Source organism: Ambystoma mexicanum, chromosome 4q, assembly GCF_040938575.1.
Source record: "Ambystoma mexicanum isolate Mex_15411 chromosome 4q, UKY_AmexF1_1, whole genome shotgun sequence".
NCBI classification, from domain to species: Eukaryota; Metazoa; Chordata; class Amphibia; order Caudata; family Ambystomatidae; genus Ambystoma; species Ambystoma mexicanum.
The window spans coordinates 290539313-290683491 of NC_090928.1; positions in this window are offsets into that span (position 1 = coordinate 290539313).

Genomic DNA, 144179 nt, shown 5'->3' on the forward strand with positions numbered 1-144179 from the left:
GAGGGGATCCGGGGTTTCCATCCTCTCAGGGATCTCTATTCGGGAGTTTTCTCTGTGTCATTCTGACTACATACTGATTTGTTGTATCACAATGATCCTTTGCTGGGACAAGGTATAAGTGGAACCTGGTCCTTCACAGTATGACACTCAGTTGGGCAGTAAGTGGAGGTTTTGTAGGTGGTGATGGTGTCACTCTGTGGGGTGTTATACATTGCTTTGGCTTGAGGAGAGCTGATCCAGCTGCATGGGCGCATGAACAGTGCTGTGGGATGCATCTGTGCTTCCAGGAAAATTAGCATTGGCCTGCATGATGAGTCCTTTTGCCTCACAGATGACCTGCACATTAATGGAATTCCAATGCTTCTGGTTGCAGTAAATGTGCTATATAAAATGTGGGGTGGGGGGCAGTAGCGCAACATGCGTGCAATCAATGGCTCCAAGTACACGTGGAAAGTTTGCTGCAGCATAGATTTCCAGGCAAACGCTCTGCCTTTCCTGAAGTGTGCGTGGCATGTATATGTGACTGCACATGCATGTGATGTGAAGCAAGCCAAGACATGGTGTACACACCGGGATTGCTTGGCTTGCAATATGCCCCCTACAATGGCAGTGGTGCACTGAAAGGATCCTGTGGCTATGAAATGTAGGGCTGTCTTCCTCCCACTCTCTGATCAGGTCTAGGATCACATGGGGGGAACCAGTCCCTTAGATATACCTGGTTACCTGGCATCCCAAATAGCGTGGTACTTGTGAAAATCCGGGGGCTCTGCATCCCCTTCCTTCTGTGTCCGTGCACAATGGCTCCCAGAATACCTGCATTAATCCTGGCTGACCGACGTTGGAATGGTGTGCATTGTGTGCTTTATACTTATTGTTTCCTTTGCACATTGTCCTTTTTGTCTACTATCTTGTGGCGGTGAGGTCACAAGGTTGAGTGTGACTTTTCCTGACATGAAGTTGCACCTTGAAATCCTTGAATTCGGTAATGTTTGCGCTTGGATGGGCAAGCAATTTCTTTGTGTGGCCTGTCGCTCAACACACCCATGTTATTCCTTGTTCTTCCTTATTTTTATGGGAGAAAGTGCATGTTCCGCCCCCTATTTATTTAGTTGTGTAGGCCCATCCCACACTTTGCATTTAGTGTTGCGCACTTTGCTTAACTGCACACAAAGACGTGATGGGACCCGTGCAAAGCCAGAGAAATACATGTAAAATCTGATCCAGGAATTGGTAAAAGTTTTGCTCACTGAAAAGTGTGCAAAGTCACTTTGCAGCACGCAAACCATTCTATGAATCAGGCCCTTATTTGTTGTTTGATTAAAATGGTGTTCATTGTCACACATGGGCCAACACTAGTATATAGGTTTTGATGAGCTAGTCTACGCTCTTCAATAATGGATTGGGCTGTTCAGCTCAACAGCTGATGGTCGTTCCGGGCTCAATCACAGTTTTGGCATTGCTGTGTAAAAGCCCAGTATTTCCCAAGTGGAACCAGGGTAGTAGTTTCTAGAACATCACAAGGTTTATTTTCTTGTAGAGGATTTTTTTTTAGTTATCAAACACCCATTGCCTTCTCTTCTTGGCCCTCGTGTCCTTCTTGTGATCACTGGACTCTATCACTTCCTGGGACCCAGTCCCACCTGGACGCTCAAATTGGATTTCAAGATCAACACACCTCTATGTTGGAAAGGGAGTTTGGTCACCTCTGGAATCAATGAGATATGACAGTGTTAAGTATCTAACACTTGTATGTTACTGTTGTGGCATGCTTATTTGTCAAATTAAAATGTACTGAAGGTTCTTTTTAAATGTATGTATATATTTATTGTATTTGATATACACACAAAGCCTGTTTATAGTCACTTTGCTGTCTGTGACTGCCTACATCCTCCCAGAGGTGTGCCGTGTATTCGAAAACGTTAGCCACACAATCAAGGGAAAGGAACCAGGTCTCTCTGCCCATTTGCAAGGGACGGCTTCAGTTAAAGCCTCTCAGGATGACCAGGGTCCAGGAATCAAACAGGAATGACCATGCAGTTACCTAGTGAAGTGCTTACTTGCAAAGGATCATTTAGTGACTGGTCAGCAACTTTGCGTGCCAACTTCTCCTACAGTGGTTCTCCCCTTCATAACAATCAGTTCATTAAGCAACTACAGGTGCTTCGGCATTGTGCAGTTAATCGCCAAAATATTGCTCAGCTAAACTGTCCTTCTTCTTGTAATAATACCTCGAGCATCAATGATAGCCTTGCAGTGCGCGTGGTCTTGGGAGGATAACTCAGGGGCAACGTGCTCGCCTTGGAAGCAAGACGACATAGAGCACCAGAGGTTCGACCCCCGGGTCCACGCTTAGAAACCTCTGGGTATTAAGCGCCTTGTAAAAAACCTATCATATCATAACATACCATTTCAGTGAATTAATGTTCTGTTTGAAATCCCCCAACTTGCCCTCCGAGAAAGCAGTCAATACACCCACCGGCATCACTTGTTTGAACCACTGTAGTACACACACCTTGCAGCTGAGCTCTTCTTTCAATGAGCATTAACGAACGCTGGTGCTCCAGAGTCATGTATGTCTTACACTACCGTGTCATTAGCCAAGAAGGACGCACACAACTCGTTTCCAACATGTATGAACTGCCATAAGGACACGTAAAAACTATTCGACTCAAAACACAGAGCAATAATTGCTGGCTGCGGATTACAGCTTGACATTTAGCAAACACAAATGGTGTTACATTACACAATTATATGCAGGGAGCAATCATCAAAGCACGCCATTTTAGAGCTGACCTATAAAAACGCATTTCGGTACAAACACAGACTCTTTGAATAAGCTCATTCCACAAGTTCAAACGGACTGCAACAGAGAACAGAGAAGAGAAAAAAAAAGAGATAACAGCATTACTCTTTTAAAACATGTCGGCCTTGGATTGAAATGCCTGTTCACGGACCCTATCTTCTGCCATATGTGGACATCGCTTGTTTCTACTGCACGTTTTAAACACACACCAACAATATTGTGGTTTAAAGACCATTGTGGCTTTCTTACTAGTCTACAGCACACCAAGGCAGCTAAAAGAAAGTGCCCATTGGCTGGTCAAAAGACTTTAGGTGTCAAACTAAAGTGTGCCTATGTTTTCTTTGTTATACTCATTTCGCAGTCGTGAGGGCCTGTTTTCACCAGTTGCTCACCTAGTTCTCCAATGTCCAAGGTCCCAGCAATAGTGTGAGAATGGCAGCCACATATCGGGGGAAAGGGGCGGAGCACTGCTGGCCATCTTCCAGGAACTCTAGGAGCCAACGCCTCTCGGAATGACCTACCAGCAGGGTTTTGACCGGAATGTCAGTCCCAAGTTCAGCCAACCCTACTGCTCCAGACAGAACAGCAAACTCTGTATTTTCTAGCTCTATGCTCCCACTCTTTAAACCTGAGGGTTTCTGCAACGACCTCCATACATGTCCTAGTCCGTGCTTAGTCCCCTTTCAATTGGAAGCTCTCATAAAATCATGCTGCCATGGAAATAAACCCAACCTCGGAGAGATGAGGGTGGGCACCACTTCTGTTGTATAGTCTTAGAATCAATTACTCGTAGAAAATGTCTGTGACAATGTGTCAGGGCATACTACTAAGGCTTAGGCACCTAGGTATGAAATATTGCAAAGAAAGGAACAAGGAAAGTTTCCCAGTTCATAGTATGCTCACGTAATGCTCTTAAAATAAGCTGCACTTATTCTTATTGGCTGTTTGCAGACTCTTCAAGAAACTCTTAAAAATACCTATGCATCGCTGGGATAAAGATAGTTCCCAGATGTTTCTTTTCTTTTTTTAAAGCAGTAATCTCCAGATAATTGTCTAAGCAGGGCTAAGTGACATGTATCTTGAATCAAATGAACATAGCCAACAATGAAAAAATACAGTGCAATAAACAAAATGTAAACAGTGGTCATTGAAAGTCAGTTTTTAAGGAAACATTCTTAATAATTATTGATAATTACATACCCATAATATTGTTTTTTCGTGTTCGGTCCAAAAAGGTGGGATTAAATGAAAAAAAGGAAAAAAACAGGGCAGATCAGTGTATATTGTAATATATGTTGCTACCGTAATTAGTATGCCAAAAGTAAATGTAAGGTGATTACCTGGTTGCTTCTTCTTAAAGCATAAATCTTTATGTCCCGGGGACAGGTAAATTTATCTAATCTAATACACTGTGTTTGAAAATTACATGCACAGATTGCGTTGTCCATCAGTACAGACTATGGGCCTCATTACACGTTGTGCGGTAAAAACCCCAAAATACGGGCATGGCGCTATCAACGTGTCCGCCCTTGCAAGAGGGCGCTAATAGCGTACCATTACAAGTACGCGGATATGAGCATAGCACCATGCCGGTAAATCCCCTACCGCCATGGCGGTAAAGACCCAAAAAACTCACTTACCGCCCTCGACAAAAGTGCAGATTGCACCTCCGCCCTCCTGCTGCATGCAAATAGCGGTCACCGCAATTAGCGGTGACCGTTAAATTGCGGAACCGGAAATAGCGTCATCGCACAGGAACGGGAAAGAGCACGGCGGCCATCTTCAAAAACACAATCCATTGCCATCCTCTGCCCCCTGGACCTGTTTGGAGTCATTAGCTGTTGAAAATCATCCGGGACACCTTCAAGATACCCCAGGCATTCAAAAAAAGCACTGACAGGCAGCGCAAAGAAGAATTTACAGCAGAGGAGTTGAACATGCTGACCCAGACCCTGGCTGAGAATGCTGAGGTTGTTTTTGCAAATGACATGCGGCAGCCGACACTACTTAAGAAAAAAGCCATCTGGGAAGAAGTTGCAGTGAAAGTCAGTGCAGTGTGCACCAGCACCCGCACTGTGCGTGAGTGCAGGAAAAGGTGGGACGACCTCAGACTGCGGGTGAGGGGCATCCTTGCTGAAAACCACCGAATCGCCAGTGCAGGTGGAGCTGGTTCACCCATCAGACTTAAAGAATGGGAGGAGACCTGTGAAAACCTAATCGCTTTGGAATCCATTGAGGGAGTAGGCATCATGGAGCTAGGCGTGGGTACCACTTCGGATGGAGGTGAGTGTACACATGACAGGATGCTATGTGAATGTACTGTTCCCCCCATATGTGAGCACAGAATCCTCTCATGCATGGACACACATCCACACATGCATCCATCCCTCACCATGTCAGTGTCAGACCCAAACACACACACATGCACACATCACCAGAGACAAGTTCCAAACACAACCATGCATGGATGAGGCACTGAACTGGCACATCACCTGTATCCACAACTACTGAGACCCAATGGCCACAACTGCATCATTGATGTATTCTGATTTAAGTATATTGAAACGCAACCAATGCCATCCCCCTTCTTGTCCCTGACAGGCTCACATACAGATGGTGAGAATGCCGGAAATGCATCCCAGGCAGCAGCTACGAGTAAGAGGCCAAGGGCACAGGACTCGGAGGACACCCCCACAACATCAAGGGGCAAGGGGGGAAGGTCACACCTGATGAGTGTGAAACATCATAGGAGTGCCACTGCCAGGGCAGAAGTAGCTGCACCACAAACTGCAGACCCATCACCAGAGGTGAACCCACAGCCACCAATACCAGCCACTGAGGGCCCACTATCAGCTGCGGCAAGCTCCGCTGGAGAGGCAGCCGCCACAGCCCCCCTATCTGATCCTGAGGACACTATAGTTGGCCCAATGGGGATGCACACCCCAAGCCCCCCTAGAAACCCAGAGCCAGCACCATTCCAGACACCTGGGTCTGATGTTACTGTGAGGACAACTTTCCATCCATAATGTCCCCCATGGTGGCTTCACCTGCTGCAATGGATGCATCTGAGGCACAGCATCCAGTACACCATCACCCAGCACTGCCCTCCATCTGCCCACCATCCTGCAGCGTCAACAGGAACTGACTGTGCTGGTTGGCCAGCATGTTGAGGAGGCTGCCCATCTCAGGGAGGATATTGTGGAGACGACAAGGCACTCCACTGAGAGGATGGACGCCTGTACTGACAGGCTGTGTGACGAGATATCCAGGCTCAGGGAGGTCCTTACTCGCATAGCCGACACAATGAACCGCCACTTCTCACAACCAGGACAGTCTGCCCCATCGTCATCTGCCACTCAACACGCACCACCAGGCACACGTCTGGCCTTCCTCCAAATGCTGCTACAGACAATGGCCAATAGGGGGTTAATGGCGATTCCTCTGCGTGCATGGGCCAACGCAAACATGGCAGACACATGAGGAACTGTTGTGGGGGGTGGGATGAAGGGTGTCATGGATCTGTTGTGGTGGGTGGGGGAAGGGTCTCATGGGTCTGTTGTGGGGGGTGGGGGGAAGGGTGTTATGGGTCTGTTGTGGGGGTGGTGGGAAGGGTGTTATGGGTCTGTTGTGGGGGGTGGGGGAAGGGTGGTGGGATGTTTGGGAACATGCACTTTTTCATCTTTCCGTTACTTAATACACTGGTGTCTAATCAAAACACAGGCTTGGACATTTCATTGTGTTTGTGTACTTTATTGGAGACAGTGTTCATTGCGTACTTGTAAACATACACCAGTGCATCACTACCCATGTCCATGTGAAAGTACCAAAACATGTCCCTCAGAATATTTGGTTGATCAGATGCTGTCTCACAGCACATCCCTCCTGGCCATCCCCTCTTGTATTTCCTGCATCCCCTTCGCCTCCGTCCTCATCAGCTTCATCATCCTCATCAGGTGCTTCTATTTCAACGTCAGGGGGCAGTGGCACATTCCGTCTGATACACATATTGTGCAGCATGACACATGCCATGGTGATCTTGGCCACTTTCTCATGGCCATACAGGAGAGCGCCACCAGACCTGCTAATGCACCTACACCGTGATTTCATAAGGCCAAAAGTCTGTTCAATCACGATGCGGGTTCCGATATGTGCACAATTGTATTCCTCTTCGTGCCTGTTCTGTGGGTTCCGTACAGGTGTGAGGAGCCAGCTCCTCAGGGGATAGCCCGCATCACCTGTATGGGAGAACGAATGGGGTCCTGTTACTGTTCACCTGCAGAGCAGCCTGTTCATATCACACAAATTGACATTGCATAGTGATTCCAGTACACAGTCAATGGCATACATGCAGTTGGTCCGTGTGACAGCAATTTGCAAGGGTGAGCTCGACCCTGCAAGTAGACATGCCCCATTACTGTCTACAACAGTAATTGACATGTCCTGGGTGAGGCGAGGTCTTAGGTGTCCCAGGGCCCATGCAGACTTTGTTCCTCACTGTTGTTGTACTGCCATTCCAACATAGATGTTGCCATGCAGTGAGGCATCACTTCAGTGGTGGTAAAGGTGCGTGGTGAAATGCAATGTGTATGGCTAGGGCTGATACTTTTGCATGCATCATACGGCACATTGTATTATTGATGTTGTGCTGGACTGATTCCGGACGACTATCTTCATAGCACGTATGGAATCTGGCCATTTTGTGGCGTACAATGTTGTGCAATGTGTATGTGAATGGATGTTTGATGCTACTAGACCTGGAATTTCTGGTGTGTAGTGTGGCTCATAGTTGCATGTCGGTTCAACTGTAGTACGTTGCGGCCTTCCCAGATGGACATTGGCGTACATCTTTATGTGCATTTCCCAGTTGGAGTATGTATCCTCCTCCCCCAATCACACCCAGTTGGAGTATGTATCTCTCCCCTCCCAATCACACCCAGTTGGAGTATGTATCCCTCCCCCTGCCCAATCACACCAAGTGGAGTATGTATCCCCCCCAATCACACCCAGTTGGAGTATGTATCCCCCCCCAATCACACCCAGTTGGAGTATGTATCTCCCCCCCAATCACACCCTGATGGAGTATGTATCTCCCCCCCAATCACACCCAGTTGGAGTATGTATCTCTCCCCCTATCACACCCAGTTGGAGTATGTATCTCTCCCCCCCCCAATCACACTGCCATGTGCTTGCCCTGCTACTCACCAAGTAGCCACAAATGTTGTGCGGTTTGTCGCTCCATGCAGCGTGGGATAGCTGAGTTCCGCAGGACCATGGAGTCATGGGTTGATCCGGGAAATCAGGCACAGCAATGTGTGATTATCTTGTTGGCGTCACATACCATTTGGACATTGATGGAGTGGAATTGCTTCCTGTTTCGGTAGACCACTTCATTGCGATGTGGAACCACCAATTCCACATGTGTACAGTCAATGACCCCGATGCAACTTGGGATGCCTGCCAGTGAATAGAATCCTACTTTGGTGTTTGCAATCTCCTGGGCAGTCTGTGGCATGGATATGTGTTCAGGTGCATGCTTCAGGAGGGCATCAAGTACCTGATTCAGCGTGCGTGAGAATACTGGTTGGGAGATGCCATGCATCTGTGCCACTGTATGCTGGTAGGTGCCTGTGGCCAGGAAGTGGAGCACAGTCACCACCTTGAGTAGAGGGGGGATGTCTATGAGGCTCACAATGTCATTGTGTGTCATGTCCACGATGCTGGTGATGGTATCCCGGTCCAGACGGTACAGGGTGTGTATCTGCTCAGGGGTTAGGTGAAATGGACTGGCTCTGATCCTGGGCATTGGTGGGTGCCTCTGTGGTATGATTAGGTGCCGTGGTGGTACTTGCTGTGCCTGTCTTGCCCTCCTCCTCCTCCCCCTGCGTCTTCTTTGCGCTGCCTGTTGTTGTTGCAGCTGCTCTGCAATCATGTCCTCACGCCCATGTAATGTTGCTAGTATTGGAACCATCTTGGTGTTGGAAGGGGTGTGTGAAGGGGTGTGGTGTGCTCCTTTTGAGCTGCCACAGTCTCCATTGCCTCTACCTGTGCCGATTGTGTCCACCTGTGGCAGGTGGGAACACTGCTCAGTTCTCTTAACGCGTGGTTCGCGATGCCGGTATTTGCGCCATGGCAGTAAGGGGCTTGCGGGGCTTTACCATGCCGCTATTGGCGTGTCCGCTCAACTTGTGATGCTGTGCTAATAGCGGCATGGCGTAATTTATGGGATGGTGGGTCGCGCGCACGCGGACTGCCCGCTATTAGTGGCACCGTACTTAGCGATGCCGCTAATAGCGGTGTGTCGGGTCGTGATTCGCATGGGGATTTAACGTTACCGGTATTTCATTACCGGTAACGTTAAATCCCTACCGCCTACCGTGTAATGAGGCCCTATATATTAATACCCAGCTTCTAAACTGTAGGGAAAAAGGACCACGACAAGATGGTCATTTCCATGACATCGAAGTTCCAGGTCACACATACTTCTATTATCACTCCATTGTGATTGACTGAATGACATGACAAGAGGGAATATCCCTTTCTGTTGTTTAAACAACATGTGGTATTCCCCTTATAGATCTACAGGGTAATTCATAGATTTCAGCGCAGAGGCAGCGCACGCGAGCAGCGCAGAGAGCTAGCGTGCGCCAGCGTGCGCCAGCCATGTGCGCTAAACAGCATTCTGGCGCACCGCTTATTCATGGAATATCAAATCCATTTTGAGTGCTGGCGCAGAGAACATCCCGCAGCGCCAGTTACGCCCCCACGAATGACCCTTACGCAAGGATAAGGCATTGAAATCCCCAATGCAGCACAAAGGGCCGCGCTAACCATGCACCAGTTCACAGGGCCAGGACAGTGCATTTGGGGGGTGCGTGGGAAGTTTCACACACGATAGGCATTGGGCGAGCGGGGTACATGTATTCCAAGGGGTGCGTGGGGAGAATCACACGCGATAGGCCTTGGGGAGCGGGGTATGTGTATTCCGAGGGGTGCACGTGGAGAATCACACGCGATAGTCCTTGGGGAGCGGGGTACGTGTATTCCGAGGGGTGCGTGTGGAGAAACACACACGATAGGCCTTGGGGAGCGGGGTATGTGTATTTCGGGGGTGCGTGGGAAGGTTAACATGCATTTTCGCTGCCACGGGAGGGGTACGTGTACTCCTGGTGTGCCCCAACGCAAATTGGCAGTGTGTGTCCTCCCAGGTGTGCCCTCTCACCCCTCCCTAGGCCCTACAGGCAGCCCACAACACAGGGGACTACCCTGCACCCCCACCCCACATGTCATCATGCACAAGTGAGCACCGACACATGTCCCCCTGAAACGCCACCCACCCAGCAGTGACAGGAACCTGCCAGCAGGCTCCGACTCATGTCCTCCTGCATCTCCACCCACCCAGCAGTGACAGGCACCTGCCAGTAGGCCCCCACACATGTCCCCCTGCACTCCCACCCACCCAGTCACCCACCCAGCAGTGACAGGGACCTGCCAGCAGTTCCCGACTCATATCCCCCACCCGCTCACCCACCCAGCAGTGACAGGCACCTGCCAGCAGGCCCCGACTCATGTCCCCCCACCCACTCACCCACCCAGCACTGACCGGCATCTGCCATCAGGCCCCGGCTCATGTACCCTCCAACACCTCATGAGGATCCACTTACATAGCAGCACAGCTTAGTTTTGTGACCAAATGGCTAGATGATGAACCCACATCTGAAACACCATTGCTACAGGCCATGCTGCGCCAATTCCATCTGAAAGAACTGGTCTGGGCACCGTCCAAACTGCTGGGAAATTTACCCTTTTTGGCTGATCTAGGGAGGAAAATTTGGCACAGGGCGAAAATGCTCACTAACTCACAGAATTCCTATGCCCCAGAAGTTCCCCTGATCGCAGACTTATGCACAACACTTTCTGATTTGAAACACATCAGGCTCTGGGAGAGGGAAGGGGTCTACACCTGGGGAGATCTGTATGATGAAGGCACTTTCAGGGAGTTCACCTCGCTACAGGAGACGGAGGGCATACATGCCGGCCAATTTCTATGGTACCAAAGAACCGGTGCTGTGGCCCGACGCAAATGGGACTCGTGGCCGGAAGAACCAGCTACAGGCCCACTCCTCACTCTGATATACAACTTGGGAGAGGGCGGTAAACCCATTTCGCAAATATATGGCCACCTGATCGACATGCCAAATCCTTGGAGCATGGAAATGAAAAGCAAATGGGAGGTGGACATAGGCCGGGAAATGTCTGAAGGGGAGTGGAACAGAGCTCTTACATTCCCCAAAACGGTGTCCAGAAACCATAGATTCAGGCATATTCAGTTGAACATTCTGCACAGAACTTACGTGACCCCGTGCCGCATAGCCACCTTCAATCCCCAGGCACAACCGACCTGCAACTGGTGCAAGGGGGAAAAAGCGGATCTGATCCACATGTTATGGGAATGCCCCAGAACAAGGGCTCTGTGAGAGAAGGTCCAACAAACATGCGAAAAAGCAGGCCTGAGCAAATATAACTGGACACCCGATGAGTGCCTCCTAAGAACCTACCCCAGACCAACCAAACTGAAACATGCGAAAAGGCTCATGAACATATTGTGCATACTGGCCAAAAGAACTATCGCAATGGCCTGGAAGAAACCCATGGGCGCTCAGTTCAAACTATGGCACAAAGAGACTGAACGGTGGGTGATAGCCGAGACCGTGGCATGGGAGGACTGTGTGGCCACATCCACGGATGACTCCAGTATCTCACTCGAGGCAGGGAAGGACTCACCAGACACATGTTCCACCCCTCGGATGATAAACCCCCCTGAATTGGAACTCAATCTAGGCCCATGTGGGACCTATCATAAAGCCAGTAGCAGTGGAAGTGCTGCAGAGGATAGAGACCTTTCGGAAGCCCTCCCCCTTTTTGAAGTTGCCAGATGGTTCCCCTTCGCTCCCACCCTCCCCCGTAACCGTTGACGATATATGAAACGGACAGAATATGGAGACAGTTATGGTTGTTTTGTTTTGTATTTGTAATTTTTTTGACGTTAAGTTAAACATATGTTTATTGCTATTTGAGAATGGCTCTATTGCACACAACTTGTTTGATATTATTGAAAATGCCAATAAACAAGTTTGAAAATAAAATGAGGATCCACAATCATGGGCCTTATGGCCACCCAAATCACACCCCATGCCACCCCAGTCCAAACACACAACCAGGTATGACATCCACCCCACAATGAAATCCCCATCACATGATACATCCCAAATGGCAAGTATGCACATCAACATATTTCCGTCACACCCACACAATGGGTGCATTTGATTTACAAAACACACATTGTGACATGCATGAAACCAAAGAGAAAATACCACACATTGAAGTAGGAAATAAAAATGTATTAAACACAAAAGCAAAGGAATGAAATGAAACACATACAAATGGAACTAAATAATGAAAAGCTGCATGTCCAAAATATAAACCAAAAATGCATGATAGAAAAATCCAAAGCAATCCAAAAGCACGTGTCCAAAGTGTCAGTCAGGCAAAACAAATCCAAAGTGCAAAAACAATAAAAAACCATTGATCCATGGAAAAATAATAATAAGAAGCCAAATCAATTGTCGAACTATTTACAAAGTACAAATCCAGGGTCCATGTGCCCAATCATTGAAATGAAACCTATAAAAAAAACCCTACCTAATGAAGAACTATATACAAAAACGTGGAGCATTGTCCAAGCTCCCCAAAATAAATAAAAACAGAAAGGAAACCTACCACTAACTAACTATACACAATGGCGGCGGGCAAGTCCTACGGCTCACTCTGTGATGTCCCGGTCCAGGGCATCATCGAACTCCATGTCAATGTCCTGGAGGCGGGCCTCTGCACTGGCCCCGAGGTCTCGCAGGGATGCAGTCATGGCCTGTTCCAACTCCCTGCGAGTTGCCTCGAGGCACTCAGCCCACCTCAATGCCCGGCGCATGGAGAACTCTGCCCTGACCATGGTGAGCTGCGCCTCTTCCGTCCGCCGCTGCTCCGAGACCTATCCGCTGGCCCAACCGCCGCCACACGAAATACACTCACATTCCAGGGTCCTCCTGCCCTCCGGCCGATGCCTACCCCTCTGATGTTGATGGCCCTGAGCCATCATCGCTCCCACCTTGAGCCTGCTGCTGCTGTCCATGTCCCCTGACCGATGATGCAGGCACATCCTCCATCTGCTGGTCTCCAGTTGGTGGGGTGTCCACCCCTGCTGGACCTCCGACTCCCGACTGTGGCAGGGATGGGAGCTCCACCAAGCTGGCTGCGTTGGTCAGGCCAGGTCCACAGGGGGCCCTGATGGAATCTGGGCCAGAAGACGGCAGGGAGAACGACTGGCGCATAGTCTCCACAGAGGAGGAGAGGGCCGCCAGAGTGCTCAACACATGTAGGAACCCTCGACCAGGGCCCCTCCCAGCTGTGCCACATTGGCACGCAGCTCTTCGTGATGGCGTGCGTGATCCCCCCACGAAGCACACACGTCATCACGAATGACACATGTGCGCAACGCGACACCAATCAGGACGAAACCCATACGGTCAGGGGTCTCCTTGTCCGCAGGTAGTGGAGTGCCAGATAACGTGGTCCTCCCCCCTACCTGCAGACGGGCCTGGCACAGGGCATCCCTGCTGGTGCATGGTGGTGCAGTCACAGGATCAGGGACAGTGACATGCACAGGCCCCTCCGTGGTGACCTGTGCTGCCTCCTACCCCTGGACTGCACCACTTGCACCAGTGGTACTACCTCCACCAGGCCTCATGTGAGGCTCAGTAGCAGCCTCCTCCTCCTCTGTGGAGACCACCAACCTGGATTTCTCTTCACGATCTTCTGCCATCACAAGCCCCTGTGGGGGCTCACCCGGCCCTTCCGCTACAGCCGTAGTGGCAGACGCAGCAACAGTCCCCTCGCTCCCAGATGATGGCAATTCCTAGGAGGGTGGCTGGGCCTTGCGTCGCCGCCCGGTGGAGGCATCCCCGCTGCTTTGCTCCACAGCACCGTCTCCGCCCTCTTCTTCACTCGACGCTGCATAGAGGGAGACATAGAACACAAGCATCAGGGTACTGTACAATAGTCCCCTAGACAGGAAGCAATCATAGAGGGAGATATAGAACACAAGCATCAGGGTACTGTACAATAGTCCCCTAGACAGGAAGCAATAATACATGAGTGGCACTGTCAAACATCACTTCCATCCTTTCCCTCCACAACACATGGGTCATTGTAGGCAACACACATGCAGAAACAGGCACGGCGCATGCAATCAACATCAGCATCCATGTACAAGGGCCTCTATTGACAGAAATGTTGGCTTCAAACTCACATGCATCATGGCTCATACTGATCCCATGCACACACATTACCGGAGGGTCATGCATCAAGGCTTGTACACCACAGACAAAGTGGATACAAGGATGACTAGACTGCATAAGTGAATCAACACATTGTCACGGAAATGTGTCATGCATCCATGGTGTTTCAAAGTCACACACACGCTTCTCAGACACACAGACATGTACACAATACATGTACATGAGAGCAGCACCCATCTCTCACACCCCATCCATGTCAAAGAACAGAGACAGGCATGCATTCATGTGTGCATTCCGCATGCTACTCCCCATGTTGCATTGGAACACATGCACCATCCATGTGGTTCACGCATGACTGGTCTCACATGCATTACCATGATGTCCCTGCACACACACATTCATACATGGCCTATGTCACACTACAGGCAAGTAGCTAACTACCAGCACACTGCAGCATGCCCTGTTTCACACAGCAATGCATGGCCACTTACCGCTCAACTCCAGACGGGTCTTCCTTTGAAGGATCTGGCATGGAGTGCTGGGCTTATGCGTTCCAGGACCCTAATCTGGATGTTGCTCAGGCTGACCCGGCACCCCTCTGCATCCTCTGCCTTCAAGAGGCGCCGGGCATTGCCGAGGGTCCTGGTCCTGAAGTCCTCCCAGCGTTTCTGGACATGCTTCATGTTGCGGGTTGCCACCCCCTCTGCGTTGGTGGCAACCACTACGTCCTCCCAGATCCTCTCCCGTCCTTCCTTGTTGGCGTGCGATGGTGTGAAGAGGGCATCATAATGCCCCAGAACGTGCTCCACCAGGTTACCAACTTCCTTATCGCTGACGCTGGTAGCCCTCTGCCTCTCTGGCTGGGTGTCGCCAGTGGTCTCGGATGGTGTTTGCACCGACATGGCAACTCCCGAGGCAGGTGTGGGTGGGCAACTGGGTCCTGGGGCTGGGCTGTGGAGCTATGGTATCCCAGTCGGGAGTCTTCTGCTCCAGCAGGGGTGGCCACAGCAACTGGACTCCTGCAGATGGCTGCTGTGCAGGCACCAAATAGCAGGGCACGTGGGCAGATGGCAGGTGGGAGCGTGCTCAGGGTTCTGGGGGGCAGGAAAATGGCCTTTTGGGCAGGAGCGTGGTCTTCCGTGTGTTATCATGTGGCCAGCTTGATACAGTGTGATTTGGCACATGAAAAAACTGCACGTCAGCGTGTAATTCGAGGAAAGGCCCTTAGTGATTATGCGCGTCTGTGATGTAATGCGCACAGGCGTTTCCCTCAACACAGGTGCATAGTGCATCAGCACGTGAAAAAACAACACGTCAGCGTGTAATTCGAGGAAAGGTCCTTAGCACGTATGCGCATCTGTGACATCACGCGCAAGGGCGTTGCCCTCAACACAGGTGCATGTTGATTATACACGTGCAATAACTGCACATCCGGGTGTCACTGCGTGCAATTGGAGGAAATGGCCTTAGCGCGTACGCGCCTAAGTGACATTGCACATTTGGGCTGGCTGAAAAGGCACACATATGATGCCATTTTCTCGTACATGCTTTTTGTGGAGAGCGAGCGGGTGATTCTTGTACTTCTTGTCGGTTCACACGCGATTACTTCACAACGGTTCCTGTTCGTATTCCCTGTTTACTCAGACAGCGTTCAATTCTTCTTTTGGCAGGGGTGTTGCCAACGCGCACATGTGCGTCTTTTTTATGCTCTTTTTACAGGCAGACGGTGAGTCGCACACGTATTTTCCAACTGTGGTTGCCCCTGTGTGTTGTGTACCCCTTCAGAGGTCATTGTAGGCTGCGTGTATCACGCATACGCTTATTTTTGTGTTTCTGGGTGCCACAGCGTAGTGCGGGTTCATTTTTCCATGCACGTGGTCTACCAGGGGTTGCGTGCACGTTGAATATTGTTTTTGGGGTGCCTGTGCGTTGCGTGACCCGTCATCTTCCCCCAGGGGTCACAGACAGCCTTGCTAGAGAACTAGGGTATGAATTCCCTCTAGTACCTTATCCCTTTCACCCCAATTGCCCAGGACAATTGTTTACTGCGACTCCTATACGCACAACATCAGTGCCATGGTTGGGAGGCAACCAAGCAGTAAGGGAGGCAAAGGTGGCCGAGCTCAAAGAGGTGGGCGCGGTAGGGGACGTGGCCAGGATGTGCAGGGTGGCCCAAGAGGCTAGTGTGTGGAGGACCAATCGTGGCCACCTATGCCCCCCCAATGGTAGGGGGAAATCTATCTGACACCAGCCCTTGTTAAACGGCCCATATTGTCAACTGAACCGGCACAGGATGACTCCCAGGCTGACTTCTGTGTCACCAAGTCTAAGCCACGCGTGGCGGGGAAAGTTGCTGTCACCAGGCCACGTGAATCTGGGGCAGCAATGTCATCTGCTGCCCCAAGTAGCCAGGGTGAGGAGGCTGCAGGGGCAGCTGCAGCTCAATCCACCCCAGCTCTGAGTCTCCCAGCCGGGACAGTGTCGGGCCAAGTCTATCACACCGAGGTTGGTCCTGCCAACATCACCCTGCAGCCAATGCCTGCAGTGAATCTTTTGGTCATTGTCTCTTTGGAAACTTCCAGTGCCCAGTCCACCTGCACTTCTGCCCCTACCAACCAGAGCGGCGTAAGCCACTCAGGATCCACACCACCTTCCAAGAAGAAGAAGGGTGCTCTTGCAGTACAGGCTGGGACCCCAGACACGGCTAAACATTCTGGCACGTCAAGGAAGCCTAGTTTCAATGACACCAAACTAGATGCACTTGTGGCCTATGTGTTGGCACATAGCCGCGAAATGGTGGTGACTGCAGGGTGCAAGACTACGCCTGCTCAACGTAGGGCCCACTGGCAGACCATCACGACCCGCCTTAGTTCCCTTGGATTCATGAAGCGCACAGCTGATGATTGCTCTAAGCGGTGGAATGACCTGAAACGCAGAGCAAAGAACAAGCTGGCTTCCAATCATACCTCTACTCTGGTGACTGGTGGTGGGTCTCCACCAGAGGACGACCAAGTCACTGAACATGAGTCTGTCGCTGGAGGCTTCATCACAGAGGATCAGATCCGAGGCGTGGGAGACCTACCAGATCTTGAAGAATTGTCCGGTGAGTGCCCTTGCATGTGTGTGCAATCCATGTGTATGTTGCTTGGGTGATGTATTTTGATTGAGTGCCAGGTGAGGCTGTGTAGTCATGACTGGTATGGGTAACCCATGTGGTCCGGCCAAACCATTCCCTGGCCTTGGGTTTGGGTATGACAGTATCCCTTCTGACCACAGTTGCCAATTTGCACCAGATTACTGCAGTTGCCCTTCAACTGTCATCTTGCAACATTGTTCAAAATGTTTTTCTGTTCATTTAGCCTGATTGTTTCGATCCTTGCCATTTTTACCACGCATTTTTTTGCCGTACTGCCACTAACATAACATACTTCTGTCATAGATTACATCCCACAATGGGCCACATTTATTACCTTGTTATCGGAATGATTTAACCATTCAGGCTGATTGAGTAATGGCCTGTACACAATCATTTTTCGGCCCTGTTTGAATGTTCAACATGACTGTTGTCTTCTGTCATGTTGAAGTGACCAACCATTGATGTATCCATCTGCCTGCCATCACTGCATCAGTGAACACTGGATTTGTTGCAGTGGCACATGCGTGTTTTGTCACACTATTTTGCATGTTTTATCTCATGATGTCCATCTCACATGGATGGGTGATAGTACTTATTTCCTACCATATGGCTGTACTTGTCAACTGTACCATGGCTATGCTACGTGCCATCTGTGTGCTGGCATGCGTCATGTATGTGTATTGGACATGCCACTCACATGCTAATGTGTGATGCCAGTGCTATCCAGCATGCAGCACATGTGTTGCTTTTCCATCATGGAGTCCTCAGTATGTGCTTTTTGCCTCCCCTTCCAACTCAATGACAGTGCATGCATGCCAGGGTTATTGTCATGTGTGACATGTGTCATTTATGTACTGGATGTCTGTCTCGTCATGCCTAAGTGTGTGGGCTATGGTGCTCATGCCTGTTTTCATTACTTTTCTTTTATGTTTTTGCAGGTGATTAGGCACTAGATGATGTTGAGGATGAGGAGATGGCGCAGAAGCAGGATTACTCACAGCCACAACCAGGCACCAGTGGAGGACGTGGGGTGGTGGTGGGTAAAAACCCATTTGTCCTAAAGACCATGCTGTCCAAAGGTGTCTCTGGGTACACCTCCGGACCTCTATGAATCAGGTGCCGAATCGGACATTGAGACATATGTGCCGTCGCAGGTGAGTGTTTCTGGCAGGGATGCTGTTCTGTTCAACCCACCTGCACCGGGAATAGACCCCTCTATGGGGATTTCAGTGTTGGAAAGTGCGCCTTTGGTGGTTACGGATGCAGGGTCACACTCCACAATATTTGCTCCTGTTCCTGGGCCAGCAGATCAAAGGAGGAATGCAGTCTGGCAGCCTCAGGCAGTGCCAGCACAGCAAGGTGCACATCGCCTTGCCCCAAACAGGTGTGGTGCCCGCCAACCAGGCAATACTGTGTGGGAGAACTCCATGTACAGTATAGCAGCACAACAGGGGGCATCGTTTCAAAACATGGCTCAGGCAATGGATAGGGTGGCCACTTCCATTCTCCCCCCTGAAAGGCAGATGGAGCTCCAGCAGCAGGCAACAGACTCCGTTTGCCACTCACACAGGGAGGACATGTTGGCGTCCAACAGGGACTGACAGGCTGGACTGGAGACTCTCCGCACAGCCATATCTGTAGAGTCACAGGCCCACAGGGCAGCCCTCAGGTTAGAACACAGCTCCCTCAGAGATACTCTGGGGGAACTTGAGGTGTCCCGGAGTACAAGGGCAGAACAGCAGCTGGAGCAGCTGACAAGTACACTGTCAGCTGAGCTCCAGGCAACCCGTCAGGAGATCCGGGCATCATACGAGGCCATGCAGGCAGAAATGCGTGCTACCCGTGAGGTGCTGGATGGGAATCTCGGTACCATTATCCTCCAGAACCAAATCTTCCACACCCGTATGCGTGCTGCCATGGAGGACCATACCAGGGCTTTGCGTGGTCTGCCTCCCATATCACGGCCACCTCCTGATGTAGCAGCAGAGGGTGATGACAGCGATGACAGTTCTCCCACTGTAGGGTAGCCGTGCAGGCCATGAGCTCATGGAGGTTTTTCTTTTCTCTCAACATCCACTCATGTGGGTTTTGGGGTGCACCCTGTACCTCATCCCTCCGGGGTAGCCTCCCCCCTGGTCCACACGTGGCCATTTTTTATTTTTTATTTCTTTACAGTGTGTTGTTTTGTGTGGCTCCTATAGGCATCCACTGTGTATTCCAGCTGGACACATGCAGGCTTGTCCTGTCTTTGGGTTAGATGCTTGGGTTCCTGACACACACACCCCTCCTGCTTTCCCTTTCCATGGGCTTGCAAAGGGTGTGACCAAGTGACAGTAACTTACACAGTGACACTTGGCTCCCATGAGTTGTGTGGCCAGTCTGTAGTCAAAACTGTGTGTACATCCCTAGTGGGGATTGTTGTTGGATTCTCCACTGCATGGTGGATTGATATTTGCTTGTGCAACCATGCCTTTATCCTTATATACATGTAGCTTTTTCACGTCTTAACAAGCCCATCTCCTTTGCAGATGCAGTTCATGTTGTATGCAGTACCCTGACACATTTGCCTGACAGCAACACTCTTCAGTTGGAAGGGGTCAATGTGCTGCCTTAGTCAGGTTGTTACACTTGCAGTACTTTAATTTTTTGCTGTCATATATTGGCACTGTTTCATCCTGTACTGATGTCTTGTGTTGCTGGTAAGTATTTGTTCATGTGTGCTGTTTCTTATTCATTACTGAGAGCATACATATTGTCTGTGGCCTGTTTACATTAGGGACAGTTCACTTTGTGACACTTGTGTCATGTGTTGTGCATTCATTTGGTTGCTTTCACATTGCATGCCATGCCATGGTGTGTTGGGTAGATGAGATGGGGAGGGGTTGGGTGAGATGGCACTATTTTGATGTGGTATTTTGCAAGGGGGTAGTCATTCATGCTGCATGAATGTGTGTCTTTTTGTGACACAGCATTGGGTGTCTTTAAGTAGGTAGGGATGCACACAATGTAACACTTCCAGGTGAACAATCTCAGGCTGGTATGGTTGTGACAGTTGACTGTCCTTTTTGTCATCATCATTGATTTTCAGCTGGTATGTGCCAGGGCTGTGTGCACTCCGCAGGGGTGGGATTTTAGGTGAAGTAATTTGCCAGCAGCTGGGTACCGGCTGCCTCACCATGTGCCCTTTCACCTCCCATGCGCAGCAGCCGTGCATGTGTTTGGGGATGTGGGGGCACTACCATGTCCACCAGCACACCCCGGCGGGTTGCAATGTTGTGCAGGATACATGCTGCCACTATGATCCTGCACACTACTGGGGGTGCATATAGCAGCTGCCCACCACAGCGGTCCAGAGAGCGAAAGCGTGACTTGAGCACTCCATATGTGTGCTCCACTATGCCCCGGGTTGCGTTATGGGCTGTGTTGTATCTTACCTCAGGTGGTGTGGTGGGGTTCCGAATTGGCGTCATCATGTAGGTGCTCAGAGGGTAGGCCATGTCCCCTGGGGAGGTGATGATGGCTATCATTAGTGGGGTTTTCACATTACTCAGTATCTGACATGCATGCATGTGCAGAGGCATTTATACTCACCAATCAGCCATGTGTCGCCATGCCACCCAGCTTCCAGGTCCCAGTTTAGGGGTGACATTCTGAAAATGAAACTATCATGGCTTGACCCTGTATAGTTGGCATATACTGAAGTGATGGTTCCCTTGGCATCACATACTACCTGCACGTTGATTGAATGCCAGTGCTTGCGGTTTTGATATATGTGCTCAGTGGCCCTGGGAGGACGTAGAGCAACATGGGTGCAATCAATGGCATCGAGCACTTTGGGGAAGTGTGCCACCGCGTAAAAGTCCTGGACCACGGCCTGCTTTCTGCAGGTGTTCTGGGCATGTATGTGTGCCTGCGGACTGAGGGGCGTGCAGTCATGATGGCCAACACCTGGTGTAGGCAGCGTGACTGCGTGGCCTGTGACACACCCCCACTATGGCACTTGTCCGCTGAAATGAACCAGTAGCCAAGAAGTGTAGTACATTGAGCACCTTTTCCAAGGGGCTCAGTGCTTGCGAGCACAGGGTGGGTGGTGTGAGGTCATCCTCCCACTCACTCACCAGGTCGAGGATTATGTGTGGTGGAAACCTGTGTCTCCCATACACCCGGTCATCAGGCATCCCAAAAAAGGCTGGTCCTGCGTAAAAAAATGCAGGGCCTAGCTATCCTTCTCCTCCTGCGGTGTCCCACGACCACTGCTGCGAGGAACGGTATATTCATCGTAGCGTCTGAGCTTGTTTGTTATTTGCGCACAGTTTTATGGTGCATGGGGCCGCTTATGCCTGCTTCCTGCTGGCGTACGTGTTTCCGGATTAGCGCGTCTTTTTTGGCACACTCCTTTCCCCTGTTCGATTCCATGAATTGGTGTTGTTGGCGCGTGTGTGGGCGTTGCGAGCATTTACCTCCTGTACTGCCCCAGTAACGCCCACATTTTCATGCATTGTTCCCCATTCCCCGTGTTATGCCCCGTGTTCCGCCCACTTTTCTTGTGTACGCTGCGCTATGGGCGCTTTCCCTGTGCGCCACCCACGATTTTATGGCACATCCCAGGATTTACACGCGCACTGAATTCCATGAATCGATGTGCACAGCTTTGGCACGCGTGCGCTGCGATATTCACGCTTGCGCTCCCCTTTTCGGCTGACATATATTCCATGAATCGACCCGCTAATGGTTTAAGAAGCAACCAGGTAATTACCTTACATTTACTTTTGGCATGCTAATTCCATTTATGGTAGCAACATCCCACGTTTTTGAACCGAACACAAAAAAACAATATTATGGGTATGCACTTATTTAAACTTATTACCAATGTTTACCACTGTTTGAATTTTGTTTAGTGCCATGTTTTTTTTGTTTTTTGTTTTACTGTTGGCTATGTTAATTTGATTCAAGATACATGTTGCTTAGACCTGAAGACAGAACTTGTTAAAAAATGCATTGGCTCACACTGCTTAAACAATTATCTGGAGATGCATACTGCGTTGAAAAAAATGTAACATCTGGAAACTATCTTTATCCCAGCGATGCATAGTTATTTTTAAGATTTTCTTGAAGAGTTTGCCAACAGCCAATAAGAATACGTGCAGCTTGTTTTAAGACTATTAAGCGAGCATACTGCGAACTCGGAAGCTTTCCTTGTTCCTTTCTTCGCAATAAACCCAACTTCCTCATACGCAAAACCCCCTTTGTTTAACCCATTCAGATCACTTCCAAAGTAAAACAACATTATACATTGTGACTAATGTCCCTGCTACACTGTCATGTTACTTGCGCATCACTGCTCCAAGGCCAGGAAGTATGTCGCATTTTTTCAAAACAAACAAGCCTGGCCTTCGGTATACCTACTGTTTGAACGCACCGGCCAAGGTTGCATGCAGAACTGACCAGCTTCATTTGATTAAAGCTACATGCAGCCACCGTAACAGATCCTGCAATTTTGGCCATTTCTAGATCTTCCTATTATTTAACCCCAACACTTACCCTCATGAAGAACAGATTTCAACCATTTCCGTTAAAAAAAAAAAATAGTGTTAGTGCAAATTATTAATTTGTACCATATACATTACACAATGACAAATTGTGCACCTTCTTCCTCATTGTATCGCTTTGCACTGGGTTCACCAGAATGCACACATGCCCGGATGTCCTAAACACAATCGTGTCCCAGCAAAAGCCCTGTTGCCTAAGCAGCCTAATTCTGTGTGTATGTTCCTCTTCCTTGCATTGTCCTGTTCAGAGGTAACACACGTGATGTTGGAGGGCTGTACAGCATACTCCAGATACAATAATACAAAGTGAGACCCCTGCAGAGGAAATGCAGCTCCAAGGCTGGCAATTGTAATGCTCAATTTGAAAGACTGCTCTTGCAGGTACAAGTTGGATTTCACATGGTCTTTGCTAGTGCAATCAGATGTGAAAACATGCTTAAGACATCCAATAAGATAACCCATGCAGCAGCGACAGAGTCAGCATTTCTTTCTTTACAGCTGTAGAGAAATGGACCGCGTAACTGACAGTTACAGGGCATTCCTGTCCGAGGAAAATGTCCCCAAGCACACATTTCTCTGGGTATGTTTGAGGATTTACACAGTGAGATTCATATATAAAGCTGTAAGATACATTTAGTCAGTTACATTAAAAAATGCACTCTCTAATGCAGCATTCTTCGACTTAGAGAGAGATGTCTTAACAACACCACATTGTGCCTGTACAATTGCGTTCTGCCTACCCATGAAACACAGTCCCTTCCTGTGGAGAATCTCTCCTTTGCACAGAACAAGGCACAGTCTAGTTACTGGCACCCACAGGACTCTTACTCCATTCCCCGCAAAAGGATGCCTCACCTTCATGTGTGACGGCCCAGGCCTGGATGAACATCACAATTGAATATCCATCTTGTTTTCCTCAATCTCTGCCAACCAACCATTGCTTCTTGTGGTCTTCCTACATCATTTTACTAATAATTGCTACAATGTTGCTGTGCTTGGTACAGCTGAACAAGTGGTGCTTGTGAGAGCACATACAATATGTGTGGTTTCAACAGTTCTCTTATTTTGTGGATGTAAGCACAATGTTTCATACTTTACTTCTATAGCCATTTGTGTTGTTATATTTGGTAGAATCTTCAGTCCCTGAATGTTTTGGACTCTCAACTGTGCCTTTATTTTCTGTCCTTGAATTTAAAGTCATTCAGAACAATTTTTTATTAGGCAGGTTAATTCCAGCTGTTATGTCAGTGTTTATGTATGCATAATGTAATTCCATATATTTTATATACATTATTTTCAGTATCTCAGATAATTATTTGTCACTTTCATCCTCCTTGATTGTTTTGATTTCAATGTTGTCTGACAGCATCGGCTACATCCTTTCAGTAGATACATGTAAAGACTTATTTTTGACACGTGTTTTGAATTTCATTTGGGGGAAGGCAATAACGATGATCATGTAATGTTAATTGCAACTCTACGGTTAGAGGGGGATCCCGATGCAATGTTCTATGACCAAGAGCTGTCTACGAGTGAAGCGGGCAATGCTGTAACAAGACTTCAAAGGGGGGGCAAAGTATTAAATTATGAACTGAGGATCTTGGCTCAGCAGATCTCGGCTCAACAGCTGTCTAACCTTTGTAACCCACGGGATTTCTCTCGTTTCTTATCTAATGTGGCCCCAAAAGAATCAAACATCCAGAAATTACATGGGATATTCAAGCATTCCTTTAATGTTGATATAATGGTGAAAAAGAAGAAACTCAGAACTCAGAGGTTTGTGAAAGAGACACTGTCAAAATACAGAACGTCTCAAGGAGGGCCTGAGAGTGCTGAATAACTCTTACAGGAATTGGGTTAGAGCTCATAGGAGTCTTATGTTCCAGCAAGATGGGGAGAAAATGCTAGCAGCCTTATCCCGGGGAAACTCGAGAAACTTTTGGGTGTTGGTCGGAATGAATGGAATAAGCTCTGTGCAAAAGCAGGATGTGGTTATCCAAGAACAGGTGTGGTTTGATCATTTTGCAGGGGTCTATGATTGCCCGAATACTAGTCCTGGGGAGAGAATAAAACTGGGTAATTGGTCCCTGGACTTTTCAGCCGCAGATGTAGAAATGTTGATACGGAAATCCTCAACTTCTAGAGCTGCGTGGCCGAATGGCCTGAGTAACTCAATCTTAAAAATTGATCCTCCTTTGTAGGCAAGGGTCTTAAAAAAAGTGTTCAGTAATATCATTTTGGGGAAGATTCTTCTGGAGTCTTGGAAAAATGCTATAGTTATTCCTATCTACAAAAAGGGGGTTTGATTGCTAGCAGCCAACTATCGGGCAATCTCCCTTTTAGATGCAGACAGCAACATTTTTGCTGGTCTCATCCTAGGGGATTTGGAAGCTTGGGCAAAAAAAACGGGAATTATACCAAGGCAGCAATCAGGCTTTAGAAAGGTCCTCTCAACCTCACTCAATGGGTTGGTATTGACTTGTTTGACAGCATCATCCTTTCTAAGAGGAGGTCCTCCACTGTATGGGGCTTGGTTGGACCTCTTACAAGCTTTTGATACTATTGATAGGAATCTATTATGGAAAAAAACTAGATGCCTGGGGTATTCCTCCCAACCTACTGGCTATCCTGATACAACTCCACTCTATTAACTTCATGAGGGTAAGGCTGACTAGAGCTGGCCTACTCACAAATCCGATTAGAATACAGAGAGGTGTCCGTCAGGGGTGCCTACTAGCTCCTTTTTTGTTTATTCTATTCATGGCCGACCTAGCGGGGTGGCTGAAAGGTATTGGACTAATATCCCCCGTAATTGGAAATTCAAAAATTAATTGGTTGGCGTATGCAGATGACATTGTAGTCCTCGATCATTCTCAAGTAGGGCTGCAATGTCTTCTGTCTGCAATAGAAAATTACGTACGAAATAATAGTCTCATCATTAATCCTCTAAAATCTAAGATCTTAAGACTTAAACAACCACGGAGGGTGGTGAAGCACTTTGTGTTGACCTTGAACCAATTACCAATTGAGATTGTGCCGAATTTAACATACTTGGGAGCAACAATAAGCTCCTTTCCAACAAAAGGCGATCTCTTGCGATCTATTGAACTAAAATTGGTAAAGTTGGGAGCACAAATGGTCGGTACTTCCCCTAGTGAGATTCTATATAGGCAAGGTCGTTCCTATAATTCTTTTTGGTCTAGACTATAATTGTTTAGTTCTGGATATGAATGGGATCCAATTGAAGCCAAATTGTGGAAACGCACACTGGGACTACCAGACCCTGTCCCTATAGTGGCCCTAAGGTATGAATTGGGTCTTGCCTCACTTAGATCTTGGTATCCAATGGAAATGGCTGAACCTATATAGAGTGATCCTAGAGTTTCCCAAAAATTCCTTATTTGAGGAAGTAGCGCAAGAGCTGAAAATGGGTAAAAATGGCTTCTTGAATAAATTCCAGCGAAGATGCTCAGAAATATTAGCGAAAGCAAGTTGTGATGTTGAGCTTCTGCTGAGTAATCCGGACAGGGTGAAGGATAAGATGAAACAGCGGGATTGGATTGATACCATAGAGACGATGAGGAGGGCAAAGAGATCGGCCTCGTTTACAGTGATTGATAAATGATTATCAATGCTCCCTGACTATTTAAAAAAATCACAGATCTGCGGCTGGGTTTAGCTATCCTTAGATTTCACCTAAATCTCCTCCCGACCTTTGAGATTAAGGCTACAAGGGATGTTGAAGGGAAAATACTACCTAACTGTGATAAGTGTGATAATAGTGTTAATCAGACATCTAAACACTTATTATCAGAGTGTCCAGGCACCTGGAGTATGAGGGTAAGAAGATTTGATAGGTTTGTCCATCATCCGTTATGGCTAAATACCACTGATTTCTGGGGGAGACTATCCTCATGTCATGAGTCTGCTCTCTCAATGGAACTTGTTAGAGCTCTGAGAGAACTTAATTTGATTAGTGACTGACTTGTAAGGAGGAGAGAAGGAGGGGAAGGGTGATTGGATGCAACGAGGTGACGGATCCGTTTTTTCGTACTTTTAAGTTATTCGATTTTGTGTTTTAATGAGTAATATGTTTAAATTTAGTTTCTAGGAGACCTAAGAGTTATAGTGAGGAAAGAATTGGTGTTCTCCTGCTCGATCACCCTCCCTTTTCTGTCCTTTTTTACTACTTCCTAGATGTGCTGTTCTTTAAGAATTTATAGTCTGTGTTGAATTGTCTGTCTATTTAAAGATAACATTTTAGGAATTGGAATGGTCATAATTCTTTTTTATGGTTGTAATTTTAGTTGTCTGATGTATGTTTGCTCGTGAAAAGTGTTTAAAGTCAAATGTTGGCTATGTCACGATAAATAAAAAAAATAAAAAAGTAAAGACTTGTTTGGGATCTTTCTGCAGCAATATTAAAAGACAAAAAAGGCACTAACGGTGGCTATAATTATTGAAATATAAATAGCATGCATATATTGGTGTGAAAACGTGAACATTTGGTCTACATGGCACAGTATATATTTTGGAGTGCAGAGAGGAAGAGTTCTAAGTGACAGCTGAAAGCATTTTTACACATTTTCAAATGTCACTTGTAAGACATACATGTCTTTGTTTACATCTTCTGTACCTGTATGAGTAATTCAAACACATTGTCAAAACCATGTGGCACTATGGATGTGAAACATTCATTTGAATTTTGTATTAGAGATGTGCAAGGAATTTTAACTGTGCGGGACAAAAGTTATTGGGCCTCATTACACGGTATGCGTTAACCATGGCGCTTTTAGCGCCATGGTTGCCGCCGGTATTTTACCGTCTCCGCCTTGGTGGATGGCGGGATTACCACCCTACTCCAAGGTGACGGGGGTGGTAATTCCCCATTCACCAAGGCACTTCCCCATTCCCTTTTTTGCCCCCATAGGGCTCAATGGGAATGGGGAAGGAGCTAATTACGGTACCGCAAATTGCGCTACCGTAATTTGCACCAAGGTCCCTTTGCGGGCCCGTTCCTTAACGGCTGGTAAAACCAGCCGTTGAGGTCGGGTCCCGCAAAGGGACCACGTAGTAAGGCAGTAAGGGTTTACCGGTACCGGTGCCCTTACTGGTACCGGTAAACCCTTACCGCATTCCGTGTAATGAGGCCCATTGTGTTTCTTTGTGAAACCAGTAGAATCATGCCAGTCTAGAAACATGGTGGATGCAGCTATTATTTGAGATAAACTGCCTGGTTCCATTTAACATAAAACATTTTGCTTAGCCTTTGCAACAATCCTGCTCTCCGGCAGCCATTACCTGTATATGTCCCAGGTGTTCCTTGCACTGAAGCTGTGAAGGTTCTTACAGTTTCAACGTCCACTCAGTTTCCAGTCTGATCCACACATTTCGTATTACTTTGGGAACAATAACTAACACCATAGCAACTGACACTCTTGGGGATTTAGATATCAGACACAACATGATGGATGACGCAGTCCAATATGCAGGCAGCCCACAGACCAGGCATTATTCAGTTAGTAGTAGTCCACACTCCCTTGCTGGGCATATAGGTATTTCAGGAACACTGTGGCACTTGATGGAGAACTTACACACGTTGTACCAGGGCCACAACAAAGCCGTAGATCTGAATATCCATCCAGCGCCTTCGGCCAGGACTGATGAGAGATGAAATCTAAGCTTTGACCTTAGCTGCTCTTTTAGTCTTTTATTTCACTTCAAGCATTGTACCATTTAATCTTTTGACCGGTAGCAGTGAGGTTAAACAAGAGACCTATTATCACATTCCTTGTGATGGTGTGTATGTATTCAATTAGGTGATGCTCTCACATGCGTGCATCTATATTTAAGAGATGTGCTCCTGTTTTCAACCCTGCCACGTGTTTGTTTCAGTTGCCCCTGCTTCTCCTCATGCATTAGGCAGTTGTTAATATGCCATGCTGATGCTAGTGAATTGACTCAATCCCAGACAAAAACGTCAACATCTCTTCAGTTTCTGCTTTTAATCCTCAGCGTGACTTTATGCTGTGCCAGACATGTTTCATATTGTGAGGAACATTTGGGAAAATAAGACGTCACTTGAAAGTTCAATATTGGTAATAGCAATTAGCCTAGCATTTCATTAACCACTTCCCAGTTGTCTGGATGTGTCTCATTACCCAGAAATGTATACCAACCTCCTTGCCCTTTTATGACAATATAGTCTTTGAAAGGTTAAGCTTTGGAGGGTGATAAGAAGCACATGTAAATAGGGTGCAAACAGAATGCAACACCAGCAGCGTGTCCTTTTAGGCAATTTTTCCTTGAGATATACACATTCTCTAGAATGTATTGTTATTTCTCACTAAATGTGTTACCATATATCACTTTTCATTTTGATTTGTCCATTCATCATCTGCTATACGCATTCCTGGAGCTGTTAAAGTCTTAGCGTTGTCACTTCTTGGACAGAATATAGCAACTCACCCCGTAAGACTACCTCCCAGACTATGTTCTCGATTTGGTCATTTGTTTGCCATCCGTCATCAACAGCATCTTTCTGTGGAATAGCCTTCATTGATCTGTGAAATGGAGATAGGTTGCACAATAGGAATTCAGACTCGTTTTCTGTGTTGGTCTTTGCCATCCATTCTGTTTAACAGAGCAAACTTTTGGCCAGTTTCTCAAAAATGAAGGCAAATGAAAAAAGTGCATATGATGCACTTTTTGCATTCTTCATTCCCTTTAGAAATGCATAGGTCACTTTATTCTGAAAGGAAACTTGGGCATTTCATGGTTCGGAGGGTTTGATAGCAGTGCCAAAAAGGTACTACCTATTTCCCTTGAAAACGTTACTGTCAGGGGCACATTCCTTTTTGTTTTTTTCCCTGGCCAGGGCCACATTCCTGACAATAATGTCGTACAGGCTTTCAGCACCCATGGGAGTACTGGAAGCACATTTCACTGTGGAAGGCCCTTAAAAGAAAAATGGATATCTATTCCTGTCTACGGGTTAGAAATGCCAGTCCACCACCAGTGGCTCATACCGCTGCTGCTCCACTTTAAAGAAAAGAATGTCAAGGTCAGCATTGACCCTGTCATGCAATGAGCCCTGTGTTCCTGTTCAAAACAGATGCATTGAAACTTTGTTGTTTTTTTGTTGTTGCATAAAGTGCATTCTGTTGGGTAATTTTGTATGCACTGTAAAATAAATAAATAAAAAGAAACACGTGTGGATGTATGCACATGAACAAAGGTGTGAAAAAGGACACTTGAATGTGTGCATCTATGTTGCACACATTCACATGCCGTTTCAGAATGTTGGCACCTTTCTTCATTAAATGACCAGATGAGCTAGCACATCTTCTCATTTGCACCAACAAATATTTGAGAATTTGTCGAATTAAGTTTTGGGGATTCTTTTTTAAATTATGTTCATGCGCCGTTTCGATGTGGGCATTGTCTTCAAAACAGAACCTCTCTTCCAATCTTTGAAAGATCAATTTTTAAGCATATTACATCTTCTTGTAGGCACTTGTCCCGAGTTACACTTGCTTGCCGCAGAGAACAGCCTCAGGCAAGTGTTGATGCCACATTCCCACAAAACATTCCCAGAATTTCCACCAGACACATTTCTACTGTACATTTTTCCATCAGGGCCCGCATCTAACCTTCTCTGTGGTCACAGGTACAATCTTTTGAACATCCTTTCAGGGTTTTTCCCGCGATTTATAGCCACCAGTTTGCCATTTAAAGTTCAACTGACAAGGCTATAAACAAAGCCATTCGCTTCACTAACCAGAGGTGCTGTAGGCTACATCATCTTGGGGTAGAGTTGTTTGCTGTCAGAAACTCGAGTGGGTCAGGATCCGCCCACCTACACATTAGAATGCCGTATTGGTGGTGAGGAGCACTTCATATGACATTTGCTACCTTGGCAGCAAACAGTTTTTCTGGTGCACCCAGTCCCCTGGCTTGAAATGGTGGAATAGCATTTCAGGTTTCAATGGAATGTTCTGCTGGACATGTATATAGGTACGTCTGACAACTTTGTCCAGGTATTGAAAATAATGCAGCAATGTATCATCAAGCATCTGAACATTTACCCAACATTTTTGGGACTGGAGGTGATTCTGGTAAATGCATTTGTTCACCAGTGACGATCTTACAAGGGCTAAAAATGTGTATTCTATTTGCAGTGCCATGCATAATCATTAAAGCAAGCAGCAGCACACCATGACACTCCAGTACACATTTGGAATAGTTTTTAAATTTCATTTTTCAAGACCCCATTTTATCTTTGCTCCTCCCCTCCAGATTGTAAATGATGTGGACAGTGGAGCCTCTGCTCAATCTTTAGCACACGGCACAGTTCCAGCACATCTTTCCCCAGGCAGCATGTTCTGTGATCACTATGCCCCTCTTATCTGGGTCAGTGAATGTATAAGGTCTCCCGTCCTAGAGTCCATGCCTCCAGAGCCACCATCTTCTCCACAAGCACACCACACTTTGTGTCTGTGAAGCAGGGGGCACGGGCATCTGCCGTGATGTCAGCTCAAGATACATCCTCTGGCTGCCTGGCAATTTGTCCTTTTGCCGCCTGTCCCATGAGGTGTCTGGCATTGCCCTGATGTAAGTGGTTTTGGTGGCATGGGGCCAGTTGTTTGTTAGCACATGCTTATTGCCGTCGTACAGTTTGATAACTGCAGAGGTCTGCTGTCACTTCTGCCTGTGTACACTCGGATGCTGGAAGTAGTCCGACATCACTTCCACCACCATAAATTCTGAAACCAGAAGTGGTCTGAGGTAATTTCTGCTAGTGGATGGTCGAATGGCATCAGTGGGTCCACCTATCTACCAGTGTCTGCTGTTGTAGTGCACATGGACATTCCATTGATATTGCATATATGTCATTATGCAGCAGTGTCCTGGCATGCAGGAACAGGGAATAGTGATTACATACATTGGTGGTGATTTGGTGGTCCAGCTGCCAAACCCCAAATAAAGCCACAGGAGGGTAGGTCATTCCAACTATTAACAGTGATGCAGACTTTGATCAACTCAGTATCACCAAAGCTTTTGTGCATGTTGCAAGTTAACTTGATCATTTCTTCAATTTAAACAAAGCTAACAATGTGTGCCTGATCCCAAACTAATGCTTATGAATTATAGTTGCCCTCTGAGTCAATTAGATTTCTGCCCCACCTTACCATACTTTGTATTGAAAAATGGCATAAAGGAATGAAGAATATACATGACACAATGAAGTCTGCTAATTAGCCTCCATCCAGCGACTGGCCCCCCCGCTCATCATTCTGTTCCTTACATGTGTATGAGCCCTGCAGGACTCCCCACAGAGCCCACAAGCTTAAATTCGGATGATGGAATAAGTTACCTTTAAGGAAGTCCCCTAGGGGTGCAAGGCAGCATTGTCCCTGGCTTCATACCCTAGAGAAAATGCTGAGCATGGACTGTCAGCTTAGCCTGGTCTGTCCTTCAAGCCTACTGCATCATCTAGGGGTAAGTATTAGTGTGAGATTATTCTTCAGTGTGGTAGGTGAGGATGCTTGCTTTGCTCAGGGCGGTCAGGCTACGATGGATTCTACAACTTCCTGTCTTCAGTATTAGTGACCAGTGGATAATTGTGAATCCATAATTATGATTAATATTTGTTCACTGTGATGAATCTGGCGTAATCATCACTCCTTTCCCAGGGAAAGTCTCTCCCCATGTAGCCAGGGAAAGGCAGAAGCTAACTGATCCTGATCCTGGGGATGGCTATCTGCGGGAAGGCCACATGGGGTGGAGACCAACCTCTGTGGAATGGAGAGAATGCAGGAGGTTCACCCTGGGAAACACATAATAAAACCTCCCTTGAAGGGACTGGTGGTAGTAATGCTATATATCCTTCTCAAGCCTCTAAAACATACTCTGCAGTAGAAGGGATTGAAAGCCGTGAACAAATACATCTTGATTCCCATGAATTCACTGGGATGAGTAAGAGGACAAGAACAATGTGGATTGACAGCAGCCAGAATCCTGTGCTGCTGTCTAGTCTTTCTGATGAACCCTACCAGGAGTTTAAAAGCTGTAACAAGATTGAAAGAGCAAGAAGCTCTTATCCCGATGAGGTTTGGGAAGCGGTAGGGTTGCAGTGGAAACTCTGAGGTGAATACCGGAGAAGTGAGAAGACCGGAGAGTGCAGGAGATGCCAAAGTGAAGAGAAGGAAGACCGCTTCATCGAATGCCACACGCAGCGACGCTGGGAATGCCAAAGCAGCCTGAAACTACTGGTGAGCCCAGGCCAGCAGAGGGAAACACCAGGGTGTTAACCACACAGCAACCAAGAAGGGAGGGCTCTATTCAGAGAACATGTACAAAGGACCTGGAATAGATAAACTAGCCATAATTATATTGCAAGAAAGAGACTGGGCCAAACAGGGAATCCCAGCAGGGGAAGTAATGAACCAGAACAAGACATGACGAGAGCCAACTGGGAAGGGTAACGGACCCAATATTGGCAGAAGAGAACACTTTATGAAGTCTGGTGAAGTCCTGGTAGGAGAATATACCAGGCACTATGAAAGCGGGTCTGGAACTGGCACCGTAAATTACAAATATATACGCATGTGAGAAGTCCTGGCAGGAGAGTATGCCAGGCATGTGAAGAGAATATAAGACTGTAAAGCATATTAAAAGTAAAGTTGAATAATACCTGCAGGAGTGTACACCAGGTGTATTGTTTGGGAAATATGCTTCTTCAAGAGAGTGGGAGCAATCTCTTGATATTGTGAGCTATATAAACTGATGGTTTCAAACATATGGTTGTCAAGAGAGGAAAAGCTATACCTTGACGCTGCAAACCTTGTGAACCAGAGGAAAAGGTATTTCTTTATTTTGTGGCAACATTGGACAATCCGAAGAAGGAAGTGAGGACCTGTTAATATGTTGAGACTGTATTATCAAGGAGTTGTGGAAATTCAAGAGAAAAGGAACCCCTTTCAGATACTTTTGGAAGATTAGTTGAACTTGTAAAATGTAGCTGCAGGATGCAGCTAAGAGAACATTTACCCTTTCACTTTATGATTGGGTTAGAATGTGAGGGTCAGAGGACAGAGAACTTTTACTTTTTGGTCATTCTGACTTGGGCACTAGTTATTTTGGTTGAGGCAGGGAAACCCCACATAATTATAGGAAAGTGTAGTTTATCTCCAACCCCTTTTTCTTGAATACATGTTTATAGCAATCAAAGTAATCAAAGTATTACTCTGTGTCCGCCTCTTACTCATGACCCATCACATCACCTACTCCTAGAGGGAGTGTGTAATGCTTCAATTCAAAACGAATGTCTATTGGTCAAATCCAGGTTTTCAAAACACACACACCCACCAACATCCCCTGTGCACTTTCAGAATGATTTTCCTGTTCCAAAAGTAATTGGCATGGACCTATGATCCGTTCATTTGGAATGGCCAATTGAGCAAGACAGGTCTAGATTGGGGCACACAAGTCTAGTTTGCAACTTCTAGGCCTTCCTGCAGGTTGATCTGGTATTGAGCAAATGTATTTAGGACAACGTCTTGGGGAATTAAAGCAAGCGTGTGTTTTTGTGCAAAACATGTTAGCTTCCAGGGGGTTCGTATTGACTAATTTGCACTACAGTTATTTCCATTATTTAGCAGCTGATCATTGGAAAAGTATGCAAATGCATCTAGCTGAAAGCATAACATTCTAGAATTGAATTGCTTAAGGTGAACATGTTCCTTCTGCTAGGCCTGCACTTGGCTCAAAATTGACTTCTGTATCCTTAATGTATTTGTCCTTCTGGACAACTCTATAGCTGGTCAATGGGCCTCATTACGAGTCTGGCGGTAACCGAGTCGGTAAAACTGCCTGGTTACCGCCGGACTCGTATTACCATTCCGCCTCCATGATTCCCGGAATTACCGGGACATTACAACCCCGGTGACCCGGGAATTCCGGAGGCGGAATGGTGTAAATCCCCATTCCCATTGAGTCCCATAAATGGGAACGGGGATCATGGAAACACCAGCACTATCTCGTGATGGTGCCGGTGTTTCCTCGTCCGCCTGCAGGCGGGCGGTGTTAAACCCGCCAGGTCAGACCTGGCGGGATTGACGCCTCCGGCTGCAGGAGTTGTGATCACCCGGTATGGAAACAACGGTGGCGGCGGGTTTACCGCCACCATTGTTTCCATACCGGGTCGGTTTTAATGAGGCCCAATGTGTTTTAACTATTTTTCTTGAGCAAGTCTGCAACAATAATATTTTGGTTGCACCCTGTAATGAATGCCTTTGTAATAGTTGTTTATTTTTGTATTTAGATTGCTTTGTAACGTTGGCAAGCTTTGGTGTTCCAATCTTCCAGGTACCTGCAGTTCCTTTGGACCTCAGCATATTAACTGAGCCATATATAGCTGCTCTTTCCTTTCGGTATTGCTTTGAAAGCAATTAAATGAATACCTAGTTCATTGAAATACTTTAAAAAAGTGTTGTGATGCAGTAGCTGATAGCTGACAAAACACTGAAAATCAGCTTTACAGGTGGTAAACCTGTCACTTATAAATGTCATAATGATATCATGGTTCTTTTTATTGTACATTTTCTACTAGTATGTGTAAAAAGGTTTTATCATTTGCATGTGTGAAAAGTTCATAGGAACTCATCACAATAAACATAAATAAATCTTCAAGAAATACGTTTTTAGAGATGGCCCAAGAGTGAGGACTTTCATATTTATCCAATGTGTCATGATTGTAATAATGATTTTGAACAAAGTTCAAAGTATGTTCATGCAAACTGAATCCCCAAGAATATTCACAGAGCTAGAGTCGTTAAGGTCTTTTTTCCCAAAATTGACACCAATATGAAGCCAGAGTGTCAATGTCTAAGGGCACATACCGAAAAGTGCATATCTCCTCTTACAATGGACTATGACATTGGAAATATGTATTTGTATTAAATTATTGTTATATGTTGGAAACCAAGTAAACCTTTTTTAACGGCTCTATTTCATCTACATTGAAGATACCCTTTTTGAAGCAGATGTCAAAAGAGTCATCTGAACTCTCTTCATGAGGCTCGAGTGCAAAAAAGAATATTGTGAATTAAGAAAAACTCATAGCAAGCAGCTTAGGATTTTGCTCTCATACAATTGTATGCAATCTTAACTGAATTGGTCACTTTTAAAAAAGATAGAATTGAATTACTCATCAAGGTTTTAATGTAATTTCCTTAAATACCATATTGGAGTAATGTTGTCTTGACTGCAATGTGTTGTGCTTCACATTTTCCGATTATATGTTTGCTCCTGGAGTTTGCGAGTCACATTTGCACGTTGTCTTATTCTGGTCTGAATATTCACAGTTTAGGATGATATTTCTTAGGCCCCTTTTAATAGAATTAGGTATTCCTCAGTCTCATCAAGGATGCATTTTCGTATTGCCTGTTAACTCAATGAATGTTACCTGGGCCTAAAATCAATGTCTACTGTTGCATGAAGAATGAGAACGCAAGCTGTTAATATGAACTAAGCATGACATGCACAATTGTATTTTTTGTATTTGGATGTTTGCCGGAATGTTTTTTAAAAAAATTCTATGGCCGGCACAAAATAAAGTTATACTGACTATTATTAATTATTAGTATTATTAATTATTATTATTATTATTATTATTATTATTATTATTTTTTTTAAATACAGTATTATAGAGTTTAAAAGAAATCATTAATACATTCTACAAAAATGTAATAAAATCATGTAGCATAAAACATTTTATTATTAGTATAATATTGAAATAGCATCATACCCCAATCAATTATTAAACCATTCCAGAGATCGTTTGCAATATGTTCCCATATGTGAAGACAATCCAATATTAAGGGTATTTCATCCCACAAAATGTATCTAAATCAAAAGACAACAATGCCAATAGCTATTATGCCTGAAGAATGTGTGTGCAGATACCTCCTTCTAACTGGTCTACAGATCTAGCATTCTATATATAGATATGCTAACCTTTCTTTCTTATTCATTAATCTCCACATGCAACATGATGTCAAGGATGGCACTCTATTAAGAGTGGCACAGGACACCCAGAAAGGGTTTGGGTGGTTGTGCCAAATAAAGTGGACAGATAAGAACACACACAGGGGAAAGGAAAGAGAACGAAGAGTAGGCAAGAGTAGCAAGGGAAAAGATATAGAATGAATACCCTCTTGGGGTGTATGCAGATATAGTAAAAGAGTATTCCACGAACCTTGGAAATACTCTAGCCTTCTGCACAGTTTGCTATAACAGAGGCCCACGCTGTTTGCTCATGACTTGGAACAGCAGCTATGGGTGTCTGTAATGTAGAAACGAGACAAGGGAAGGGGCAGAGGTTGACTGATGGGAACCAACAGACAAGCTCTGTACAAAAGGGTCTACAAACAGTACAAGAGAAGATACTACAGACACATCCAGGAAAGAAGGTGATAGCAAACTAGCAGAAGGAAATGAAGGGAAAGTCGTGTAACAGGATAGGATTGCAGAGGACAGTAAGGAACAAGGTTGAGAGCTCAGAGGAGCAGGAAAGCAATGAGTAAGCCCACAGGAGTAGGACTGTAAGGTAGAAAGCCCAGAGGAAAAGGGCTTAGGGCAGCAGAGTAAAGCAGACTGCACGGCAAGGATCCCAAAAGGGCCGGGCAGTAAGGAGTGAACCCTGAGGGACAGGGCCGCTGAACGTAGAAGGTAGCAGAGGACTGTAGAGGGCTGCTAGGCCGAGCACCCAGCGGAAAAGGTAGGTAGTAGGCAGCGGAGCGTGATAAGCTGCAAAGTAGGAAGGCCCAGAGGACAAGGGCTGTAGGTAGTCAGAGTGAGGTAGGCTGTAGAGCAGGGAGCCCAGAGGACAAGGGCTAAGGCAGCCAGAGTGAGGCAGGCTGCAGAGCAGGGAGCCCAGAAGACAAGGGCTGAAGGCTAGAAGGCAGCAGAGCGTGATCGGCTGCAATGTGGAGAGCCCGGCAGGGCAAGGGCGGAGGCTGGAAGGCAGCAGAGCGTGATCGGCTGCAATGTGGAGAGCCCGGCAGGGCAAGGGCGGAGGCTGGAAGGCAGCAGAGCGTGATCGGCTGCAATGTGGAGAGCCCGGCAGGGCAAGGGCGGAGGCTGGAAGGCAGCAGAGCGTGATCGGCTGCAATGTGGAGAGCCCGGCAGGGCAAGGGCGGAGGCTGGAAGGCAGCAGAGCGTGATCGGCTGCAATGTGGAGAGCCCGGCAGGGCAAGGGGGGAGGCTGGAGGGCAGCAAAGTGTAACAGGCTGCAAGGCAGGAAGCCCAGAGGAGCTGGACTGAGGCAGGGAGCCCAGAAGGCTATGGCTGTAGGCAGCAGGGTGTAGCAAGCAACAAGGCAGGGTCCAAGTAGGAGTGAAGGTAAACAGCATACAGGATCCGTAGGAAGACGCGAAAGGTGGAGGAAGGACTCTCAGATGCAAGAGGCTGAGCCACTGCAGGCAGCAGCCTTTATACTGCCTAGCCCAGCACAGAGGCAGGCTAATTGGTTGCACCTGGCTAAGCACACCTGCAGGCAATCGGCCACCTCCCTTTCTGTTCCTGGGCTGGTGGAAGCAGGGCAAGTCCCTTGGGCTTCTGGGGGGTGTAGTTCCTTTGATAACCCATAGGAACAGCCAGGAATCGATGCTTGTAGCCAGGTGCATTGTGGTATACGTAGTTTGTGGGAAAAATAATAAAGTTCCCAAAGTAAATATAGATGGATCCAAGAGTCTGTTGCAAATAAATGATAAACAAATAGTCCATATTGAGCGTAAATGGAGGCGCCCATGGCGCAGGCATGACAGTATGCCCCTCTCCAGGCCCCTCTCCGGGCTCCCTGAAGACCGACCTATAGGAAGAATGTCTGTCACACCGAACAAGAGTCTTAATCCAAAAAGGCACATCATGAAGCACCAGAAACGGGTTGCAAGGTGAGAGTCTTGAACGACGGAGATAGTACCAATGTTCTGAACTTTTGGTGTAGAAATCAGAATAGACAAAGTCTTTGGAACACAGACCCCAACTGTGTGTGCATGAAGAGAGGAACTGCGAAAAACTGCTGCAGGCTCCCTGATAGATTTTGCTTTGACGGGCAACCGTATGGTGCTGGAAAGTGGAGCCATAGGTACAGCAGAGTTGGTAGCTTTAGGAAGATTTTCCAAGACATCCGGAGCAGCAATGACAACGTTAGGGTTAGCCGCAGAGAGTTCAGGAGTCACAGCAGCGGTTTTCCCATGATTAGTAGACAGTTCAGAGGTTACAGCAGCAGTGAGATCTTGAATGGCTGTAGAGAGTATCAAGGCTGTAGCAACTGGGTGTGTGGGTGTCATGAGAGAACCAGCGGCTTGGAACGCACCTGAGACTGGTAGAGTAGAGTCTGGCAGTCTTAGTGCTACAGATACACCAGCAGGAACAACTGGAGCAGTAGTCTTAACAGGGAAACCCTTCGCTGACTTTGCAACAGTTAGCATGGCGGATGTAGGATCAGGAAGAGAAAGTGCTGAGGGATCAGGTTGTGTAGCAGAGGATTCTGCTGCAGCGAGCACAGCTGCGAAGGAAGTAGAAATCTGGGCATCGGGAGCATCAGAATTAGCGGTAGCTTCAGGAATCACAGTAGCTATAGCAACTTCAAGATTTGCAGCAGGGACTTGAGGAGTCTCAAATGTGGCAGGGAGTTTAGGAACCATAGCAGCAGGAAGATCATGAATTGCAGTTGGAAATTCGGGTGCTGTAGCAGCTACAGACAGTTCAGGGGTTGCAACTACTGGTAGATCAGGTACCACAACCACTGGCGATTCAGGGGGTATCGAAGAAACTGAAGATGTTGATTGCTCAAGAGTGTTATCTGATAGCACAGCCACACTTTGGCAAGCCCCGCTTGCCAACTCAGCATGCTCGGTGTGAATTGCGCCAGTCTCTTCAGCTGCCGTTGTCATTTCAGAAGAGGTTGTAAGTGTGAGTACTGGACAATAGGCAAGGGTGAGGGCGGAACCATCCTTTGACTCAGAGGGATTTCCAATCAGAAGACCACCCTTGTTTTGTGGTGTAATGGCTGTGTGAGTGATTTGACCCACCAGAGGAGTTAATTCTTTTCTGTCAGTACAACAACCTGAGTTTCTGTGGCTGGAAGGTGAAAGAGCTGTGTCAGTCTTTAGAAGGGATACATATGCTATATTTAGGTCTTCCATCTGCTTGGTATAAGTCTGTATACTTTTCTGCGTGGCAATTCCAGGCCTTATCATGTTGATCTCTAAAGATAAGATGTCAGGTGTTGGACATAGTGTCAGATGGTCTGGTGACTTGTGTCCCTTCATAAGATTCTTATAATGCAAATAAACAAAGTCATCATAGAGGTCTTTGGTCTTTCTTTTAAGGCGTAGGAGTTGTTCGTGTAGCAGGTAAGTATCATTAGCTTGATCTAAAGCTTCAGAAGCTGGTGTGGCAGAAAATTCGGTTGTAGCAATGGGAAGACTGACCTTAGGGTTATTGTGGTTAGTAGATACTGTGGAAGCATTAAGATAACCGATGGTTAGTATAGGTCTTTTGTACCCAGGACCAGATGCACAAACCTCAGGATAATGACTGCCTTGTCCTGTCAAATAAAGGTTTCCAGCATTCTGGGGAGCTTGCCAAGCTGATCTTGCGCATATCACTCTGGCAACAGCGTATTCTGGGTTAGAGTCTCCCACAATGAGTGCTATATCCTTGTCTGTTGCGGTGTTAGAAGGCTTGTCAGAAGATGCAGGAGTGTTTTTCACTGTTTGGTTTAACAAGATCTGTAAGAATTCATTATCTTGCTGTAGCTCTGCAACAGATAAGGACTGCGGGTCATAGTCGCAAATGTCATAATAATTGTACATGGAAGAAGGGTCAGCTAGCCAGTGAGTATAGTACCGTGCTTGTAAATCTTGGTTTACTAAGGCGAGACTGTCCTTTAGACTAAGGTTCTTGTTTGCTGTCTTTAGGGAAACCATAGGTTTATGCATAGGTTTCTTAACCCGAAAGGAAAGCATCTTTGGTCTGTGTGTGCCTTTCCGGCCTATGGAACAAGACATTTTTGGCTCTTGTATTCTGTCAAGGATGGCACTCTATTAAGAGTGGCACAGGACACCCAGAAAGGGTTTGGGTGGTTGTGCCAAATAAAGTGGACAGATAAGAACACACACAGCGGAAAGGAAAGAGAATGAAGAGTAGGCAAGAGTAGCAAGGGAAAAGATACAGAATGAATACCCTCTTGGGGTGTATGCAGATATAGGAAAAGAGTATTCCACGAACCTTGGAAATACTCTAGCCTTCTGCACAGTTTGCTATAACAGAGGCCCACGCTGTTTGCTCATGACTTGGAACAGCAGCTATGGGTGTCTGTAATGTAGAAACGAGACAAGGGAAGGGGCAGAGGTTGACTGATGGGAACCAACAGACAAGCTCTGTACAAAAGGGTCTACAAACAGTACAAGAGAAGATACTACAGACAAATCCAGGAAAGAAGGTGATAGCAAACTAGCAGAAGGAAATGAAGGGAAAGTCGTGTAACAGGATAGGATTGCAGAGGACAGTAAGGAACAAGGTTGAGAGCTCAGAGGAGCAGGAAAGCAATGAGTAAGCCCACAGGAGTAGGACTGTAAGGTAGAAAGCCCAGAGGAAAAGGGCTTAGGGCAGCAGAGTAAAGCAGACTGCACGGCAAGGATCCCAAAAGGGCCGGGCAGTAAGGAGTGAACCCTGAGGGACAGGGCCGCTGAACGTAGAAGGTAGCAGAGGACTGTAGAGGGCTGCTAGGCCGAGCACCCAGCGGAAAAGGTAGGTAGTAGGCAGCGGAGCGTGATAAGCTGCAAAGTAGGAAGGCCCAGAGGACAAGGGCTGTAGGTAGTCAGATTGAGGTAGGCTGTAGAGCAGGGAGCCCAGAGGACAAGGGCTAAGGCAGCCGGAGTGAGGCAGGCTGCAGAGCAGGGAGCCCAGAAGACAAGGGCTGAAGGCTAGAAGGCAGCAGAGCGTGATCGGCTGCAATGTGGAGAGCCCGGCAGGGCAAGGGCGGAGGCTGGAAGGCAGCAGAGCGTGATCGGCTGCAATGTGGAGAGCCCGGCAGGGCAAGGGCGGAGGCTGGAAGGCAGCAGAGCGTGATCGGCTGCAATGTGGAGAGCCCGGCAGGGCAAGGGCGGAGGCTGGAAGGCAGCAGAGCGTGTGTGGAGAGCCCAGAGGAGTAGGGCTGTGGCAGGGAGCCCAGAAGGCTAGGGCTGTAGGCAGCAGGGTGTAGCAAGCAACAAGGCAGGGTCCAAGTAGGAGTGAAGGTAAACAGCATACAGGATCCGTAGGAAGACGCGAAAGGTGGAGGAAGGACTCTCATATGCAAGAGGCTGAGCCACTGCAGGCAGCAGCCTTTATACTGCCTAGCCCAGCACAGAGGCAGGCTAATTGGTTGCACCTGGCTAAGCACACCTGCAGGCAATCGGCCACCTCCCTTTCTGTTCCTGGGCTGGTGGAAGCAGGGCAAGTCCCTTGGGCTTCTGGGGGGTGTAGTTCCTTTGATAACCCATAGGAACAGCCAGGAATCGATGCTTGTAGCCAGGTGCATTGTGGTATACGTAGTTTGTGGGAAAAATAATAAAGTTCCCAAAGTAAATATAGATGGATCCAAGAGTCTGTTGCAAATAAATGATAAACAAATAGTCCATATTGAGCGTAAATGGATGCGCCCATGGCGCAGGCATGACACATGATCACATTTCACAGTGTGTTTTTTTCCAAGATCTTTTTACTTCAACAACAAGAATAAGATTATGAGATACTCTTTTTGCAAATTCAACAGCCAGTTTATTTTATTCCAAATGCTCTGTATTAAGAAAATAATCTGTTTCTCTCAAATTCTGTTTCATCTGCCTTTTACATCGAGGTTGACTAATCTTCTTGTATATACCCACATTTATTTTCATCCATAATTCTAGACAGAGAAGCCCAAATCTTCCTACTTTTGAAGTTGACCTTTTGCAAGCCAATGGATGCATTTTTTTTTCAGTATTGATCATGGAAAGTTTGGTTTAACAACTTTAATAATCATTAAAAATAGAGCTTGCCCTTTCATCTTCGTTGCAATAGACATTATATCACAGTCTGCCCATATACATGTTATCCCTGTTCTCTTACAAATACTTAATGTCCTTTTTCCAGCACAAACCTTCCAATCTTTTCAACATTCTTATTTATCGAAGGTCCTGATTTCTAAGCCATAGAGTTTAGAGCTCAATCAGATTTTTGTTTTCTTTTTCCTTTTAAGTGGAGGCGTTCTAGCAATTGTTTCAAATTGCATTTTCTGTTTTGAAAATAAAACTGTCATAAAGCTGCCATTGGTTGGTCCATTTTCTTAATTAAATTAATGTGGTGGTCAACCCATGTTATTCATGATGATGCCTCAGCATTTGTAGTGTCTGAATCCCTCCATAGATGTTCCCTCTGTTCTGGAGGAGAGGAATTCGCTGACGGGCCCATTGGTCAGCACTCACCCTCTAGAACTTGTAAGACAAGATAGCTGCACCATCTAAGGACAGGGGGTGCAGGATTCACTTATTCCGACACGGACTCAACAACGAGGACTCAGTAGTTTGGCAAAGGGAAGTCTATTTACTGATACATTCATCAAACAGGGAAACAAATGGGAATCAGCTGTAGTGCGATCGCCTGTCTCGCTCCGACTTCTGCAAACTTCAGTCGGACAGCACTTCTTATAGGCAAAAATCGTCATTACTGACGTCTAGCTTTACAAAAATCACAATGCAATATAATTGGTTAGGAAAGGTAACTTAAGTATAGGTGTTATATCTGTATATGATAGTAGGGCATGCGGATTGGATAACTCTAATCGGGTGGGTGTCTGCGCCCATCCCTCTACCTCACGCGTGATAGACGTCACTACAACTACGACATCCTATTGGTTACAATATCTATAGGACTCTGGATAACTTGGTCCATTGTGATTGGGCAGGTTACACCCCTAGACATAAATGTCCACTTTTAATTAGCAGCATGCAGAATGGACACCCCTGTGCCTGGTGTCCCAAGTTTCACCCTGCCTCCCTTCCATCAATCAGTATTTTAGGGCGACGTGTCAATTAGTTGGCTAAGGATGGCCTTGAAACTGTAGTCTCTTATCGGGAAAAGTTATGGCATCCTCGGGTCCTGGATGACATCAGGCGATGGTACTTCTTCGCGCCTGGCTGGTCACATGTTAGTTCACCATGAATCTGCTTCAGTTTCCAGCTTTTAGTGCATTTAATTCTGTGTCGGCCTAGCCAACTGCATGGGCCCCCCTTATCTTGACCTTCTTGAGGCAGGCTGGTATGCTCTGCAGTTGTAGTCTTGTGAGCTGACGCTCTCCTCCCCTTCTCTGGTTGACCTCAATTTCCTAGGCATGAGCCACTCTTTGTTGAGTTTCGATTCCGCTCCTTTTCTTGCCTTTGGCTGAGTTTTGAAACTTGGCCTGTCAGGCCTCTGGCCGCTTGGGTACCTTTCTGCTTTTACAAAATGGAGTTGCACTTGTATAATGTGCCTTATTTAGGTAGATATATGGTTGGCGCTTGCAGCTCTATCTTCTACTAAGCATTGCAAGCAATATTGATTTCTTAGCATCTTGCGTTTCAAGCCTATTTACACACATTTCACAGGATGGTTGCTTCCATCTTGTCCCGTAGCACTGTTTCCTTGTAACATTGTCTCCTCTCTGTGCCCATTCCATTCAATTTCATAGTTACTCGCACTGGCGTGTTATCTACGATAGCTGCTCTTGTTCATTCTCGGATCTGTTCTGGCCCTTGTGTCATTTCCACTGGCCTTCCATTAAGGCTTTTGGGGTCTCTTCATGGACCATGTGTAGGTACTCCTCATTTCTTATCAGCAGCTGGTATGGCTGTCTGATAGGGTACCGTGCTGCCCAGGGTTGTCTGGTTATCGGTGCTTCAACTGGTAGGGATCTTCTGATGTATACTGGGCAGAGTCCCACTGCAGCTCTTTGTAGGTTCATTTACTCTTCATACGTCACATACCTTGGCGAGTACACTCCTGGTGCCTCGAAATGAGGGGAAGGGGAGCAGGCCATGTCTGGGACCTCCTCTACACTCCCCCCTCTGGTTGGTTCATCAACCACTTCTGCAATCCCCTTTGCATTCATTTCTTTTCATTCTTCGGTGTCATGCTCATCGTCCTCTGCGTTGGTACATGATGGTGTGAATGTGTGAGTCTTTGGAGTCCATATTTTTATCACTCCCTTCAAACTCCCTTCTGTTTTTACATGTTCGTCTTTGTTCCATGTCATTAACTGACATTGTTCATTTGGGCTGCAGTAGATCCATTTTCCTTCATACCTTCTTCGTTTCTTAGGGTATGTGAACTTTGTTCCCTCTGGCGCAAATTTGCAGGCTTTCACAAAGTCTCTTATTTCTTCATCAGTCAGGTCTCTGGGCTTCCATTCTGGTTCGACATCAATCATTATTCTCATCCCTATGGCTTTCTTTGCAGTTTTCTGGCACTGTGTAATGATTATCTTGATTACACAGAATCCTAGCAGTACCATTGCTAGTAGAGCTCCCAGAAACTTGAATATATCTGCCATCCATTGTGGGACCCACGAGAATAGGTCTCCAAACCAGCTGTCATCATCTACTTCATCACTTTCATTGATCATCTGGTTTTTCAGGCTTGTCAGCATGTTTATGGCCTCTGTTAGGGTTCCGTTTTCTTCATCATGTGATGGTACAAATGTGCAACATGATTCTCCGATTTTTGAACAAACACCTCCATCCATCACAGTGATCATGTCAAGCACATATCTGTTTTGGAGGGTCATCAGTCTGATTGCTCTCAGCTCTTCTTTGATCGCGTTGAATCCGTTTATAGTGGTATTGATGGTCTGCAATAACTCCCATCTGGTTATCTGCAACCATTTAGCATTCACTCCAACTTGGATGTGGGGCAAGAGTAGTGTTGTGAATACTGTTGAGGTGAGGCTGAACAGCCTATGTTTGTATGGGATTGCATGGAATGCCTCTTCTGATTTGGGAGAAAAGTAATTTTCCTTCTTCATCCTGGATACCAGTTCCACAGATCTTCTTCTTCTTAGATGAGCATCTGCTTTCGGGAAACTGTCCCACTTTAGGTAATTCTTAGGGATCACTAGTGCGGGAACTTGGATATTCACTAGTGTGCATATGCCTCCTCAGTTTTTCGGCAGCCTTATGTATGCCTTGGATCCAGACGCCCAGTAATGGTCCATAATAACTGCGGTTCCTTGTGTCATTCCCGGAGCTTCAAAGATTTGTCTGCAGTTGTGGTTCTCTCCCATCTTCCTTGTGCCATTGTTTCTGAAGCATAATTTCAGGCTCTCCAGTGGCACTATCTGCAGGGGTCCCCCTCTATCTTCGACCCACGTTAGCAACTTTACTAGCTTTGGCCATAGAGGTTTGCATAACCTCTGTGAATGCCCTATTGCTTCCTTGCAGGCTCCAAGGACAACCCACACTCGGCAGATTACTACTCTGTCTTCCCATCCATCTGGGGAGACCACTGACCCCCAGATCTGCATTTGGCCTCTGTTCTTCCAGGTTTGAGCCTCTTCTGGAGTTTTTCCTTGAACGTTCAGTCTTGGGTTTATTTCCCATCTTATCCCTGATCCTTTGACACCAGGCTTCTCATACCTGATCACATGATTTCTGGTGTGCGCTCGGTTTCTTGTTTTAATGTCCTGGACATAGCCATCTTCATCCGAGTAATTCTTTTTGTTGGCCCATATCAATAAGGCGTCTCTTCCCATAAATTGACCTCTGGTGTTGCACATTGCTACATGTGACATACAGTGTGCTGTAGGGACATCAATTTCTACAGCCACAAAGATCTTGGATTTTCCCATGCTGTATGGTAGGAGTGCACAGACGAAGCATTCTCCTTCTGACTGCCTTTGTCCTACTTTCTTCATGTGTTGGTACCATATGTTGTTTCCGAGATGGGCTGTGCTGTCCAGGTAGTCATTAAGTTCATTGTTATCTTCGTGAGGGCTACTCTTGATTCTCACCGTTCTTCTGTAGTTTGCTATGACTCCTTCTATGAATGCATCTGTGCTGCTTTTCCACTTTGGGTATCTCAATGGAGCAGGCTGCCTCGACTGCATCGCTGTGTTAGGAGGAGGATTTGTGCTTCCTTTCCTTCCCTTTTGCAGTCTGCCATAAACTTCTCGTAACCACCATTGGTTCATCAGCCTCCCAACTTGTGGCTGTGTTGTAGGCCTGCGGCTTGTTCCTTGCTTTGGAGCAGGTGTGCTTGCAGTTATAGTTTCTATAGTTCTGTTTTTCCGCTCCTCATGCAGCTTCTTTGCTTGGACTATGAATGGGAACAAATACTCTATTAGCATGTATGTCTTCTCTGTGAGTTCTTTCGTGGCCACTTCTGTTCTTTCAAGGGATTTTGCTATTTCCTCCATCTTTGGTAATTCACTTGGCTTTTCTTGGTTATCTCCACTATTCACAGGAATTGAATGTTCGGCAGGCAGTCTCTATTTCTCTGCTGCCTTGTAGCCATTGACACTTGCCCTTGTCTGTGTGTATCCTGTGTGTGGGTGCGTGCAGTGGTCAGTGCAATGTTTTCATTCATTCCGTGCTGACCCTGTCTCCAGATTTTTTCCCCATTCATTACCTCACGTGTATACGTATTACTGCTAATTACATTCAATTTTAAATCATTTGCTTCAGCATTAGCTCTTCTTGGGACTGGAATCATTATGTAGGGTGTGGGTGCTTTTGTGGGATTCGTATGTTCGTTATCTGGTAAGTGCACAGAAATTGGGGCGCTTCGCGCACCAATGGAGGGAGCAGTTCTGATAGTCAATGACAGAAAGACAATGATGATCACCAAGCATATACACATGATAGAGCTGTAAGACATCTGGCTGCATTTTCTCCCAGGAAAGCGGGGGCGCCCTTCTTTTGGGGGTAAAACCAAGCTACTGTTCTGGGCCCCCCTTTCGAATGAGTTCATAGTCAGTTATTTATTCCTTCTTTTGCTCTGGTCTCATATTTCGAGAGTTCATTACTATTAGAGGGACGAGTGCTTCTCCAATGTCCCCCCTCACGTGAGTGACGACGGTAGTCTCTGGGTCCTCAGTACAGTTCCTTTGCTAGACTAAGGAAAAGGGTTAGGCTAGCAGTCCTGATACATCACATTTATTTATGCGTTTCTAAAGTAGGTGAGGTCCCAGTGGATGCCTCGAATTTGCCTTGGTCCTGAAGACATGCTGGTGACAGTTCAATGTGAAAGAAGAACTGAAAGGACTGCTACAAATTGCACAAAAATCAAATAGTGAAAAAATAAGAAAAATAAAAAATAAAAATAAAAGTGAATTTGTGGCAAAAATAGGAAAAAATGAGCTAATCGTACAAAAATAAAGTTGTAAAAATAGGAACAAAAATAAAAATAAAAATGAGCATGTGGAAAAATAGAAACAGAGTCAAAATTGCCAAAATAAGGTGTTGTTCAACAGGAACAAAAATAAAAGCAGAAGTCAATATGTGAAAAAATAGAAAAAATGAGAAGGATGCAGAAAAGGAAAATTACGATGGCGAAGTTCTTGTGTCTGCTACTTTTGTTCGGTCTCTCAGTGACAAGTTGAGGAACAGTGTCTCTTTCCTCTATCTGCTCCACGATGAAACAGTGACGACAAAGTTCTATTTTGAATTTTCTCCTTCTAAGGCTCTCCTCAGCAGTGGATGTCCATAATTGCTTCTTATTTGCGCTATGATAGCCCTCAGGAGCCTGTTTAATTGCACGTTTTTTGCTGGATCTCTGAGGAATGCGGGTAGGTCAACATTGCTGGCTCTACCCACTCGTTCTGGAAAGTTTTCAATGAGGTGGAAGAAAACACAGTATGCATATTGGCTGTCTTCTGGTGTTAATGACATTTGCTCTGGTTGTCTAGCCTCTAGATCACAGAACTTTCTTGCAGCGTGAACAGTCTTTGTCTCCTCGATCTGTCCCTTGGCTAAAGGTCTCACTGGAATCTCCTTAGGAATTCTCGCTGGAAGTTGGACAGTTCCACTTGGAGTATTATGCTATGGAGAAGTGTGCCCATGTGTGGGGCGTTGGCCGGATCTTTAAGGAAGGTGATGACGTCAACATCTGCAGGCCTTCCTACCATTTCAGGATAGTCCGTGACTAGTCTGAGCATGACATTTAGGCTAGCTGGGTATCTGCGGGAGTCCGGGACATCTGCCTTGTTTGCTGGGTCCTGAGCACAATCATTTCTTTTGACGTGAACAGTGTTTACACTTTCCTGCTGCGTGGATTGCAACCACGTAATTTAATTTGTACCACACTTGGTTTAGGAATTCGTTGTTTCTTGGATCCCTGATGAAGGTTAGGGTATCTGTGGTTCTCCCAATGAGTCCTGGGCATTCCTCTATGATGTGGAAAAATAGGGTATACGTAAGTTCATCCATGATCACTTGTGGTGGAGGCATCTGTACCCTTATCACCGTACTCTGATAGTACAATAAAGGCTTCCGTGATGACAGTTGGCAATTCCCAGATTATTTTCTTGTTGGCCGGATCTTGGATAAAGTCTGTGACACTGGCTCCTCTCCCTATGAGTGATGGGTATGCTAGCACCACGAATTGGAAATAGGTTAGTACATCCCACTTGAGACTTCTGCCGGAAAGTACCATGATTTCTGTGAACAAAGTCTCCACACTGATTGCATCAGGATACTGTGTTACACTCTCAGGCAATGTCTTATTTGCAGTCTATCAGAGTCTTGATTCTTTGCACTTAATTGAGTATGTCATGCTTTTGAACGCTCATTTTATCCATGTTGTTGTGGCTTAGGATGTGCTTCTCTTTACCCTGCAACTGGGATGTACAGAGTGTTCATTAAGTCTTTATTTCCCCTTGCTTGGGGAACCTGTCCCGTTCTATGCCACACCTTGCATCCGGGTTCTTTGTCTTGATTTTCTGCTCATGCATCCTTCTTCTTCGCTGTGGATCTTGTTTGCACATGCTGATGTTCTTTCCCATTGTCCGTGGTCTCTTTGCAGTCGGATGCAGCAGGAGGGCTCTCCCCTTTGTAAGGCTTAATGTCATTTATGAAGATCCATGCCCTTCTGCCCTGGAGCTTGACGGCAGAGAGGGTGCAGTCCTCTACAATGAACGGGCCATTAAATCTTGGCTCGTCCCACCTTTTCCTGGTAAAGTTCTTCACCAAAACGCTGTTACCAGGGAAGACAAGGGGCGCATGTACACCTTGCTCGGTGTCTGCTTCAGCACTTCCTGCTGTGTTTTGTGCTGCGCCACCCCCTCTTCGCCGTCGCTGCAGCTGGTCTGAAATGACAGAGGCACTGGATGTCAAACAGTTTAGGTACTTTTGCATCTCTGTTCCCAGAACCTCCCTAGTCGGCTGGGCATCACAACTAGCTCTATCTCTGGGGGTAAGAGGGGTCCTCATCCTTCTGCCTGTAACTATCTCGTGCGGCGTGAGGTGATGGTCGGAGCCTGGTTGGTTCCGAAGTGCATACAAGTGCAGCCATCCCTTCTTTAATGTGAGCTTCAACTTGGCTATCCTCTCCTTAAGCAAGCCGTTGATCCGTTCACATATCTCATTCCCCTCTTGATGATACGCCGACGAGAACTTGTGCTTTATACCAAGCAATGAACTAATCAGTTCGAACACTGAGTTTACAAAGTGGGCCCCATTATCTGATCTCATTAACTCGCACACCCCCCATCTAGGGAACACTTCTCTCACCAGGAATTTAGCAGCACAGGCAGCGTTGGGGTGTGTACAGGGATCTGCTTCTATCCATCTAGAGAATGGACACACCACCACAATTAAATACCTGAACCCATTGCACACTTGAATCATGTTGACGTAGTCGATATATAAGTGCTGGAATGGTCCGTTTGGTCTGGGAATGATTCCTCTCACTACTTTTAATGTGTGCCCAGCAGTGAATTGCTGGCGGATAATGCAGTTCACCATGAAAAATGCAACGTGCTCTGCCAAATTTGGTGTGTACCAGTCTTCTGCGAGCATTGCAGCAAGATTTTGTTTTGTTATGTGGATGGGGTAGTGAGGGCGACAGGCATTACTGGTTTACCAGTGCTGTCTTGCCTCCACAACCCGTCAGAGGGGTTTAAGGAACACCCTTGACGCTTCCATAAATACTTCTCCTCCTGTGGTGCCTCCCCCTGGAGCTCCATTAGCTGAGTCTGCCCCATACTACTATAAGCTTCTGGTCTGGCACGCGCTACCATCATTCGCTAATGGGTACGTGCCACCTCCACGTCCATGATTGTTTCATTTTTGGATGCCATGCACTTGGCTTCTATGTCTGCTTCATGATTTCCATGAGACACAAAATCTGTCCCCTTGGTATGAGCGGCGCATTTCACGACCGCTATGCCCACTGGGAGCTGTAGTGCTTTTATCAGCCTGTCCATAAGGCTGCATGTTGTACTGGCATGCTGTCTGCTCAGAGGTAGCCCCTCCTTTTCCAGTGCGCTAGACCTGCATGTACTGTGGACGTCACATAGGCTGAGTCACTGTACACAGTTACTTCCTGGTCTGCATGATTCTCAATGGCGAGTATCAGTGCCAGCAGTTCTGCAGCTTGCGCAAAATAGTGAGAGGGTATTCGCGCACTGACGAGTACTCGAAACTCTCCATTCGCTAGGTGCTTTACCACGGCCACGCCTGTATACCTTTGTCCGTCTTCTCGGTCAATTCTCGAAGACCCGTCAATAAAGACGATCTCTCCACCTGCCAGGGCATTTTCTTTTACCCTGGGGATTTCATCATAGAATTCCTCATAGTTCGCAAAATCATGTGTGGGTTCTCCCTCAGTGACTGGCTCAGCTATGAACGTAGTAGGGTTTACAGTTTTACATTGCACTATTTTGATGGATGGATTAGAGATAATCACCTCATAGGCGGATGTTCTTTGAGATGTCAGTGTGCCCTTTGGTTTTTCTAATATGGCGAGCAGCGAGTGCTCAACATACAACGTCATGGAGCACCCCATCACAATGGATGACACCTTCTCGATGGCGAATGCGGCAGCAGCTAGATTTTGTTTGCATGGGAAGTGGCCCTTCATGACTGGGTCCAGACTCCCGCTGTAATATGCTAGGGGCTTGTACCCCAGCGAGGTTCGCTGTGCAAGCACTGCCGTCATAAAATTGCCATCGGTATGTGAGAACAAGGAGAATTCCTCTGCATAATTAGGAATCCTGAGAACTGGGGCCTTACAAATTGCCCCCTTGAGTTCTGTAAACCCTTTCTCCATTGCTTCATTCCATTCAATTTCTTCTTTTGTTGCCTAGGCCTTTTTAAGGGCCTGTAGCAAGGGCTTGGTATACAAGCTGTAGTCAAAGACCCATGCTCTGACATAATTGCAAAGGCCTAAGAAACTTTGCATTTGTTTTATCGTGTGCGGCTTGGCCGTGTTCATGATAGCTGCAGACCTTTCTGGGGTTACCTTCTCCCCCTCATGTGAGATCAGTTGCCCTATGTACAACACCTCCTGTTGGCATTACTGCAACTTATCCTTGTCTACTTTGTATCCCTTCTCAGCCAGTATAGTCAATATCTGGACAGAGTCGTGCCTGCATTGCTCTTCAGTGGTGCTGCAGATCAGAATGTCATCTACATACTGCAAAACAACACTGTCCACCGCAATATTGCTTAGGTCCATCTGCAGGACTCTGTTGAAAATGGATGGAGACTCACAGTACCCCTGTGGCAACCTCGTACTTTTCAGGCGCATTTGTCTGAAAGTAAATGACGCCAGGTCTTGAAAGTCACGGTGCAATGGGATTGAGAAGAACGCATTTTTCGAATAGATCACCGTGAAATATTTTGCCTCAGTGGGTATGTTGCACAGAATTGTGGATGGATTAGGGACTAGAGGGAATTCGGCTTCAACTATATCGTTTAATGCTTGTAAATCTTGGATTAAACGCCAAGACCCTCCTTTTGATTTTTTTACAGGGTAAATCACTGTGTTGCAAGGTGATTCTGATGTCACTAGGATGCCCTGCTCCATCATGGCGGAGATTCTCTTCGCGATTCCTTCATCTGCCTCTCTGGACATGGGATATTGTCGCGCTCGTGGTAAAAGTGCTCCTGGTTTCAGTTTGATTTTCACTTCACCCGCCCCCTTCAGGATACCTAAATCATAGGGCCCTGTAGTCCATACTGTGGCAGGCACTTGGGCCATGTCATCCTCAAAGTATTCTGGGCGTACCAGTGCCAACGTCATTCTCTGTGGCACCTCTTGTTTGATAATTTTGACCCAAAATATGAGACTCACCTCCACCCTTGTCTCTTCTAGGTCAGGGTGTTCTTCGAACAGATTGTCATCGGTGACATCAGTCACTCGATACCCTTCTTCAATGGGAATAATCGCACACCATTGTCTGCCTTCATCGTCATGTCCTTCAACCAATACCACTTTTCCTCGCACTGCGGCAAATTGTATTACCAAGGGAAATACTTGTCCCTCCTCTTCGTGCATGGGTATTCTTGGTCTGAATAGAAACTCATCAGGGGTTCTCATAGTTTTGTCTGCGAGGCCTGGCAATCCCGCCATGAGCACCTGCACGCCATATGCAAAGACTTCTGGTTCTAACGGTATAGCTCTCATAGCTATACGTCCTGAGTATGCTCTGATCATTTCACACACGTTTGAATAATGCATTCCTGGGGTGGAGCATACTATACCATCCTCGGTAGACGAGATGGTCATGTTTAATTTAGTCCTCAGGTCCCGACCCAGAATATTTACTGGGGTCTGGCGTGAATATAATAGAGGTACATTCATTTTGCGCTCTCCCACTGAGACTGGGAGTGCCTCTGCAAAGGGAACTCTACTATGAGCTCCAGTGAAACTCTGGGTATCTATGGCCTCGCCGGACAAGGAAAATTTGCCTTCTCTTATGCACGAATGTGTTGCACCCGTGTCAACTAGGAAGGAATATTCTTTACCCCCTATGGTGACATTCACCCTAGGTTCCCTATTAGGGACTAGTGTCATAGGATAGAACACATCAGAGTCTACCGTGAACTGTCCTATTTTATATGTAGGTTCGGTCCACTGTACACTTGTGTGTTTCCCCCATTTCCAGGGTTAATTCCCCCTCTGTGATTATTGCCCCGAGCCATCTGCGGTGGTGCCTGCTGGGGTTGTCCTTGTGGCATATTCCCCATGTTCGGTGGTTGAACCACTTGCTGTGCACCTTGCTGCAAGCCTGCTGCCTGCTGCTGCACTGTGTAATTTTGTGCACCGCCCTGTTGCGGGATGGCACGTTGATTCGCCATGCCTGCCCCCATCCCTTGGTTATTTTGCCACATGCCATGACTTCTGCACATGCGTGCCACGTGTCCAGTCATTCCACACAGACAACATACTGGCGGTGGTCGGGCCATCTGTCCATCTGGCATACTTGGATTGCCCATCTGTGTGTTCTGGAAGCCACCTTGAACATTCTGAAACCCTCCTTGGTTACCTCGAAACCCTCCCTGATTATTTTGCCAACCTCTTCCTCCAAAACCTCTTCCTCTCGGGTAAAATCCTGTGTTACCCTGATTTGAGAGTTTCCTTTGCACTAGCTTCGCCTCCTCTCCCGTACGAGTTGCCTCCTTTTTCCGATTCTTTTCTTGCAACAATCTACAATAGTGTGCGATTGTCAACTGTATTTTGGCCCATGGTTTAGCTTCGATTCCTACCAATTTCTTGAGCTGTTTCTGCACCGGTTCTGGTAACCCTTGGCACAATATATGGTAGAATACAGGGATGGATTTCGTCCAAGATTCATGAGTTTCGAGCACCCAAGCGTCTTGAAAATTCTGGATATAAAGCAACGGATCCTCTGACTCTTTCATTTTTCGAATCATTATTGCTCCCATATCAGACGTGTCTGGATATAGCGTACGCAGCGCTTTCCACACTGCTGCTCTACAGTGGCGCTCCGTCATGGGAGGTGTCAGTTATGGTTAACCTAGGGCAGCCTGCCCTTTTCCACATGTCGTCTGCTCTTTCACCAAGTATAGCAATTAGGAGCCCCTTAATGTCCCCTATGACTAGGGTGACACCCCCCGTCATTTTCTCTAACTCATGTATCCACTTTCCGGCTGCTGAGGTCAGCATTGGAAGCTTATTTTTAAGGTTCTCTCGGTCCATGTGTGGCCATGGAATATATTGCGCTCTTGTTCCCCCCTTTTCTAGCAATGGGAATTGGAATGTACAGTCCTCCTTCTCCTTCCCCATACCTCTCTGGTCTTTCGCCGGGGTGGCGTTCCCGCCTTGCCGTCTACCTGGCAATGCCCTTAACCTGTCTGCATAGGCAGGTGCCGATGCCCCCCTCTGACTGTGGGGTGTTTCTTCATGTCAGCTGGATTGTCCAGCAGACTTTGGTGCACTACTTGTGGACCCTCTAGCATCCGACCATCGTGCCTCTCGATCCCTTGGGAGCCGTTTTTCGCACCATCTCCCTTCGTCATGTGCCACTTCCTCCGTTTCCTCACCGTAGTCAGATCCTGAATACTTCAAGTTTACACAACTTCTTGCATCTTCTTCGTTCTGCCCAATCTCTAGCCTGTCTAGGGACAGTCCCCTGCTCCCACTACTTCGGGTGACATCCTCAGTGTCATATAGCTGAGTGCTCTCTAAGCGCTCATCCTCCCTTCCCCCTTGGGAAATTAGTTCCAGCCCCATCTCATCATAGATTATATCAATCGTTTCCCCGATGCTTCTGGTGTCGAAGTCATCTTCAATATTTGTCCCGCTTATAGCTGGTACCGCATCGCTTGCAGGAAAGAATTCTTCTATGTCTTCCCATTCTACAACAGGATTGGATTTTTTAACTTCCCGTTGTAAATATTCTAGATCTCGTGCCCTCTGTCTGTACTTACGTTCTGCTTCCTCATCTATTTCCTTTCGCTTCTTTGCTTCTTCTCTAGCCTTATCTACTTCCCTCATCTGTTCATTTCCACGTTTCTTTGCCCTTCTAAGTTCCTCGTCTTCTCGCTTCTTTACTTTCCTTTCGTGCACTCTCCTGTCTTCCTCTTACTTTAGCATATTCTGACTGTACTTCTCATAGGCTGCGCATTGTGTGCCACTGAGCGGTATTCCTTGCTCTTCGCGATATAGTTGTTCTCGCCTCAACCTATCCTTCTTTCTTACCCTCTCGTCTCTCATTTCCTTTACTTTCTCCTTTTCCTTTCTCAGCTCCTCATCAGACCATTCCCTCGGTCTTATGTCATCACTCCCTTTACCATCAAGATATAGCAATATCTGACCTCCCATACACTCGTCCTTTGCGAATGCTAACTCGCTACTTCCTTTCTGCTTCTTTCCCTCTCTCTCTTGAGAGAGAGAGGTGCACTACTCTGTGCCTGATCCTTTCCTTCATCTCTGCGTCTCTCCTTGTCCCTCGGGAACACAGAGGCAAGATTACTTTCCTGCTCTTTTTCTTTGATGTCGTCACTACTGCATGCAAGCGACTCATATGCCGGGTTGCTGTACCCCGTGGCTGCCTTAAGTTCTCTTAGCGGGTAAAGACCCTCTGACTTACTCCCTTCGATCACTGGTTCAGGTGGGGCAGGTGGGGCGGTAGGTGTCTCACCCCCCTCTGTACATACATTTAATATCCAATCTGCGGGTGGTTCTTCCACCTTCGTTTCTTCAAACATTTTCCACAGTTCCAGCACATCATGAAGTTTCTCTAGCTTTTTGCCGGTATATGTGGCATGTAGGAATGTGGTCATGTGCTGTAAAACAGCCTTAGAGAGTGACCCGTTCTGGGGCCACGGCATAAACATCTTATTTGCGGTGCCCTTAACCCACTCCTGGACATATTTCTTCAGCTTTGTTGCATGCTTGGGCAGCTGCTTGCATACATGCGCAAGCGGGGTAACTTCCTCCATTCTTAATTTCATCACCAACAATAATTATACAGTTCTGTTACTCTTTCAATAGTATGAGCGAGCACCAAATACGCAAGCTCCAATCCAGTCTTTTTCACGCAAAATGTTATACCAACAATTTACTAAAAACTCATCAAATTCAGTGGCGATTCCCTCTTAGTTACAGAATCGCGTAAAGCAAAATGCATTTCAAACAATCGTCTATACAATTATTTTACATTTAACATACAACAGAACACATATGACAGACATTTCACAGACTAGACAGACACCAGCTGGTCATACGCATACCTGCCTTCTAATTAATACCCTGTCATGGGATTTGAACAAACCTCCTTATGACGCCTTTAAACGTCATCGTAGCCTAAATTGTCCCCCCTCTGTGGGCTCTGGGTTCACGTTCCTTCTGACCACTCTTTAAAGCGCAGGAACAAGGCGAATCTTTATGTTTTTGCTCAGGTGCCCCACTGGTATTCCTTACGTTTTATTCTTCTCGGGTGCCCACCGGTATTCCTTACGTTTTTACTTCAGGTGCCCCCATGATATTCCTTGCGTTTTATTTCAGATGCCCCCCTGATATTCTTTACGTTTTTATTTCAGGTGCCCCCCTGATATTCTTTACGTTTTATTTCTTATGCTCGAGTCATTACCCCCTACATACATACAGTCTTCTATACTTCTAACTACTTTATTGTTGCTCCACCACCCTCCGTTACCTTTCCCTTACCGGCTCTAATGCCTACACAACATTTGCCAAAGTAACGAGTTTTATTGGTTCACTCACCGATCTCATCGTTTCCTTTCTGGAACTTCGGGATCACCGCCCCTTCCTCTTCCTGCTTTTAAGGTTTTCGTCCGATCCGCTGCCCATGTGAATGAGAAGGGTTATGCCTGGAAAGGCGGGTTCCTTCAGACCCACTGCAGATTTTTTGAAATTTGACTCTATCATTGTCCACGGGAAGCTTCTCAGTCTACTCAGCCGGAATGCCGAAAGGACTTGTGATCTTACCAAAGAGTTACTTTGTGCCTTTGGTCTAAATCTGTCTTACGCTATATCAATATTTAATATAATTATAATAATTTATAATCGATGGCCGGAACCATCCTCAACTACCAAGTGTTCTGGAGGAGGGGAATTCGCTGATGGGCCCATTGGTCAGCACTCACCCTCTAGAACTTGTAAGACAAGATAGCTGCACCATGTGAGGACAGGGGGTGCAAGATTCACTTACTCCGACACCCACTCAACAAAGAGGACTCAGTAGTTTGGCAAAGGGAAGTCCGTTAAATGATACATACATCAAACAGGGAAACAAATGGGAATCAGCTGTAGTGCGATCGCCTGTCTCGCTCCGACTTCCACGAACTTCAGTCGGACAGCACTTCTTATAGGCAAAAATTGTCATTACTGACGTCTAACTTTACAAAAATCACAATGCAATATAATTGGTTAGGAAAGGTAACTTAAGTATAGGTGTTATATCTGTATATGATAGTAGGGCATGCGGATTGGATAACTCTTATCGGGTGGGCGTCTACGCCCACCCTCTACATAACACATGATAGACGTCACTACAACTACAACGTCCTATTGGTTACAATATCTATAGGACTCCGGATAACTTGGTCCATTGTGATGGCCTCGAAACTGTAGTCTCTTATCAGGAAAAGTTATGGCATCCTCGGGTCCTGGATGACATCAGGCAATGGTACTTCTTTGCGCCTGGCTGGTCACGTGTTAGTTCACCATGAATCTGCTTCAGTTTCCAGCTTCTAGTGCATTTAATTCTGTGTCGGCCTAGCCACCTACATGGGCCCCCCTTATCTTGAACTTCTTGAGGCAGGCTGGTATGCTCTGAAGTTGGAGTCTTGTGAGCTGATGCTCTCCTCCCCTTCTCTGGTTGACCTTGATTTCCTAGGCATGAGCCGCTCTTTGTTGAGTTTCGATTCCGCTCCTTTTCTTGCCTTTGGCTGGGTTTCGAAATTTGGCCTGTCAGGCCTCTGGCCGCCTGGGTACCTTTCTGCTTTTACAAAATGGAGTCGCACTTGTATAATGTGCCTTATTTAGGTAGATATATGATTGGCGCTTGCCGCTCTATCTTCTACTAAGCATTGCAAGCAATATCAATTTCTTAGCATCTTGCGTTTCAAGCCTATTAATACACGTTTAACAGGACAGTTGCTTCCATCTTGTCCCGTAGCACTGTTTCCTCATGTTGTAACATTGTCTCCTCTCTGTGCCCATTCCATTCAATTTCATAGTTACTCGCACTGGCGTGTTATCTCCGATAGCTGCTCTTGTTCATTCTCGAATCTGTTCTGGACCTTGTGTCATTTCCACTGGCCTTCCATTAAGGCTTTTGGGGTCTCTTCGTGGACCATGTGTAGGTACTCCTCATTTCGTATCAGCGGCTGGTATGGCTGTCTGATAGGGTACCGTGCTGCCCAGGGTTGTCTGGTTATGGGTGCTTCAACTGGTAGGGATCTTCTGATGTATACTGGGCAGAGTCCCACTGCAGCTCTTTGTAGGTTCATTTGCTCTACATACATCACATACCTTCGCGAGTACGCTCCTGGTACCTCGAAATGAGGGAAAGGAGTGCAGGCCATGTCTGGGACCTCCTCTACACCTCTATCTTACATGATAATTAATTAATGATGATACCTAAGCATGTGCAGTTATTGACTACCTCTATAGATGTTCACTATACCATGAAAAAAGTGTATTGTTGCTTTAGACGTTAACATTAATCGTGTTTACCTCCTATGGTTAAGTTCACATTCTAGATCTTTAGAGAAGTTGTTTATTGAAGTTAATACTGTTTATATGGTGATAAGAGTCACATCCAGTATCTCAAAGTAATCCACTACTAAATGGGTAGTGTCATGTTGTAATGGAATGTAATTATTTTTCACTAATGCATTTGACAAATTAGCTATGTATAAATTAAATAATACCAGAGACACAGCATTTTCTAGGTGGGCGACCAAGAGACCAGCAGGAGGCAGGAAGGAGAGTTTGTATAGTTGTGGTGGGAGGAGAACACTAGTAGTTGAAGCAGAATGGTAGAGTTTGAAGGGGAGTAGTAGTGGTTGGAAGAGAGTATTATTGTTTTGATGTGAGTATTAGTTGTTGGAAGGGAGTAGTGGTGTTTGGAGGAGAGTAGTAGTAGTTGGAAGGGAGTTGTTTTGCTAGTAGAAGCAGTTTGGGCGCAGTAGGAGTATGAGAGGAGTGGTAGTGGTAGTGTGTAGGAGAAGGAGTAAGGGCAGAAGAAACATCAAAGGGTTATAACAGGAGGAGTGAAACATCAGAGAGAAAGCAGACCATTGGGGAAGAGTTTATATATTTATTTAGTTCATTTGTATAGCGTGCTAAGCCCAGAGGCATCAAGGCGCTGGTTACAGGCATTCACTTTATGATCATAAGAAATGGTATAGTAATGGGTTCATTATTTATGCAAGAGGTTAAAAGTGTCAGCCAGCCTGTGGCGTCATTGTAGCGTATGGTGTTAGATGGGCTCATGTCGATTTAGGAATGAGGGGCACTACTTGATTTCTTGTGAGAACAACAGCGTCTTCAAGTAATTGCTGAATATCCATTGAGAATGTTCAGCTGTAAGTGGTAGTGGTAGTGCATTCCAAATTTTTGCGGCAATGTCTGGCAATGTAAGACCGCCAGATCACTGCCGTTGGTATCTCGGTATGGTAGGGCGCTGTATATGGGAAGCATGGGTGGGTCTTGCGGACTGCGATTTTTTGAACTTCTGGGACAAGTACTTGGGGGCTCTATTTGCGATGCATTTATGCGTGATGGCCAAGGTTTTGAATAGAATACGCTCTTTGATAGGCAACCAAAGTATGCTCCTTCTCGCCGCAGAAATGTAGTCAAGTTTGGGGATGTCCAGTGCAGCCCTGAAATCATTGTTTTGGATCACCTGAAGCTTATTGAGGTTATGTGTGGATGTGACTGAGAATAGGGCATTGGAGTAGTCAAGCCTTGAGCCAATGAGGGCTCTGGAGATAATGAGGCAGTTGTCCGAGGAAAGGAAGCATTTGCCCAAATTGATTAGTTTGGTGCTATATGCTCCAGAGAATGAGATGGAATTGACCTGCCTTGTGAGTGAGAGGGATGAGTCGAGACTCCCAGGGTTTTGACCTTGCTTGAGTAGTTCATGGAGAAGATGCAGATAGAGTAAAAGGAAAAGGTAAGAGTGTATGTGAGCGGAATAGACCATTCCTACAGAGCAACTGCAGACACTGTTCCTATTCCCATTAGGAAACTAACCTGTATCAAGAGTAGGGAAAGCTAGAATAGTCCCTGAGGGAGTCAGTGAGCCTTTGTTTAGGAAAACCATTGCTAGTTCAAGGGCCTAGACAATAGGGGTTACAGTTCAATAGTATTACAGGGAGATGCAGATGACTGTGATATGGTGGGAATCCCAGGAAAGATGAGAGGGAATGTGGGATGGTTGTAGGCCCCACGAATAAATCGATAAAAACATGTCAACAGTGCTTGAGTCTTAGAGTGGTTTCCAGGCCATCTACGAAATTCCTCACATTGTGATCTCCCTTCTCCCCAAAGTGAGTGGGCATGCTGTACATGTACCACTCTTACAGTGGCCCAAAACTGAACAAAAACCTAGCTGTTTAGTGAGTATATTCTCACCATATTTTCTACATATGATATTTAAGGATTCTTATAAATGTCGAGCCTTCTTATAATTGGTTATTTATAATGTGCTTAATACCCAGAGGTTGAAACTGTGTTGCTCCTCATCGTCTTGCCTCCAAGGCAAGCACGTTGTCCTTGAACTATCATCCCGAGACAAGGCCAAGAGTGCTATTTAATCTTTGATACTTGTTTCTTGGACTAGATGCCAATTACTCTATATTAGAAAATAATGATTATTACTTGTCTTATTGAAGGCGATAACAAACACAAACTGATCCATCTTATCATGCAATAATCATTTTGGAATGAGTGCAGCATTTATATGAGTATTTTGTCAACATTTTAAAGCCCTTTCAGCTGGTTTTTTTGGATATTTGGATATCCCCAATCTTCCCTTTACTGTCTCAGGTTTTTATCTTTCTTTAAATATTTGTCATAAAAGTGCAGTTTCATATAACATGCATACACTTTCCAGAAGGACCATTCTCATATAAGCTTTCAGTCTCTCAACATGTTAGCGTGAATTATTATCTTTCATTAACTTTCTTTAACTTCAGGAAAATTGTGCATAACAACATCATTCAAGGTGGGCCTTAGATATGCAATGTTTAAAGGAAACTTATCAGCCTATTTGGTTTGTTCTAAGCCCTTGAGCTGTTTCAAGTGTCGTTGCGACTGAAACATTCATTATTTTCTTAAGGTAGAAAAGTGCCAGAGTGTGTTATTAGATTCCTCAAGCTCTAAATAATGCAGGAGAGTTACCTTCCTAATGTGAGTATACTTGGGGCACATTAGAAGTAAATTAATGTCTGACTCAGGCAGACACTCGACTCAAAGCAACAGTTTTTTCCAAAGGGGAGCATTGAGAATCTAAATTGTGTTATCCAAATTCGAGTGGCGGACTCTTTAACGCATGTCAGACACTGCTGCACCTGGCCATAACAATTAACCATAAAGTGATTTGTGATCTTTTTCAATTTGATACTTCCCCTATGATCAAGTAGTTTCTAAAAAAGTCTTTCACCCAAAATGTTTCTTTGTAAATCTTTGATCAAATCTGGATGAAGGAACAGGGCATTTCATGGACCGAGGTCAGAACACACTGGACTTGATAATAAACCATGCAACTTTAAAGAGATTATCTCTTGTAGGCAGATCTTTAACAATTAATCTTACAAATAATACATGAGGATTTACTCACAAAGACAGCCAAAAGAGTATGGCTTAATTGATACGTGGTCTAGAATGTAGCCTTGTCCTAACTCATTATACATGGCAAAATTGGGTGATGTGGTGGTTGAGCACAATATTCTTTAAAATAAATACCTTTTCAGCCACTTGTATGGCAGCATAATTCGTATAGCCCCATATCGGGGAGCCATTGAGGCAGATTGTCCTCAACCTAGCCTGATAGATGCTGTTATGTCCCCAACTCCCGGCCGAGGCGTCGGCGAGAAGTCAGGAATATGGGCCTTGGTCTGCAAGGCCCCGCTGCGCAGCTCCAGCGGGAGCAGTAAAGACACAGATACATGTGTGCTGCTGTCCTGCCCCGGAACTGCCCATGTGGAGTGGGGGCGGGGCTTTTATTGTGAACGCCTTTCATCACCGCGTAGCGGGATGCAAGGCAGATGTAACATTCCTCCTTTATTTTAAACAAAACATTAACAAATAAACATTACTTGGGCAAACTATTCAAGCCAGTGAGTTAGGTAGTCTCTCGAGCGGTCTTCTACCACTAATAGTCTCTGAGTTTGGCCGGGGGCCGGGGCGCAGTTCTTAGACTATACTGTCCACCCCTGGGTGCAGTCCCCTGACTCCCATCGGGTTGCTCACCTTCATGATTCTGCTCACCCCGTTCTGGTTCACTCGTCGGCTCTTCCATTCTGTTGTCCATGATTTCTTCGTCTTCCGGGTGGTCATGTCCCTCCCCCATGGGCGGGTCCTCTTCTTCCTCCGGTTGCGGCTCGCCGTCCGGCCATAGATCTTTTGGTACTGCCTTGAATCTAGATGCATTTCTCGTTACTTGCCTTTGTCCCCTCTTGGCAGTTATCATAGTGCCGTGCTTCTGGCTTGTCATCCCTGGGACGGCGTCGTATTGGGTGTCTAATTTCGATTTTGACGGGTGTCTCACCATTACCTCTTGGTCACCAACTCGGTGGTGGGACCTCTTGGCATTCCTTTTTTTGCTCATGTGTTCGTTTGCCACGGTCCTCCTTTGTTCGGTGCGTACACGGTCATACGTGTCTGTGCTCCTGCTCGAATGGTGCGGGATGGATGAGTTGATGATGGTTTCATACATTATGTCCGCCGGCGGTATCTCCGTTGTGCTGTGGGGAGTTACCCTGTAGTTCCTTAGGAATCTGTATGAGTCCACCCTCCAGGGGCTTGAATTGACATGCGACAGGCTCAAGACTTTGTTCACTGTTCGCATGAATCATTCAACGTCGCCGTTGGCCTGCGGCCATCTCGGCATTATGTGGTGGTAACGGATGTTGAGTTCTGCGAGGTATTTCTTGAATTCCTCTTCTTGGAACAGTGGGCCGTTGTCACTCCTGATCCTTCTTGGAAGGCGGTGCGTTGCGAACATTTTCTCGATTATGGGTATGACCGCCTCCGCTGCTGTGGAGTTGACGATTTCGACCTTCAGGTACCTGAAGTGGTCGTCAATCACCACCAATAGGTGTGTGCCCTCCTGTATCTTGCAGAAGTCTATGATAGGATGCGCTCGGGACTGGGCGGCACCCCCGTTATTTGGCATGGGAGGCAGGTGTTGATTAACTGCTCCACTTTTTCATCGATGTGGGGGAACCAGACATAGTGCCTGATCTGGGCCTTGGTTCTTACTATCCCCTGGTGACCTTCGTGAGCCAATGCCACTACTCTGTCCTGTATGCTTGCGGGGATGACGATACGGTCCCTCGTAGAATGAGCCCCTCTTCTGTGATGGATAGGTCTTGTCTGACTGTGAAGATACCAGTGAGAAATTCTTTGACTTCCGCTGTTCTGTTGTGGATGTTCTGTAGGAAAGAATTCTATTCCCCCGAGATGATTGTGTCTTTCAACAGATCACAACATGGGTCACTTTGCGTGGCCTCTACGATGTCTTCTATTCCAATGGCTCTTGGTTTCATAGTGTGTATGACCTGGCAAATGTGTTCCTCCGTTTCTTCCGCCACGTGTATTTCCCCCGGTGTGGCCGCTCTTGGGTGTCTTGACAGGAAATACGCCGGGTTTCCACTGCCTGGCTGATATGCTAGCTCAAAATCATAGTGTTTTAGATGTAACAGCCACTTTGCAATCCTGGCAGGGGGATGTGATGAGGTGTTCGTAAAGATAGGGAGTAGTGGTTTGTGGTTTGTGGTCCATATAGGTCTTGAACTTTGGCCATATAGATATAGATGAAAATGGCGGCAGCCTCACAGCACTGCGATTGCTTCTTTTTCGATATGGGAGTACTGTTGCTCTGTCGGTGTCAGGGCGCAGGATGCATAGGCAATCAGCATTGACTCTTCTGTGTTGGCTACCTGTATGAGGGCTGGTGTCAACGTACAGTTCGGTCGACAGTGCAGGGTCATAATATGCCATGGTGGTGTCTGCCGAGAGTGATGCCTTGATGTGTTCAAACGCTTCTTGGCAGGTGGGCCCCCAAACCCATTTCATGCTGGCCTTCGTGAGTTCTCGAAGGGGTTCTGATAGTGTGGCCAGGTTTGGGATGAACCTTCCACAGTAGGTTGCCATTCCTAGGAAGCTGCGAACTTCCGTTGGTGTAGTGGGGGGTGAGGCAGCCTGGATGTCCGCTACTTTTTGGGGGTCTGCTGAAATGCCTGAGCTGTTAAAAGTGTACCCAAAGAAGGAGATCTCTTCCTTTAGGAACTCGCACTTCTCTTTGTGAATTGTCAAACCAGCACTCTCTAGCCTGCTGAGTAGCATGTGAAGCCTTCGTACGTGTTCTTCCTTATTCTCTGCTGAATGAGAATGTCATCACTGACGTTTAGAACCCCCGGAATGCTGTGTATCACCTCCTGGATGGTTTTCTGAAACACTTCAGCCACCGTGGAGATTCTGAACTTGAGCCACTTGTATCTGCATAGGCCAATGTGAGTGGAGAACGTCGTGATTTACCTGGAATCACGGTGTAGTTTCAGTTGGTGATATCCGGCGTTCAGGTCAACCTTCGAGAATATTCTGGAGCCTGTGAGGTCTGCTACTATTTCATTGAGAGTCAGGGTGATGTGACGCTCCCGTTTTATCACCGCATTGGGGAGGTGTATGTCAATGCATATTCTTACTTTCCCAGGTTGTTTGGGCTTCTTGGTGACAACCATGGGTGACACCCACGGTGTTGGCCCAGTCACTTCCTCGATGATGCCCGCTTTCTCAAGTGCCCGGAGCTCCTTTTCCACATGGTTTCATATGTGAAACGGCGTTCTTCGGTGTCGCACTGCTTGCAGTTGGACAGACTCATCGATGTGCAGCTTGATTGACTTTCCTTTGAGGCATCCAATCCCTTTGAGGAGGTTCGGGTACTTTTGAGAATGTTGTCGACGTCTTGTGATTCAGTCACTTTGCATATGAAACTTATCAGTCCCAGATCTTCTGCTGCGTCTCCGCACATAAAACACTCAATCCCTGCGTTCACTACATAGATTCTGGACTGCAGTGATTTTTCACCCTTGCTGAGCGTGGTTCGGAATCTGCCTACAATGGGCAGTGAAGTTTTGCACCCATATGCAAACAGTAGCGTGTCCGTCGATTTCAGGCAGGTTGGGGCCGTAGTCTTTAGAATGCGGTCAGTGGCATTACGTTAACAGGCGCCCCAGTGTCTATTGTCATTTGCGTGCCTTGCCCTTCGATCGCTACCTGGCATTTTCGCCTTTGCAGTTTCCTTTTGGGTGTTGTGTTTCCGTAGTTTAGTGCCGAGACTGGGTATACTGTCTTTCCTTTTTTCCATTGGTCGTTCGCAGCTTTTTGCTTGGTGTGTGTCACATCATCCCCTTCCTCCTCTCTTCCTCCTCGGTTGACGAATTTGCAGTCTCGACGCGGCGGGCGCTGGCCTGTTTCTTTTTCTTTCCCACATTTTTCCTGGGGTGTTTGGGGTTGTTGTTGTGGCATCCCCGACGATATGCACACTTTTGCGTAGTGGTCTTTTCTGCCGCATGCCCCGCATGTGGTACCTTGGGCCGGGCAGTTGCATCGTCCGTGGGGAGGCACTCCGCACCACCCACAGTCTGTGGGTCCTGGGATTCTCTGTTGCCATCTGGGGTGTGTGCTGTTTCCACTGGCCTCATCCCTCGTATATTGGCGATTCGTGATCTGGGCCACGGTCGCCATGGTTAGAGCCGGCTGGAGTTTCTGCAGGGTCGTGCCCATGTATGCCAACCAGGCATGTGCCAACTCCCTCTGGCAGCCAAGTTCCAGGATTCTGGTCAGGGATATTCCTTTTTCACTTAGCACCATCCTCCTTAGCTTCTCTGAATGTCTCCAATTTATGAGTTGGCGTCGGATCTCCTTTTCAATGTCCGTGAATTCACATGAGATCGCGAGTTTCCAGAGCCTGGTATGATAGGCATCCAGTGTCTCGTCCTCCATCTGGAAGGTGGTGCAGAATATAAATGTTTCATAGTCTGGATTGAGTTGGGGCATGAAGTGGGCCGTCAGGGTGTCCTTCATTTGTTGGTAGACGTCGAGGCCGTCCGTGATCGCCAGTGAATTGAAGATGCATAGGACCTCATCCCCAACATTCAGTAGAAGATGCGACCTCATTTTCCTTGATGTGGTAATGTCTTTGCGCTCCATGGCCTTCTCGAATTTTTGTATCCACAACTGCCATTGTGGGCCAACCGATGATGGGTCAGTGTATGGATCAAAGGGGTTGAGTGCAATGGTTGAACCTCCTTGCCGGCGTGCCTGCGGCGTGGGCGGTGACAGTTTAGCGCCCATTCTGGAGGGCGTGCCGGGCCTGGGAGTGGACGTGCCTGTCGCCATGTTTTGCGGATTTGGTGCCTGTCAGTACAAACTTATGGCAATTGTTCTCTCACCTTGGAATGCTATTGGTGAGTCCTCTTGGCTTCTCCATCGTGTGTCCACATGTTGGCCCCGTGGCTTATTCTTCTCCCCTTCTCTGCCTGCTGTTTGGCGTGAGGATGTCTGCCCGTTGGTGTAGGGCCACCCAGTGCTAGATTTTCAGCCACAGTTGTGGGCAAAGACAGTTGCCATCCAAACGTGTGTTTCGTGGATTGCTTCAGATGATTTAAAGAAAGATGTGAAGAGCAGAAACATTTTTTTATTTTTTATTTTTTTTGGCGGGAAGTCAGGAATATGGGCCTTGGGCTGCCAGGCCCCGCTGTGCAGCTCCAGCAGGAGTATTAAAGACACAGACACACGTGTGTTGCTGTCCTGCCCCGGAACTGCCCATGCGGAGGGGGGGCGGGGCTTTTATTGTGAACACCTTACGTCACCTTGTAGCGGGATGCAAGGCGGATGTAACAGATGTGTAGAGCGTCTTCAAGTGATTGTTTTCCCCTATTAGTTGTTAGCCTGAAGAAAGACTTGATTGATTTGACTCATAGCCATTGATTGTTTGTGTATATAAGCAAGCCCTCTTAAATTATCTTTGAAGAGCACACCCAGGGACACATTGTTTGATGAGCTCTAACCTCTTACCATTTGGCTTGGAATTCAGATCATGTATTAATAATAACATGTGTATCGTGATCAATTAATGCAGAAATTGTGTTTCCGTTGTGCTCATTGCCACGATTAATCCAGTTGAGAAAATCAGATATTTGTGCAAGGGTTACATTTCCAAATTTGATAAAAGCTGTCTTTATAATAATCCCAACACGAAATATTATATCTAAACATGTTTTTCACTGTATCTATGAACCTGGACTGAAAATATGCCATCACCCATACGTGCCTGTGCAACACAGCCAACCCCCCCCCCCGCCCTTGCCCCTCTCCTAGAAAATAGCTACAAGACCTACCAGGTCACCCTATGCTCACTGTCTACTCCTTCTGAAAGTTAAACAAGCAAAAGCGGGTGGCTCCAGCTTCCCCTAAATCACAGTCAAACAGTGGAACTCCTTCCCCCCCTCGCTGGCAGCAGAAACATCCTATTGGGTATTCCGAAAAGCACTGAAAACCAGGGGCGTTGCTAGGGGGGGGGCTAAAGGGGCTATAGCCCCTGATCTTTTGGTTGTAGCCCCGGATAGAATCTCAGGAGCTACAGCCAAAAGACTAGCTAGCCCCCAGTCCCAACAGTTCCGACATCAGCTTAGCCCCGGGTCTTTTCCAGACCAGGCAACGCCCCTGCTGAAAACACAACTGTTTGACTAGACTGAACCACTTTCGGTGCTTTGCTCACGTTCCCTGCACCACTGACATTAACTACTGAATTGGATAATATTTTAAACCTAATGCAAATAAAGTGTATCTGTAACAGCGCATCGATGCCTCTGGGTTGTTTGCACGCTTTATAAATGAAACAAATAAGTAAATATATGTTTGCAACACTGGGAAAATGTTACCCCATACATTTTCCCCTATATTTGGCATAAATCTCATTATGATTACTGAAGATGAACCATTTTTGGCCATGCAGTGTTTGAAACTCTAAACCAAAATCTGCTTGGAATAATGAGAAAATGTGTCGTTTTTTTTTAAATCCCCAAAATACTTCATGTGCATCTCGTAAAATATTTGTGTACAAGTTTTAGATGTTGTGCATTATCACTATGTCCCATGCTGTGAAGAAGGGGGCTCGTTTAGTAATGAACATTAGAAGGGTTTTTGGTTATGAAAGGCTTCAGAATACAATCATCAAATGTAGACAGCAGTTCAAGGATAGATCTGATACCTAAAACTACTGGGTGCCTTGGTGGATACATCATACTTGTTTTGTTTTTTGGACAAAACATGCAATGTTGCATTTAAGGAGTGGCCATTATTCATGGAGTTGTATCATTTTTGGTACTACTCTATCCCTCAATCACACCACCTTCAACAATTGAAGTGATTTCAGCTATTAACACACTTGCAGGGTTCTTTGCAAGGGGTATATAGCATTCTCGGTTCTGAGTTTTTAAATTGTCTCAGTATGTCTTGGTCTTGCTATTTGTATCCATCACAACAATCACCCCCACCCCTCATCAGCCAGTTTAGAAGTCACAGATTGATTATTTCTTAGAAAGTGTATGGCCATACAGTCATCAAAAGATAAACTGTTATGGCCCAACCACGTGTTATGCGTTTGTAACAAGTCAACTGCCTTCCAAATCCTTTATTGAAAGCTCTTAATTTTGGATCTAGGTTGTCTGTCCTTGAACGTTTTCTTCGCGGCCGGACTGCCTGCAATGTAACTGCTTGTGCCCCTGTTTTGACTATTCATTGTAAATGGGGCCAACCAATTGTTGCCCCTACCCCCAATATTAAGGATGTGGTGGAAACCCCTGCACCCCAAATACCCGAAATACCAAACATGGGGAACGGGGACACCCCGCAGCTCCGCTGTTCATGTTTGGTATTATTGGCGGCAACCTAATTGGTAACACCCAAATCGAACAAAACGTCCATACAGACAGTTTTAAAAAATAAATAAATTGGGTGTTACCTTAATTTTGGACGAATACTTTCCAATGTAGATGCACATGCTGACCTTGGCTTAAAACCCAAGGGATCATGGATGGGTTCTTTTTGCCTTTATTGAAAAAAAAACTGTTTTATGATTTTGTTTAAAAAAAGAAGACTTTGGTCTTGAATGTGTAAACATTAACCTGTAGAGTCTGACTTATATACACACCCTGACGTAATAGGGAGCTTTTCACTGGGGTAAAGACTTAGTAGGATACATTGCCAACGTGTTACTATACTGATTGGTTGGAAGTAATCACATTTTTATCTTCCTTGTGTTCCTTACCAAGGCAAAATGGTTTAGATTACCCTAGGAAACACCTGTCTCATCTCTGTTTGAGACCCCTGATTGTTGGGCCTTGTCATTCCTGTTCAAAAACGTTCTGTGCCCCAGTTAGATCCCTGTGAATAGGTTGTCTGATTGTATTCTGTGAATAATAAATGTCTTAAACAAGGATAGGCTTTCGCTACTTCGAAATATTCGATATCTAGGTTCAGTTTTTCTAATTAGTGATTAGCATTAATTTCCTTAAACATTTTTAAAAAATGTACTGAATGTTTAGGATCTCCCACTGAATGATTATCTAAAAATCCTTTTCTCACCTGTTCTAATTCACCTGTGTACAGTGATTTTGGCCTGTATCAATAATACGTGTTAGCAAATCTATCAAACAGCACTTTCCAACATTATGATACTGTCCAAGAAAAATGCATCATGGTTTAAAAATGTAGATACAATACTAACCTGTAGACCATCTGGAATGATTGTTTTCCTTGAGGCAATCTAGCATTATGTGCCCATCTAATTCAGGCTTTCTTATCATTTTACATAATCTCCAAATGATTTTTGATTTAGTTTTAGATGTACAACATTTACAAATATCATCTCACCCAAAAGCAAGTGTGTCCTTCTCAGGCAGTGTTTAGAAGCAATCCTATTCTGCCATCTTTCAATCCCACAGGATACTGAAAACTGCCCGATTAACAAATTGAACCAAGAGAGACAGAAGTCTAATAAAAGTAAACCATATAATTTCAATCAATGCAAATTTAGATGACTAAATAATTGAAAATGGATATGATAATATAATATAAATGGATATTAGTGGACATATACAAAATGCATTGTATATGTATTCACGAATGTATACACACAAACATCAGTGGACCTGCACAAGTCCCTAAGGTATAATGTCTGTTAGTATACTGCACTTCGTTTATTCAATGTGAACATGCAGAAAATGTGTCATGCCTTCATTTTAGGATGCTGATTTGACACAATTCTAAGCAGCAAAACCTCAAAAGGTGTGTTGCCAAAACACAGTAAAATTGCTCCAAATATTCCCTGCAGTGGTACAGAAGTATTAATGTCAACTTAAACAACTTAAATGTAAATTGTTGCAAACCTATGTGCCAGGTGTTCACTATATATACACCACAACACGTTGGGGTAGTTAAACCTCGACCTCCCATACACATAAGAACATATATGACACCCAAATACTTATTGAATTCTTTAAAACATTTCAAAGGTTTGAAGTAGGATTTATGTGAGATATTGTGTGATTTTGACAAGTTGTGTATAAGAAAATCAATACACATTTCTGTCTGGACTAATGGAGAAGGCCATTACATGGGTAGAATCAGTTTAGGGTTCAATGTTCTCTGCATTAACCTGTGACTGGCATAATATTGATGTATATAATCAGAGTGTGTTGCAAATTGCACAATTTTTAAGGACCACCATAGCAGATCCCCTAATGAGAATATGCACCTTATTCACTCTGCTCGGAGTAAAACATATGAGGTACAGATGAGACACTGATCACATCTGCAGGTGATTAACTCACCAAGCCATTTCACGAGATTGGGGCCATGAAGGAAATGTTACTTTACCAGAAAATCATATCTCAGTACTTTTTATAGCAATTCAAAAGCTATTTTAGCAATGTTCTCACTATCCACTGAACCACAGTAAACCATATACTATGCCTAGGAAGTTGGAAACAAGAACCCTTGCAGGGGAGAGGGGTAGGAGAGGACTGCAGGGATAATTCCAGAAAGGACCTCTTAAATACAGGGGCCAGGCTCTCTAAGAATTTCGAAGAAGCATGAAGAGTAAAGGCAGAGGTGGTACTGCAAAAGGTATGAATGTTTATCAAGCCGGTATTCTGAGAAAATCGCTTTGTGGAGGTGAATTGTTCATTAGGAATGGTAAGCCTGACTATGCATTTAACACTTATTTTGTGCTCCTTCTCTTACTCCTTTTAAATAAATTGCAAGTTTCACTGGTATGTTACAGAGGAGTGGGACATGGGCATCACATCTATAGGTTGTCTAAGAGAAGTAGCTGTAACGCTCACCTGATTCTCGCAGAGGCGCCGGTCTTGACTGGGCGACTACCGTATCTTCAAAGGTGATGTGTAGCACCCGGTTGGCTCTTTGGGCTGGACCTCTGTGCACTGTATGCCTGACTTCAAGAGTAAGATGTCTGCAGACAGAAAATATGGGATTAATGAACTGGGGTTATTGGGGTGTCCCTATCTCTTCCCTTTTTTGCTCTCCTGTAGACCCCCAAAGGTTAACGCTCTCACCTTAGGTAAGTGAATGCCGAGCTCTCCATCTGCCTCGGGGCAGGGTGCTGTAACCAGTTTCTTCACTGGATCGGTAGCGCAGGCCTCTTGACTTCAGAGGACTGCTGTCCGTCGTTTACTGCACGAACGGTAAGTTTCGAGTAATTCTATTGTCTTTAAAGTCTTTAGCAATGATGTCTCTTGTTTTGCAGGTTCCGGCGATGGCGGATGACGGGCTGAAGTGAGTTGAAAATGGAGTCCGTATGATGAATAGAAGCGCTTGGAAGCACGTAAGTAAGCGCTTGTTGCCTGCTTCACGATGCGCTCTAACTGTCTTTTATTTTGCAGGTACGAGTTCGGAGCGGCTGCAGGGTGCCGGAATACCCACTGGGGTTGATGTGGAAAGGAGTAATGGCACGTGAGTATCAAAGTTCCCCAATGTCTTTAAACGCACCTTGTTTTGTCTTTCAGATGCAGGATGCAGCGCCGAAGGCCTCCGGAGTGTGCGAAGAGTCGGTAAGCTTTTGTCTTTCAGATGCCGGAATGCTAACCTGTTCTTTCTTGTCTTTATAGGTGTTGCTGAAGACTGGATTCAGGATGGTAAGCCTTTTTCCTTAGGCCCAGGATCCGATGCAGAAGACACGATGAGCGTTCTGCTGCAGAGGATGCAGAATAACGCAAAGCAAGATTCATCCACCGGGTGTGGTTTAAATAGCCTCCTGTAGTGCTTAGGTGTCTCCTTCCACAGCCACGCCTAGGTAAGAAAAGAGTTCCTGCTTTCCAGAAGAGTTCCAGTGTTCTGAATCTAGGGAGTGGCTCCTGCCCCACCCAACAGGAAAAGTAGTTCCAAACAGAAGAGGATCAGAGGCTCAGCTGGCAGGCAAGTAAGCAGCATGGTCTGCTGCAGGTAAGTCCACCCAAGCATCATGAGCCCGGCGCTTCCAGCGCTGGGACTGGGCACATTTATGAGCCTGGTGCCACTGGCGCCAGGACTGGGTCCAAAAGGTCCCAATTGGGACTGGTTGGCCCTCGGAACCTGGGTTATGGATCTGCTTCCAAGGGAGTTGGGAAAACCCTGACCTTTTGGAAGCAGAGATCATGACAGTAGCATTCACAAATTACTTCACTTTGAGGAAATACAATTAGATGTAATACATTTCTATTTGGCATTGTGACTGGAGGGACAGAAAGATCAAGGAAGGCTAACTGGCTGCACCTACAACTTTTCCTTCCTTGACAAGGGAACTAAACTCTGTACCCATTATGAGCACAAAAAGACACAAAAAGACTCACCTACAAACAGCAATGATTCCCATATGTCCCTAATATATCTTTCAATAATACTGATAATCAAGGTTAATTGGAAACATAGGAAGGAGTTAAACCTGGCCCTGGTCTTTGATGGGACCCATGCCCCAACCTGGAAGACATTTGAGGAATTAAAGGACACTTTAAAGTACCAGAGTGTAACAAAAGGTGGATCCATAAATTAAAAAGCGATCAGAACTTTTTAAATGGCTAAAACTTGGTAGCAAAACCTACTACTGAATTATAGGTGTCTTCGTCAAGATGAGGGAAGTCATTGAATGCACACATTTCTTCACATTTGGTGCATAGGAAAACGATATGAGCTCTCATGCTGATGAATGTTCTTAAAATTCCACTAAACATTTGTTTTCTTGCATTGTTAACTCACATATTAATGATTGTTCCTCTCTTCTTGGATTTCTCGCTTATCAACATACACCTCTCTGAGCTATTTTTAACTCCTCTGTTTGCCTTAATTTACATGTATCCCCTCCCGACTCTATCACTCACACATGCTTCATTCTCTCCAAAGGCTATCTCATCCTCAATTTCATTTTCTATGTATTATATTGATGTTCTTGCACGGGATGGCTCCTGGGTATCTTTCGGCTCTTATTTCTTGGTATCAACTTTCACGTTCCCTTTGTTTTAAGCACAATTTTGTCTATTGGTTCCATACATTCCCGGTGCTCAATCACCTTTTCATTCATTCTCTCTTTTGGCACCTAAAGTACGGAATTCTCTCCCATCCACCATTCAATCTATAACTTCCTTCTCCTACTTTCAAGCTAATTTCAAAATGCATTTTCTTTCTTCTTCTTAAAACTATATTTTATCATGTTATTCTTGACTATAATTTGTACTGTTAGATTTTTTCCTCAGAGCTTTCGTGATAAACGCTATATATAATCTTCTTCATGCACCATTGAGGACAGCTGGCAGTGAATCACACAGAACTCATTTGCTTGAGTATGACACCTGAAAATATTGCCAAGGCTACTCCGATACACTTTTGCATATAACATTACACTGCCCTATATTGCCAATTATCTGGGAAGGACCACTGAAGTCTTTCCAGTGAGAGTAAAGTTGCAATTTTTAAGGAGATTTTGATGTTTATGCACCAGTAACAACTGATCCCACAAGACAAAGCAGCTCAGAATAGAAATGGGTACATTTGAGTATGTGGACTGAAAAAAGTGACTATCAACAGGAGAAAATCTGACATAAAAGAGTCTCAATTGTCAAACCTCTGCTGTGCTTAGAGGTGTGTTCATGATGACTAGGAAGTTACAAATATAAGTTACAAAATATTTTTGCAAAAAATACATTAAGTTCCTTAGAATTAATATTCGAACTTGTGCAGATTTGTTTGACTATTTCATTTATTTGATATATTGTTTGCTTGTTAGGCACGTATACAGCAAGTAAAATACTGTTTCAAAGCGCCCACAGGGAGAGTTGGCGTGGGGGTGACAAGGGAGTGAAATACATTACATAACACAATAAATAATAAGAGCAGTGGAGGTAAAAGGAGGACAGATGTACCTACTGTAACTTGTTAGTATTCAGAACGTACAAAGGCAGCAAGGAAAAGGGCAGAGGGAGTAAGTGCTGGGGAGTCTGGGCTCATAGGTGAGCCACAGATGAAGTACTTGGGTTGTTGAGTGCTACAAGTTCAGGGGCCCCGAGGATGGATAAGGGCCCCAGACACCAATCAAAGCAACTGTGAGATTATTAGAGAAGAGAATTAAGGAAGGAGGAGTTGAAGAGGAAGGTCTTGAGGAGCTTTCGGAATTTCAGAAAGTCCTGCTCAAGGTGCAGAGGCGGGGCGGGGGTGTTCCATAGGAGGGAGCAGGCTGTGGAAAGCAATCAACCACCTACCCTCTGTTTAGCAAAACACTTTACACACAAAGAGTTGGTGCCAGAGGAACAAAGTGGCCTTGAGGGAGAGTATTTAGTAAGATAAAGATGAAGATAGTGTAGAGCCCAGACCCAGGCAGCTTTGTGGATGATGCAGATGGATTTGAATTCATTCTGCGCAGCAACCAGGAGCCAATGAAAACTTTTTAGGGAAGGAGAGATGAGGACCCTGGTCTTAAGGCCAAGTATAAGTCTCACTGCCCTATTCTGGATTAGCTGTAGGGGTCGCAGAGTAGAAGAAGGCAAATTCAGGAAGAGGCTATTGCAATAGTCAAGCCTAGAGAGAACCAGGGCTCGGGTCACATTGAGCCTCTGGAGAAAGTGAGAAAAGGGGGAATTCCTTAGAGAAGGAAGAGCTGAAAGTGTGACTTCTTGGCAATGTCCTGACTCCGAGGGAGTAAGCAGAGAGAGGAGTCGAAGATGACTGTACGGTTTCTGGCTTCAGAAGAAGGAGCAGGGGAAGAACCCAAGGAGGAAGGCCAGAGTGAAGGGAAGAAGGAGGGAGCAGGGGTCCCGATGGAAGGATCTCAGTTTTACAGGCGTTGAGGCAGAGATCTGTAGAGGAGCACAGGTACGCATCCGCAGGAGATCCTACCCCCCCTAGTTCCCCTGTATTGGAGCCATGAAACCGTGCTCTGTCTAACACTAGCTATTGTACCAATACCGCAACGAGTAGATGGAAGATGGTATCCATTAAGGCGACCACATTGAATGTACCCTCGAGTTGATGACAGCCTGCAAGAGGATCTTCCTGAAGGAATATGAGAAAGGGCTAATAAAGTGAACTGATGACATCATAAGAAAGTTTGCACAAAGTCCTGAAATACTGAATGAAGACAATGGGCCTCGTTATGAGTCCGGCGGTACCCGTGCCAGTAAAAATGGCACAGCTGCCATCAGAGTAATTTTTTTGCGGCACCAGGCAATGGGGACTTACCAGGGTATTATGGCCCCGGGAGTCCCGGTAATTGCCCATTGCCGGGCACCAGAAAATATTACTCTCCATTCCCATTCGAGTCCCATTGGACTCAATGGGAATGGGGAGGATGGATGCATGGCACCATTCATGAATGGTGCCGTGCATCCGTTAATGTCTGCGAGCGGATGCCTTTCCACCCACCAGGTCAGAACTGGCCGGCGGAAAGGCACCCGCTCGCAGAACTTGTAGTTTGCTGGTCCAGAAACAACGGTACCGGCAAGCTTACCGGCACCGTTGTTTCCAGACCGGCAACCTCGTAATGACCCCCCAATGTATGGATCTAAGACGAGAAAGGACGAAGTAAAAGAATCAAGTGAACCTTAAAAATGTAAAAGAAGAAGATTACACGTTAGAAAATGCTGCAGAAATCAGAAGTTTAATGAATGTACATATGCTTAAATGCAAGATAGATCAAGTCATTGTATAGGCTAGCTACAAGTAGTGAATAGAATGCCGCCATTGTAAAGAAACTGGACATGCATATCATGAAATAAGGAAGAGAGAAAATGGAAGGCTGTGTCGCAGTAGAATATCAGGTTGTTGGAGCTGCGTTGGGAAGCTGTCTCGCCTGAAGTCAAAAACTGAGAAGTTGAGGTCAGTAATCTACGCTGAAGAGGAACATGTGTGCGAAGGAGGAATCCTCTCATGTTAAGGTGCAAGAAAGAACACAAAGGATGCCAAGTCTTAATTAATTTAAAACATTTAAAAGCTTGCAGAAAAAACAGAATCGTGGTGTCTTGTCACGCGAGTCGAGGATGGAAAAAGGGCTCGAACTTGGAGTTCCAGACACGATAGCAAGTGCCCTCACTCCCTCACTCCCGTTGCATTCCTAGGACAAGAATACTCTGTAAGGCCAAGTACAAAGAGAATTTAATGGCAGCAGGCATGGATGATGAGAGATATTGGGCTAATTGGGTGGTGGGGCAGCTTCATGTCCTACTTAATTGCACCTGGGTCTTGGCTTACGTGCTGCTAATAGAACCAAATGTTCGGGACATGGTACAAGCATGTCAAACCAATTGTATTAGTCCATATAATGAAGGACCTTATAGCTTGAGAAACCAATGAAATGCTGTGTAACTGATTTTTCTTAAAATTACATGTTTGAATAGGTAGTCAGGAGTTGGCCACCTGATAACGGACAGCCAATAACAAACCTAGCTCCAATATGATTGTATATCTAGATATGTCCCTTAACCAATTCCAACCTTTGATAGGTGTTTCACTATTGCCACGTAGTATGACGTCATTCTGATGCATAAAGAAGTATATCATTGTATTTATTGTGGAAATCTCTGAGAGAATGAGATTTACATTGATGTTTGTTGTAAAGTCCCTGTTTTAAATAAGAGCTAATAAAACAGCAACTTGCCATCTTCTTGAGTTTGTCTGGTTATTTGGACTCAGAATTATTCTAGTGTAATCCCATCCAGTAACAGATGCACGTTCCAAGGGCCATAAACTCAGCTGGTTGGAGATGCACCAGGACTGGATGGCAGATAGACAGTCTGGGATGATGGAGGGTGCAAGCAGAGCAAGGTAGATGTTAAAGAGCCACCAAGTGGAGCGTATAGAACCCTGGGGGACTCCATAGGTGGAGAAGGAAGTAGGATAGAAGAAGGTGCCCAAGATGAATTGGGAAGAGCAGTCAATAAGGAAGGATGTCAGCCAATGCAGTGCCCGTTCCCATATACCAAGTGTATCGTGGAGCCTTTGTATGAGACTGGAGTGGTTGACTGTGTCAAAGGCAGAGAAGAGATTGAGAAGGAGGAGGACAGCAGGGGAGTTGGAGTGCAGGGATACAGCAGTTCTTCACGGGTGTTCAGAAGAGCCTTTTCCGTGCCTCTTGATCCTCGGAATCCAGATTGATGGTCGTGGAGACCATCAACAAGTTCGGTGTGTGAGTTGAGTTGGGGCAATACCATCTTCTCCATCAGCTTCCCCAGGAAGGGGCCGATGGAAATAGGGCAGTAGTTGGCAGGGCAGGTAGGGTCTGCTGAAGGCTGTTTCAGGAGTGGGAACACAAGGGGGTGCTTAAGGGAGGAGGGGAAATATTCAGTGTCAAAAGAGTGATTGCAGAAATCAGGCAGTGCCAGTGCAAGGGAGCCAATGTTATCCTTGATGATTCTGGATGAGAAAGGGGAAACCTGTTTCGAAGAGACCTTCATGGAGCGGACAACTCTGGTAACTTCTTCAGGTGTGACAGGAGAGAAGGAGGAGAAAGAGGAAGGAGGAGGGTGGGGGCCAAAGGAGGCAAGGGGGTGAAGGATGGATTGGGAGGGTGGCTAGCAAGGGTGTTCGGAATGTCCTGAGTTTTTGTGGTGAAGTGTGTGGCCAGTGCATTACAGAGGGCCTGGGAAGGATAAGGGGAAGAGGAGATTGCAGAAGGGTTGGCTAGTTCCCTGCCTATCTTGAAAAGTTTAGCAGTGTTGTTGGATGCACCGGAAACCCGTGCCTGTATGTGGGCTCTTATTTGCCATGGATGTAGAGTCTGTATTGCCTTTAGAGCAGGCGGGAGGCCAGTTTGTCAGAGGGTGAGCCTGAAGTTTGCCACTTCCGTTCAGCCACCTTGCCCTGGATGTTACGCATAGATGCAAGTTTCAGGTGGATATTCATGACTGGGGCAAGAAGGTCTAGAGTATTGGTGATGGAAAGGTAGAGGATGCTGAGAGCAGAGTCAGAGATAGTATAAGAGGTGGGGGTGAGGGCAATGAAGATGGAAGTGAAGGCAGCATCTGACACTCAATTCATCAGGCGGATGTTAGTGAACAAGGTTGGTGGGGATTTTTGGGGGGTGGTCAGAGGGCCAAAGGGACCCAGCTAGGAGAAGAGGAGAGAATGGCCTGACCAGAAGAGGGGGGTGACTAATAGAGGGGAGAGAAAGAGGTCAGAGTGTATGAGGGTGTCCAAACTGTATATATCTGAGTAGGTTGACCCAGAAGGGAGAATGGAGAGGGAAGAAGACGTACAGAGGTCAGTGAAGAGAGTGGATGCAGAACCAAGGGAGTCCAGTTGAATGGTGAAATCACCTAGGAGGAGGAGGAGGAGGTTGGAGGCGGAAGAAAATACAGAGGATCAGAAATCAGCCTATTCAGAGAGGTACAAGGTGGTGGTGCCTGGAGGTTGGTAAATGCTAGCAATGGTCAGGGTGGAGATGGGAGAGATGACCAACTTGCAAACCAGGTTTTCAAAGGAAGGGTAACGCTGGGTGGGTAAGATGGAAGCAGGAACCCGCTCAGGGAAGATTAAGGCAACCCCCCACCAGTGAGGTGAGATCGAGGCTTGGGGATGATTTTAACTGCGGGACAAGGGCACAGGGTGTTGGGTCCCGCTCCTCACTGTTTTGGCCCAGGAGAGCCTCCATACTGCGTTGTGGACTTATGGCCACACCACTCTGCCTTCTTCAGTTCCACCCCGGACCCACTAGGGTGAAGCCCGCGGGACAAGGACACAGGGTGTTGGGTCCCGCTCTTCACTGTTTTGGCCCAGGAGGGCCTCCATACAGAGGCAGACTTCTGGCCATGCCCCCTCTGCCTTCTTCAGCTCCACACCAGACCCGCCAGGGTGAAGCCCGCAGGACAAGGGTGCAGGGCGTTGGGTCCCGCTCTTCACTGTTTTGGCCCAGGAGGGCTCCATACTGCAGCGGACTTCTGTCCACGCCCCCTCTGCCTTCTTCTGCTCCACGCCAGACCCGCTAGGGTGAAGCCTGCAGGACAAGCGCGCAGGGTGTTGGGTCCCGCTTTTCACTGTTTTGGCCCAGGAAGGCCTCCATACTGCTGCGGACGTCTGGCCACGCCCCCTCTGCTTTCTTCCACACCAGACCCGCTAGGGTGAACCCGCAGGACAAGGGCGCAGGGTGCTGGGTCCCGTTCCTCACTGTTTTGGCCCAGGACAGCCTCCATACTGCAGCGGACTTCTGGCCACGCTCCCTCTGCCTTCTTTAGCTCCACACCTTACCCGCTAGGGTGAAGCCCATGGGACAAGGGCGCGCGGTGTTGGCGTCCTGCAGGGATGTTTGTGGCTCCGCACTGTGGTTCCTGAACTGTGAGCTTAGACCATCTCACCCTCTTCCAACCTCCTTCAAGTAAGGTGAGGGTGAACTTCAAAGGGGGTTTAGTGAGAGGTGCACTATGGCCCATTGAGGCGGGCAGATCCTCCCCCAACAGGCTGCTGTAACATTTTGGAAACTTGGAACTTCAAGCAGCAAAACCCACTCCAACAATGGAGCCCCCACCTCCTTCACCATTTTCCCCATCTTTGTTGGCCAACTCTGTCCTTTTGTCCAGCATTCAAGTCATTAAAGAGTCTGAAACCAAAACCTAATGGAAGACCCTGTCGGTGAGACGCAAATGGGGGGGGCCTCACAGGGCTTTTCATTGAATCCCTCTGACCCAGGACGTAAGGCGGAACTGTCAGCTAAGGAACTCTGCCACCCCCCAGGGGGTTGCCATGCTCCCTTAGGAAATAGGCCAGCAGCTCTAGATGCATTCTACTCGGGGATCCCGCTCAATTTCCAGCTGGAGACTCCCTGCCCGGGAGGTGGGTCACTGGTCGAAATTCACGAAGTTTGTGTCCCTCCTGCTATGAATAGGTCTCCACCTTGTATGGACATGGGAGCAGTCAAAGGCAAAGGTAAAGGATACACTGGGACTGAACCCCTCTATTCTCCCATGCTAGCCAGTATCTCCTGCTCTCAAGCCCCCCTTAAACTCCCTATTTTGTCCACCCTGCACTCGCCTTTTGATTCCCTATGTCGGGGCCTAGCGAACTCGCTTGCAATAGCCTTGGGTAACTCTCCACCTCCGACACTCTTTGATAGCATCTTGCTACCTGGATCCACCTTATGGCACACTGGTATGGCCCCCGCCCCAGCCTCAAGTCTGGAGTCCCATGGTGATCTTCCTACACAAGCCAAGTCCATAGGTCCTACGCATGCATGAGGATATGGCGACCAGTGAAGCCACTGTCACCATGGGCTCTGCGGGTTCCTCCAGCAGTGTCTGGAGCAAGAATCTTCCTTTATCAAGTACTGGTTCCAGCACTTACCTACACTTAACCCCACTTAGAGCTCCCATTACAACCAATATTATTGCGTACTTATGGCAGGAACTCAACCATCCTTAGGCCTACTGTTAGCTCTACTAAGGGATGTAAATGTGACGAGGTGCTTGCTAAAAACCATCAGGAAACTCCTTCTTACCCTAACAGAAAAGCAGGGGTAGGGAGTTGTAATGTTATTGGGGGAACCTGTGATTGCAAGTCAGGGGGATAATGGCTCCGTCACCCCACGTCTGTAGCAATTTATGGCTATGGACTGTGCGCACCCAGCAACTTCCATAGCACATGCTGTCCCTCATGGTAGAGCAGCAAGGAAAACACCTCACCTAAATGACCCTCCTGAACGAAGAATCTCGCCCCAAGAGCATTACAGTGAACCCAGAACCTCGCCCCATGAGCATTGCAGAGCACCTTACACCAAGCCATCGCCCCCCAAACTGTGGGGCAGTCCACCTGTCCTGCAAAGGGTCTAAATGCGAAGGTCCCCATAGATAACAACCCTTATTGTAGGGGGAGCATGTTCGAGCGACATGGCGAGGGTGGGCCTGGCCCCGGCATAGTCTCCATGGGGTACCAAAACTGGCAGAGACCAAGAAAGAACCAAGGGATGCCCTACTGAATAAATGTTTGCACTGGTTGTGGTCCGCGAAACGCTGTGACTTTGTAACAAGAGAATTTTTTGGAGGGATGCTCTAGAATTAGTCACACTGGCTCGAGCCTCTCTGACTCTGTGAAACTGACTTTCAGGAACTGGAGAGTGGCTAAAGGGGTTTTGGGAAGATCGGGGTGGCATGGTCATGCTGATAAGGGTGGGATCTCAATGAGCCAGTATCCCCTGCAAGGCCTTAATGTTCACCCAGTGATATCCAAATTAATTCCATCCTACACACCCTTAACTGGTGCAAACCTCATCCCCCTAGGGCCTAATGTAGCTGGACCCGCTGGACTCTGCGCTTATCTGTATGGGTCTGGTTATCTTTGTCCTTTCCATTTGCTTTGTCCTTTCCGTTTGCTTTGCCCTTTCTTATTTTTTCTATTTTCCCATGGTATGCTGGGTTATAATATGAACTTGTTGTTTTAACTTCTGTATTTAGGATGCACTTTGATGGCCACACAGCCGAATAAAGTTTGTATGATGATGATTTTGAAGCCGTCAGGGTGGAGGGAGTCAAAAGCAGTGACTGAGCTGGCATTTAACCATGTCTCGGTAAGAGCGAGAATGTCGAGGTCAATGTCTTCAAGAAGCAGGCAGATGTCAGCCGAGTGTTTGTTGTCAGAGGTAGCGTTAAGATTCGCCAGATGGAGCACGTCTCTGCCTTTGAACATTTTCTAAGGTGGTGTACAAGGGTGTGGTACACCAATCAGAGGAGGTAGAGGGAGAGTGGTAGGGGGAGATGCAGGAGAAGGAAGGTAGTTAATGACAGAAGGCAGAATCCGGTCAAAGAGGAGGAGGTTGGGTATAGGACCCTGAACCAGGATAGTGCCTGTGTGATAGAGATTAACGAAGCAACGTGAGGATGAGAAGCCAGCCAAGAGAACTTCCCACTTTGTGCCACCATTAATGGTAGAGGATATGGAAGGAGAAAGAGTGGAGTTGCGATGGGGGCTCCATAGATATGGCGAGTTGACAGAGAAGATGATATCAGTGAAAACCTCTCTGAAGGAAGCGCTGATGTAGGTGTCTGCGATGGGAAGTCTTTTTTGTGCTTTTTACTACCGGACTTCGTGAGAGAGGATGGATCGGTGATAATGTAGCAGTTAGAGAAAATAGGAGAGATGGAGAGAGCCATAGGGGCGGCACAGGCTAGTTGAGGACTTGAAAAAGGGTGGCTGCACCGCACATTTCTAGCAAAACTCACCAGGTGGCTTAGTGCAAGAAGTCACAGAGGCATCAATGCAATCCAGAAAGGAATAGATCATCATTAGGGAGTTTTGACACTGGGCAAAATGAGCACTGACGGCATAAGCACTTGGGCAAGTCCTGAATGTCTTTATATGAGTGGGAGTTGTGTGCACTACTTCAAAGCATTTAGAAAATCTGAATACCTATTGTAATTACAACCACCATATTTGTCAACCAGATTTGAATAAGTCTGAGGTGTACCATTTGCAAATAAATTCTGGCTAACATTTTCGGACACACGCCCAATGCAGAACATGAACTCTGGTCTGTGTTCTTCTCAATGCCACAACACCAAGGAATAGTCCACAATGTGAATTCTCTCATCGGACTCCCAGTCTCCTGGCTCTGGTTAATGTCTGTGAGACAGTTCCCTGTTCCCATGCTAACATTGGCGGCAGGGCTTGAAATGTGTCAGGTGCATTCCGCCATTAGTAGATCTTCTTGTTAGACTAGCCCTATGCCAATAGACAGCTATTTTTTTTTTTTTTTTAAATGTTTTATTGGTTAAATATAATTTAAACCTTAAACATTACATCCTTGTGACTTTGGTAAATTCATTATTTCTTCATTAAAACGTCTTAGTTCCAATCCAAATTTTCTTCACACAGTGATTACAGATTCCTTACCCCCAGTTACCTTATGGTCCACTGTTCCATTTTTCACCAATTAGGTAACTCGAGCATTTAATACATAAGGCAACTCATGCCCTTTTCTTATAGTTCTGGCCCCTCCTCCTCCTGGTTTAGGTTTAGCATTTCAACAAATTTTTATGCATCCAGCGTTTTCCCAATTTTTTCAACAGTGAGGAGTCGTTCCCAATAGTTTTCTTCCGTCTCCTCAGTAATATTCGTTACGTAACTTCCCATAGAGGTCTCTCTTTTAGATTTTAAAGATGGGCAAGTTAACATAACATGCCTTATTGTTTCCAGTTGATCCTTCCTTTTGCAGAATCGGCAAAAGGCTGCTGTATCTTCAATTTGCTTTCTTTTCCATTTAACTTCTCTGCAGTTCCAGATATTAAGTCTGCAGCACAGCAACCGATCCCGATAGTGCTCATTCGGGAATTTCAACAGGTAAGGCGGTAGGATATTCAAGGCTTTTTTTCCCACACGATGTTATAGCATAAGTTTCTTTTCAGTCTTTGTTCCTGTGTTTCCTCCCAGTCTTTTTCCTGATTTAGTCTTTTTGCTTTATCCGGGTTATTCTTTAAGGTGTCTTCTAAAAGGTCTAGTTTCAGCAAGTGAGCCTTACAACTGCTTTTCCACTCCATAAACATTTTGTCTTCATTCAAAATGTTCGTCCGAGCTAAAATTTCAAATGGTTTTGGTGGATCATCCAGAAAACACTTCCTATACAATGATATGGATTTCCACAGAGCGACAGAGGTCACTGATTGCAGCCTAAACTCAGTTCTTATGAGTTCAACTGGTAGCGAAGTTGGGAGGCGTAAGATTTTGCGCCAAAAATACGCCTCACAAAGTTTCCGAACCTCCCATCTTAGGGCCAAGAGTGCTTCCGTATCATAGGTGATGACCGCCACCACTTTCTGCTTGAAGAAGGTGACAATAGGGGTTAGCGAAAACTTCCCATATCTGCGATGTATGCAGACTCCTTGATTTGTTAGAGCCACTAATTTTTCCCGGATCAGAGAATAGTGTGCTTGTTCATTGCAATTTTTGTTGATCAATATCCTCAGATAAAGTGACGTTTCCACTTCCTCCAGTTTTTGCTTTTCCAATGACCACATCGCAGTTTTTCTAGCTTGCTTCCTCCCCCGGGTAGATTTCATAGTTAAGATCATAGATTTTTTGACATTCATCTTCATACTATTTTCCTTTAGATAGTTATTAAAGGTCTCAATCCTTCTTTGTAGGCCTATAGGGGTTTGATCTATGAATACCGCGTCATCCGCGTACAACATCGAAGGTATCTCTTTTCTTTTTATCTTCGGCGGGAATGCACGGATCTTCTCCTGAGCGGTTTTCATATCTGCCAGATATAGAACAAAGAGGAATGGCGCTACTGCGCAGCCCTGTTTAATTCCTCTGTAGGTTCCAATCTTCCTAGAAAGTCCTCCATTACTTGTTATTTGGATCTTAATGGAGGTATCAGTATATAATGCTTTGACAGCAGGTAGGTCCTTGGGGCATCCCCAGTTTCGCATCTTCGACCACAAGCGCTCTCTGTTGATACCATCGAAAGCTTGTTCGAGATCGATGAAAGCCAGGTAAAGCTTTTTTTTCCCTGCTAGTGTATTTGCCTTCAACAGATTGATCAAGAATAGATTCAAGGCGGTGCCGACTCCACTTACAAAAGCTGTCTGTCTTTCATCTAGGATTTTCGCCTCCGAGGTCCATTTTTTTAGGTCTCTCAGTAGTACAGATGCAAATAGCTTGCCAATTGAATCTAAGAGAGCTATAGGCCTGTAGTTCCTAGGGTTTTCGCGATCTCCCTTTTTATAGATCGGTACTATATAAGCCTCTGTCCATGTAGATGGTATTTGTTTAGTTTTCATAATTTGTTGGAATAGTGTATAGATTAACTCCGTCCAGGTCTCACAGTTTTCTTTAAGGAGTTTGTTGGAAATGCCGTCTGGCCCGGCAGCTCTTGAGGTACTAAGTTTTTTATTAGGATTCTAATATCATCCTTGTCGAATTTCAAGTCCCAAGGAATTGTGTCAGGGATTTCTTTTGTGTTTTTTTCCTCACTATCTCCTTTATAAAGAGTAGTGTAATGTTCAAACCATTTGTCTTCCGCGACTTGATTGATACCTACGGCAGATTGATTTTGCTTTCTGTTGTTAAGTAGGTCCCAAGTACTTCTGGCATTGTTTGTTGATATTGCTGCGATCATTTTTTCAGCATCATTCTGCATTCTTAGATGTCGAGTTAGACAGCTAGTGCTGCAGAGGCCTGTTGTACAACGACGTAATGTAGCACTTGCCTCTAAGGTATCTTGGGCATTAAATAAGGTGCCACCAAATGTGGCACTGAGCTTAATTTTGAGTTTTGTGGTAATGAAAAGGTATTTCCGAAAAAGACGAGAAAAATCATGTGCCATTCTCACTACTTGGTCCAGTAGAATCACTGTAACAATAAAGAAGTGTACATCCCCATTGTTGGAGCCTATACAACTTCAACAGGATATTCATGGATTCCCTGCAAAAAATGTAAGCCTTAAAGTAGAGGATTTACCTCAAGCATCTTGACAGCACATGGCGCGAATTCCCCCACCCGCCCCAGGACAAGGGAGTTCACCCATATATACACTCATGTGGAGGCTATTGATAGTCTCTCCATAGCTGCTTCGAAGGGCACTGATTAAGTGAACATTCTGGTGTGGATATTAGAGGGTTGGGACCAGAGATTTTAGAACCAGATTGGGTATTGCTCATTAGTTATTACCACATCCTGCTCTTCCAAGAGACCTGGTCGGTGGAGCCAATCCACTTGCAGGTGTACTCTCTTTTCTTTCTTTTCTTTGTTTCGGCCACAAATGGTTGCACTAGAGGGTGTCGCTGGGAGACTTTCCATCTATGTGACAGTGGATATCATCTGGGAATGAAAACAGTACATGGAATCTGATAGCAATACACAATTTGTGACCTTTAAGGGTAAAAAGGGTCACAGTCTAGGGCTAATCAACTTCTACAATAACAAAAGAGGCAAGGGCACAATAGATCTGCTGGATGCACTATAAGATCTATTGCTCTGCAACATTGCTATGCATTGCGTAAATTCACCTATTGGCATGGGGGTGAGTTTAATATGCGTCTGGGTACTGGAGGCAACCTCTTTATGCTGGGAGAAGAAGAGAGAGTTTACTCTGTTCCCCCAGCCTCTCAGGTTGACTCATCCTCCTCTGATAATGCTCTGTACCTCTAAAGATTCTAGCTGAATCAGGGAATAGAGCCGTACATGGCAGGTTTTATTTGCCTTGAGCCAGGGACTATACATTTGATAACAGAAGATTACAGAGCATTATTGATTATGTTTGTACAATAACCCCTTGCTCTTAGATGGGCAGGACCAGATGTACTAAAGGGTCATCTTTTTACCCTTCCGGTTTCAATTTTATTGGGGCCTAATTTTAAGCTGAGATGATTTAATAACAGTAACGATAAAGAACTTGATGAGACAGTCATTAAAGACACTAGGTCAGAACTCCTGATATGTCTGCATAGTAACATTACTGCACTGGACATTGTCATGGCCTTTGACAACTTTACTAAGGCCGGTAAGAACATATTTAGGCCCCCAACTAATAGCAGAAGGGATGGTCAACATTACCACACGTCCTGGCTGTTTCATACCAGAGAGGAGGAGCAATGAATGCTCCTTGGGGCTTTATAAACAGCTATGGTGGACTCTAAGGAAATTCCTTTCAGGCGCAAGGAATACAAATCTGCTCTTTCAGAAAAGAAGAAATAAATTGCGATCTCCAACTTGGAACTACTGCATGAGGCCTCTCTTCTATCTGATTCCAAAGTATTCTGAAGGATTGAAGCATTCTGAAATACCCCCTCATCTTTTCTAATGTCACTTCATTTTTAATTAATTGAAGGCAGTTTGCTAAAGTGAGCACAACACAGAAAAAGATTGCAAAAGTGATACAAATTAGATGTGAGGAGCAATTGTCTAGGAAATCATCAGAAAATAATGCATTGATTGTAACTGACAGCGGCATTTCATTTGTCTTTCAACTGTAAACCTCAGTTGTTTTCTGTGTGTATTACTTGAGTACATTGAGCAGGATATCCGTGATATTTTCCAAAGAAGAAAAACAAATTGAGAAATGACCTACGTTTTTTGACCGAAAAATGAAAATAATGCAGGGGAGTCCCCCTGTTCCACCCTCAATCCCTATACCCTAACTTATGCCCTTACCCGACCCCCAACCTATTATTTACTGTACATATACCAAAATACCTACTATTTTCAGTCAAATAAATTAGATAATTTCTCATTCTTTTTTTTGTATTCGGTTATCTGAACGGATTGACATTGAGCAAGGTCAAATCTTGTACTCTCAGGGACTGGAAACTGAATATCAAGTGATCATGAAGCAATTGGATCATGATTTGATAATAATGGTCGTGTCCCCCATGATTTCCTGCAGACTGATTCAATGTCATTTTGTGATAGCTTGTGTGTTTGTCTTGTGAAAATTATCTGTTGACTAGAGGAGACTGTAGCTTGTTTATTTTCCTATGTTGATTGTGTGACATGGTATTTGTATATTTATTTTTCTTGTCTGAATGTCTTCAATGTAACTTGTTATTAGGAATATTTTGAACACAAAAAGAAAAACTTGCCAAACTCTTTCTTGACATTTGTTCACTTTATTTAATTAAACAGCATCTTCTGGTTACTCTTTTTGTTTATCCAAGAAGAAATGCATTCTCAAGTAATAGTTCTCCTTGTCATGGCCTTTGACAACTTTACTAAGGCCAGTAAGAACATATTTAGGCCCCCAACTAATAGCAGAAGGGATGGTTGACATTACCACACGTCCTGGCTGTCTCATACCAGAGAGGAGAAGCAAAGAATGCTTCTTGGGGCTTTAAAAAGAGCCATGGTGGACTGTAAGGAAATTCCTTTAAGGCACAAGGATCACAAATCTGCTCTTTCAGAAAAGAAGAAATAAATTGTGATCTCCAACTGGGAAGCAATGCATGAGGCCTCTCTTTTATGTGATTCTTTTATCTGATTCCAAAGCATTTTGAAGGATTGTGTCCAGGAACTTTGGAGGTCAAAATATGGGGTGTGCATCAACTGTGGATATACACATAGTGGAGGAAATGTGGCAGAATTATTATAAAGTACTCTTCAGCCTAACGGATAGGTCAAAGACAAACAGAGGTGGGCCATTTTAGGGACAGGCAGTCATAGTTGGTCACGTGGAGTCAGTGACCTTGAGGGAAGTTACCCTTACTCACAGGAGACAAAAACCCTTCAAGTCTCCAGTGATTGATGATGTGCTTAAAGACGTATTTAGCTACCTACAGGACGTGTGAGCGCCCTTCCTGACCCAGGTGTTTAATTCCATTATTAAGACAAACAAAATTCCTGATAGTTGGATAATTGGATAAATTGTTCCAATATTCAAGAAGGGTGACAAAAGTTCCCCCATTTCGTATAAATCCTATCACTCGGTTGGATGGGATATCTAAGCTGTTCTCTGGTATCATTTTGGATTGTTTGGTTGATTGCCTCACAGTAAACAATATCCTGTCAGATACCCGATCAGCTTTTCACTCAGGCATGGGTACAATACACCAGTGCCTTAATCTTTATTTAATTCCTGCAAAACATATCTGGGTAATGGGTGCTCCTATCTACATGGCCTTTATGGACCTCAGTACAACCTTTGACCACATGGACAGTAGTCTACTGTGGACGTCCCTGAGCGATATCGAAGTTCCGACTCCACTGCATGATTCCTGGATACACATTTGCTAGGGCCAAGATGGTGATCTTTCTGAATGTTTGGCTGTTGAGAAGGAGATTTACCAGGGCTGTGTCCTTGTCCCAACTTTTTTCAATCGGTCTGTCAACAGACTTACTTCTTATCTTGGATCCCTTACTAACATCGATGTCCCTCAGTGCACAGCCCGGAGAATGCCAATGCTCAGCTATGCCGATGAAGCTGTTCTCCTGGCAAAGACGCCTCGATCTCTCCAGGCACTTATCATGGAATATGATAAATATATTAAGGTTTGGTGGCTCTGTGTGTTCAATGCTAAGTGTTTCACAACGAAGATGCTGCCCACAGATGTTTTTAGATGGAAAGATGGTGGGCAGCTGTTCCTTTTATGACTATTTGGGTATTTTTCTCAATAGATAACTAAAGTTGAATGACCACATTTCCAGGCAACGTGTTAGGATGTGTCAAACTACTGGGGGAATCTTTAGATTTGCTGCCAATATAGGCACTCCTCCGTGGAACATATGCCGAAGGTCAATGAGGGAAAGGCCAAGCCCATGGGGATCGAAGGATGCAATATAATGGGGTACCCAAGGACCCCTCCTTACAAAAGATAGAACATACTTTAATCAGAAGTCTCTTTATGGTTTCCCCATCTACACCTGTGTTTTGCGACGATATTTACTTAGTGCTGTTCTACCCTCTTTCAATTCTTTTATACTGCTTGGCAATGTTTTATCTTCATTTATCTTCTACCCATGCTTCAGTTCCACTGTTAGCCATTCTTGATTCCTAACATCTCCTACCTCTCCCTACTCCTCCGTCTCATATATCTGGTTCTTGTTTTGATCTTATCTTTACTTCATCTATTTCTACCTCCTTAGCTTCTGTTCACCCAGTTTATTCTTCTGACCTTCATCTGCTTTTCTTTTCATTTTTTTCTCCTACCTCAAAAAGTTCTATATCTTCTTCTATTCCTACTTCTTCTTATTCTTGTTGTGATCTGTGTACCTTTAATTTCCCATTATGTTAGTCTTCCTGTATTTCTAGTCTTCTTTCTCATTCTGCATACATGGCTCTTTCTAATGATAAGGCTGCTTCGATCTTTTCTTCTTCGCGTTCCTCTTCTCTTAATGATTAATATCCATCCTCCCCATTTTCCCACTTATGGAAGTCCCCTGGCTCACCCTCCAGATTCGTTCTCTGCAACATGCTCTTAGTCCCCTCGAGAGACGACATACTCTGATGCTGATCGAGTTCAGTTTTCTAATCACATTCTTTATGATGACTCTCGTCTTTCATCTAAGCGCTCACATTTCTCTGGTCTTTTGCACTCAATCCTCTCATTTGTGTTGTCTCTTTCAAACACTCTCTCATCTTTTTTCTCCCACTTCCCCTGACCAGTCTCTTCATTCTACTTTGACTGAGTCTGACTTTTCTACCTGTTTTGCTTCTAAGGTTGATACTCTTTGTACAGCTATTGCTGTCAATTCCTCTTCTTGTTCTTATCTATTCTCCTCCTCTCCTTGACCAAGTATAATATCTGTATTTTCTCCTGTCTCTAATTCTGATATTTCTTTGCTTCTCTCTTGGGATCATCCTACTGCTTCCCCTAATGGTCCTCTTCCTTCTGGTCTAATTACATGAATCTATCCTTCACTTAATTCTTACCTCACTAGCCTTTTCAACATCTCTCTAACCACTTCTACTTTTCCTCTGCTTTTTAAACATGCAGTTACCATTCCTATCTTGAAAAAAACATATCTTAACCCTGCTGTACTTTCTAATTTTTGTTCTATTTCTCTTCTTCCTGTTCGCTCAAAACATTGGGAACATTTTCTTTACTTAGAGATTTTGTGATTAGTTGCAATGAACTCTATTCTTCCCCCTTTCCAATATGGACTTTGCCCTCTCCATCCAACAGAAACAGCTCTTCTTTCTGTTTGCAATTCACTGCTTTCAGCCTGATACTCTAAACACTCTTCTGTACTTCTACTTTTAGGTCTCTCTGCTGTTTTTGACACAGTGGTTCATTTGTTACTCCTTCAGTCTCTTTCTTCCTTTGGTTTTTCTGGATCTATACTATCTTGGTTTCAGTCTTACCTCACTAAAGGCACCTGCTCAGGTTCATGGGCTGGGAATTCCTCTCAGCCCGTTCCTCTTTCTCACAGTGTTCCTCAAGGTTCTGTTCTTGGTCCTGTTATTTTTCTCTTTTTACTTTTCATCTTGCCTCGCTCACCTTCCCTTTTGGGTTATCACATCACTTCTATGCTGATGATAACCAACACTTTTTGTGCTTTTCCTCCATTTCTCCCACTATTTACTTGAATCTCTCATCCTGTCTCTCTGCTATGTCTGATCACTTTCTGGTCCTTAATGCCTCTATAATTGAAGGTCTTTTCTTTCCGGCCTCCATTCCCTCTCCTTCCCCTCCTCCCTCTATCGTCTCCCCCCCCTCACTTCTCCCTATTTCCTTCACTGCCCCAATCTTGGTTCCTATCTTGATTTTGATCTATCGTTTTCTTTTTTTTTTTTTTTTACTATGTGTATTGTGCTTGACATTACAACAAGAGAACAAGCAGCATACAATAGTAGGAGAATATACAACCAACATACACAGATTGAAAGTGGTATATACAGAGAGTCAGGGGGATCAGCACATAGTACAACAATCAGAGCTCACATATTGCAGTGATAATCAATGTATCTAACTTAAGTAGATGTAGGGGTGGGGAAGGAGGAATCATCAGGGTCATCATCAGTTTCGACAGATATAGAGGAGATGTAGGAACGGAATGGAGACCAAAACTCCTGGGCCTTGACACTAGTGGCTGCTGACCTGTCGAAGCCTCCTCTATGTCCGGAGCCCAAGTCACAGCATGGAGCCATTGAGCGTGTGTGGGAGCCCTGGAGTGGAGCCAGCATAACAAGATACAATGAACTGCTAGGAGCATACATAGCCCTGCCAGTTTCCTGGAGTCCCGGCCAAGACCAGGGAGCTTGTGAAAGAGGCATGCCAGTGAGGATGGGGCGATAGTGTAATCCAGGATGTCAGACATAGTAGAGCAAACCTGTCCACAAAACTGAGAAAGGTGCGGACAATACCACATCACATGTATGTATTTTGCACCCTCAGAACCACATCTGGGGCACCTAGGCGGTGGTCCTTAGACATATGATGTAATATGATCACAGTATAAGGTGTGTCTGAGTTTGTCAAAGGGGGGAGAATAGCGTTGGACTGCAGTAAGGTAAACAATCTGGAGACGTTTCCCTTAGAGGACATGGTATTCAGGATTTCAGCGAGTATAGGGTCATCTGGGGGAATGGTGGGAAAGACAGGGTACCTTTTCTTAAGTTAATGGCAGGGGCCCATATATTGGAGCCAGATGGAGGGCCTCCCCCGCAGGGATGCTGGTAGATCTGGCCATTCGAGGAAATTACCCTGGTCCAAGACATCTCGGGTAGTTTCAAAGCCTGTGTCAGCCCAGAGGCTCACTGAAGCTGGGGATATAAAGGGAGACTCTGGAAGGAAGTTCCATAGAGGAAGGTTGCCATGAAAACGATGGGAAAAATTAGCCAGCTTCCATAGTTCAGTCAAAGCCATTGACGTGGAGCCTATGAGGTCGAGGGTGTCAAACTGGACACGTTGAGAAGAGAGGACTAAGGAACGGATATCACAGCTCTCTACAGCAAGCCGTTCGAGCCTGTATGTGGTGGAGGGTTTGTAAGGTCAAACCAGTATGAAGCGTATTGCACTTGAGCAACTAACCAATATCTTTAAAAGTTGGGGCAGCAAAGCCGCCCCCAGACATGGGGACAGTTAATGTGTCCAGTTTAAGACAGACCGCGCCGGAGTGCAACAGAAAGGTATTGACAGTGCCGGTCAGTGATTGAAAGAAATCATTACCAGGCCACAAGGGGATATTAAGGAACCTGTATAGGAGCTGGGGGAGTACGACCATTTTTAGAATACCGATTTTACCCGCCAGCGAATTTGGCAGTATAGCCCAGCCGGTACATTTCCTGGTAAGGGTAGTCAAGTATTTTCCATAGTTGCCAGTGTACAGCAGATTAGATTGGCGAGCAACCACTACTCCGAGATAGGTGATCTTGGTCTGTTACCATGTGAAACCCAAGCGGTCTGGGGTGGGGAGAATAACTTCAGTAAGTGGAAATAGGGTAGATTTAGAGCAATTTACTTTGAGACCCAAAATCACTCCAAAGAGGATGACATTGTCCAGAATAGGGGCAAGGTTGTTTGCAGGTGTATGAATGAAAAGCAGGGTGTCGTCAGCATACAGGGAGATGATTTCAGGAGGGCCGGAGAGTCTCAGACCTCTATCTGCATGCATTTGACTTATCCTATCATCTAGGGGCTCTATGGCTATAGCAAAAATCAGAGGAGAAAAGGGCAACCCTGGCTACGTGGAAGAGGGTTGAACACCTGTCTTCAGTGCGGACCCTAGCCATTGAATCAGAATAAAGTAGTCTGATCCAGGACCGGAAGCGGGGCCCGAAGTTGCACTTCTCCAGGACTCCCCAGAGGTAGCTCCAGGAAACAGAGTCAAATGCTTTCTGCATATCAAGGGTGTCTGCCACTGCCTGTACGTTCGGGTCAATCCGGCTAAGAATATTAAACACACAACCAAAATTAAGGAAGGTGGAGCACCCAGAGATAAACCTGGCCTGGTCTGCGTGTATAATGTAAGACATGTATGGGCCCAGTCTCAGGGCCAACACTTTGGTAAAGATCTTAACATCACAATTAATAAGGGAGAGGGGCCAGTATGAGCCACATCGAGCGGGGGATTTGCCTGTTTTGAGTAGCACAGAGATTGTAGCTTCCCGGAAGGAAGCGGGGAAGAGCACCCAACTCACAGGATTCCTTCCAAAATGTATGTAATTGGGGACCAGGTGGACTTTATATTGCTTGTAAAAATCGACCGGGAGGCCGTCGGATCCAGGGACTTTACTGGAGGCCAGGGAGTCAATGGCCTTAGGTATGTCTTCAGCAGCAATTGGTATATCGAGACAGTCCGTAGTCTCAGCAGAAAGGACAGAGAGCGGGAGGCTGTCTAAGTATGCTTCCACTTCAGCCATAGGGATACTGTCAGCATTAGAATAGAGGGATTCATAGAATAAGCAGAATTCGGCATTAATAGCTTGCGATGACAGTGCCAGGGTGCCATCAGGCCACTCTATAACCGGGATGTGGGGCAAGCCGGTCTCCTGGCGGAGGAACCTAGCCAAGACACGACCAGGATGCTCCCCTTCACCATACCTGTGAGCCGAGTGGGGGTAATCTAGGAATTTCCTTTCTCGTTCCGCATGGGCGCAGAATATATCTAATTCTATGCCGATATTGGAGAGAGCATCGGGAGACTGTGAGGAGGTGTATTGGGTCTCAAGGGAGGAGGGTAGAGATTCACTGTTCGTGATGTCACTTCAGATCACTCTCAGTATCCCTGACTCTTTGGAGATTGATATGCCCCTTATGTAGACTTTGAGTGATTCCCAAAGGGTAGCTTGCGTACGGACTGAACCAGTATTTAGTGCAAAAAAGTCATCTATGGCGGTCCCTAGCTCCGTCTTAAAAGCAGTGTCTAACAGGGAATGAGGTTTCAATTTCCATGATCGAGTCCTATTGTTATCCGTACCCCAACTGAGGGAAATTGTTATCGGGGAGTGGTCGGAGAATGTTCTGGGGAGAATTGTCATATGTGCGATGGTTCTAATGAGTATATCTGATACGAGCCATCTGTCGATCCGTGAGTGTGAGTCATGTACCGAGGAATAAAAGGAGTATGCTCGAGAATCCGAATGCATCAGCCTCCATGCATCCGAGACCATCACCTCCGTCTGGACATCAATAATGGTTTTAGCTGCCTTGGAGAGTTGACAGGGCTTGGAGCGTGATCTATCGAGATTTACGTCTAAGATAGTGTTAAAGTCCTCTCCCCAAAGGATTGGTACAATGGGAAATCCAGAAAGCTGAGAAGCCAGATGTGTGTAAAATTCAGGGTCATCTATGTTGGGGCCATAAATGTTAAGGAGCATGACCTCACTGTTTAATAGTGTCCCAAATAGTAAGACATAGCGATCTAGGGGGTCCACATCAACCACCTTATGCTGAAACGTAATACTTTTGTGTATCAGGATCATGACTCCATGATTCTGGGTAGAGTAATCAGTATAGTATAGCTGAGGGCCCCAAGATTTAGCAAAACTCCCACACCCACCAGTTCAAGCATGGGTTTCCTGCAAAAAAGCAGTTTCACACCGTACTGTTCGACATATAACTGCAGTTTACGCATCTTTACGTAATTACCCAGTCCCCTAATATTCCAACTCATACAAACAAGGTTGTCGTCAGCCATCGAAATAGTCAGCAAATATAAAAAATACAGAATGTTCAGTTAGAAGCTGGGACACGGGCTCAGCAAAAACATGGTGAGTCCCCAGTCTGTATGCGTAAGACTGAGCTTGTTTGTGTTCTCTAATTCCTTATCGCATGTTTTTCAACATAACGCCCATCCTGCGCCACCCCCACCCCCGGCCCTCTCCCAATCAGAGGGATGAAAACCCGGAAAACTTCTAGCAAAACCAAAAACAGCGGCATCATCGCCTGGGGGGCTGTGTTCTGGCCATGAGGGGCGCGGCTTCCAAGACAGGGAACAGATTAGACATTATTGTGCTACATAGCATGAAGGGAATGTAAAACAAGTGGAAAGAGCATATTAGCGGAACTGAGAAAATAATCAGTTGGGCCGGAGTAGGCAGTAGACTAAAGGGCCTACTAGTAACAAGCTCCGGTTCAAACTAGGTATTGTCATATAGTTCCTGATGAACATAGCAACATGATTTTGGCTGCTGAGGCACATGTGGTCACCACAGGAAATGCTTGTCGATACATTTGGAGGCCTCTTCTGGAATAAAGAAGAAATAGAGTGTTGATTTGAGTGCTCAATCCTGAGCTTGGCCAGATATAGCATCAAGTATTTGACCACCAGGTCTCACAGCCTCTGCTTAGCTAACAGGAAGGTTTTACGTTCCTGCTGGACAGATACAGAAAAGTCAGGATGCTGGTGGATTCTGGAGGAGCCAAGGAAGAGTTCCCCCTTGGCTCTCGCTGCCCGGAGTAGTGAATCTTGATCACGATAGTTCAAATCTCTTGCAATGATAGTTCGAGGAGGTGCACCTGGCTTTGGCTTTGCCTTCAGGGCGTGGTGGGCCCTCTCTATTGCGAATTGTGGGGAGAGTTTAGGGGAATCCAGTAGCATGAGCAAGGTGCATTCAATATAGTCTTCCATGGGACCGTCAATTCTATCCTCTGGGACCCCAAGGATGCAGAGGTTGTTGCATCTGGAATGCGATTCAAGGTTTACGTTATTCTTGCGGATGTCCAGCACCTGTCTGGAAAGCATAGTCACCTCCACGCAGAGGGCAACAATGTGATCTTCAGCGGCCCCAACCATCGCCTCCACCTCCGTATTTCCATATGGGCTTTGATCGATGATATGGTTCCATTCATGTCATCAAGTTTGGAATGTAGAGCAGTGAATCCTGACCTGCATGTAGTCCATCATCTTCTGAGATTCGGTGGATTCGGGAGGTGATGACGTGGTGGGCTCAAGTTCATGAGCGAGCTCAGCAGATTTTGGTGGCGCTTTCGCGAACATGTTGATGGAGCTCTGTTTTTTGTTGGCACCCTTTGTCATGATCTCAGCGGCTTCACCGAAGTACAACTGTACAGAGCACAGTGAATAGTAGTGACCAAACAGGATCAGGAAGTCCATCCTCTGTGAGGATCAGCAGACTGTGGGGTCGTCTGGCGCAGGCTGCAATGAAAAGGTGGGACTCCGGGCAGCGTGTCAAATTAATGATCAAGTATAGTTGTCAGACATGGGGTTAGTACGGTGGGGCGTGTGGGAAACAGACCTTGGCTGGAGGTCCAGAGGCCATGTGTGGGCATCCTCTGGGTGGCTTCAGAGGACAAGAGATATAGTAGGGATGGTCAGTAATGCCCTCCAAGCCTGACAGATGTAGCATATACTAGGTCCAGGCCGGTTATGGCCTCACTTGTTTGATGGTGAAGAAATGTGTAGGACAGGCCCCAGTTGACAGTGCATTAAGGAAGTAATTAAGTGATCTTCCAGGAGTTGACCTCAATTGGCTTCATGGTTGCAGTCCCCCTGGTCCGCTGGGGAAGTAGAAAGCGTAAACGTGTATAAGGGCGATCCAGTTCAGGAATATCCACTCCCTGATTTGTATTGAGAAGTGTGGTAGTCCTCTGCTAACTTCCTTGTGAGATGCCAGTCATTGGTTTTTCGTGCCTCTGTGTACAGATTTGAAGGCACGTCTGCCCCGAGGGTAAGGCAGTATTAGGCAGATGGGCCTGTGTGATAATGAAGAAGGACTAGGAGTTTCAGGCAGGATGTGGTAGCTTTTGGTATGAAACTTTGGAAGGGAAGCTACCACAGTAGCAAAGTCTATCGGAGGGAATCAGGCTCCCTGGTGGCAGCAGTACCAGCAGTGATGTCTGCTTGTGCCGGTCTATACCGCACCCAGATGGATTGTGTTCCCCCACGTATGGTGGGATGCCAGATGGTGATAATAGCACTCAGGATGTTTATTGGACGTTTAAATGCAGGAACCAGACTTGTACTTCGTATGTGCTGCTGTTGGTGTACAACAGGCTGTGAGGTGAAGCCGAGGGCACGAGCACGTAAGGGAGCCAGTACAGTGTGTGAACGTTGAGTTGTAATAGTGTCTAGAAGTTCCTCACGCCAAAGCCCAGTCAGCGGTGCTCCGGGCACAACCGGAATGGAGGCGGACCGATAGTCGTGCCGCGGCAATGACTAGGAGGGGTGCAAGAAGTGGCCCCCCCAGCGTCCACATCACGAGCTGGATCTGAGCAGCATTTACACAATTGTAGGGGGGCTGTGTCCCGGGGGGCAGGTGAGGGGCTCCATGTACTCACTGCGGTGGGCCCGCAATCATTGGCCATTGTCTGCCAGCCCTCCAGGAGTTAAAGGCACAGCACTGAGCATCAATCGTATGAGGGTTCAGCTGCTCAGGCCCCAGGCCCGGGGCGCCTCACCCCTGAGTGATGACCCAACAAACTGAGACCGAATGGCACTGAATGGGGCATTGGTATGCGTGGGCTGGGCTGGTGAGAATCGACTTCTTCGGTGTGACAATATCTCAGACTCAGTGTGCTCCTGGAGCTCGATATTCAAACAGTTGCTGGTGAAGGGCTACAGCAGGCAGCTGACCGGTTATACTCTGAAATATTTGCTGTACCACCGCAGGTTTTAAAGAGTAGGATTTCTCCCAGCATGGAGCTCGTACTCAGACAGCCATACTTCTCAAGCGCAACAGCGCCCCCGGTCTATCTTTTTCTAATCATATTTCTATTTTTTGTCATTCATGTCGATTTCACCTGTTTAATGTTCATAAGGTTAGGTCCTTTCTCAATTTGCTGCTACTAAACTTCTGATATCATCGCTCATTTCCTCTAGGCTATTTTACTGCTCTACATTACTATTTGGTCTTCCTGTCTCTACTCTGACTCCCTTGAAGTCTATTTTTAACTGCTCAATTCATCTTCTTTATTTACTATCCCATTGTGACTCTATTTCTTCCTTGTTATCATTCTTGGGATGGCTATCTTTTCACTCACAACTTAAATTTCACATTCTCTGTATGGTATCCAAATCTCTTCATGGCCTTGCACCAATCAATTTTGTATCTCTTTTGTCTTTTTATGCTCCTCCCCACTCTCTTCATTCAAAATCTCTCAGTTTGTTATCAGCTCCTCATCCCCCTTGTGCGCAGTAACATTTCCATTCTTTCTCACTGCTTGCTGCTTTTCACTGGAATACTCTTCCTCTCTCTTCATTCTATTGATTCTTACTCTGCTTTTCGCACTTGTTACTGAAGCTGTTCTCTATCATTTTCAGTATTGTGTTTAAAATGTAATTGTACTGTAAACTGGATCACTACAGCGCTTCGGCATAAAACACTAAATAAATAATAAATATTCAAGCCTGTGTCTCTGCGGCATCTAACAACTCAGCCAAACTCTTAAAACCTGCAAGGAGGTTGCCAACCCTGCTGCAGTCTCTACCCCTCCTCTTGCCTCCAAGGCTCTCCGCAATGCCCTTACCTCTCATTTTATCTCAAAAACCCAGGACATCCTGTCCACCCTCTCCTCCTCTCCGCTTCCTTTTCCCTCTCAGTCTGTGCTCACTGACCCCCCTTTAACCACCCCCAACCCTCCTTCTCCTCCTTTCCTCTTTTCTCCTCTGATGAGGTTGCTAGACAAGTTTGATCTATGACAGCCTCGTCAAAACAGGTTCATCCCTGTTCCTCTAAAACCATCAAGGACCACATTGGCACCCTCGCTCCGGCCCTTGACGATTTTTGTAACCACTCCTTTGCCTCAGGATCTTTCCCCTCCCCTCTGAAGCACTCCCTTGTGCATCCTCTTCTCAAGAAACCCACAGCTGATCCTTCTTGTCTGGCTAACTATCGCCCAATTTCCAATACTCCTTTTCTGGGCAAACTCCTGGAAAAGCTGGCCATCTATCAGCTTAAACTTCATTCCGATTCTGTTGGCTGTCTCCATGACCACCAGTCTGGCTTTAGAGCAGCCAGAAGCTGTCACGGCCACAGGCAACTGGCGAGTCTGGCGGAGGTGGAAACTCAGACGCAATTAGACTATTCCGCCACGTTTCTTTGGAAACGCATTTCGCGGTCTAGTCTTTCTTCCAACATGGCCGCTAGTCGAGTATTTCATCATTCAAATCACGGCGGCTCAGCGCGTTGCAACTGTGTTTCTCCTTGTTGCTAGGGCTCGTTACTGTGTTCCCTTCTGCAGTCATTTTGCCGCCCCATTTCCTTCCCATAACCCTTTCCTCCCTTGCTTTTTTCTTTTCCCGTTATTCCCTTGTTTTTTTTTTCCTGTTCTGGTCCTTCCTCCCGGTTAGTTTTTGCTTCCTGTTTCCTTATCACTCCTCCTCCAGCAACGTTTATTTACTTTGCGGTTGTTTCCCGCTATACTCGTCCGACTTTTGAAGTGCTCCTTCGGTGAATCTACATTCCATCTCTGCAAGTTTTCACCATTGCGAACCAGCCAATCGACAGTCCTCATCTATACATCGAGGGGTTTTTTGTGCCCTTGTGGCTTTTTCCCCTGAAACTTATCTGGCTGTCGCGGAGAGGAGTCATCGTGAATTTCTCTACATAAGAGTCACGGTGGCTTCCTTTCGAGGCAGACCCTACCTGCTCACAAAAAAAAAGTCTCAAGCACGACACCCCCGAAGGAAGAAGCTGAACTACTCCACTTCATCAGGTGAGGAGGAGGAAGGTACCTTGAGGAAGCTCTGTTATTCAAGTGAAGGGGAGGACATTACAGACCCCGCGGTCCATCCAGTAGGACAGTCTGCTAGTCCTGACAGAAGCACATAAACTGCTCTCCTGAACATCCCTGAAGATCTGCTCTCCAACCTTGACTCTAACATTCCCTCTGTCCTCATCCTACTCGATCTCTCTTCTGCCTTGGACACGGTCAACCATACCATCCTGCTCAACCGTCTCCATGATAACCTGGGTATCACTGATCAGGCTCTGGGATCGTCCCTCCCAGGTATGACTTGGGTCCTTCATATCATCTGTCTTCCTCTCTACCTGCGGTGTTCCCCAGGGGTCTAACCTCTCGCCCTGGATTTTCAACCAATACCTAGCTATTCTCGCCCACTGCATTGCCATTTTCTGCTCAAATTTCCAATGCTGCGCTGATGACACTTAACTCATTTTCAGGCTGCACCTTGGCCACCTCCTCTCCCGCTCTCATCTCTGATTGCCTAACTACCATTCAAGATTGGTGTGCCGCCAATGACCTTTGTCTGAATGCCAGCAAGACTGAGATCCTCCTCATCAGCACACCGTCACCATCCTTTCCCCTCACTCTCTGGCCAGCCTCCTTGGCCCTCCTGCTACCCCCAGGCTAAGAACCTCGGGGTCATCTTTGACTCCACACTTTCTTCTCCGCCCACATCTCTGAGGTCTCTAAAAAGTCAAACTTCCTTCTGCACCTCCTCAGAGGTACTCTGCCTTTCTTCTCCTTCCCCCAGAAGCTCACTGTCTCCCAAGCTCTGGTTCTCTCTAGGTTGGACTATTGTAAAAGCCTCTTTCTAAATGTACCTGCCTCTACTCTCTGCCCTCTGCATCTAATCCAGAACAGGACTGTGAGACTTGTCCTTGGCCTCAATCCCTGGGATCGTATCTCTCCAGCTCTGAAATCTCTCCATTGGCACCCAGTGGATGCAAGGATTAAATTCAAAACCCTCTGCATTGTCCACAAGGCTTTCTTGAGCCTGGGTCCAAAATACCTTCAGCTATCCCTCCGCAAATACCTCCCATCTCGAGCTCTTCGCTCCTCTACCTTTAACTCCCTGAGGGTCAGTCGTTTTTCAAAGAAACAAGCTGGGGTAGATCTCTGTCTTCAGCCGGGGCCTACCTCTGGAATAGCGTCCCTGCCACTCTAAAACTTGTTGAGAACCATCTCCAGTTCAGGAAGCACCTCAAGAACTTCCTCTTTGCTTTTGCCTTCGCCCCACCCTCTCCCCTACTGATCTGCTCTCTCTTTGCACTGTGCACTTGGCCACCCTCATTCCCCTGGGCCCATGTACCTGTTCACCCTGCCATCCTCCTGCACTGCCTCCTAGCCACCCCTTGCACTGGGGACTGTATCTGTATCCATATAGTCCCCCACCTCCCTTGTTCTTCTTTTTTTGCACTTATCAGATTTACCCATTTTGCTGCTGTAAACACACTACTTAACAGTTGCTGGCTGCACTACCAATGTTTATTGCCTCCATCATCTATTTATTTTTTATTAATTATTATTTATTTGTTCTCCTCCGCTCTGCACTTTCCACTCTCCCCCTTCCATGCACTTTTCCCCTTTCCCATGCACTTGCGCGTTTTCAATTTCACTAGGCCTAGTAACATCGCTGTTGTTTTCTCCCCTGTTCCCCTCCCTTGCCTTGTCGCGCTCTGAAACTCTTGTGTACGAGCACGATACAAATAAAATATCATATATCATATCATATCATAAACAAATACAAATACAATTACTCCATGCACTTAGAAGTGTGTATGGCTCACCTGGCGATAATAATTTCTGTTCTACCAATCTGCCTCTGGGTTTCACTTTGGACAGGTAACACAAGTCCCCTAACGAAAGATTTAATTAAGAATTTAATTTCCCAAACAGGCTACTGCAAGGTTGGGTGGCTGGCACTTAGGTCCCTATAACAAAGGCTGCTTATTTTCTTGATCCAGATAAATCACCTTCTCTTCGTAAGACACAGGTCAAAGACTTGGCAATGCAATTTCTGGCATCCCATAGAGAAGATGAGATGCTGCAGAAAACCAAAATCAGTGCTTACTTACCATTAGCCCCCAGTAACGGCTTAGCTGACTACCTACGGGTAGCGACAGTGCTGCTGCACAAAGCATTTCTGATGAAAACCTGACTGAACATACTACCCGTGGGGGCAGTCACTCAGTTCTGGACCTCGAATCGAGGTAGGGATTCTAACAGTAGATGCATGAGTGGCAGGCAGGAGCCATTACTGCATCTTAATCTGCTCTGCCTGCTGAGTAATGATTTTTGGGCCAGATTTATACTTAGAATTTTACAAGAGACTGAGATTACGTCTTGTCAAAGGGCTTTTCAGTTTTTGCTCACCTCAACAAAGTCTGTGGTCTACTTTGGTCTAGCTAATTATTTGCAGAGAGTGCGGCGGTGGCGGGCTTCGCTTTTATCTGCCGTGGAGGCTAATGTTAGGCCGTTGTAAATGAAATGATAGTCTTTGATATATAGCGAGATCGGAGGGGGTCTGCCTGACCGGACTTGAATTAGGCCTCTTGTTAGCCTGTGTGGTCGAGGGATATGGTATATGTTGTGGCGTGGGTAGGCCAGAGAGTGTGTGTGGCACAGCACGAAATGACACAGAAGCAGGGTTTCAACAACACGTCTGACTTTATCCAATTCCAACATTACTCTGCCCCTTCCCCCTCCCCCTCACTTCCCTTCCCCACGTCAGTTTCCATTTCCAACACCCGCCTCCCTTACCCATGGTGACGTCAACCTAGCATCCCCCTCATTTTAAACAGTTACCAGACTCTTCACAACAGGTGTCGGTCTGGTGGACCACACTAGTCCATTTCCTCGATTCATCAGCGCGGCTTGTTCTGAGCCCTTGCGGATGTGCACTGAAGTTCACTGGGGACTGCCCACTAACCTCACTCTCCACCGGAGCTTCGTGATCAGAGTCCTCATTATCCCTGTGGTCTCTCTGGTATGGGTCATCAGATTCAAAGTCCGGGGGAGCGTGCACCCGCCCACTTAGTTGCCTTGATCCCAGGGCCGGGATTCCCTTAAAGTGAGAGGAATTCCGAGTGACTGACCCTTCCGGACCTTGGGCCGTGATCATGGAGCCTTTCTTTTGCGTGACTATTAAGGGTTCCTCCCGAAATGTGAATGTGTGCTTATGCGTTTGTGGCTGTTTCACAGCTACAACATCTCCCACCTCAATCTGAGGTGCTCTCGCACTTCGGCGAGTGTCTGTGTATGCCTTCATGTGAGCCTTCGCTGTCTCATCCCGCTCCCACACTTCCTTGTCTAGCTCAGGCGGGTGACTGACCTAGTCTATTTGCGGAAGCAGCGTTTGTGTGTTCCGTCCAAACATTAGTTCTGCAGGGGTCTTCCCCGTTGTGCTATGGGGTCTTCCCCGGTAATCTTTCATTAGCTGATTCAGCACCTGTTCATACGGCTGTCCAGTTAGCTTGGCTATTTGTAATGCTCTCTTTAGATTTGCCATGAAGTGTTCTATCATGCAATTGGCTTGGGGCCAGAGGGGAATTATTTTCCGATGGTTAAACCCCAGGTAATTTGCGCACTGGGCAAACTGGTGCCTGCTGAAAGGAGGGTCATTGTCGGTCTTGAGCACCTTGGGAACCCCATATGCAGAGAAGATGTGATCTAGTGCAGGGATGACGTGATGAGCTGCGTTCGACGATATCAAGTGGGCTTCTGGATATCGTGAGTATTCATCCATCACTGCTAGGAAGTATTTCCCCCCTTCGATGGGCCCGAAGAAGTCAGCAGCCACAGCTTCCCATATTCATTGCGGACGGTCAGACATGATCAGTGGTTCCGGGTGTCGGTTGGGCTTCGAGTCCATGTTGGGAAACCAAACCTTCGGCCGAAGCATGTACTTGGTGGATACCATGCCCCTGTGATTTTCATAAACTAGCACGATGATCTTTCTCCTCAGGGCTGAGGGGATAGCGCTAGCTCGTCCTTCACTTGTATAAGGCGCTCTACTTCCGCATGTATCAGATCTCCTGCTGCTCTCCCTCTCTCCTTTGCCCTCCGCCACATGCCCGATTCAAGTCCCTCACATACAATTTGGCAGGCTTGGTCATTTTCTGTTTCCCGAGCTATTATGTCCGTATCGACTCCCTCCGGGGAGGTCTGGTGTATAAGGTATCTGAGGTACCTGTTCTTCACAGAGGGTTCTGGCGCACACTCCTCCCGGGGCCTTCTGGACAGAAAGTCTGGAGGGTTCTCACCTTTCCCCATCGGTGGACTATCTCAAAAGCATAGTCCTGTAGCCGCAACCCCCATCGGGAAATTCGGCGTGGCATTTTTGCCTGTGGATTTCCGTACAGAAACAGTAGGGACTAGTGATCTGTGATGACTCAAAACAGCTTCCCATATAGAAAGAGATGGAAGTGCTCACATGCCCATACTACAGCAAGACCTTCCTTCTGGGCTTGAGAGTAAGTTTGTTTAGTGGCAGAGAGGCTCCTGCTAGCATATGCAACGATGTGTTTTTGGGAGGGGTCTCTCGAGTCCACTTGGGCTAACATGGCTCCCAATCCTACTGGACCTGCGTCCACCGTTAGTTCAGTTTTGCGGCTTGGGTCGTAGGATGACATGTTTTCTGCTTATGCGACTCGTTCCCTGATGACCTCAAAGGCCATCTGGCAGTCGGCAGTCTAGTGAAATGCAACATCCTAGTTGTCTCAACGGCTCACTGACAGAGGCAAAGGCCCTCATTACGACCCAGGCGCTAAGTATACAACATTACCGGCATGGCGTAACTAACGTTTACGTGCTGGGTCAAAGCCGTAAAAAGCGGGACATTACGACCCATCGTGCACGAGCATTACGCCATGCCGGTAATGTAAACTGCGCCATGGCGTTAATGCCCCCAAAACGGCACCTACCGGCATCGTATGCCGCGCAAGGTGCACCACCGCCACCCCGACCACCGTTCATAGCGGTGACCGTAGTTAGCGGTCACCGCAATTAGCGGTGACCGTAGATAAGCGGAACCGGAAGTAGCGTCACCGCGGCGGAACGGGAAAGAGCACGGCGGCCATCTTTAAAAACACAATCTATTGGCATCCTCCGCAAACACTGGACATCCGAGCCTGAGACCCGGCAAATACCATCAGCAACCTTCATCCTGCAAGAAAATGCCTAAAGTGGTCAAAAAAGCCTGTGACCGCCAGCGGCAAGACCGCTTCACCAGAGAGGAGCTTACCATGCTTGCGGAGACCCTCCAGGAGAACGCCGCAGTGGTATTCTCCAACCAAATGACCAGACCGGCCATAGCCAAGAAGAAGGACATATGGGCACTGGTAGCTCAGTGGGTTAGTGCCGTGGGAACAACACCCCGCAATGTGAGACAGTGCCGCAAGCGGTGGGACGATCTCCGGCTCAGAGTCAGGAGCATACTATCGGCAAACAGGAACCTGGCCACAGCAACCGGGGGAGGATCGGAGTCCCCTATTAAATTGCAGCCATGGGAGGAAATCTGTGCCTCCACCATCGGAATGGAGAGCATAGAAGGAGTAGGAGGAATGGAGAGAGGAGCCCCGACATCAGGCGATGCAGGTAGGTGGCTCAAATCAAGCCATGCAAAATTCACCAAAGTCCATTCATGTGAAGTACAATGTTGCCCCATAGTGTAAATGCAACACATCAGCAGGAGACTGCCCACAGATACATCCGATCTCCACCCTGTACACATGCAGTATGCACACCCTAACTGCAGGCACCCACATACCTCCATGCTACTTCCACACAAAAGGGAGACAACCTGTTTTCCCCTGCCTCAAATGTGCCGCATGTACTAACTGATAAGATGTCAGTCGTCACAATGCCCGCCCAATGTCCGCAGACCCATCAATAACACTTTCCCTCCTTTGCTCCACCACAGGCTCAAATTCCGACCTTGAGGATGAGGACACCACTGCCTCCACACCCACCAAGAGGGCCAGGACAACTGTGCCAACACCACAACCCTCCACCTCTGCCGTCCCGAGGAAAACCCCACAGCAGCCAAAATCCATGCCAGGAAAACAGGACAGGGCAGTGACAGCCACCCCAGCAGGCAGCACAGAAGCAGCAGCAGCAGCAGCAGACATTACCCAAATCGTGCCCACAGAAGGGACAGGCTCTGCTGCAAGCAGCACTATTGGGGAAACTGCTGCCATTGCAGCCTCCTCCGATAGCGAAGCAGGGATCATTGAGGAGATTGATGACGGAAGCCCCACTGCCCACCCTCATTCCCCCTACCTGTCCCTAAGCAGCCCGCATGCGGATGCCACACAGGGGCAGTTAGAGGATGAGGATTGGCCAGGCTCTCCATCCCCGCTGCAGGAGGTGAGCAGCCCAATGGGAATACCACTGCCATTAGCTATGGTCCAGAAAGAACAACTAAGCCTGGAGGAGATCGTCACCCGGCAGCAGCAACTATCCTCGCTCCTCAATGAGCATGTTGCAGAATGTGGGGGGTCAAGGGAAGCAATGGAGAAATGTGCGGAGACAGTGAAGGCTGCTATAGAGTCCTCCACAAAGGACATCTGCGCAGAACTCGCCGCTGTGCGGCACGTCATCTCTGACCTAGCGCAGACAATTCGGGACATGCGTCCAAATGAGCAGGCAGGAACCTCCTCGGGTGCCAGCTCGACACCAAGCAGCCCCATCCGCCGATCGGGGAGGAACCTGCGCAGCACAGGCAGGGGTGCCCAGGGGGCCAGGGGAGGGGGCTGCCAATAGTGGCCGGACAGTGGAGAAATCCTACATCAGACACTGCTGCACAGACTTACTCACACCTTTGTAGGGATTCCAGGGGGGAGGGTGGAGGGGGGGAGTGGGTGTGTTGGGGAGTTCAGGGGGGAGGGGGGAGTGGGTGTGTTGGGGAGTTCAGGGGGGAGGGGGGAGTGGGTGTGTTGGGGAGTTCAGGGGGGAGGGGGGAGTGGGTGTGTTGGGGAGTTCAGGGGGGAGGGGGAGTGGGTGTGTTGGGGAGTTCAGGGGGGAGGGGGGAGTGGGTGTGTTCAACAAAATCACTTTCACAATACACTTTTCATATTTGCACTAATCAGATGTGTGGACATTGCTCATTGCGTATGTGTGATTTATTGGTAAACAGTCCCCAGTGTCCATATAACAGACGCACACAGTGCCACAATCGTCATCTCCAGGTGACACCCCCCATTCGCGTGTGCTAGAATAATTGGTTGATCAGAGTACTACGCATTTCATGCCCCTCCTGTGCATCGCCGCCTCCATGAGGTGCTGCCGAATCCCCACCTTCATCATCCTCATCGTCAGGTGGTTGCAGTTCTGCATCAGGGGGCAGGGGCACATTGCGTCTGACGCACATATTGCGTAGCATGACACATGCCATGACGATCTTTGCCACCTTCTCATGGCGGTACAGGAGTGCCCCACCAGACCTGCTGAGGCAGCGAAACCGTGCCTTCAATAGGCCAAATGCCTGCTCAATCACCACACGGGTACGTGTATGTGCACGGTTGAAGTCCTCCTCATGCTGGTTCTGTGGGTTCCGGACTGGTGTAAGGAGCCACCTCTTCAGGGTATAGCCTGCATCACCTGTATGTGGGCGAGAATGTATGTGTCAGTCATGACGTCTATTTCAAAACATGACGTGCCACCATGGCTTGCATCCAACTGTTACTTCGGACCTCTTTTAAATGCACTAATTGATTCACACTATGCGACCAGTATATGCTCATGGCTCTTATGGAATGTTGTGCATGCCATCAACCAATGTATGCAGGGGGGTCAAGTGCCTTGTGAGTGTCCATCCACTGTGTTCGTTCTTGCCGTTTGTTTTGGTGGCCTGGCACGTGTCCTGTGAGGTCAACGCTCACATCATTGCAACATTGCTGTCAGCCTCATCATGACCCCAGTGAGCAATACTGATGTTGATAGGGACATTTTGTGGGCCTTGCTGTCTGTGTGATGGTGTGTTGATGTTTCTGTCCGTCATGTGCCTCATTCGTGCGCAGTTATGGGGACAGGCCTTTCAGTGGATGGTGTCTGGTGACGTGCATGTAGGTGCATTTCGTTGAGGTCAATGTGGTGTGAATTGGTACAATGCACTTGCAGATGGTTGTGTCATGGTTGGGGCACACCTTCATTCACGTGGTGGGGCTGCATACATCGGGCATTAGGTTTAGTGGTGTCAGCTGAAGTTTGTGCTGCTTTAGGGTATGATCTGGCTCCGTTGTCTCTGCTACTCACAGCCAGGTGGAGTATTCAGTAGGGGTGGGATGGCGGTTGGTGTTTCTATCATGCTGACAATGTCGTTGTGCGTCATGTCCACGATGGCGGTGATGGTGTCCCGGTCCAAACGGTACAGGGTGTGGATCTGCTCAGTGGTGAGGTTGAATGTACTGGCTCTGATGCGTGGGATTGTGGGCTGCCTGCGTGGTGCCACTGGCTGTGCTGGTGGGGCTTGCTGGCCCTGCCTTGACCTCCTTCTCCTCCTGCGTCTCCTCTGTGCAGCCTGTTGTTGTTGTTGTTGTAGTTGAAGTTGTAGCACTTGCATTGCTATCAGGTCCTCCAGCCCCAACATTGCTAGTCCTATTGGAATCATTGTGGAGTGTGACTGGGTGTGGGAAGGGGTTGGGTGTGCTCTTTTTGTACTTCATGACTCTGTATTGCCTCCACCTGTGCTGATTCTGTGCACCTGTGGCAGCTGGATTCACTGCACAAGGCCCTTTACGGTTGGTTCGCGATGGCGTAATTAGCACCATGGCGGTAAGGTACTTAACGGGCTGGGTGATGGCGTTAGGTGCATGTCCGCTTGGGTCGGCATTCGCGTACCTTTCCGCCATGGCGCTAAGTACGGTGTGGGAGGTCGCGTGCGCGCGCCATTGGCGCAGTTAGCGGCAGCGTTAACTACGATGCCGCTAATGGCATCGTAGTTAACGGTCACGGGTCATGATCGGACCTAGCGGAAAACGATGGCGGTAACCATTTACCGCCATCGTTTTTCACTTAGCGCCAGGGTCGTAATGAGGCCCAAAGTCTTTAATGTATCAGTTGCAGTAGCTGGCCAGGCCTAGGAAAGAGCGCAATTCAGATATGTTTGCAGGGGCCGAGGTGTCGTTTAGCGCTGCCACTTTTTCCGGGTCAGGTGTCATGCCCGTCTCTGAAAAAACATGTCCAAAGAATTTTAATGTGCTCTTACGAGACTCGCATTTTTCGCGGTTCGCGGTGAGATTTGCATCTTTCAAGGCTTTGCACACCTTCATCAATGTCTCGTCGTGTTTGTTTACGTCTGTGCCGAAAATCAGGATATCGTCACTGTAGTTGAAACAGTTTGGAATGTGTTTGATGACATTATTCACCTCGGCCTGAAATATTTCTGTGGCCGAGGACACCCCGAAGCTCAACCACCTGTACCGAAACAGGCATGTGCGTGACAAATGTAGTGATGTTCCTACTTTAAGGACTCAGTACAAGTTGATGGCATCCTTTCTGCAGGTCCAGTTTGGAGAATACCTTGGCTCCGTTTAGTAGGTGGATCATGTCTGTGATGCGGGGAGCCGGATGCCTCTCCCGCCTGATGGCTTGATTTGGGCACCTCATGTCCACGCACAGTCGTATGGCTTCAGACCCTTTCTTGGGCATGGGCACAATCTGTTATAACCAGGTGGTGGGACCCGTGGCGTACTCAATGATGTCATGCTCGAGCAGTTTGTGTAGCTCATCCTCTACTTTCTTCTGGATGTTGACGGGATCCCTCTATAGGGTTGGGCTATCGGGCATACTGAATCATACACATGGAGTTTGATCTGTCTGTTTTTTAGCTTGCCAATTCCTTTAAATATGCGGGGATATAGGTTGTTGACCATCTCCACTGGGTCGATATACTTGTGGACCATGATGTTGTACAAGATGTGAATGAGTCCCATGGCAGCCGCGGCTCTGAAACTTAGAACACAGCCGCTGTCTGTCTCGGTGGCCAGAACATGTATGGGTACTTTCATCTTGTGTCCTTTGTAGCGACAGATACCGTCAAATTGTCCTAGACAATTAAGGGGTACTTTGGCGCCATAGGCATATACGTCTACTGTTGAGGGGTGTAGCTTTGGCTTCTTGGGTAGTTCTTTGTAGATGTTTTCGCTGACCACATTCACTGCGGCTCCCGTGTCAATGAGAAATTCAGTCGGTTGCTCATTTAACTTGATGATTAGGGTGGGGCTATGCTCCGTGATGGTGGGGTTGCCTAAGGAGTACACATATGCTCTCTTCTTCTAGTCGCTCCCCCACGAGTTGGGGTCCGAGTCTGTGGGGGGCTGTTCCACTAGGTAGCGCACATGGCGTCTTGATCTGCGCTCTGGCACTGCACGCATTAAGTACCTTCTTCTCTCTATTCTCTCTCTCTTTTGCTTATCCTCATCTGAGTCTCTTTCTCGTGGATCAGGGTTGGGTTGAGTAGGTAGGTTTAGGGCGCTTGCACTCGGGAGAAGGGCTGACGATCCCGTGCCTCGCACCTTTGGTCGGGATGTGTTGTCTCTGGCTCGGTCTCTCCCTTTATCCCTGAACAGTCTGCAGACTGCCTTGAAGTGACCTTCCTCACCACAGGAGGTGCAACATTGTCCAATGTACCGTCATGGGGATATTCAAACCCGCACTTGTAGCAGAAAAGTTCTTCCACCTTCCTCTCTAACTGGAACCTATGAAGGTTCTCTCCCGGGTTGGCACTTCCAAAGCTCTACACCTGAGAGTCTATGGCCCTCTCGACCCTGGCGAGTGCCAGTATCTCCTCCAGCATGCAGGGATTTTTGTAGCAGTTTTCTCCGGTTTGCCTGTGACTCACATGCTGATATGATCTGAGACCTCAGGGCCTCGCTGTTGGAGTAGTTAGCGAAGTCACAGTGTTTCATCTTGGTGCTTAGGCGCATTACGTAAGCAGGTTTATACACAAATAGTGAGCACGCTTTTATAGCATGAGTCCTCTTTTTTCTGGGGTCTGTTGGATGAGGACCAAATGTACAGCGGAACACAAGAAGGATTTCCAACAAACTACCATTACATATCCTCACCAGGGGTTAACATAACTAGCTCTCACAACAAATCCATGTAATCACAAACCATCAATCTTTTAACAAATATAAAGAGATGGAAGGCTCAATTTTAGCAAAAATAATTCATCAGTTTATTATGTTTTCTAATAAAACAGACCATTGGGTCACATTTGTACAATTCATTATACATACATAAAAAACACAAGAAACAAAACACAGATATAAAAACCTAATCTACAATTTAAATCTTGTGATGTGTTCACCTAATATTTGGTCGTCAGACAATAGTGGTGTTAGTAGCACAGTGGGTGACTTTACAATAGCCTAAATTTATATTGCTACAGCGTCCCCACTCCTTTTGTGTCGACGTGCACAAATACGTTTCCAGCCTTGATATTTTCACACCGACTTCTCCTAAGGTTTTTGTCAATTAGTCGTGTATGTAAGGCTTTCCTCAGGACACAATATTAACAGGTACAGCTTGTTACACAGTCAAGTATACAATGTCTCGAGATATCTAAAAAAAGGAAGAAAACAACACAATAAATTACTAAACGAGCCTAATATTATTCTTCACATGTATTTATAGCAGAGAACCTATGTTTCACCCTCTCCATCTACTTTGGTGGGTACGTTTGTATTACAGAGACACATGCACAGGTACATATCGTGGCATTGGCAACTTAGTATGTGCCAGCCCTACAATTTGGCTTGTCATATCACAGTATCTTTTTTTTGGCACATATTATTCGGCCTAACGTTTCTTAATATAAATAGTGAAGAAAACGTTTCTTATTGTCAAATGGCACCATTCTATAGTTGTGCCATTCGGAGACTATCAAACTGAGATCTTACAGACTAGTGGTGTTGAGTCCACATAGATAACTTAATTTGATCCTAAATGTATACTAGGTACTAGTCAGAGCATCACGTACCGGCAAACAGTCAGGAAAAACAAGACCTCTATGTTGTTGTGGCCTTCATATTTTGGATGGACACTTATTCCCACTTCACACAGTGACGTTACAACTCAATCCTGTCTAAATGACAGAAACGAGAAACACAGACCAATCAATGACGGTGTGTTTGTTCTGACACAACAATGGATGTAATACTATTAATGTCGCTAAAATTTAGGTGTGATTACAAACGCTAGAGACAGGGGACGTACCAGCAAGAAATCACTGTGCCAGGCTTTGTGATACCACAAAGATGTTTTTCATCCACATGCAGAAAGACAGACGTTTGTCACTGCTTAGCTTCGCACGTTTACTACAAAGGAAAAAGATCACACGTGCACGAGTGCGGTTACTCCACCAAGTCTATTTGTGCATCAAAGGCTTGTTTTATATTTTGGCTAGTATAAAGATTACCTTATAGTCATAGATGACTCGTGTCAACTGGCCTTGGCGATTACCGCCAGCGACTGGAGCAAAACAAGTTATTTCCTCTGACGTCATCGCGGTATTAACGTCTCACAACAAGTCACATGACCTGCACCGCGGAAGGGCAGCTAGACATATCTGTATGTTGGACGGACATATTTGAAAGGGCAGTGTATGCTGCAATATGGCTAAGTGGCATAATCTACGCATTGAGAAAAAACTGTTTATTACAAAAATGGTCTCGGTATGTGTGCGCGCACTCGGAAGATCAACTAAATTATTTTTGCAAAAATAATCCCCATTCAATATACAAATTTAGACCATGTTTAACCGAGTCCAAATTATATATCCATTTTTGTTCTAATTTACGTAATTTCCTGTCACGATCACCTCCCCGTGGGTGATAGTCCATTATTTGCAACACGCACCAGAATATATCATTATGTGTGTGTTTCATCATTTTGTAATGTTCCACCAGTGGTTTATCCGCCGTGTTGTTTTTAATACACCCACGGTGTTCCCCAATTCTTGTGCGCACCGGACGTTTGGTCTTACCGATGTATATGAGGCCACATGGGCATATAATGCAATATACCACCCATTTGGTGGCACAGTTGCTAAAGAAATCCAATTTCCAGTTTCTGCTTTTCAGAGCTATGGTTTTAGTGTTCTTTGTAAATTGACACATATTACATTTCCCACATTTGAAATGTCCTATTGCGGGGGGTAGTTGCCACAGTGTGGATTGGGCGTTTGGACTGGATTTCGGCACTGGATAGGTGTGGACCAGTTTATCTCTGATGTTGGTGAGGCGTTTAAATGCAAAACGGGGAGGTGGAATATTAAAATCCTCTGTGTTGATCATTTTCCAATTAGCTAAGACGGTTTTCCTTAAATCATTGCTAATTGGTGTAAAAGAAGACACACAGGTGATTTTGTCTAAGTTAGTCGTGGTGTGTTTCGATAGGCAATCTGTCCTTGTTATATTGGCGGCCTTTTTATAGGCCCTTCTAATGATGTGGGACGGGTATCCTCTTTCTTTCAAGTTCCTTTTTAGGACCTGGCTATGATTTTTGAAATCATTTTTCTCAGAGCAATTACGTCTGATCCGGAGAAACTGGCCGAATGGTAAGTTTTCTCTTAATGCTTGTGGATGGTAGCTGTTGAATTCTAGTAGGGTATTTTTTTGAGTAGGTTTTTTATATAAGCTTGTACCAACCTTATTATCTGCCATTCTCTGGATGGACAGATCCAGAAAAGGGATTACATTTTCATTCGACTCACACGTGAATTGTATAGACGCCTCTCTGGTATTCAGCCAACTTGTGAACACTACTAGTTCTTCTTGGGTGCAAGTTTCTCCGGATCAGAGGATTTTAATATTCCACCTCCCCGTTTTGCATTTAAACGCCTCACCAACATCAGAGATAAACTGGTCCACACCTATCCAGTGCCGAAATCCAGTCCAAACGCCCAATCCACACTGTGGCAACTACCCCCCGCAATAGGACATTTCAAATGTGGGAAATGTAATATGTGTCAATTTACAAAGAACACTAAAACCATAGCTCTGAAAAGCAGAAACTGGAAATTGGATTTCTTTAGCAACTGTGCCACCAAATGGGTGGTATATTGCATTATATGCCCATGTGGCCTCATATACATCGGTAAGACCAAACGTCCGGTGCGCACAAGAATTGGGGAACACCGTGGGTGTATTAAAAACAACACGGCGGATAAACCACTGGTGGAACATTACAAAATGATGAAACACACACATAATGATATATTCTGGTGCGTGTTGCAAATAATGGACTATCACCCACGGGGAGGTGATCGTGACAGGAAATTACGTAAATTAGAACAAAAATGGATATATAATTTGGACTCGGTTAAACATGGTCTAAATTTGTATATTGAATGGGGATTATTTTTGCAAAAATAATTTAGTTGATCTTCCGAGTGCGCGCACACATACCGAGACCATTTTTGTAATAAACAGTTTTTTCTCAATGCGTAGATTATGCCACTTAGCCATATTGCAGCATACACTGCCCTTTCAAATATGTCCGTCCAACATACAGATATGTCTAGCTGCCCTTCCGCGGTGCAGGTCATGTGACTTGCTGTGAGACGTTAATACCGCGATGACGTCAGAGGAAATAACTTGTTTTGCTCCAGTCGCTGGCGGTAATCGCCAAGGCCAGTTGACACGAGTCATCTATGACTATAAGGTAATCTTTATACTAGCCAAAATATAAAACAAGCCTTTGATGCACAAATAGACTTGGTGGAGTAACCGCACTCGTGCACGTGTGATCTTTTTCCTTTGTAGTAAACGTGCGAAGCTAAGCAGTGACAAACGTCTGTCTTTCTGCATGTGGATGAAAAACATCTTTGTGGTATCACAAAGCCCGGCACAGTGATTTCTTGCTGGTACGTCCCCTGTCTCTAGCGTTTGTAATCACACCTAAATTTTAGCGACATTAATAGTATTACATCCATTGTTGTGTCAGAACAAACACACCGTCATTGATTGGTCTGTGTTTCTCGTTTCTGTCATTTAGACAGGATTGAGTTGTAACGTCACTGTGTGAAGTGGGAATAAGTGTCCATCCAAAATATGAAGGCCACAACAACATAGAGGTCTTGTTTTTCCTGACTGTTTGCCGGTACGTGATGCTCTGACTAGTACCTAGTATACATTTAGGATCAAATTAAGTTATCTATGTGGAATCAACACCACTAGTCTGTAAGATCTCAGTTTGATAGTCTCCGAATGGCACAACTATAGAATGGTGCCATTTGACAATAAGAAACGTTTTCTTCACTATTTATATTAAGAAACGTTAGGCCGAATAATATGTGCCAAAAAAAAGATACTGTGATATGACAAGCCAAATTGTAGGGCTGGCACATACTAAGTTGCCAATGCCACGATATGTACCTGTGCATGTGTCTCTGTAATACAAACGTACCCACCAAAGTAGATGGAGAGGGTGAAACATAGGTTCTCTGCTATAAATACATGTGAAGAATAATATTAGGCTCGTTTAGTAATTTATTGTGTTGTTTTCTTCCTTTTTTTAGATATCTCGAGACATTGTATACTTGACTGTGTAACAAGCTGTACCTGTTAATATTGTGTCCTGAGGAAAGCCTTACATACACGACTAATTGACAAAAACCTTAGGAGAAGTCGGTGTGAAAATATCAAGGCTGGAAACGTATTTGTGCACGTCGACACAAAAGGAGTGGGGACGCTGTAGCAATATAAATTTAGGCTATTGTAAAGTCACCCACTGTGCTACTAACACCACTATTGTCTGACGACCAAATATTAGGTGAACACATCACAAGATTTAAATTGTAGATTAGGTTTTTATATCTGTGTTTTGTTTCTTGTGTTTTTTATGTATGTATAATGAATTGTACAAATGTGACCCAATGGTCTGTTTTATTAGAAAACATAATAAACTGATGAATTATTTTTGCTAAAATTGAGCCTTCCATCTCTTTATATTTGTTAAAAGATTGATGGTTTGTGATTACATGGATTTGTTGTGAGAGCTAGTTATGTTAACCCCTGGTGAGGATATGTAATCGCATTACGTAAGCATCCATCGTCTCACCTTTGATTTATTTGGTGGTGTGAAACAGGTATCTCTCATAATCCACGTTGGTGTGTGGAGCGAAGTAGGCTGCCAGCGCATCCTTGAGATCTTGGATGGAGTCTATGGAATCAGGGGGCATTTTGTCAATGATGTTGTGTGTGGTTGACCCTACTGCGAGCTTCAACAGGCATATTTGCCATGCATCTTCGATCGGCCCAGTGGCCCCCATGTATAGGTCAAAGTCTCTTATCCACTTGGTCCATCTACGACCCATGTTGTTGGTGTCGGTGACATCAAAAGCGCCGGGCATTTGTGTGGCCAGCGTGTCTGGTAAACGGTATGGTGCTTCATCTGGTGCCTATGGACCTGGAGCCGGGGGTGCGTTTCCTGTGCTTGTGCTCCTTGATTGTCCCCTTGCCCCGACATTTCTCCTTTCTGAGGATGGATCTTTGCACTGGGTGCTTCCTGAATCAAAACTGCTTCTTGCCGATGCTCCCCCAGTTTAGATGGCCACCAACATTGGTCGAGCCTGCACTCGCTGGGGTCTGATGGGCGCCTTTAAAAGGCACAAGCACCATCAGCCGTGTCTCTGGTTGGGTGGGTGGGTCCTTTACAGCACTTACTGTGATCCCGATCTCTGCGCTCTGTAGGATGGCACATGCCACTCTCCTGAATCACCACTGCAGCCCAGGTGATGTTACAGCCTCCTGCTGCTTCTTTCTCATTCTCCACGGCCCCCTCCGCTTCGTGATCACTGCTGCGGCCTGGGTGTGGATGCTTCTCTCTGCGATGTTGTGGGCCGGCTCTCTGCCCCCTTCAGACTGATGTTGCGGCCTCGGGACCACCCGCTCCTCGCCGGTTTGCAACACCTCCAGGCAACCGCTTGCTCTCCTTCCTGCGGTGCAGCTGCGCACTCCAGGCCGCCCGCCTCGTCGCCAGTGTTGTGGCATGGGTAAGCCAGAGAGTGTGTGTGGCACAGCACGAAAGGACGCGGGCGCAGATTTTCAACAACACGTCTGACTTTATTCAATTCCAACATTACTCTGCCCCTTCCCTCGCCCCCTCCCCGTCACTTCCCTTGCCGATGTCAGTTCCCCTTTCCAACACCCGCCTCACGTACCCATGGTGACGTCAACGTGACAGTATATTGTCTAGTCGATGGAGCTGTCGTTTGACTCATGCACAAGTTTTTCCATAGTTTTTGGATTTAGCCTATGACCTTGGGTGTTATTTGTAAGCTGACGTCTATGCATGAACTTGTGCAGAAGTAATGAGATAATCAAGGGTGTTGTTGTAGCCGTATCTCTTACCATGATGTGTGTTTTAGATCCTGATTGTCAAATTTTGCATCTGTTTTAATATGAATTTTCCGTTTTCTAACATGTGATTACTATGATACTTTTATGGCTGTAATGATCCGAAATAAACATGTGATTGAATGAGTGACTTTAAGGTCAAAACTTGGAAATCGATTTGCACCCACAGGTAAGATCTGGCAGTGTCCCGCCTGTGTTCCATCAGGCATCTGAGCCTACTCCAGGGTGCTTCCATGTTTTTTTCTTCACTGTCCCTAGACTCTCCCTGTCCCCTCCCCAGCCCACGACCTTCCCCGCAGGCCCCGACGACACCCCACACACCTTCTCCAACACCCTTCTTAACCACCCACTTAACTGCTGCCCCAGCATCTTCTTGTCCTGTTGCTGAGTTCCATCTCTGTCCTCGGCGCAATCCATAGAAATTGAAAAGGAGTTTCCATCCTTTTCCTTTTCTCACGTGGCGCCCATTTTTTGTGTTTTTTTTATTCCTCTGTGGATCGGGCACGCTCAAAGTGTGCCCACCCTGTCTCCCATGAAAAAAAGAAAACAACTTTTCACACACATGACAGAGCCCCAAGCTGTAAAGAGCTATCAAGCCCACATGCCGGCAACAGCCCTGAGCCCTCTCCCAGGCATGGGCTGGCAGGGTATGTCACCAGCCTGACACCCCCTCACGCCCCAGGCGGTGGTTATAGCTATAATATGGCCACTGTCCATTAAGTCATGAGTGTCTTAAAAGCAAGCTGTAGCGGATGCATGTACACTGAGCTATCCCTGAAAAACGCTGGGGGTATATGAGTGTGCTAGCATATCATACATTCAAGTACAATGTGTTAGTATATAAATAAATATAACTTTCATAAAAGCTTTCAAAGCATATGCATAAGTACACAGAACAACTTTCACATCAAATACTATCCAGTAGAGAATACAGTGCTTTATCTTTAATGGAGCAGTGTTGAAAATAAAGCACAACGTTTCATGCGTTACCTTTATGTCTTACATAATGTTGCACTGTTACTCAGTATTTCTAAATAGTATTAATTTCCTGGAAACAGCCTGTTGTATTTTTAAGGATTACCTCTGAAAGAAATAGCCAGCACATAAGGGATGTGGTTACTAGGGCGGTGACCGCTGAATGTTTAATGCAAAGGTCACATCTGGCTGTGATTTCGCAGAAGCAATTCCTGGGGCGCAAGAATTGATTACAGCGTGCTAGTGTGCCAAAAGAGGCTTCTGTCCAGGGGAGTTTCTTAATAGCAGCTGTTACCCTGTTGACCTGAAATGTTCATTGGTGTACTGTAAACGGTTCTTCTCAACCTCACACTGTTAATAGTGCTAGCAAAACCCACGAGACGGATAACACATCTTTTGATGTAAAGGTGCGAAGGTTGCGTTGGTAGCTATGAGAAATCACACAAATCCGGATTAAAGATGTTGGCTAGGGCAGACTCCTGCAGATGGTTGCAAATTGTATTATATATATATATATATATATATATATATATATATATATATATATATATATATATATATATATATGGCATTAAGCAGCACTGCTTTGTGTAGGAACACGATTTAATGTATCTAACTAGGTTACACAAAACAAAATAAAAAGTTTGTTTTAAAAAAGAAAATGTGAGCGAACCATTTTTAAGTGAGAGTCCCATAGTCAGAAAGATGTTTCATGATCAATTTCATGTATGTGTCAATCAATCGAACCATATTGCAATTGATATTTATTAAGGCCCTCCCATTGGCTCTGGAATATCATTTTCATCAAGTTACGTTTGCTTTAGAAAGCCAGTATAATGCTCCCGGCAGCCCAAAAAAAAAAAAACAGTATTACATTTCACTTTCATATTTACTTACGTTTCATCATTAGAAGCATGGCGATACGGAAACAGCGGTGCCGTAATCTACCGGCATTGTTGTTTCCTGACCTCCAGACTACGACTCTGTGGGTGCCGTCCCACCAGGCAGGTCGGGCTGGACGGCACCTGCCCTCAGAGTTTTCACAGAAGCACCGTGCCGGTGCTTCCATGGTCCCAATTCGCATAGAGTCCCATAGGTGTCTATAGGAATGGGGATTTACAAAAATACTAGCACCTGACTTCCCGGCCGTCTGGGTTGTATTCTCCCAGTGTTACCGGAAGTCAGGCGCCAATTCATTGCGGGTCCGGCAACTACCTGCCGGTAGCAGCGGCACGGTTACCGCCGGACCCGTATTGAGGCCCATATGACTCAGCGTCTATCGCTATACTTCGATTAATGTAAACACGATAAAATCCCTAAACCAGGTAGCAGCAATTACCGGATTATTTCTCTAAAATAAAAAACGAAAATTTGCAAAGCAAATAGACCTGACTTCCAGAAAATTAGGTGTGTGTGTGTGTCCCATTTTTCTTGTACTTAGACCTCTTTACTTATTGTTAAAATTCTCTTTTCTGGTAAAAATGAAAAACAGACAAGAAAAGCCTCACTCTGTGCGCTGACTTCCCTTCCCCGCCCCGACCTCATAGCCAATGCCACGACCCAAGAGTTCTGCGCATCTCTCAGTTTCACCAGGAAGTGCACACTGTCGTAAACCTGCATTTGTACTGGAGAAGGTACAATTTTATGGTTATCAGTGTTATTGGCCTCATCTAATTTGCATCACAGCCAAGTGGAATTGTTTGTTTATATTAGCATTTTAAATTATAACTGTGCCTCCACCCTTTTTCTTTGGCTGTAGTCAGGAAAGGGAAAACGGGGGATTTAATTACTATAAGTGCAAACATATTCATTGTAATCTGCAAACTAAACATGGCAAAGTGTCAATTAGTGATAGTGTTTGTGTACGTGGGTGGCATTTCTTTGCCATGTACAACCGTTCTGTAATTGTCATTTGCATTTTACTTACCCCTTCCGCTGTAGCTTTACCTACAGATTACATTAGAATCTATAGTACGCCATACAGGAGGGAAAGAACATATGAGCAAAGCCGCTCAGCTATCACCCAGCCATACGGCAGGGGTGCGGGCCATAAGGCTGACATTGGAAGATTCACATTTTTTGGTTATTTATTTTTAATTATAATCACTGTATACCCCATTGGACACATGGCCATGAGTGCAGAACACAATGGGCCTGATTCCAAGTATGGTGGTAGCCTTGCCGGCAGGCTGTCACCAAACTTGCACATTTTTCTGGCCCCTGGTAATGGGGAAATACAGGGCCATTACAACGTTGGCGGACCCTGTATTTCCCCATTGCCAGGGGCTATTAACTTTACTCCCCATTTCCACTTGAGCCCCATGGGGCTCAATGGGAATGGGGAGGCCTGTAGCATTGGCAGCATTCAGAATGGTGCCGGTGCTACCGGCAGTGTCTGCTCGTGGGTGCAGACACGCCCGCCAGGTCAGACATGGCAGGCGGGAAGGCACCCGCAAGCATAACTCATAGCTTGCCGTTCCGGTAACAACGGTACCAGCAAGGCTACTGGTACCATTGTTACCAGACCGGCAAACTTGTAATGAGGCCCAATGTTTCTGAGCTCTTGTCGGGTTCCCCTTAGTAAACACTTGAAGCTCTAGAACAAGTAGTTCCACCTCTTGTACACCCATGGTCGAAAGCACAATTTAGATGTAGAAGTAGCTAGAGGACCTTTGTTTGATTGATCTTCTAACTATATATGTGAAAGGTCTTGTCAGAAGACTCTCTTTAGAAATACTATTAGAAAACGAAAGCTAGTGAGAATGCAAGGCACATTTGGGCTCACCAGATGAGAGCCTGTTTCTTTTAATCTTGTGGTTGAACTCTTAGGGACAAGAACCATCTCTGTCTTACATAGTAGTGCCTGTCATTGTTTGCATTATTTACATAGACTCTGACACTACACCAGCGGCTTCAGGCACTACAGAGGAAGCGGTGTGTACACTGGAAAGGCATCTACCAGACTCTGAAGAGACATGAAGGTATGTAATGGTACCAAGGGGTGGAAGGCCAAATGGGTCGAAATTCGTGGTTGTGCAGTGTTCCCCACTTATCTGAGCACCACTCCAATTTCAGTCTCTAGAATGAGGTCAAGTGTGCTTGTCTTTGCCAGGGTCAGTTAGCTATACTCTTTTCTCTTCAGCTTTTTTCCCAGGACAATTGCCACTGGCAGCTACTGGCTAAATCGTGGCTTGCCATGTAGTCGAACACAGCACTCACTGTCCTCTTGCACCCTAGCTAATCACAAGTCACTGTGACTCAAAAAAACAGAGCATGCATGTATTTCAAATGATGCTTTGGACCCCCATTTCTGTTATTTACAGTCAGAACACAGTAAAGGATGGTAAAACACATACGGCCGCCCCTTATGTCATTTCGAATGGGTTACTTACATGTATGTTGAAAGTGGACCATTAGGGGGTGGGGTAGAAACATTGGAGAAAAAGCACTGCAGGAAAGAAGGAGCATTTGGGTGACGGGCAATAGGGGTTACAAGAAGTGCAATGGAAACAAGGAGAACTGGGATTGCAATAACAATGGCAGAGCTGCCAGGTACACTAGGTGGAGCAAGGAGAACATTGGTGTCACAAGGAGCCTCAAGGAGTCAGTGGAGTAGGACTTCAAGGTGCTGGCAATATTACCAGCTACTGGATCTGCATACTGACACCCAACTGATCTTAATTGCAAAGTTCTCGAAAAGGCAGGGTCCATTGAGGATTAATCTCATATGATTATTGCATTCTCGGCCCAACTGCGAAAAACGGATGGAAAATACGTTAATTATTCTATGATGTCCTCATTAAAATTGAACAAAGGAAAAATAGTCTCATTTCTACTTTTATGTGTGGAAACTTTCTCATTGCATCTGCCCTGGTCTAAAATAGAGGAAAATCATGTGGAAATAGGTACTAGATCTACCCAAGGTGGTCCCGGTGGCCATTATTCGTTTCAAATTGGGTTTACTGCTCTTGAAAGCTCTTATCGACTGATAATGTAACCTCCTCCGTATTCGTTTTACTGCAAACCCAACGAGTGTATGACAAAACTATAATTTCCCATTTTTTAACTGGTGGATTTCAAATTGTAACAACTTTCGCGAAAAAGTTGACCTCATTACTTTTCTGAAAACACGATGCGTGTAATCGAAATACCATGGCACATGGACTCGATAGTGACAGTAGGTGTATCAAAGTCATACAAACGTTTATCTCATATCCCTCTTCTGGATAAAACCACCCCCGTCTTTCTTTACTTAATGACATTTCCGACTAGAAAGGCAAGGCTAAACTTTACTTCTCACCTTCGAGGTATTAGGCAATGTTCAGAGGATATTGCTGAACCCGCAAACTTGTAGATTTTGTAAGAATGAGAATAACTTGGAGTCGTTGGAAAAACGATTTATTACCTGTCCCTACTTACACTCTTTATAATTCTTTCACAGGATTGAAGGTCTTTGTGAGATAGCTTTTTAGTTTTTTCTAGATTTAGTGTTAAACCCTTGCATTGTTTTTATTTCGTCGAACCCTTTCTGATTTTCTTTCTCTTAGTCCTTTTTCGATGGATGTTTGTGTTTTTATTACTCTTCTACCACATATATAATTGAATTGGTGTGCATGGTTGTATGTTTGTGGCAGTTTTGTTTTTGTAAACCAAAACATAATAAACTAAAATGTGCTGTGCAATAATAGGTTCTCTCATGCCCTAGTGGACATATTTGTTGTCATGCGAGGAAGATCGTCATTGAAACATCAAAATGGTAAACGTGGGTATGTGGTTTGCTAGCTTTAAAACCTGGAGGAGAGATACGTGGTGAGCAATTCATTGCATGCAAGGGCCATGTCCTTTACAGGGCCATCTTTTTGTGGACTGGCAAGTTGTTTCTGGGGTTTAAGGGTGTTGCAGGGGGCTTTTTCAGAGGGAGTTAGTCACAGAGCAGAAAGGGGGTTGTTGAGGATATCATTTAAAAAAAACAGGCAAATGGGTTTGCAATGGGCAAGGTTTGGGGGTCATGAAGCAACGTATAGGGGGTAGAGTACCAAAGCAAAGTTCTGGTAGGGTGTTTGGGAGGAAACAAGAACAATGAAGAATAAAACAATGGGGTGCCCAGATGGGGGAAGGGTGGGTGTGGGACAAATAGAAGGGATCAGGGAGGGATGTAAGGAACAGGAATGTTGACGGGAATAAAAAAAACAATGTTATTTATTTATTTTTACATTTGCAAAGCACGCTAAGACGAGAGGCATCAAGGCACTGCTCCAGGTACAAGTTGCACAAGATTACATATTACACAGGAAAAGGGAGTTATGTCAAAGAGGGTAATGTTGTGAGGAGGCTTACGTGCAGTGCTCCTGAAACAGCAAAGTTTTCAACTGTTTACGGAAGATCCAGTACAAATTCAGCTCTCAAGGTCTCGGGCAGGGCCTTCCAAAATTTGGCAGAGATGACTGGAAAGCTAGCAACACCAGCCCTAGCCAACCTGAATTTAGGCTGGAGAAGTGTAGGCAGTTCTGGTCAGTCATTTGGAGTGGGCTTTGACAACTATCTGTGATAGGTATGGGGGTGCATAGTTCGAGAGGCACTTGTGGGTGTCTTGAAAGTGATCCTATCTCTGATAGGGAGCCAGTGTATGTTTTTCCTAACTTCAGAGATATGTTCTTTTCTTTGGATGTTGAGGGCTGCTCTGAGCGCATTATTTTTGCCTTTTTGGTATATTGCATGTTGATGTACCTGCGAAAAAAGGGCATTGCAGTAAACCAATCTGGAGCCAACGAGTGCTCGTGCAATACTGAGACAACTGTCTGAAGGAAGGAAAGGATGGTAGGCGTTAATACGTTTGGTGGTGTAGGCTGCAGAGGAGGTGATGGCATTGACTTTGCGTGTGAAGGAGAGTGAGGAGTCTTGTATACTCCCAATGTTCTTTACAGAGATGGAAGTACAGATTGAATTGGCATCAATAGAGAAGCCAGAGTAAAAGCTGATCTAGGATTATTAGCACCGCCACAGATCCAACTAGAAGGATTTTGGTCTGTTCATTGTTTAGGCACAGTCAGTGCATGACCATCCATGCCTGGATGGATTGGTAGACAGCATTAAGGGTAGCAGAGTCTATACCATATTCACGAGAGAGGAGGAAGAGAATGTGGGTGTCGTCTGCATAGTTAGTGTAGGAGATGCACATGGAGTCGTGGAGGATGATCAAAGGTTTAGTGAAAATGTTGTAGTGTGGAAGAGATGCAGGACCCTTTGGGGATGCCACAAGAAATTGGTGCCAGTGGGGGGCATTTGCATTGTCTACAAAGACTTTGATTGTTCTGCCTTCCAGGAAGGAGGAAATCCAACTGGATGCTTGTGTTGAAAAATTGGCTGCAGAGGTTAGGTGTTGGCAAAGAATCTTATGGTCAACCAAGTCGAAGGCAACAGAGAGGTCAAAGATGGGGTTGCAAAGGGGGAAGGGGAACCTGTGGGCCCGAAACAGGTGGAATGGGCTATAACGTGCTCTTTGTCAACAGCCTTTTAGATGTGCTTAATTTGTCAAGCTACTGCCTATGATGAGCAGCAGCTGACAACCAGAGAGCACTTTATAATTAAATGTTCCTAATGTCAATCACCTTACACTGAGGATTTCTAGTTCAATCAGATGGTTAGACAATCCATATCACATTGTAGGGAGACAACGGCATTCGGGAAGCACTATAAGAACTGGAGAGGTCAAAGAGTTCTAGCGGTTTCCGGAACATCTCTGGGTGCAGGGGAGTGGGACTACTAACAGGCAAAGTAGCACACAGCATGAGGGTGCACACTATCCCAGCACACAATATATAGTTAATGAAAGGGTGCCCTTATAATGAATTAAACAGTCTCTGCAACAAAACAAGAGGTGCATTGATCACTCTTAAACAGAAATGTGCCTACAAGGATATACTGATTGATGCATGTTGTGATATTAATGGGATACTGAACAGAGTACATTATTTAACATTAAACATTATTTGCACTAATAACGACACATTCTATCACCAGTAATATGGAGATGTTGATTGCTGGTAGGCTGCAGGGTTCTTTTGTCGAAATCGATTTTGTTGATTTTTTGTTTACATTTGTCCGCCCTCCCCGCAACGACCCAAACCTCCACCTTGCATTATTTGCAGGATTACCCACCGCCCTCATATATTTGCAGCCACATTCATCTAAAACAATTCTATGATATCTGCCACAAAATAATCTCCCTATCCCGGCTGAAGACCTGATACAATGCCAGGTGTAAGGCAGGAGAGAACAAGTTTGTTTACAAACTCAAGATTGGAGGAAGAGATTTCCTTTGGAATGCACTAGACGGTAAGGCAGGCTATGTGTTATATTTTGGTGCAATGCCTATTAGCACAGACGGTATGATTTTTTTTGTTCTTGTACTTAACAGACAACCCTATACTGCGTTTATGACTATTGTTTATATTCCCATTTCCATGTTTTCATTATATATTTGTATGTTTACGAAACACTTTAATCTTTCAATTTTCTACTAATAATAGACATGCAACACCTGAGCACTGATGTAACGATATATTAAATAGCCCCGTATAATAACCTTAATAAATGCATTAAGCCAAATCCGGAGACTTGGGAGAAAGGATGTCTTGCTTCTGCCAACATAGATGGTAAACCCACCTGGAGAGTTTTAAACACTTGGGACTATGTTACTTCCAAATATGAGTAGCTTCCAATTCCTGACACAGTTTGGAGCACTAATATGCAGTGCATGTGACTGGATCTATAATCCGTTTCTGAGAAGAACATTGGCACCTTTGGTTCATGTCAACATGCTACAAACCTGAATTTTGGCATTTGGGTAGATTACAAGGTGTAGAAATGTAAAAATGATAAAATATACATTTGTCTAATTTATTTTGTAAGCAGTCTGCAATGCTTGGATGTGTGTGTGTGTGTGTGTGTGTGTGTGTGTCTGTTTGAAATCATCAGCATATATGCCAAAATGCTACAAAGCTGGAATTTGGCATAAGGGTAGGTTCCATGGCTTAGACAATGTAAAAAGAATAGAATATACAATGTTATCTGTTTTTCTAAGCGGTCTGCAATGCTTACCCCTGCAATATAGTTCTTCACGCCATAGTTCTGCCAAAGTTCTATGTTCATTGTTCCTGAAGTTCAGCAGTTCATGAAAACTTCAGCAGTTCATTGTTCTAATAATGTCTACAAAGAAGCATTGGTTCAATTGATTAAATATACTTCAAACTAAGGGCCTCATTACAGGTGTGGTCCAGAAATAAGGGTGCCGGTCGCACCGTAACGGCAACCTTTCCGGACCACCACAATACCACTTTGCCTTCCTGGGCCGCTGCGCCTGGCATGTCTGACTTCTGGGACTCCATGGGAATAGGGACTTATACTTCCTGCCCTCTGATATCCCGGGCTGCCGGGACTTGCAATGTCCCGGTGGCACCGGGATCTCAGGCAGTAGAAACAGTGTTTCACATCAGCCGGCAAACCACCGGTAGCACAGGTGGGTTACCGCCAGATTCGTGATGAGTACTGAAGGAGGGATTACCGTTCGAAGCACGGGTACACCTGCTAGTATATTACATGGCCAGGGTAGTGGCCATGTAGTTATGGTTAAGTTGCTGTTTCCATAGGAAGAGCACTTTTTGGGCGGCTTATAACTTCACTCTCCCTGGATGAATCCACACCAAAAAGTATATGGCTCACTCTGAATTGTTCTGCAAAGTTTGGTGAGGATTCGTCCAGGGGGGGCAAAGTTATAAGGGGGTCCCAAAACTTTTTTTTTTCCCCATAGACTGAATGGGGAAAAAACTTGGCTTGCGCCTACAGCCCAAACCGCTGGACGGATTTTCACCAAATTTGGACCAGGAGTAGTGGCTCGTTCCCAAAAGCGTGCTTTTGCAGATTTGGTGAAAATCCATCCAGTAGTTTCTTTTAAAATGACCAAAAAGTAGGTCATAAAAAATTAGTGATATCTGTGTTCGGTCCGCTGACACACTTCCCTGTTCGCTCCACGGACAGTGTTCTGATTGGCCAATCGGCTTGCGTCATGTCCGCGGACATGCGACGTGTTCGCTGATTGGACGGCGTAGAGCGTGAAGCGCATCAGATTTTCAGTAGCGCCCGCCATCTTGGATTCGCGGACGTCCGCAGACAGCGCGGTGAAACTTGGTTTAAAAATTGTATTTAGTAGAGTGTGTTGGTGTGTAAGAGTGTTTGGGGAGGGTGGGAGAGTATGAGATAGGTTAAATGTTGTATTTTTTTATGTTGTAGAACCTTTTGTTGTGTTCGATTTGTCTGCGGACAACACGGCTGTTCTGAAATGTTCTAAATAAACTAAATGGGGGGGTGTTCTGAGGACGCAATATGTGTCCGTGTTGTTCGCAAGCAAGCTGAAACTGTTCTAAGAACACTTGCGGTGTCCTGAAATGTTCGTAAATAAACAAAATGGGGGTGTCCTGAGGACGCTGTCCGTATTGTTCGCTGGCAAGTTGAAAGTGTTCTAAGAACACTCGCGGTGTCCTGAAATGTTCGTAAATAAACAAAATGGGGGGGGTCCTGAGAACGCTGTCCGTATTGTTGGCTGGCAAGTTGAATGTGTTCTAAGAACATTTGCGGTGTCCTGAAATGTTCGCAAATAAACAAAATGGGGGTGTTCTGAGGACGCTGTCTGTATTGTTTGCTGGCAAGTTGAATGTGTTCTAAGAACATTCGCGGTGTCCTGAAATGTTCCAAAATGGGGGTGTCCTGAGGACGCTGTCCGTATTGTTCGCTGGCAAGTTGAAAGTGTTCTAAGAACACTCGCAGTGTCCTGAAATGTTTGTAAATAAACAAAATGGGGGTGTCCTGAGGACGCTGTCCGTATTGTTCGCTGGAAAGTTGAATGTGTTCTAAGAACATTTGCGGTGTCCTGAAATGTTCGTAAATAAACAAAATGGGGGTGTTCTGAGGACGCTCTCTGTATTGTGTGCTGGCAAGTTGAATGTGTTCTAAGAACACTCACGGTGTCCTGAAATGTTCGTAATTAACAAAATGGGGGTGTCCTGAGGGCGCTGTCCGTATTGTTCGCTGGCAAGTTGAAAGTGTTCTAAGAACACTAGCAGTGTCCTGAAATGTTTGTAAATAAACAAAATGGGGGTGTCCTGAGGACGCTGTCCATATTGTTCGCTGGCAAGTTGAAAGTGTTCTAAGAACACTCATTATGTCCGCGGACATTAAAAGTTCCCATAAGCCATAGTTCAAATGTTTGACTCTATGGGTGTGATATGCTGCGGTGGGTGTGGCCAGGGCATAGAGTCTTTGGTGCATGGCCATATCGTAATATGGCCATGCACCCAAGACTGTATGCCCTGGCCACACCCACCGCAGCATATCACACTCATAATGGCTTATAACTTTGGGATCCAAAAACAAATTTATAAGGAACAAAGTTATTAGCCTCTATGGGTGTGATATGCTGCGATGGTTGTACTTATTATAATATACTTACTGTTTGGTTTAGTAACTGGAGTACATGTATTTCTTGTTCATTTCTGTGATAAAAGAAAAGATCATGTTAGTATTGGTATTTTGTGATGACTTATTACATTGAAAAATCAACATTTGTTTTTGTTGACCCTCATATTTAGTAGATTACAAACCAGAGTACTGTGCAATTTGCTCAGTTTCTGTGTTTGTTGCTAAAATCGTTGGGTCTGTGGGAGAAAAAAAAATCCATGTTGGATTAAAAAAAAAACCTTTTTCTGTTATGCTACAGTTTATTTGTTTGTTTGTTTTCAGTGTTCACTTGTTGTTTCTGGCTAATGCTCTATATATTGGCTTGTTGCAGTTTTTTGGAGCAGTAACATATCATTCATTTGTTTGTATATTGTAAAATGTTTGAGCAATTAGATACCAGTAGGCATATTCTAACTGTCTATTTTTTGATATATTTTAGTGGTATTGATTTATCTTTTTGGATATTGTTAAATTATGGGACAGTTAGATACCAATTGGCGTATTCTAACTGTCTATTTTTTTATATAATTTAGTCATATTGATTTATCAGTTTGGATATTGTAAAATTTAGGGTTAGTTAGATACCAGTTGGTGTACTCTAACTATCTATTTTTTGCTCTTATTTAGTGGTATTCATTTATCTGATTAGTTGTTGTAGAATCTTTGGGCAGTTAGATACCTTTCGGAATATTCTAACAGTTTATATTTTTTTACTACAAGTTTACTTAAGGTTTAAGTACAGTTAAGTTAATAAATTTTGATTTTGAGAACATTAAATAAGTGTTTGAAAGATTTGCTGGTAATCTCTGCTTTAGAGTAATGGTACTATCATTACATTCAAACCATCCACATTTCTTTTTTATATATGCAGTGTAGTGACCTGAATTGGTTGTGGCTCCTGCATGGTAGATTATACCTATTGTTGTGAAGGTTTTCTTACCAAGTGATACATGACCATGTGTGAATCCAGTCAGCTTGCAGTTGTTTTTGGTACCATCTGCATTGTAACGTAGAAGCATTAGTATTACGTATTTACTATGTGTTTGTATAAGTAAGGTGGAGCGATTATCCGAATTGCAGGTAGTACATAATGTACCATGGTTTGCATTTTGTACAAGATGCTGAAATGGAATGGATTCACAATTAGGTATTGATATATATACGAAGCGTTCATTGGGGATTTGTTCTTGTGTTGCATTGTTGCAGAGGGTGCATGTATGTTTCCACATGTATGAAATCTGAAAGATTTCATTTATAGGTATGTTTTTATTTTCCACTACTTGTAGTAAGTACATTAGAAATTCTTGTGGATCTTCCTGTGAGTTTATAGTGAATTTCACCATTCCAACACATTAGTCCAATTGTTGTCTTATTCCATAAACACTATGGCCCTCATTACGACCCTGGCGGAAAGGGGTTTACGCCGGCGTAACCCATGGCGTACCTCTCCGCCCGACTACGAGTTCCCGTAGCGCCATGGTGATTTTCACGCCTGCTTTTTGCAGGCGGAAAAATCCATGGCGCTACGGGACTTGTCGTTAATTACGCCACCGTAATTTACGGTGGCGTAATTAACGCCTTCCCCACTCCCATTATACCCTATGGGGCAAAAATGGGAATGGGGAAGGGTAAATGGGGATTGGGGACTTACCGCCCCGCCAAGGTCGGAATGGGGCGGTAAGTCCGCCAACCCCCATGGCGGAGTTGGCAGCTTTGCGCCATGGACCATGGTGCAAATTGCACCATGGTCCTCCGCCAGGGTCGTAATGAGGGCCTATACGTGTTATCAGGATTGTTTGTTGCATTTCTGTGAACTATTAACATTTGCAAACACAATTAGTCTGTACTGTGTAAGTAAATGTTGTCAACTATTGGTGGTAATTGAAATAGAATAATCATTACTACATTTGCGTAGCAACTTACTCCAACTATATTTGAGAGGTTAAATGGACCAGGTAGTTCTGTATCTGATTGATTTGTTTTTAGTTTGTCTTCCTTCTTTGACGAAGTACCTGGTTTACTTTCCCTAACGGGTTCTTTTATGTTTCTGGTACTTGATGAAGTTTTAGTTTCTTTTACTCTCTTTGGAGGATTTGCAGTGACATCCTGTTGCATTTCTGTTTGATTTAGTTTTCCTTTACAACATTTTACTTTTTGTGGTACAGAATATGTGTTTAGATGGGGGGTGTATAGTGAGTGAAGACTATTGTATTCTAAAATGCAAGGAATATCAGCGTTTACTTTACTTGCATCAAAGTTGATTAGAAATAGACTGTCATTATTAAGTTTGTAACCTGAAACTGAACTGAATTGCGATAGTACTTCTAGTAAATGTGGGAGGTGTGTTTTTGGGTTTTTGATGAGAATAAGGATGTCATCAGCATAAGCAGCTGTTTTAATATGGGATGTACCGCTTGCTATACCTGGAATGTTTTTATTAGATCTGATCATTTCTAATAATGGCTCTAAGGAGAGGATGTATAAGATAGGTGAGAGGGGACACCCCTGTCTAGTACCTCTATTGAGGGAAAAAAATGGGGAGGTAAGACCATTGATACAAATTGAGGATCGTGGAGAAGAATAAAGTAAGCTGACTAGGGAAATGAACTTATCGCTACAACCGTGCCAGCGGAGGGATTGAAACATAAAGTCCCATTTACTAGAAGTACTATCGCAATTCAGTTCAGTTTCAGGTTACAAACTTAATAAAGATAAATCAGAAATTATGCCCCTCAATCCCTACTGCCTTAAACACGACATTGACCCCTTTGGTTTTAAATGGTCCAGTTCCTCTATTAAATACCTAGGTCTTAGATTTGCTCCCTCGATCCCGGACACCATTAAGCTTAATACACATTCATTACTAGATAAACTAAAGGAATTAACATCCAGATGGTCCCCCTTATATCTTTCTTGGTGGGGACGACTAGACACGATCAAGATGATGCTATCACCAATAATTTTATATTACCTACAACTCCTATGTGTTCCGATATCTTCCTCCTTTTACAAATCAATGTACTCTATTCTTCTAAACTTCCTTTGGGGACAAGGCAAAAGTAAAAGAATTGCTCTAACCAAATTGAAGGCACCATATGACAAGGGAGGGGTCAAGTTTCCCGATTTTAAAGCATACCATAATGCCTTTCTTTTGAAGCAAGCCAGATATTGGTTTGCCTGTCCCATAATGTCAGATATTCCCACATGGTGTACCATAGAGAAACAGCTTGTGTTTCCTATAGAAATAACGGACCTCATTTATGTATTCAAGCATTCTTCGATGTCTATATCAGACCCTATCAGAGCTACAATATCAGCCCTCCAACTCTTTGTATTCACACAGACAAATTCCCCCCAAAAAAGCCTCTCACCTTTTTTATGGCATAACAGCAAGATAACGATTAATAACAAAACCTTAAACAGAAAATCCTGGAAGAAAAAGGGTATTAGATTTATACAACAAATTATAAATAAATCTTCTATCCTTTCTTTTCAGCAGCTCAAAAATCAATTCGCAATTCCCAACACTGATTACAATTTCTATAATAAGTTAGTTAATTCTTGCTTTGATGCTCTCCGCAGCTCCTCCAATGAGATTCTAACTCCTGATGTCTCAAGATTACTACACCTAACAATGCCCACCGACACTAAGGCTTCTAAATTCTATGGCATTCTCATATCATCCCTTAAGATTTGCACAATACGCCACAAATGGGAAGAGGATTTTGGTTACATTTTTAATGAATATACATGGTTTAAGATTTTCTCAAGAATCAAGGACATCTCTGCTTCAGCAAATATCTCCCAACATTTTCTCTTCTTTATACACAGAGTTTTCATCACACCTGCTAAACTATGCCTCACTAATATTAATAACAATGATAACTGTTGGACATGTGGAGCCACCCCTGCTTCGTATGAGCATATGTTCTTCATGTGTCCATATACCCACAGATTTTGGCAACAAGTGTGGAAGTACCTTAACTCTATTTTTTTAACTAATGTCCCTCTGTCATTCATGAACATTGTCTTAGGAAGCCTGGCTATTACCACCTACTTGCCATCTGGTGCATCTAAACTCTATGATCTCTTCATTTGTTTGGCCATGAAGAATATAACTGCCAATTGGAAAGACTCCCGCTCCTTGTGCATAAGAAGCTGGTGGAATAACATCTGTCTCACGCAAAAGATGGAAATGTGTATGGCAAACAATCTTAATTCTATACCTAAGTTCAATGCTAAATGGTCATTTTTCATTCGTTATCTGGATCATTTTAATGTAACCACGCATGGAATGTGACTTTTGTTAATATATAACACTCCTTTGATGCTCGTAAGATTTTTATGAATGAATCTTAACCCTAACACTGTATTGAATATTTATTTTACCATATACTAAAGAGCCACACCTCTACACCTACCCCCCTACCTCTCCCATCCCCTCATTTTTCGTGTTTGTCAAATGTTAGTCTTGTGTTCGTCCTCCCCCTACTTAAAACATCATAATGCAGAAATCGTTCAGCACTAAATCGTGCGCAACACTGTGTCACAATGGTTTCGTTTATGTTTCAATTATTATTGTAAGTTGTTCATCAAATGCTTAACCTCATAAAGTATGTAGTGCACCCTATTAATAGATCCTCTGGATCACTACTATTTTACCATAGATTATTCTCAAGTACATGTAATTGGTTAACTGCATTATGTTTTGGATATTATGACGTTACAAATGTATTCTACATACCTTAATAAAAATTATTAAAATGAAAAAAAAGAAATAGACTGTCAAATGTACGTAAGCATGATAGTGCTACGTAGCTGATGCCTTCTTTAAAGACTGTGTAACCAATGTCTATCATTGCTTTGTCTAGGGTAAGACCTTGTGATTTATGAATGGTGACTGTGTATGCAAGAGTTAGAGAAAATTGTTCTCTGTGTACATACATGTCTTTGAAGAGAAGGAATCAAGCTTTTGATCACCCTATCCTTTTTACTTCTGAAAGTTTGTCAAAGAGAATATTGACAAACTGAATTTTGTTGTCACATGGGTATGTTTGAAAGCCAACAACTGTACCCAGTGCTCCATTAACTAGTCCTTGGTCCACGTCAAGGTTATGTTTCAGCATTACTCTGCAATTTAAGGATAATTTTAATATCTTTTCCAAGCCAGCTGTGTTTGAGATTGAATTTTCTAAACTATTTAGTCTTGTTGCGGCTTGCTCACACATGGGTAGTGTCATACCATGTACATCTAGTTTGTCTGTGGCGCTAATTTCCATTATTGGTTGCATTTCTTTACTTAACATTATTTCATTGAATTAGAAACAGCTTGCAAGAGTTGGCATTAAGGCCATACAATTGACATTTGTATGGGCTAATTGTTCCATAACATCGGTAGCACATGCATTATCGCCATAAAGTGCATGAATGTGCCGGGTTTTCAATATTGCTTCTGCTTCTTTAGAAAGTATACCCACTCTGATACTTTTAAAGATGTTGGCATAAGTGAGATCTGCAGATTGCCGCATGTTTTCTGTTAATTCTCTGTATTGAAAATGTTGCCAAAGGTTGACATTTCCAATGCTGCCAACAGTTTTACGGCAGAGTTTGTGTCCTAATGTATTAAAAATAGGCTCACCTTTTACTGGTGTCAATTGAAGAAGATCTCTAAAAACAATAATGTGTTTTCCTGCAAAGAGCTCTTCGTAGTTTGTTTTGAGTACTTCTTGTAATCTGAGGTGAATCAAAGCCAACATTAGGTTGGACACCATGCTCACTTCATCTATTCGTAGCATTTTCATTTGTTTTAATACTCTGCGTAGTTCCAGTGCAGCTTCTGTAGAAAGTTTGCAATAGTCTAATTTGTTTTGGTGTTCTACTGGCAGGAGTAGTAATCGGTGTAAAGTGACACCATCTATGTTATAGGCAGCTAAACCTGTGGGGGCAGTGACAACAGCTGACAGTTTGTTGTTTGTCAATTGTTGAAGGAATTTACTGATGATTTTGATTAGGAATGTTTTGCCAGAACCAGCTTCACCACTGATGTACAGTAGTATAGGTTTGTAATTTTGGCAGGTGCATTCTTTGTTTTCATGTTGTACACTATGTGCAATTTCTTTTGTTACTTCTTGAAAAATGCTACATTGCTCATTGTTTAGTTTTGATTGTAGTATAGTTAAGTCTTCTTTATCTTCATACTGACACATGGTGTTTTCTTCTTCTATCATAGCTAATTCTGCCTCATTTGTTATTAGTAGTTCTCCCAGTGGTTCTTGGCTTCCTGTTACAGAAGGTTGACTACTGTCAGGAGTGTCCTTATTTAGTTGGGCTTGGAGTTCTTTTTTGTGTTGCTGTTCATTGTGCAACATTGTTTTGTACTGTGTAAAGTTTACATCAGTTATAGTGCTTTCATTTGCTTTGAAAGCGTCTTCATATGAGTCATAGTTATCTAGTATTTCTTCTTCTTTTCTCCATGGTTTAAAGAGTTGTAGCAGGGACATGTAATATACTTCTTTATGTTGAGGAGTCTTTAATGACAATTTGATATGATTAATTAAATTTGGTTTGGTGAGTTTTACTAAGCTGCCTTCACAGTTTGTCACTCTGTATTTACATTTTTTTTCATCAGGTTTTATATTATTTTTGTATGTGTAGTTTTGGGCTATGTGGTATAGACACATGGTTTCCAAAGTATTACTTCTGTTTGGGTAGTATGTGTCCAATAAATTGTTTTTTAAAATGTCTTGGCTGTTGGGATCATGTTTGGCTATTGTTTCTATATCTCCATATGATTTTAGAACTCTTTTTCTAGATTTAGCTGGACCAGGACTTAGCCATACTATATTTTCATATTTACCATACAATGCAGTACCAGTTAAACGATCAGCTGCTTCATATGATCCACATTCTCTATGGGTGAGCATTTTTATGGCCAAGCTGTATAATTTCTGAGACACTGTTTTATCTGATGACAGGTCATTCCAGAGGTCTTGGAGCTCTGTCTTTTCTGCTTTGGTTAAGTATGCTGTGACATATCGTGCAAATGCAGTAGAATTGTCTGCAATGTACTGCACATCTATTTTTGCATTCTATAAGTGGGCAATGATTGCATATATTTTTCTTCTTCTGTTCTTTTTATGTAATATGTATTTTTAGGTGACTTACCTTTAATACTATGTCTAACTGAAGACATGAGGTTGTTCACTTGACCTGTATTTGTAACTGGTCTAGGGAAACCAAATCGGCATTTGGTGTAGTATTTCCCTTTGTTTTTGTATTTGCGACGACAATATTTGCCACATTTGTGTCTTTGAAATTGTAAAATTTGTGCATGAAGATCACTATTTGTGGATTCTGTTGGAATTTCACAAGTGACATATTTTTCAATAAACTGTAAAACAGTGGCATCACTGTCTTGACCAAATTTAGGAGCATCTTTAATCCATAAAAGCATGTGGATATGTGGTACTCCTCTGGTTTGGTATTCTTTTCTCCAAAAGAATTGTTGCACTTCTCCAAGTGGAGGAACAGTTTTATTACAAATAAAATGTAGCATAGCAATGAAGCGATGGTGAAAATATCTTGAAACATTAACAGGATCCAGAGAACAAAGTTCTCCAGGTGTTAGTATATCTATGTTTGTTTTGTTTTTGTTTGATATGCGTAGGAAATCATGTAAATCTTCCCATGCATATTCTGCACAGCTTAATGTAACAAACCAAGTGGGTGGGCCAAGGTTTCTGATCACACAACATACATCTCCATGACGTCGAAACCAGTACTCTTTAGTACCACACATATTTGCAAATAGATTTGTAATATTTGATTGTAAAACCTCATCTTTTTGTTGCACTTATTGTAATAATTGTGTAGCTGTCATATTTGAAAGTGGGATCCTGATTTTAATGTGTGTGCAACTCCGTAACATAAAGTTGCTAGTTCACTTTCAAAGAGTAGGTGGAATATGTATTCCACATTTTGTCTAAATCTGGGATCTTCAGAATACATCCGTAATGAGCGGTCTTCTGATGCTGATATTTGAATAGGTCTATCATCGTACCTTCCTCCTTTACCAGTAGGAAAGAGTAGAGGAGAAGCACGTGCTTCTATACTTTTTTCCCATATGCTGATTGGTGATCCTTTTGTTTGACGCATTTGGTAGGTTTCCTTCTATGGTGTCATTAGAGTGCAATGGATGAATTGTATAATGGTCTAAAGTATTTGATATTGTAGCAGGATCTAGGAGCTCAAATTGACCAGCTTCTTGTGTCTCTTGAATTATTTCAGTTGTATCCTTCAAGTTTTCTTCAATATTAATTTCTTTGTAATATTCATTACTCTCTGTAAGATATTGTAAGTCTTGTCTAACTTTATGTAAATCTACCAGCTGTTGCCAATTTTTTTTGTCTTTTGTAGGTACTCCATTTACTAAGATAATTAAAGATTGCTGCATTGGACGTTGCACTCCTAGAGTGGGCACATTTTCTTTTAGATCTAATGGTAAATACACTACTTTTCTACGAATACCTTTCACTAATTCAGAGGGAGGTAATTTTGCTGTTTTTGGTTGAAGGCGTATTATTGCTTAATTTGGGTGCACTGTTTGAATTATGATGCTCTCATATAAATTAATTTGTTGTAGGGGTTTTGGTAGTGGATATAATTCCAAATTATTTGTGATAGCACGTGAAGGAGTTTGGTTGTTGTCAAGTTTTGAAGGGCAGTAACTGCAAAGTACTAAGGGTTCAGTTATTTCATATTTGTTTTCTGCTGTAAGGTAGAGAGCTAATTCAAACCATTTACAATCTTCATTGTCTTCTATTTTGTATGATAGTCTACAATTTTTGTGTTACTTTTATAAAACGTTCTGGGGCAACATACACACACATGGTTTGTTAATTCAGCTGATGTACTTTTAAATTTTAGTATTTCTTTTTTGTATGTGTGTAGTAAAAGGTTGACATGTGTAGAATTGTTGCTAATTTGGTTTACAGCTATTTCATTCGTAAGTGGCATTCACTTCCAAAATATTTTTTTCTGGATATAGTCGATTTCTTCAAGTAGGTCTTTTGCTGTACCATGTAGAAGAATGTTATTTAAATTGGCTAGTGCTAAAGCAGGACTCTTAGCATAGTACAGTTTATAAACTAGATTTCTTATAGTTGAATGATGTGTTGATATCCTTTTGATATCATGGAAGGTGGTTTTGTAAGTAGGTCCTGTAATGCAGGCCAATGAATGTCCTTGTAGTCCTGTGTACTTGTGTACTGGACAGGTATCCATATTTTGCAGTAGTTTAATTTTGATTTTGTCTTTGCCTTTCACATATTGATTGAGGAATTGGCGTAAAGACTTGAAACCATTTTTGGGAATGTTACACATTGATGTGCATGGCCATTTGTACACTAGACATTCTGATTCAGTTGAATGGAGCATCAAGCATCACACTTGAACTATTGTTAACAAACCCAGTTTGAGCGAAACAAAAGCTGTTTGAATATGATTAGATTCAAAATCGCAACTTGTGCCTCCAGTATAAAGATTTTGATACACGCGTCTTTGGCATAAAAGCCTTAAACATAATAGAACCCTATTTATTAAAGTGCCCGAGCCCATACATACGCTAACAATTCCTAAGGTTTCGTTTTAACCTCTGGCCCACAACACAGATTCTAGCCAGACGCAAGCTTATTCCAAAATGTGCAGATTTCTGTCGTTTTTGTTTAGATAAATCTCAAATCGAATCCTTGGAACATTGTATTCTATTCTGTCCAATGCTGGTATCTCAAAGATCGAAATATTTTAAAAAATGCAACTTGACCAAGTTTATGTTTATGTCTACAAGCGACATTTGGTCAAATATATACAATTTCCCGAACCTGGACATGCGTGTGGCAATCATTCGTTTTCTCGATTCAATTTTTCCGAGATCGAATGATTCCCATTTGGGAGAATATGTAGGTTAGTCTTTTATTTCTGATTTCTGTATTTCTGTATTTAACCTTCGTATTGCTTTGCTTTTAAATGTACTGTCGCTAAATTGTATTGAAAAATTGTTAAATGTTTTGTATTATTTACTTGTATATTTGAAAGGATGATTTTATTATCCATATCAAATAAAAAAAAAAAAAAAAAATAAAAAAAAAATGGAGGGGTAATTCTAAGTTTTCAAGGCATATTTTTGTAAGGAGTACTTCTTATTGTATTATGGTATTATTAACTTTTTCATAACCTCGACCACTGATATGTATGGCAATTGTATTTGTTTGCTTTTGTTTGTATGCTTATTCATTAAAGTATGGTTCTGTGCTTGTAGTGTGACTCCATTCACCTCCGCAGATACTTAAGAAGTGCTTTCTGTTGACATTTTGTTTATTGAAAAGTCTTTTTTGTAATTTAGTCATTAGTTTTTTTAGTGGTTTCATTTTGTTTAACACTAAAATAAATACATTTCTTTTGAGAAGAATTGCACTGTCTATCAACGTTTCTAAGATTAATTTTGTACGATAGGTTTTAAGGGTTGACTCTGGTTTCTCTCCTGTTTTTATAAGATTTTTAAGGACTCTGTGTTGGAACATTTTGGCTAAAATACTTTTCTTGGTATGCTTACTTTGCACTATATCAAGATTTATAGAAGCAGTTTTATCTGTAATGATAGCTGATTTTTTGTTAATTGTTTTCTGGTTTTCTTTACATTTTGATAGAGGAGGCAAAGTTTTTGTACTTGAAACTTCTTTTGTTTCACTAAATGACTGTATTAGCTGTTTTGCTTAAACTTTGTTTTACAAATTCTGCTAGAGATGGATGCTTATGTTGGACACTTTTATTTTCATTTGCTCTACTTCTGTGTTTCTGTGTTGCTTTCTACAGACTTGATTTTTGGTAGGCATTATTTAGGGTCTGTTGAAAAAAATAAACAAGGTATGGGTTGGGGTGTTCTGCAATGTATGTGTGCTGTGTTCATGAGTGTTTGAGTAAGATGATAAAGATGTATGTAATGGTGTGTGATTGTGCATTGGGCAAATACAACTAGTAGGGATGGGTATTCTTGAATTAATGTGCTACTAAACTGGGGTTCAGATGACAGAAAAAAGTAAGCTAGTGGTGTGGAGAAGTACAAATAGTAAATCTAATGCTATACAATTAAAACAGTTGTTTGTTCTATAATATCAAAGTTCTAGCAGCTGAGTTGGGTCATTTGTGTGTCGAAAAATAGGAATTTGTGGGCCATTCTGGCTGCAAATTGCTGTTTAAGAAATGGGGATTTTTGGAGAGAATGGTGCACAATTTCTATTTTTAGGCACAGAAATAGCATGAATTAATTTTACAGTTTGTTTGAGTAATAATACAAATATTATGGTGGTATTCAACTTACTTTTTTTCTAAAATGAGCAGGTTACTTCTTAGTTGTTCTTTGTACTTCAAAATCGTCTGCTTCTTTTCAGGAGAATGGTCTTCACTGCAATAGTAAAATAAACAAATTAGTAATTTTGTTTGTATATAGCACTGTTTTTAATTTAGACATTGATTTTTTTCATTATCATCCTCAGCGCCTTCCTCAAAACCATTAAAACTATCTTATTCACATAAGATACGTCGCACCATTTGAATACCTATCATATGTTCTTAATGACTAAACTGTATTGCAATGACTAACTGTAGCAAGAAAAAATATATTTACTATGCCTTGTGAAATTCATAATGTACCACTGAATACCACTATTCCTGTAACTAAGCTCTTGCAAGCAATATTGCTTCAATGTCATGGGCTGCTTGCGCTATATAAATATAAGTAAATAAATAAATAAATAAATGGTTATGTTATTGTACAAGTATTGTTGTTTGAGATTTGAACATAGTGTGTGCTTGCAATTTTGTTAGACTATATGCACTCTATATATTTTATTTAAAAAATGTTAGTTCAACATGATTTGAATATGTGTGTGTGAAAAGAAATTAAATAGTATAAAGGTTTGTAAGTGACAGTTGATTTTAGGAGATGGAAAAAAAGACAGTAAGTTCATTTTACAGATTATACAAGGTAAAAGTCAGTTTATCTGTTTATATGAAACTAGAAGAATTGTACATGTACTTTAAGGAAAATATGCATACCTGTAGTTTGTGTTCATACATATGGATATGCATGGAGCTGCAAGTAGAAATCTTGGAGACTTGTATAGTATTTCTTGTAGAAGGTGCTTTCCAATGAAATGACACTTGTACTCAGAGAGATTAACAGTAAATTTGCATTGCTGATCTATGATGATGCAGTTAGATGTAGAGGTGTTCTATGTGATTGGTGGATGGTCATGTGACTTCTTAGCTACATCCAATGAGGGAATGGCACAGAGAGTGAAGTGGAAATGGTAGAAGGGCTGTCCATGTTACGATATGTCCGCGGACATGGCGGTAGTTCACGGACATCTGGTGTTACATCCGGGGATTTTTGGGTTGGGAAGCCATGCAAATGAGAATGAGCATACGAAGGGATTGGTCTGGGAAGTTTAGTGGGTGTGTTGTGCCAGTAGAGAGTTTCTCAGATACTCTTTTTGCTGAAAGAAGAACAGATAGCTATGGCTGTGTGTTTCAGAAAACAAATTGTTTGGATTTTGGGAGACTCGTGGATACATTGGTTGAATGTGCATGCAGAAAGCTGTGGATCTAGATCTTGGATTTCCACATGTGGAAGTATACTGGCATGGAGTACGTGGAATGAAGTGGTTGGACTTGCTACCTCATTGTGCTACTTTGGAGACAGAGCAACATCCAGATTTAATTATAATTCATTGTGGAGGGAACAGTTTAGGACATGTGTCTGGAATTTCTTTGCAATTTGCAATGAAAGAAACACTTGGGAAGGTCATGTACATGTTTCCAAATTCTCAAGTAATTTTTTCACGGATTGCGCAGAGACAAATGTGGCTTCGTTCTTCTTCATTTGGTCCACAAATGGAGAAAGCAAGGAGAAATGTCAATAAGGCTGTTTGTGCTTTTCTAAGAGATTTTGGCATGTCCTCTTTTCACAATGAAAATATTATTTTTCATAGTACATACATTTTTCGCAGAGATGGATTCCATCTTACTTATGCTGCCAATCAGATTTTTCTGAGAAATGTACAAAATGCATTGTGACCTTTTTTAGAATTACAGCATCCATTTTGTAGTAGGTGTTGATTATTTCTAATTTTTCAAACACAACCACCACCAAAAGGCTCTTTTCAGAGCCACCACTTCCTCCCAGATAAAATGGCAATGGTTGTGATAGGGCAGCATTCCAAAATTTTAGATGTCCGCGGACTGCCCACAGACTTCTAAAAAATACACAGGGCCCTGCTTCATTTATTTTCACTTCTATTTTTTAACTGTTAATGGCGGCTCTGAAAAGAGCCTAATTTTTTTTTTGATTTTTGTTGTTTTATATTTTTTTGGGTTTTTTATACAAGACACGCTAGGAGAGGAGGGGAAAGGAGGGTAAAGGGGGGACACCAAACACAGGGATAAGAAAGGGTGAGCTGAGAGAGGAAGATGTAGAGTGGGTTTTATTTGGGTATTGAGCAGATCTTCTCGTGCTCTGAGACGATAGTCTCAAAAGCACTTCAAAGTTGCTCCCCCTGCAGAGTACTGCGTCGCAGTACATACACACAACTGTGACCCT